This window comes from Pelophylax lessonae (genome assembly GCF_965119305.1).
Source record: "Pelophylax lessonae genome assembly, chromosome: 2".
NCBI classification, from domain to species: Eukaryota; Metazoa; Chordata; class Amphibia; order Anura; family Ranidae; genus Pelophylax; species Pelophylax lessonae.
In genome coordinates this window covers 427,418,449-427,526,406 of record NC_138769.1, presented here as the reverse complement: position 1 = coordinate 427,526,406, position 107,958 = coordinate 427,418,449, and the positions used below count along the sequence as shown (strand labels likewise).

The 107,958-nt window shown below is 41.2% G+C and overlaps 1 protein-coding gene across 4 annotated transcripts; it reads right to left on the bottom strand.

Annotated features, from left to right (window-relative positions):
* Window positions 1-25,990: 25,990 nt before the first annotated feature.
* Window positions 25,991-98,918, bottom strand: GPM6B (glycoprotein M6B). 4 transcript variants are annotated; one of them, XM_082246855.1, is made up of 8 exons: window positions 98,560-98,918; window positions 83,726-83,839; window positions 54,063-54,249; window positions 45,375-45,531; window positions 40,928-41,099; window positions 38,428-38,501; window positions 32,145-32,210; window positions 25,991-26,236 (listed from the first exon to the last, which is right to left on the bottom strand). In XM_082246855.1, the coding sequence occupies exons 1-8, from the start codon at window positions 98,618-98,620 to the stop codon at window positions 26,087-26,089; spliced, it is 981 nt and encodes a 326-aa protein (XP_082102981.1). In that variant the 5' UTR covers window positions 98,621-98,918; the 3' UTR covers window positions 25,991-26,086. The 4 variants fall into 4 exon arrangements, with proteins under 4 accessions (XP_082102981.1, XP_082102983.1, XP_082102982.1 ...); XM_082246856.1 differs by lacking the exon at window positions 25,991-26,236 and adding an exon at window positions 27,210-28,160 and having other exon boundaries at window positions 98,560-98,917; XM_082246857.1 differs by lacking the exon at window positions 83,726-83,839 and having other exon boundaries at window positions 98,560-98,917.
* Window positions 98,919-107,958: the final 9,040 nt, after the last annotated feature.

The window sequence follows — 107,958 nt, the reverse complement described above, 5'->3', positions numbered from 1 at the left end:
GGACAGCCAGGCAACCAGCATATTTTTGAAGAAGTCAGCAGTAGCAGCTGCCATGTTTCTTTTGTGGCAGGTTTCCTTTAATATGTTGAATCTTTATATTAATGCTTTGTGTGTGTTTGAGATGTCCAGTTTCTACTTGATTTTCATAACTAATCCTAATTTTAAGCAACTCCATTTTTTTTTTTTTTTTTAAATAAAAAACGTGGGTATGATGCATGCATCTTCCCACATGTATAGTTCATACAGATAAGAGGTTTTCTTTGGTTTGAAACCTCAAAGGCCTTGTACACACTGGTTTCATCATATTTAAAAGCAAAATGTACAGTAAGCTTTTGTAAAGTTTTTGGAAAGCTATGAACAGCTTTGCCTAAACTAACTAAAGTGCCATTCAGCTGCAGTTTGGGGAGGTTCAACGCTGATCTTAATAGGTGTGCTGACTGTCACGTAAAACAAGCTGAAAGCAGGCTTCAGCACTACACAAAGCTCGTCAAACTCCTGCTAGTTGCTGAAGTGACAGTCGTCATACCCATTAAGATGTGTGTTCAACATTCCTATACTGCACCTAAAGATTTCTTCTCCAGCATCAATACAACTGTTTGAAGCTTGCTGAAAGCTTTAAAATGCTCCTCAAAATCTTACTGTACGCACTGCTCTTATACAAGTTAAAGTGTTTACTAAACCCAGGAGCCTGCATTCACTACATCTGTTCTCCCACAGTACACAGAACATAGAAATGTAATTATTTTAGTAAATCTAAACTGCTAAATACTTTTTCTCATCAGCATTATATAACAAACTTGTGACTTCTAGCAGTGTCCAACTGAGCACTGGGTAAAGCTTGTAGGATCAGTTTTCATTCTCCCTGAATGTCCTATGTGGCTGCAGGACCCTTGACCCTCTGTCTGGACAGTGCTGATTGGCCCTATGCTGATCACATGCACCCTCCCAGGAAAAAAAAAAACTCTCTAGTAATACACACCAAACTTAGCATGTGCAGATTGTCCCTTAAGGCTCTGTTCTATCAGGAGATGGATTTAGGACTGTGGAAGTTGGGGAGGATCAGAGAAGACAGGATCAAGCAGCCTTTTTACACAACGTGCAGAATTAACCCCTTAAGTTCAACAGTGAGTATAACAAGCATGCTTTAATGCATATACAGACTGAGTTTACTTTTGTGGGCTTAGTAGCAATTTAAAGCTCATGTGAACAAAGCCAAAACATGCACAAATAATTGAAAATGTCATGTAAGTGTATGGTTACCATACTAGATTAATACAGTAAGGAAGTCCATTTCATGTTAGTTAACACAGCGTGGTGTTTAAGTACGCTTTCGTGAATGCATACTCCATGATGGATTTAAACTGAAAAATATTTGCAACTTATTGTACATAATGTATCTGTAATGCAGCAATTTACCACATGATATATCTTCCAGTCACTTAAATGCATTATCCCTAAAAGGTGATTGAGCCTACCTACCTGCTCCATGTTTCTGAACTCCTTTATCCAGTAACAAAGATTAGAACAAAATGGGTCAATAACCTTTTATTATTACAACTCAAATGGGCAATACATGATAAATTTACATATAACAACACGTTGTGGTAATTGATGATCAAGTTGTGTACTTGAAATGACCTTGCAACTTTTATGGGAGCCTGGTAGTACAAAACATACAATATCATTAGTGGTGATTCGGTAAATTTGCAAAGATACTAGTGCAATTATGTTAACACACCATTGGAATGAGACCAGATATTGGCTAAAGCCTAGTACACACTAATAGTTTCTTTTATTTTTTTTTCTTCATTCAACCCTGCTTGGTCGGAACCTCTGTACTAACGATTCAAGGTTAGTACAGCAATCCCCCCCCGGGCCAGAACACTGCAATCAGTGTACTCAGCCATTAGCTGAGAGCGCTGATCTGGAGTTTGTCGGCTGCTGGTTTTCCTGCATGCACGTCTTGACGGAAGCCGGCCCAACGGGCCGAATGTCGGACAGGTTTTATTGAACCTCCAATGTCTCCCGACTTTCGGCCTGTGTGTACTAGGCATTAATTAAATTAGGTTTTTTGAGCTGCCCCCTAAGGCTTGCTTGCCAAAAGGCAACTAAAAACATTACTGCTACACCTTCAAGTTAAACCACGATTTGAATGTATTGTAAATATATTTATATAATAAAATGTCTTGTGGTTTTCTTACAAACACGTTTTTCTGTTACTCAGATGTTGTTATTTTATGCCTTCTTAAAAAATCTGTAGTTATTGTGTTTGGTAGAATGTGCATGTTATTAGGTAATTTTAATATTTATTTTATGATCAAACAGACTAAAATAAGATAATAGGGATGTTGCCCATCAGAATTCCTGTTTATTTTTCCATAAAATTAAAAGTGAAATCTGGTTCCCATTAGCAACTCCACTTTCTGACCTTTTCTTTTCTCCAGTTTTAAAAGTCAGCACCAGTTATAGTGGATTTAAGTTATTGGTCTCCAACTGATATTTGAATAAAAAATGTTTCTATGTCTAATAAGCAAAGACAAAAATTTGGTTACTTTTAGAACATAGAAGCAAAATCTATTTCACTAGGACAGTGGTTCTTAACCTGGGTTCGATCGAACCCCAGGGGTTCGGTGAGTCAGTCTCGCGGGTTCGGCGGAGGTCATTTCTGAGCTGGTCTCTGAAAGACAACAGCAGAAGTCACACTGATTTGCAGTAAATACTGTATTCATTATTATGTTTTTGTGTGAAAATCATGTTTTAATGGTTTTGTTCATTTTGTGCACCTATGTATAAATATATACCTAAATATATACCTATGTTTTGAATTTGAAAAAATCATATTTTATTTTTCCAATTAAGAAGGGTTCGGTGAATGCGCATATGAAACTGGTGGGGTTCAGTCCCTTCAACAAGGTTAAGAACCACTGCACTAGGATTTTAGATTAGCTTTCTTATGGTCTATTAAGGTAAACTGGAATTGTTGATAATCTTAGACAGTTGAGTTATATTGATGCTTACTGGAAGTTGGGACATTGGCAGGCAACAAACATTAAAGGGTAACTCCACTTTCATTGGGAAATAATATAGCGTATACAATTGCAACACAAATCATATTGTAATTGAATGTTATTAAAAATTACCTTTCCTTTTCAACCTGCAGCCGCTGTAATTTTCTCAAAATGCAATGCAATATGGCTACCTGAAGTTGTTCTGTACACAGAATGCCTCCCCAGAAACATCAATTCCTGTTTTGTGTGATTGGCTCACGGATTTTCCCAGAAGTCTGCCTAGGATACAAATCAGATTTCAGGCATCCCCTGGAACAAAAGTGTCATTTTTGGTGAGATACTGCCAATAGGGACACATCTAAAGGGATGCAGGCCCAGCAGCTTTCCCTTATTAGCACAGCTGATAGATAATTATGAAACTACTCTCATTAGACTCACTGAGCACAGGCGCACAGAGGTACAAACAGTAATTTCTTCAGAATAACAAAAGGTAGGAATCTGCAACAAAGATTGCTATAATCCTTGCAAGGTACACAGATCACCCAGAGGAGAAAGTTTTTTTTTTTTTTTTTCAACAAAAGTGGAGTTATGCTTTAAACTAGCCCCCTGTATAAGCCCGCCTCCAAACACCATGCTTTTGCTAGTGTCCTAGGAGGTTGAATGTTTTATTCTTCAACTCTGTTTTACTTGATAAATATGTATTCTATTTTTTTCTGTTCAACATCCAATACTTATCAAAAGTTTATTGCCTTCATTTAAGACTTTTATTATGCTGCTTGAGCTGGTCTTTTACAGCAGCTATTCAGATCAGTGTAACTTCCGCAATAGCTTTGGAAACCCAAGCTGCTCCCCGCTGGATGGAAGATTTGAGGCCTAGCTTGGAATGTGACTGGGTTCTGCTTTGGGTACTTTCCAGACCTTTGTGTACTGTTAGCCATAGATCGCTGGTGACCCAGTCTCTGAAGACTCCCTTCATGAGTAAGACCCTTCAGGCTTAAGCATATTGCTAATTCCTCAGCTTAGCTTTAAAATCCCTACCTGCACTCAACTAGACTGGGAAATTGCAAAATAGCCTGTGACCTTCAGGCACCGGGCTCTGAGCTATGGCTCTTTACAGATCTTCATTTATTGCATTTGTTGGCTGAAGGGTGCTCTCCAGGTCCAGCGTTGTGACTGGTGTAACCCAGTCTCTGAAGACTCGCTTTGTGAATAAGCCTAAGATGACCTGACTTGTCTCCTTCAGACACTGAACTCTGTACCGTGGCACTTTCCAGACCTTGTAAACTGTGTCCATTAGTACAGAGTGTTTGTTTTCCCCAAGTCCAGAGCTGTGGCACTGTTTTTCATATGACCCAGTCTCTGAATACTCACTCTATGAGCAATAATGCCTGGTACACACAATAAGATTATCAGACGAGCAATTGTCTTTTTTTTTTTTTTTGGTGGTGGGGGGGGGGGGGGGTTGCATGCTAGTCTCATATCAAAAATGAAGAGGTTACGTAAGTTACTAAAATTCTCGTACAACAGAATACAGCTTCAGAAGTGGCTGTTACGGAGACATGGTTTAATGAAAGAAATGACTGGGACATAACCATACCAGGGTACTCTTTATACAGAAGAGACAGAGAAGGCAAGAAAGGAGGAGGAGTGGCCCTGTATGTGAAAGATAACATTAAATCTAACCTAATACAAGTTGGTGAGGCCAACATAGAGTCAGTTTGGGTTACGTTGCAGTTTGCTAATCATGCAGTAACTCGTGTAGGTGTGATATATAGACCACCTGGTCAAGTTAAAGAACTAGATGATCTACTAGTTGAAGAAATAGCTAAAATGACAATGAAAGGAGAAGTTATCATTATGGGAGATTTCAATCTTCCAGATATAAACTGGAAAACCAAAAAAGCAAGTTCTACCAGGAGTACAGATATTCTAAATTCCCTACTGGGGTTGTCTCTGCAACAAGTGGTTGAGGAGCCAACCCGGAGGGAGGCCATTTTGGATTTGTTATTCACAAATGGGGATTCGGTATATGATGTCATTGTAGGCAAAACCTTGGGATCTAGTGATCACCAGTCAGTGTGGTTTAATATAAGAACTGTGAAAGAGTCACACCACACAAAAACAAAAGTTTTAGATTTCAGAAAAACAGACTTTTCAAAAATGAAATTAGTCATAAATGAGTCCTTATCAGACTGGAACGGATTACATGGAGTCCAGGAGAAATGGGACTACTTAAAAGGTGCATTATTGAAGGCAACAGAAAATTGCATTAGACTTGTCAGTAAAAGCAAAAAAAGGAAGAGACCACTGTGGTACTCAGCAGAAGTGGCCCAAATCATTAAAAATAAAAAGTTAGCATTTTGTAATTATAAAAAAACCCAGAGCAATGAAGATAAGGAAATCTACAAGATTAGGCAGAAAGAGGCCAAGCAAGTTATAAGAACTTCTAAAGCGCAGGCAGAAGAAAAACTAGCTCAGTCTATGAAAAAGGGGGATAAGACATTCTTCAGATATATAAATGAAAAAAGGAAATTAAAACAAGGAATAACTAAATTAAAAACAAAGGACGGGAGGTATGTAGAAGAGAATAAAGGGCTAGCCGACTGCCTTAATGAATACTTCTGTTCAGTTTTTACAGAAGAAAAAGGAGAAGGACCTCCACTCGAAAGGATGACTAATGAATCATTTGATGCATGTGTCTTTACAGAGGAAGACGTTCTAAGATTGCTGTCTAAAGTGAAGACAAATAAGTCACAGGGTCCTGATGAGATACACCCAAAATTATTAAAAGAGCTTAGTGGTGAGCTGGCAAAACATTAACAGATTTATTTAACCAATCATTAGTAACAGGAGTCGTCCCGGAAGATTGGAAATTGGCAAATGTCGTGCCCATTCACAAGAAAGGTAGTAGGGAGGAATCGAGCAACTATAGACCTTACATCAATAGTAGGCAAATTAATGGAAACCCTATTAAAGGATAGGATTGTGGAACATCTTAAATCCCATGGATTGCAAGATGGAAAACAACATGGGTTTACTTCAGGGAGATCATGTCAAACAAATCTTATAGATTTTTTTGACTGGGTGACTAAAATAATAGACGGTGGAGGTGCAGTAGACATTGCATATCTAGATTTTAGTAAGGCTTTTGACACTGTCCCACATAGAAGACTTATCCATAAACTGCAGTCATTGAGCATGGACTCCCATATTGTTGAGTGGATTAGGCAGTGGCTGAGTGACAGACAACAAAGGGTTGTAGTCAATGGAGAACATTCAGAACAAGGTCATGTTACCAGTGGGGTACCTCCAGGGATCTGTACTGGGACCAATTTAGTTTAATATCTTCATAAGTGATATTGCAAAAGGCCTCGATGGTAAGGTTTGTCTTTTTGCTGATGACACAAAGATATGTAACAGGGTTGATGTTCCTGGAGGGAAACGCCAAATGGAAAAGATTTAGGAAAACTAGAAGAATGGTCAGAACTCTGGCAACTGAAATTTAATGTGGATAAGTGCAAGATAATGCACCTGGGGCGTAAAAACCCAAGGGCAGAATATAGAATATTTGACACAGTCCTGACCTCAGTATCTGAGGAAAGGGATTTAGGAGTAATTATTTCAGAAGACTTAAAGGTGGGAAGACAATGTAATAGAGCAGCACGAAATGCCAGCAGAATGCTTGGATGTATAGGGAGAGGTATAAGCAGTAGAAAGAGAGAAGTGCTTATGCCGCTGTACAGAACACTGGTGAGACCTCACTTGGAGTATTGTGCGCAGTACTGGAGGCCATATCTCCAGAAGGGTATAGATACTTTAGAGAGAGTTCAGAGAAGAGCTACTAAACTAGTACATGGATTGCAGGAAAAAACTTACCAGGAAAGGTTAAAGGACCTTAACATGTATAGCTTGGAAGAAAGAAGAGACAGAGGGGATATGATAGAAACTTTTAAATACATAAAGGGAATCAACTCGGTAAAGGAGGAGAGCATATTTAAAAGAAGAAAAACTACCACAAGAGGACACAGTTTTAAATTAGAGGGGCAAAGGTTTAAAAGTAATATGAGGAAGTATCTCTTTACTGAGAGAGTAGTGGATGCATGAAATAACCTTCCTGCAGAAGTGGTAGCTGCAAATACAGTGAAGGAGTTTAAGCATGCATGGGATAGGCATAAGGCTATCCTTCATACAAGATAGGGCCAGGGACTATTCATAGGATTCAGATATATTGGGCAGACTAGATGGGCCAAATGGTTCTTATCTGCCGACACATTCTATGTTTCTATGTTTCTAAGTGATTTTAAGTGTTGAATTGTTTTGAATTTCAATTTTTTTCATTTCTGAGCATGTGTAGTCTTGCTCTTACATTTTTTTTCCGATGAAAACTAGTGATTAAACGAAAATTGGACGTGCTGTTCACTTACAATAAACCTTTTCGAGCCTGCACCTTCAGTTTTCGTCTTCCACAAAGTCGGAATCGGTTATCAAAAGCACTATTTTAAAAAGTATATAATATAAATATCCACAAATGATAAATATAATATATCCCCTGCGCACAAGTAAAAATTATTAAATGAGTCCGATTCCAGACCTATCTCAGCTACTTTAAATTTGTAGATATGTTAAAGTTACCAGAAAGAAGTCACAAATGACGAACCAAAAACTAGTAAAAGTAGCGCAGACAGTAAAATGAATAATCCTCCACACAAAAAATATATAAAGTCTCTTTAAAATCTTATGCAGAGTCTCTTAAAATTCTCTCCACCAATTTGGGAATATTCGTGATTTTAGAGGGTCACCACACCACACATCCTTCACCCTGTGAACAAGTCGGATATGACGAAACATGTCAGGGAGTGAACCTTACGGCGTCCGGAAGTGATCGGGTGATACCCACGGAGGTTGGCGAGGTCCGGTTCATCAGCGTGGAGAGGGTGAGCCAGTCCTGCAGCACCGATCGGTGCATCCGTGACACTTCCCGCATGATATTGCATGATATTGGAGGCTTTTATATTCGCTTTGTTTGTGAGTACATTTGTTTTTGATTTGGTGAATAAACGTGTGGAGTGTAAACAATATTATATATATAATATAATATAATATAAATTATATTATATATTATATAAGTGTTGTTTCCCCCCTTTTTTTCTACCTCTTCAACTGTGGTGAATGGGAGAATTATTGTGAGGAGAAGGAAATCTCTGCAGGGAAAGACACGATCGTTTTGCCGATATCTGATTGGAGGAGATTTGTGTTCTGTGCCTTGCAGCCTATCCTATGAGAATAGGTGGGCCATACCATCTGGTGAGTTGCCACCCCCCCTATTGAGCACCAGGGTGAAGGATGTGTGGTGTGGTGACCCTCTAAAATCACGAATATTCCCAAATTGGTGGAGAGAATTTTAAGAGGCTCTGCATAAGATTTTAAAGAGACTTTATATATTTTTTGTGTGGAGGATTATTAATTTTACTGTCTGCGCTACTTTTACTAGTTTTTGGTTTGTCATTTGTGACTTCTTTCTGGTAACTTTAACAAAAGCACTATTTTACCATTTAGATATTTGGCCGATCGTTCGTTGTACGAAATTTTTCTTCCTTTAATCTCTGGCTTTAGTTTATATATTCTGATCTGTGAGCCTTATTACCCTGCAGAGTATTATCCATGTCTACAAAATTGGCACAGCCCCTTGGTGTGACCCAGTCTCTTTCAACTCTATTATTGAACAAGACTGACTAGGTTCAAACAGTGGGAGCTTTCTCACAGTTTCAACTTTTCTGCTCCATTTTTAAACTTCCAGCTGTTGTCCTGGTGTGAGATCAGGATCCTATTCTCTGCGATCTTAGTAAATAAGTCTACTTTCTTTTGATCTTTGGCCTTGTTGTTAATGGAACTATTGCCAATTTTTCCCTGGTATATTTCCCTTTGTGGAAAAAATATTCATCTGCCCCTACGAAGTATATAGATATTGGAGCAGTTATCTGGCATAAGGAACAAACTATTCAGAGTAAGGGAATACAATAAGACACGTGGCCACTCACTAAAACTTGAGGAAAGGCGGTTTAACCTTAAAGTGCGTAAGGGGTTCTTCACTGTAAGAGCGGTAAGGATGTGGAATTCTCTTCCGCAAGCAGTCGTATCAGCGGGGAGCCTTGATAGTTCCAAAAAACTATTGGATGGACACCTTAAAGACCACAACATACAGGGGTATACAATGTACGGTTAAAAGCAAACACACACACACACACACACACATCATAGGTTGAACTGGATGGACTTTTTTCAGCCTCACTAACTATGTAACTATGTAATCTGATTCTTTTGGACAAAGGTCTTGGTTACTATTGCCAGGCTTAGCCATACTGTAGATGCTTCTCTCTCCATTTTGATAGGCTCTGTTGTTGAAAGTATGGTTAAAGGTAATTCTCCTGAACAGAGATGTTCTATGTTTGCAGAGTTTTTTCCTTTGTCATTTCTTAATCTGACCTTCTCTACACTTCATCCATATGCATCTAGAACTCTCCTTGTACTTGGACTGAGTGTTTGCTGTTAGTTTTCAAAGCATACTTTTTTGAATAGGTTCTTTGTGTCTACCTTTTTTTTTTTTTTACCTAAGATAGTGCTTTCCTTCACCATGCCTGTTTTCCACTCTAATACACCTATGTGCTCTAAGAAATATACATCTGTTTCTGGTTTTGCTCTTCTTAGGTTTAATAGGCAAGTCATATAGTTTCCCGATGTACTGCCCCAAAGTAGAAAGTATAACTTTGACAGTCTCTAATAAGACCTGCCTTGGGGTAGGTGTCTCTTCTACCATACCTAATCACAATGTGTGGATAAAACTATTTTTGGATTCTTTTTTTCCTATAACTGTTTTCTCCTGGTGTTCATTCTAGATTTCCTGTCCTTCACTATGCCAAGAAGAACTCACCCCGCAATTTTATCCAGCAGGGTTCTGCAATTTATATTCTGTCTTTCAGGAAATAAAATCTATAATAAGCGCCAAAAAAGAAAAATGTAAACTGAAAATTGTAGTGCCCCCTTACAGTGGTGGTCAGCAGAGAAGTATACGCATATTGGTAGTTAATGATAAAGTACCCTCTTCTTTGGTAGACCATGGTAAAGTACTTCTATATATTGGTGGTCAGTGGAAAGTCAGTTAAATAACCACTGACCCTGATGTTTTAAGTCTAGCTCAAATGTCACCAATGTGGCATGTGTGCAAACTGCTCCCATCACCCCACCCTTTGTATAGAGGTTGCTTCAGCTTAAATTTTCCAACTTTTTTGTTGAAATTTCCTTTAAAGTCTATCTATAACCAAATACAAATATCTTTATATTTCCTAATCGTACAATGAGGGAAACAGAGTTAAGTTATTCAGGTACATTGCCAGTGTCCAATCTCGTGAATGGAGCAGCATAACCCAAACAAAGCTATAATATAGTATAACTATATTGATGTTATATATATATATATATATATATATATAACTCCTCCCACTCCTATCATTCTCCAATTCTTGTGCAGGTGTCCTAAGAGAACAGCCATCTTCTCTCCTCTGAGAGAAGCAAACTTTTCCTTTTATCTTAATTCTTTTTTCTTCTAGCTGTTGCTGCGGTGCCAAAAGTGGCTCAATTTTTGCAGCTTTCCAGATCAGGTGATCCTCGGAGTGGCCACGGAGGCTATTCTCAGAACCCATTGTGAGGAAGAAGCGTGTAATGTGTCTTTTCCTCACTGAGCCCATGTAAGGTTAACCTGGATTTCTACCTCCAAAAGGCCAGTGCAGATTCATGCTCGTGCACATTGCACACATGCTAATATTTATAAGCAAAAGATCAATGTCACTTCTGCAGTGCCAGTTCATGCGCACACATGCACATACCAATTAGCACTTGGCGCCCAGTGGCCTATTTAAACTGCTCTTACTGTGAGCAGTTGCTTAATGGTCTTCAGCGCGTTCCTTTGTTTCTAAGACCTGATCCGTTGTTTCTGCTTACTATTGTATGACCCGGCTCGCCTTTGGACTTTGGCTCTGCTAATGCTCTAGCTCTGTTACTCACTATTCCGACCTGGGCTTGTTTACTGGATCTGACCTGCCTGCTGACTTTGCGCCACATTGCCCGGCTGTTAATGACCTTGGCCTATCTCCTGAACTTGCTTGCCTGCTGATTCAGTACCTCACTGCCCGGTTGCCGCTGACTGCTGCTCGTCTCCTGGTTCTGCTTCCGTCCCATGCTCTGGTGTCAAGCTACTACTGCATCCAGTTCAGAGGACTGGGACTACCCGCTCTACCCACCTACAGAGTGGACAGCACAAGCTAGCTGCTATGGCACTCGTGCCACTCCCATGGGCATCCGCAGGTAGGGCAGGGGGGGGCAAGTGCCCCCCCCCCTGGAATCTCAACTTCCCCTTTTAAGTGGTTGTTAAGCCACTTTTTACCATCCTGTCTGGTCTGTTTAAGAATCCTGAGTGCCTGTTTTTTTTAAAAATAAGCCGTTCTTTACCAGTTTTCAGGGGAGCCGCCCATGTGACCCGTCGGCTCCTCTCCCTGTCTGAAAGCTGGGGAGAGGAGGAGAGAGGCGGTGGGTCACGTGAGCGGCGAATGGTGCTCTGAAAACTTGTAAAGAATGGCTTATTTTTATAAAACACAGACACAGGATTATTTTTATAAAACACAGGATTATTAAACAGACTGTAGACAGGATATGAAACTTTAAATTAAACTACAGCAGCAGAAGGGGAAGGGGGAGAGAGGGGATGACAGGAGGACTGCGGATGATGGAGAGACGTAAACTGACCACAGTGTCAGGGCTCAGCCACCATGGTATACCGTGGTCAGTTTACAGAGGGGAGAACATAGCCAGGCAGGATCAGCCAGGTATTTTAGGTGATAGAAGGGGGCCAAATAACACAGCAAAGCACTGTGCTGTATAACATGCTTTAAGGGAACAGGATCTTTTTTTTTTTTTTTTTTTTTTTTTTTTTAAGGTTAACAAATGCTTTAAAATTCAATGCTGCTGTTTGCTCTTTAAAAATAAATACTCAAAATAAGTATGACTAAGCCCCTCCCCTTCATGACATTGTTGAAAAGGGGTGGAGCTTGGGTGGCCTTAAAATGATGCCCCCCCCCCCTGGAAAAAGTACTGCGGACGCCCATGGCGACGCCTTGCCTTTACACTCTGTCTCCACCTTCAGGAGTTAGGCAGGAAGTGCAAGAGAGGCCTTCACAACATTCTAGTCTTCACCAGGTAAGTGATAGTTCAACTGACTTTTCTGCCTTCTCACCATCTCTTTTGTAAGTGCACCACTTTCACGATCCTCTGGATGTCCACCTTGGGCTCCCTGCTGCCTTACAGTAACAGGAAACCTGTCATCAATTGCCCAGACTAATGTCCCATGCATGAGTTACAACACTCCTCACAGTCTCTCTTAACTCTTTTATCTAAGGAAGAGTTCTCAATTGCTGTATCTGAGTTTTTATGAACAATTTCAGCCATGTTAGCTGACTCAAAACACAGGGGTCACAAACGTCAATCCATGCCCTCTCCTCCAGAGTCCACCTCTGATTTCTCTGCTGCTGCAGCTGCTTCTCAGAAGAAAGTACCAAAACTGCCCTCTTCAGGAGCCCCTAGCTCATCTAGATATAGAGTCCCTGCACACTCTAACTAGGCTTCAACTTCAAAACCTAAGTTCAGTCCTTTTCTTCACAAGGTTTGGCTCACAAAAGCCCAGTTCTACTCAAGAACTCTCCAACTAAACAGTCTGCTTTTTCCATGCTAACAGAATCTTTCCCATGCTCCTAGCCAACCAAACAAAAACATCCTTGTCACCACTTCAGCCCTAAGGGTGGAAACATATTTTCTTCCCTACAATCAGAACATTCTTACAACAGATGTAAGTCTGTCTGGCTGGGGAGGAGTCTTCCAATCCTTGACTGTTGAGGGAACATGGTCAAGAAAGGAAACCAAACACCCCATCAATATCTTGGATCACAGTCAGGCTGTACCTCTGACATTGTATCCCCATTCTAAAGAGTGAAACAATTCAGGTGAGGTCAGATATAGCCACTACACTGGCATGTATCAACCATAAAGGGGGCACGTGGAGCCTGGCTGCCTTGAAGGAAACCAGATTCTCTCATGAGCAGAAACTCACTGCCTAGTAGTTTTCTGTGGTCCACATTCCAAGGGGTGGACAACTGGTGGGCAGATTAACTCGGGCACCAAGGCTTGGACCAAGGGGAATGGTCTCCTCATCCAGATATGTTCAATTTGATATGCCAAAAATGTGCACATCCTAGCTTCCAGATACAAAATAATTACCATTGGGGGTGGTCAGAACCAGGGATCTTTTAGCTTTGGCCTCAGATGCTCTAATTTTCTCCTGGTCTCAGTTTAAGCTAATCCTGCTTTCCCTTCACTGAGCATTCTGCCTTGCCTACTCTACAAAATAGAGCAACAGGAAAAAAAAATGGTGATTTACTTACACCAGACTGGCCCAGAAGAACCTGGTACACAGACATACTCAAACTTCTTACTCCCTGGCCTCCTCCAAACAGTCCAGATCTGCTATCTGAAAGCTCTCTATTCAACCCTGCTTAACAGTCTCTGGCTTTAACAGCATGTGAAAATCTTTATTCTAGTTGTTTATCATGTTAGCCCCCCCCCCCCCCTTGCAGCACCCTGTGCTTCCCTGGGACCTTTATTTGGTTCTCTCTACACTAACATTTTGCTGGCAAGAATTTCAAAGGGAATATCCCTGATAGGTGCAAAGTCGTTTTTTTTGGTAGCCATCACATCTGTCAGATGTGTTTCTGAACTGGTGACTTTTTCCTGTAAAGAGCCTTTCCGCATTACTTCACAAAGAGAAGACTGTATTATGCCCAAGACCATCCTTTCTTCCAAAGGTGGTTTCAGCATTTTATCCCAGTGAGGACTTTGGGTGCTTAAGAGTGGGCACAAGGATGGCACAACAAAGGAATGATTTCTACATTGGATGTAGTCAGAGCCATTAGTGTGTACCTAAAAAAAAAATAATAATAATAAAGCTACTGCTTCCATTCGACAAATGGATTCCTTGTATGTTCTTTCCTCTGGACTTCTCAAAGGGCACTCTGCTTCAAAATCCACTATTGCACAGTGGACAAGTAACTTAATTACAAGAGCCCATGCTCATTTAAAAAAAGAAAAACCTCCTCTTGCTTTTATGTGCCCACTTCACCAGATCTGTTAGAGCATCCTGGGCCCTAACTGTGTTTAGGCCGCCTGGGCTTCTGTTCATACGTTCTCAAAGATTTAGCAGGTGGATGTCCAATCTTCTATGATAACATTTTTAGCTACAAGGTTGTTACAGTGGCACTCTAAACTTGGGTCTTTGACCCCTGCACTGTTTCATTTTGCCTAGTTTGTTGCCCACCCTTTGTATTCTTTGCTTGGGGGTGTCCAATGGTGTATGAATAAATTGCCTGTGTCCTGTAACTTTACTGAAAGATATGGAATTTTACAGGTAAGTCAAAATTCCTCTTATCTTAATCATACGGTTCAAGATACAAGGCAACCTCCCTAATGCTCCTTGTTGCACTGTTTAGCTTGCTACAAAATAAGGCATAAAGTAGGGTTATAGGGGAAGCTCCCCAGAGAGGGTGTGTCCTCAAAAGCTTGCCAGTGTCCAATTATCTGAAGGTACTAGCCTATAGACAATGGTGTGTGAATAAGTTGCCTGTGTGCTGTGCTCTACTTGAAGATATGTAATTTACAGGTCTGTCATATTTCCTCTTTTCTCTTTATTTCAAAATGTATTATTATATATATGTATTTATTGAACAGTACAGGACACAGGAATTGATTCGTAGATCATGGGCTATTTGCTGCTACCTTCAGGTAATAGGACACTGGCAAAAGCTTTTCTGGGTCCGCCCCCCTAGTATCCCTGTATAACCCTACCCACTCCTTGAAACTCTTTTTTTTTGCTAGTGCCCTTAGGTGCTGAATGCCTTCTTTCCTAGAGAAGATTTTCGTACTATTTTTTCAGTTTCAATAATGTTTATTCAAGTTTAAAAAGAACAATTGAACATAATTTATGCCCATGCAGGAGCTAGCTTTGACAGTTGTAACAAAGGTTGGCTTATACAGTGGTAAAAATTGTATTGTCAAGGACAGCATTTTCAGCTACTATGACTGAGTTAATTGGCCAAATTGCAGCCATGATACAGACTGAGAACACAGGGGCCTGCAAGTGTGCTTTCACACCCTCTCCTCCAGGGTCTGTCTCTGAATTCCCTAATGCCCCGTACACACGTGCAGATTATCTGAAGACTTTTGTCTGCAGACTTACCAAAACCATATAATATGAGGTCAAACCTAAACACTTTCAATTTGTATGCAATGCGGCAGGCCCCTTACACTACATAGAAAAGGTAAATCTGAAGACAAAAGTCTTCAGATAATCTGCACGTGTGTACGCCCCATTAGACTGCAACCACTTCAAGATAGGTTGGAAGAAAGATTACAGTTTGTGATTTCAATTCACTGGAACTTACAAGGATACTGCATTTCTGGCAGGTGTTTTTTGTATTGGCTGAAAATATGCTTAGGCAGAAAGATGAAAATTAACATAGTTGCACTATACTACTTGTGTTTAGGTATCCTTTAAGTGGTACAACCTATATGTGATATCACGAGTATGATTCCAGTTCTTCTGCTGCTTTTTAGCAAATGTATATCACAAAACAGCAGTTTGGTCCAGACTAGTCAACTGATTCATATCAGTCCTTCCATTATTCATATTCAAAGTTTGACACCCTGTGAGCTAGAAAGATCAAGGGAAAAAAAGACAATAGAAAGAACATCCTAAACAAAGTAAAACTAATTTAATGCTGGTTCTAGACCTCCAAATATCTAACCCGAGTATATATGGAAGAATCCTTTAATACATTAACACAGCTGTTATGCATACCAGATTTTCCATTTCTATATTTCGTGCTGTAATTTCCTGCACAGTAGGACTAAAAGTGATGGAACGTCAGCACTGTGAGTTAGTCGGATTATACTGAATTGCTATGGTCATAAATCCTGACAACCTGCTAAACAGGAGGGGAGAGATGACCTCATGAATGTGGTGTTGTTTTGTATCCAGTTACCTGACTCATACCAGGTCCATGACCAAGCTGTATTTCTTAATTGCAGTAAAGAAAAGAGAGGTCTCTAATTAAGCTACAGTATATACTATCTGATATCATGGTTGCTGGGATCAGAATGAATAAAAATTATAGTACTTGAATTGCATTTACAACATATATATATAACTGGCGCTGCCAATTACATCATCCACGATCCAGAAACTGTATGCTGATGTTTAAGGGGCCAAAGTGCACATGCTTTTATCTGTGTGCACCATTTTGTACACACTTAAACGAGTGGATTTATATACACCAGCTGACCTTCCGAGCCTCATCCTAGTGAAGTAACCAGTGGAGGAATATCAGGATAGGTGTTGGGTCCAACTCAAAAGGGGTGATGCACATTAGACCTATTAGGTCCAAACTTTGAGGTGAGCTGCTATCCTTACTGGTAAAGGATTCACGCGGTGTTCTAAACAGCATCCAGTCACTGCATGTGTTTTAAAGGAGAAGTGCACTCTTATCAAACACACACTCTATATGTAAACTGTTGCACAGATTTACAGTATGTATGGACATTTATTAGATCTACTCTGAGTTTTGATAAACAGCAGAAGGGTGTTGCTTATATGTTCATACAATTTTTGCAATACCAACATATGGATTTAGGAGGTTTTTCTTTATGCTATTGTTGTAATACTTGTATGCATTTTTGGTTTGCATTTCATGGTTGACTTCAATATTTTGCAGAGGATGACACTATTATTGTTATATTGCTTTTTGTACACACAACTGGGTTTAAGGGTTTTTGCTACCCATTGAGGCTCTCTCTAGTATTCATAGAGAGTGACAATTATTGCACAAATCACATCCAGTGGTTTTCAGTGTATTTATAATATTCGTTTGGTTTTACTGGGCTGTCTTTGTGTTGTGTATTTTTTACACATTGTATTCACACAGATACTATTTTTGTGTTTATTTGCCCACCTTCTGTAATATTTTTGTATTGGGTGTTTTGCACTAATACTTTATTGGTTCAGACCCCGTTCACACTGGGGCGATCCGACTTGCCGGGGCGACCTCACAGGTCGCGGCGTGCAGCTCGCACTGCGACCTCAAAGCGGCCGGCACAGACTTCATAACATTGAAGTCAATGCAGGTCGCCCCAAAGAAGCTCCAGACCCTTTTTCTAAGTCAGAGCAACTTGTGTTGCTCCTATTAGAACGGGTCCACAGCTTCTCTATGGCAGGCGACCTGTCAGGTCGCCCCAGTGTGAACGGGTTCTCAGAGTATCAGCACATTGCCTTTATTGTTTTTTATTTATATATTATGAATATATAACCAATTGCATCTCAATGAAGCAGCTCTCTTTTTTTTTTCTGCCTGGAAACTCCCCTCAATGTTTGCGAATGTGTCCATGCACACTAAGGCTTTTTCACAATTTTACAGGCAGAAGAAAAAAAATCCACCAAACATGCGTTTTTGAAAGGAGCTTTCGAGCAGAAAAGATATGAAAAAGCTCAAAAATGCCCCCCCCTCCCCCCCAAAAATAAAAGATAAAATAAGCTGCGGAGAGTTTATGAAAGAAAAAAAAAAAAGCTTATGCTCAAAGAAGCTCAATAAAAATGTGCAAAGGAATCATTCTTCTTGGGCTAACTTCCAACCCATATCCCTCATCAATATTGGTATGAAACTTCTTACTAAAATCCTAGCCACCCACTTAAATTCTTTCCTCCCTCGCCTGGTCAAGAAGTATCGGGTCGGTTTTGTGCCTCGGCGCCGCTATTAGAAGGGTTATACAATTACAGCACGTAGCAGCATAGAAGGTATTGAATGCTGGTGGGCAGTCATTGGACGTGACCAAAGCCTTTGACACTTTATCATGGCCTTACCTCATAACTGTGCTCCGTCATTATGGTTTTGGCTCGTCCTTTTTGACATGGCTGGCGGCTCTTTATGATATTTGAATCCTCTCTTTTTCCCCATCAGAAGAGGCACCCGAAAGGGGTGCCCATTATCCCCCCCTCTTATTTATCCTGGCCCTAGAACCCCTAGCTGAAGCAATCTGTTCCCACCCTGACATTTCAGGTATTGTGATAGCAGGGTCGATACACAAAATATCCCTGTTTGCAGACGACATTTTATTATCTCCTCACATCCCCTAGAATTTTCTTGCCCAACCTTCTAGCCCTCTTGGACTCGTTCACTGTCTTTTATGATCTTCAAATAAACCCCACGAAATCGAAAGCGTTATCAGTCACCCTGCCCCCTGCTGAACTGGAGGCAAATTAAATCGGCCTTCCCATTTCAATAGTGTTCAACCCTACCTTATCTAGGGGTTAAACTCTCCCCCACATAGGACGATTTTATATACTGTCAATTACCCACCTCTTCTCCGACAGCTGACTGATATGCTCTCCTCCTGGTCCCACTGGTCATCGTCTTGGTTCGGCAGAATTACTGCTGTGCGCATGACTTACCTCCCAAAGCTATTGTATTATTTTCGTGTGTTACCGTTTCCGATACCCTCACGCATCTTGTGTATCCATCAGTGTAAACTCCTGAAATTTATTTGGGGTACTTCCCTACCCAGCATCAATAAGAGAGTTATGTATGCCCGTAGGATCTCTGGAGGTTTCTCGGTCCCTAATTTACATACTCATTCTACTGTGGCGTCTATAGCCCCGTTGTCTTATCTGCACGATACTTTTCAAATGCCACTATGGGCCACAATTGACTTTGTACATTCCCACCCAATCCCTTTCTCCTCAATACCTTGGCTCCCTCCAAAGCACCGTCCAACAAACTTACGACTGTGCTTACTTCATTCTCTTTGTGTGTGGGACGCTGTTAAATATTCGGACAATCTTATCTCTCCCCCCCCCCCCCATCTTCCACTACTTCATCTCATCCCTTGCCCCATGTTCCAGCCTGGCTATGTTAACCCTCAGCAATTTTCCTGGTGGACAGACCAGTTTCGTGGCTATCCATTCACCCCTGCTAAAAATACTTTCCTTTGGGGCGCTTAGATCCTCCCATGATATCCCGTTACGTGAATATTATAGATATCTTCAGCTCCGACACTTCCTCCAACAACTTAACATGTAGGGCAAATGTTTGGATTTGATAACACCCTTCGAGAGCCTTTGTAGGGTGAGCGCTCCCTCACCAGGACTCATATCGCTCCTTTATGCCTCTATTATCTCTCGTGACAAACCTCTGGTTTCCACTTATCATTCGCAGTGGGAAACAGAGTTGGGGAGGCAGTTAAGATAGGCAACACATGACAGTTGCCCTTTTCGAAATGTTCTTGTAATGTACTGATCTTGGAAAATGCCTATAAGGTGTTCTACAGATGGTATTATACCCCTGCTAGGTTGGCCAGGTTTATACCAACATATTCTCCCTTGTGCTTCTGGGGATGCTCCCAATAGGGGACTATGGCACCTATTTGGTGGACATTGCACTATTTTCCATATTAATTTGAAGTGAGGCCCTTTTATGTAAACCAATAATTAAACTGTCTCGTCAGCAACGCCAACTAGCTCAGCATCTGTTTACTGCTACGAAATTGACTATTGCCGGGTCTTGGAAGACCCCATTACTTCGAGGCAGTCAAAAACCATATGAATGACATTCTGACCATTGAAAAAATGACTGCTATAGTTACTTATACCCACTATAAATTTCCTAAAGTATGGGACCCCTGGATGTCGTACATTACTCTGTCCAGATTCCACATGACACTCCTTTCCATTTAGCTGACCCCCGGGCGCTTACCCCACAGGACCCACCCTTCCCCCCCCCCTTTCCACCCTCCTCTCTGCTCGTATTCTTTTTCTTTTCTCTTCCTTCTTCTCTGTGTCTCATCTATGTTGACACTCCTCTGCATTATATGCTGAATAAACATGTCTACCTACAATCAATGGAACCTACTCTAATATTGTTGCTTTTTTTTTTTTTATTGCTCTTCAAAACCATAGAAAGGAATATGTACATCTATGCTATCTGCATATGGGAGACTATTCGTCTCCATTCTAATGACTTTCTTTATACTTATACGCCTACTTACAATAACTCATGTACTGTTATGCATTCCTGTTTGTTTCTTATAATGTTTCTTGCTTATGTGTTCCATTTTTCCATTGTATTAATTCGTATGGCCTTGTTGTATACCTATGCTCGCTATACAATAAAAAATTTTGGAAAAGAAAAATGTGCAAAGGAGCACAACAAGGCTTAAGCTTTTAGGCAAAGAAATACAAGCTAAAATGCCTGTAAAAGCAGCTTTTAGCTGCAGTGTGCATGAGCCCTTGTTATGAAAACCAAATTGTACAAAGTAAAAAAAGCTTGAGTTAGATTTACTAGCAACTCCTTTTCCGAGAGTCTTCCAGGACAGCCCATGAGACACAGGGCTCCTCCTACCAGGACAGGACACACATAAATTGCACCAATTAAAAGGCAGCCATCTAGGCCTCTTATTTGATGAAGCCCTTGCTTCCACAGAGGACCATCTTCCCTGCGCTATTGAGTTGTGTAGATGGGCTCCCCATCCAAAGGAGCTTGCCTCCGTCATGATTCTCTGAGATACTTGAATGAACCATTCCAGGCCTCTGGTGACCTCCACAACCACAGGGTCCTCTTTGGATCTGCTGGTACGAATACCCTCCAAAGTAAAGAACTTGTGGATCCATCCCAGTTTCTTAGCAAGAACAACTGAAGTGGTTGTTGGTGAAACCTTGCCAATGGTACGACAGGAAAACAAGAGGTCAAAAGGCCTACTGCCCTTGAGACATTTCTGAGCGAAACCAACTGGTTGTTGTGTAAGGATGCCAACATGCGAGTCACTTTTGAAATCTTTTCCTCTGAAAGAAAAAATGTTTTGATCCAAAGAGGGAAGCTTGTGACTGAGATATGTCACTCTCTCTGCAGGAGTCAGAGAAGACTTCTCTGTGTTGACTAGCCAGCCTAGTGACTGGAGAAACTCTTCAACAGTCTGGAGATCCTTCTCTAGTTTCTGATGCGACTCTGTCACTACTAGGAGGTCGTCCAGGTAGGGTATGATTTTAATTGATTTCAGTCTTAACAGGGCCAACCCTTTCCAAGGACTTTTGTAAAGATTCGTGGGGCAGAGGACAACCCAAAGGACAACCCAAAGGACAGTGACTAGCAGTGAGATCCGGTTCAGAGATGCGTCATTTTCAGTTCCAGTCTTAAAAATGTCTAGTAAGGTGGATGAGTAAGGAATGTGTAATTAGTCATCCTTTAAATCCAATGCTGCCATAAAGCACTTTGGGTAAAGCAGATTCTTTACCAAACAAAAACGGACTCTATGCAAAAGTGTTTGATCCCTAAATTGTTCATTCAGATACAAAAGATTCAAAAATTAAGAGATACTGCCCCAAGGGCTTCTTTTACAACAAAGATATGGGCGTAAAAGCCCTTACCTGATCAGTCCAAAGAACCGGGATAAGGACTTCCTGATCTACTAAAGCCCCGTACACACGCACCGATTGTCGGCCGAACGATCGGCCGTCTTTTGTCCAGTGCCGTTTTGTTGGTTGAAAAGTGCTCAAGACTGCACACGAATTTTGTCGGCCAACAACAACCAACTGCAGAAGTGATGTCATGTTCTGGTCTACTTTGTTTTTTCTTCACCGAGCATGCCCAGTCTTGATCATCACATTTTTGTCGGCCGAAATCTGTACTGACTGACGAACAATCGGCCGTTCTTTGTTGGCCAACAAAAATTTTAAAGTCTGCACACCAGATTTTGTTCGGCCGAAAAGTCGCAGTCGGTTGTCGGAAGCATCATACTAACAAGCCGACAATCGGACGTTGGCCGAATATTTACGGCCGACAATCGGTACGTGTGTACGGGCCTTTAGTCTCCAATCTGAAGGCTCAAGGCAGTTGCCTTTACTCGATCACGGGGAAGGTTGGTGATTCCCAGCTGCCTGCGAGATTGTTAATCAAATTCAAGCTTGTGCCCATTGGTCATCAGATCGAAAATTAACGGCTTGAGGCGACTGCTGCACACTGTGGAGGAAGGCCCTCAATCCTCCTCCCACTGGGCGGCAGGAGTCATTGCGACTTGGACTGTTGAGGGTTAAGCAAGACCCCCCCCCCCAAACCTCTGACTTTGTCCCCTGTCGCATGATTCTTGCACCTGCCCTCTTTGTCCCCTGTTCAAGGATTCTTAGACCTGCCCTCTTTTTCTCGCAGACTCTGTCGTCTGCCCCACACCTTGAAAACTTTTTTTGGGCAGTTGCTTTCTTATTTTCTGGAAACGACTTTTCTGTTAGCCATGCACTCCAGCGCTTCTTGTAATCCAGGGCCAAACAGATGGTTGCCTGACAGGGAAAGACCGCACAGGTGCAGCTTAGAGGAGGAGTCACCCGACCAAGGCAGAAGTCCTAGCTGCAATCCTAACTGACTCGGCGGAGGAATCGGGCAGAAAAGCTATGACCCGAAACAGGAGTGGGAAAGACTCAAGGATCTGATCTCTCGCAGTTCCTGCTGTGAGGTGAGTTTGTATTTGTAATTACCATAACGCAAAATGTCTGGCTACACATGTAGATGGTAAGGTCGGTTTAAGATTGACAACCAATGAATCCCAGGCTCTTATCCATGGGATCCCTGAGCATGCCCATGTCGTCAAAAGCCAGGTCCATACCCTTGGAAATTTTAGAAAGAGGCACGTACAACTTGGGGTACTTGTTCCAAGGCTGCACTGCATCCTCATCAAAAAGGAAACCTCCTTTAAGGCTGCTGGAAAAAAAATGGTTTCCTCTCGGGATTCTCCCATTCTACATTAATTGTATCTAGAAGGAAACTGTGCACAGGAAAACAGTCTTTCGTCTTATGCATTCCTCCATACATAAGATCATACTTTGTGACACTTAAAATTGAAGAGAAGAAGGTGCAAATGTCAGATAGCTTTTAACAAATCGACATCTTCCAGTGATAGTTTATACCTGGAGCCCGTGCCTGATTCGTTATCCTTAGGCTGTGCCTCTGATCCTGAATCTTCCTGGGAAGAATGGGGAGAGCCTAATCTCCTCTTCTGGATCTTCAATTTCCACACCCTTTGGTGGAGCGCTAGCAAAAACCGCCGGCGGACCTTGAGAGGGGATCTGCATCTTGTTAATCAGGGATTTGTTTACTTTGAGGCTTGTGCATCACATAGTAACTGGATTTGGTATTTGTTGACCGTCATACAGGAGGCTTTAGTTGTACTTTAGTTTTAGTTGAAATCAGGCAGTGTCAAATGTTCACCGAAATAGGTTCCATATTCTTGCTAAGAAGATGTAGAAACTTGCATTCTAACAACTAAAGTCTGTTTTAAAGTAGAACTAAAAGGCAAAATTTTTTTTTTTCGTTTGCGTGCATAGGGGAGGGGAGGGTTATAACAGTTGTCAGTTTTTTGTCCACTTCCTGTCCCGTGGCTGAAACATGAAGTTAGAGGAAATCCCTTCCAAAGTGAGGAAATTAATGGATGTCACAAGAACTAGTGTCTCATTGGAAGATTCCCCCTCTATTACAGTTCTGAGGAAAACCAAAAATGTGGGATTTTCTTTTACTTTTAATAGTTAAAAAGACAAATAGAGGGGGTGAATAATAGGGCACAGACAGCCAGAAGTGTTCTAATCCCTCTCCACTCTGTCCAAAATAAAAAAAGTTTGCCTTTAGCATAAAGCCAACATTTCATCTTTCTGATATGCGTCCGTTCCAACATGTACTTGTGTACACAATATCCTGTTCTCTTTGTATTGCTTCCTGTGTGTGAATACCTGGTGTTCCTACCAGTCCCCCTGCTTTCCTATTTCAAACTATCCACACCAGACACGAGATCCCCACCATGGTCAGTTTTCTGGCTGTGCTGGGAGAACAGCTTGCCTGTCCTCCAATGATCAGACTTGTACCAACACACCCCCTCCTTGCACAGTCATTCACTGGGGAAGTTGGTGTACCGTTTCTCCACCCCTAGCTCCCTTGTGCAGCTAAGAATTATGTGATCACTTATAAAAGAAAGAAAAAAAAAAAGGTATTTATATGTTTTGTGTTATTTGTTTTAATGGATTACACATGTTTTGCCTTTCATTTCTTTTAAACTGAATAGGTTCTTTTACAAAGTAAGGGTTCACATATACTGTAAAGATCAATGTATTTTTTAAAAATTTCTTTAAACAGAGTGGCCCCTCATCAGCCTACATGTAAACCAAGACCGCAACCTACAGTTGTTTTATTCATTTCACCTTGCACACAAGTTTTCATTTAGTATGATTGCCAGATTTTGTAGTCCAATATTTTGCGATCGGGTACTTTTTGTCCAGCTCTGTTTTCCCAGCATCGCCCAGCGCTACCCTGAAGTCTATATTTTCTGGCAGTAAAGATCAGATACATACCCTCATCCAGCACAAATCTTGTTACAGTAAGTTTTGCCACTGTGCATATACTTAGTCATGGATTCATCTATGCATGGGTATGCTGCCAGAGACACATCCAAGTGGTCATCTACATGTGGGTATGTTTCCATATGTAGATGACTGCATGGCTGTGTCCTCAAATGAACTACTAAAGAAACCGGTTTCCAGTAAATACAAAAATCCTATTTTATTCATTAAACACACACCGTGTTATTTATGGATATAGATATTTATATAAAAATAGATTTAAATCATCACAAAACCACTAGATTTATCTACAAATATTTATTATAACACTTGGATATAACTACAGGAAGCCCTTGGCACTGATAGAAAATATTGATTCACTGTTAGGTTACAAAAATTTATACATAGCAAAAGGTAATGCCTTTTTACATAAAAATAGAACACTAAACAGGAGATCAAAGGAAAACTTCCATCAACTACACAGAATAGAAAAAAAAATTAAGACATCGCCTTCATTATCCATACATTAGGACACTGGGCTAAAACAATCACCTGCATTGCAGTAGAAATAATTACAAGTTTTCCATGCATTGGCTTTAACGAAAAGCTAAGCTATTATGTTACATTTTTTTTTCTCTAAATACCATAAAAGTCTCATTTGCAACTTGTCAAAAAAAATCCTCTCAGGATTGTAACCAAACAAAATACCCGAACACTGTCTGTTCACATTTTATTCATTAGGTAGACTGCGCATTGTTTTTCTAAATAAGTACCGTCTACAATTCACATTTTTTTTATTTTTTTTTATTTTTTATTTTTTTTTAGGAAGTGCAACTGTCAAAAATAATCACAATTAACCACAGAAGTATGAAGGACCTACAGCAACAATGTAACACTATATCTTCAATGCACCACTTGAACTTTTTTTTTTTGATTTTCATTAGTTTAGAATAACACTATTGAAAGACCATATTTATAGACTGCTAGAAGGGAAACTGAAATGAACGTTGTTTTCTCTTGATGCAGAGGAGATTGATGTCTTGTGTACAAACCTTAGTTCACAAACTCTAAGCCAATTGGTTTCTTGATGCTCTAGTAGATCAAAATACTTCACACCTCTAGGCACAAATGTATATGTGCAAGTATATACAATGCTGGGTTCATGGTTTCATTCCAAAGTAACACTACTTTATACTGGGATTCCTTCATAGAATTAGACTTACTGAAAATAATTATGGTAGATGCACGTACTTGGTATGTTATCCAAGTATCCAACCCAGCCACTGAGTCGTCTCTTCCCCCCTTCCCCAGTTTGGAATGGTTTATTCCAAAGAGAAAAGAAAGCACCTATGCATTCAAAGGGCTCCCTTTCAAAATGCCTGAGATTGAAATATGTGAGGGAAAAAATTGAAACATTTTTTTACTCACTGTAATTTTCTTTAAACGGTACAGCTTCATGTCCAAAACCAGGTTATGTTTTTTTTTTTTCTTTTTTTTTTTTTAATTGTACACGGCTGCATTAATTGATTAGTCACAAAGGCTACCGCTTTCTCATGCTGTTAATGTTTTATGTGTAAGAATTGAGCTGTTCTTTGGATCGTGACTGGATATCTTGAAGTTCTTGCTCTTCTTTAGCTTTAATTTCTTGGTAGGCCTGCATTTTGCTTGCATCCTTTAAGTAGGCCCAATTAGAAGCCAGAACCATGAGGAAGTGGATCTGCAAGAGAAGGGTGAGCACGGTGGCTAGTAAACGTGTCAAGTGGCAAAGCAAGCAGCTTGTTAGAGTCCTAGAAGCAGCAGTAGTTTTAATAAAAAGCAAATTAACTTTTGTTTTTATTAACACTTTAGTGAAAATTAACATATCCAATTCATGCACTTAGACTATGGTGACCAAAGTTAAAGCTGAATTCTGGGATAAGCAAATATTGTTTAAATACAAAAAGGTGTATTCTTACTTAAGCTTTGCCTCAAAGTCCACCAAGATTTAATGCAGGATTACTGCACAGATCTGGACTAAATAACACAAAAAGACTGGGGACTATTGCTTTCTCCCCTTGGGCAGGGTGACTGGTCTGGAATCCGCCCCCCTTGTAGTTTTCTAAAGCCAGCCTGTAGTGGGTGGGTATGCTTGTCCCTTCCCACAGCTCAGCTCTCTGCAGCACAGTAATGTCGTCACTGCTATTTTGACAAATTCAAACCTGGGTTTGCAAAGGCATTTGGTGCACACAAAATGGATTTTGTAGCCTTTGTGGCTAATAAGGAATATATTTCAAAGAACATTTTTGTGCCCAGAGTTCAGCTTTAAATAAAGCAACTAAGGAAGTGAATTAGTAAGATAACTCAAATAAGTCTATAAATGTGTTTGCAAGGTGGTTAAAGCAACAGAAATCAAATTAATCACTAAACATAGGTTTTACACGATGGTTAAAACAACAAACCACCCCCGCCTTAGAATAAAAACAATAATAAATGAAACCAAATTGCTTTTTATTTCTTTTTTTTTTTTTTTTTTACTCTGTGTAGAACATTTATATATTGGAAACAATACTGTATCATAGATACACAAGTGAGAAAAAAAATAAAATTCAGGACATACTAAAATAGAAAAAACACATGGTCTGTTAAATAGAAATTTTCTTCATATATTACACAAACTGTGGAGGTAACGGTTTTATAAACAGAAGCATGCAGTCCACAAATTAGTGTTTATTGCCATTTTATTCAACTACAAAAATAGGTTATAAAAAAAAAAAATAATAAAAATAATAATCCATTGCTAGTGCTCTTATTCTTCTTTCAAACTTCCATGTCAATAAAGAAACTTGTATCCAGTGATAATTGTGTCACGCAATACACTTCCTTTGCTCTACTATTAGCTATCACACCTTACATCACTTCCTTCTTTCTTGCTTATATAGCCAGCAGGGCCTCCAGTACTTGCAGATCAAACTGGCCTTGAATCTAGTGGCCAAAGGCCTATTTGCCTCTTATGGTTTATTTATATTCTTTGTGGAGATCTGGCTAAAAAAATTTATCAGTAACTAACTTTTAGACCTGTACAACATTAATTTTTATCTTGCAAAATAAAAAAAAAAAAGCTCACGTTTTTATATGGGGCATGTAAGTGCAAATTAGGTATTTGTTACCGATTAGTAGGGATTGGTACATAATTATGCCTATGTAGCTGGTGTATGTATATGTGCATGGCCCTAAGAATACATGTTCCACTCTGATCCTCTGACACGTATGACTATAATGCAGCTAAGCAAAGCTGACTAGATGGAAGGCACATGTGACAGAGGTCATTACAATAAGCCAAACTGAGTGTACTTTTCCTAAAATAACAGAATTTAGCCAGACCTCGTCCACTGTTGTGTTTACATACAATACTTTTATTATTGTTATCATAATTAATATCTATGACTCTATTAAGTAAGACTATTTACAAAAAAAAAAAATGTAATTGAAAATTTCAAATGCTAGACTGAGTTTTTTTAGTCCAGGGTGTCAGTGGTAGTTTAAGCTACAACAATACAGTCTTTCTATTGCTGTGACTAAGGTTAGAATTTAGTGCAGCAATCCTCCCGACTCTTAAACTTCAAAACGGCATAGTTATATGTAGTTGCCATCATGTAGATCAGCTGGTGGAAGAGAACAAAATAAAAAGGAGTGTAAGATATGGCACATTAATGCCTCATGCAGCCTTGGACATAACTCAGCTACAGGCTCATTGTGCATGGGATATTACAGTGGCTAGAATCAACCATCAGTGTAACTTATCTCTTACCTCTCATCTATAATGCACATTCATTAATATGTGTGAACAGGACAGTAACCATAAATTGAGTGTAAGAATACAAGTATTCTATTGGCCATCAGTAAAATATAACTAAAATCAGAATGTATATGCACTTATGCGCATGTTTTTCCTTTGGGTTACCATAATATAGAAAATCCTGCAAGAAGTGTGGGCCAAAATCCCCCAATAGTGCAAGTTCCTGGTGAACAGCTACAAACTCTACAGTCAGGTCCATAAATATTGGTACATTGATACAATTCTAATCTTTTGGGCTCTATACACCACCTCAATGGATTTTAAATGAAACAAACAAGATGTGCTTTAACTGCAGACTTTCAGCTTTAATTTGAGGGTATTTACATCCAAATCAGGTGAAAGGTGTAGGAATTACAACAGTTTGTATATGTGCCTCCCACTTTTTAAGGGACCAAAATTAATGGGACAATTGGCTGCTCAGCTGTTCCATGGCCAGGTGTGTGTTATTCCCTCATTATCCCATTTACAAGGAGCAGATAAAAAGGTCCAGAGTTCATTTCAAGTGTGCCATTTGCATTTGGGATCTGTTGCTGTCAACTCTCAATATGAGATCCAAAGAGCTGTAACTATCACTGAAGTAAATCATTAGGCTGAAAAAACAAAACAAACCCATCAGAGAGATAGCAAAAACATTAGGTGTGGCCAAATCAACTCTTTGGAACATCCTTAAAAAGAAAGAACACACAGGTGAGCTCAGCAACACCAAAAGACCCGGAAGACCATGGAAAACAACTGTGGTGGATGACCGAAGAATTCTTTCCCTGGTGAAGAAAACACCCGTCACAACAGTTGGCCAGATCAAGGACACTCTCCAGGAGGTAGTTGTATGTGTGTCAAAGCCAACAATCACCACAAGATGTAAACCATTGGTGAGCCTCAAAAACAGGAAGGCCAGATTAGAGTTTGCCAAACAACATCTCAAAAAGCCTTCACAGTTCTGGAACAACATCCTATGGACAGATGAGACCAAGATCAACTTGTACCAGAGTGATGGGAAGAGAAGAGTATGGAGAAGGAAAGGAACTGCTCATGATCCAAAGCATACCACCTCATCAGTGAAGCATCGTGGTGGAAGTGTCAAGGTGTGGGCATGTATGGCTGCCAATGGAACTGGTTCTCTTGAATTTATTGATGATGTGACTGCTGACAAAAGCAGCAGGATGAATTCTGAAGTGTTTTGGGCAATATTATCTGCCCATCTGCAGCCAAATGCTTCAGAACTCATTGGACGGCGCTTCACAGTGCAGATGGACAATGACCCGAAGCATACTGCGAAAGCAACCAAAGAGTTTAAGGGAAAGAAGTGGAATGTTATGCAATGGCCAAGTCAATCACCTGACCTGAATCCGATTGAGCATGCATTTCACTTGCTGAAGACAAAACTGAAGGGAAAATGCCCCAAGAACAAGCAGGAACTGAAGACCGTTTCAGTAGAGGCCTGGCAGAGCATCACCAGTGATGAAACCCAGCGTCTGGTGATGTCTATGCTTTCCAGACTTCAGGCTGTAATTGACTGCAAAGGATTGGCAACCAAGTATTAAAAAGTGAAAGTTTGATTTATGATTGTTACTCTGTCCCATTACTTTTGGCCCCTAAAAAGTGGGAGGCACATATACAAACAGTTGTAATTCCTACACCTTTCACCTGATTTGGATGTAAATACCCTCAAATTAAAGCTGAAAGTCTGCAGTTAAAGCACATCTTGTTTGTTTCATTTCAAATCCATTGTGGTGGTGTATATAGCCAAAAATATTAGAATTGGGTCGATGTCCCAATATTTATGGACCTGACTGTATAAAATGCAGACACTGATTCCTCCAGCCAGTATGGGGAGCAACTCTAGAACCTGGTATTTCTTAATCCTGTTCTGGCTCTAGTGATGTGTTGCTGGTGACGGGTACTCCATTCTCTTAATGCCACATCACACTAGAGATCCTAATTCCCTTTCCTATTTTGCAATGAATTCCTCAATTCATTGCAAAATGGGAAAGGGAATTGGGTACTCCTTTGTCTGGACAACAACTAAATAAATGGGAAATTGTGGTTTATGAAAATATGTATTTTTTATTTTTTTGTGCTCTTATAAGTTTATATTTTGAAAAAAAATAAAATTTAAATATGAACAAGAGCAATGTTCTGTACACAGTATTGTGGTGTCAAAACTTGTGGCTCTGCTTCGGGTTGATAATTTGCTCCATATAAAAACAGCAGCAAACACCAAAAGATCCACTGGGATTTGTCTCAAGGATCATTCAATATCTGAAAAGTCAGGCCACACCACGGCCACTTTTTTGTTGAAAGATTTAGAGCACCCATCAGCTCCACTTTGGGGAGGTTAAACATAGATAATGGGAGTGCTGGCAGCAGGCTTTCAACTTTTAAGTGTTGCTAAAGGCTACTCACAGTTTGGTTAAAGCAACAGCTGCGGTTTACATTAGGATCTGATCTTAAAACTCCCAAACTGAAGCCAAAAGGGGACTTAAAGTATAAGTCTACCTGTGGGATCATGTTACATGTTCCACCCGTTTTTAGGGTGTAATATGTAACATGTTCCCAATGCTGCAGCCGCTGCCAGATTTCTCTCGTCGTACTAGCAAAATCAGCGGAGCACAGAGATGTGGGTGTGTGAATGAACTATAAACCCCGGCATCCTTTCCGGCTGTGGACTTGTAGTTCTCAATGAACTACCACGTGCTGTGGAGCACTGTGGTAGATCATCGATTCTTCCTCTCAGTGTTATCTGCTTGCCCTTATGAGGTACAGGCCCACAGATACACCGACTGATCTGCACGAAACCTGCATGGCTGGTGCAATGCTTTACAGGCTCAAAAAAATAAATGCACATTTTTTTACCTGCATTTTTTTTAAGAGTTAACTTATCCTTTAAAGCTTTTAAGAAACTTACTTTAAGGTGGCTGACATTTTTGCATATGCTTTGTAAAAGCATGCTGCATATATTGCATTTAGAACAACACATTTGTACAAGGTCTAAGAGTGGAGTGGACAGGGGAGGAAGGAAGTGGAGATTTTATATGACTTTAGTTACATTTTAATGTCAATCAATTAAAGGGGAACTTTACCCAAAACAACTTAATCAAAAATAATGTTCTTTAGCAGGAAATATACATTCCACATTTTTATGCCACTAAAAATAGTGTGTGTGCTGTAAATTGCCTCCAGCAATGCTCCCTTTTACTTCCTGCTGGAGGCTGCCCATTTTGCTGAACCCCTGAGCAGCAGTAAAATTTTTAGGCTGTCAGCAGATTGGCTCTGACTTTCAGCACAGCGCCCAAAAAAAGACAGCAACTACTGAGCATGTGTATTACTGGATTTTAAATAGTATAGGCACTTAATTTTCTTTTTTTTTCTTTACATAGCTGTACCTGCAAAAGGGGCCAGCCTGAAGTAGTCTAGCAGGACTTTTTCCTCTAAGTATAGAAAACTAGAAGGTGTAGATTATTACTAGCTCAATTTACAGCCTTTAAGGCCGCATGGCAGGACATCTGTGGTGCTGGATATATTTTCAGGTTGATTGTAGAAGTTCCATAAATGTTATATGGTGTCATGTTATTGCAATGCCTCAGCCTAAAGTGACCCTTATACAGTGCAAAGCATTTGAAATTACTGATATACAAAAATGTACATTATTACATTAAAGAACAATGCTACATAAGACAATAAACAAGAACAAGCTCTGTCTGCTATAAATCTGCAATACATTTCCAGCATGCAATACAATTTATTGTCCAAACAAAATGCTTTTTTATTGTAATCTGTAATGCAAACTTACCAATGCAATAACAGTAGCACCTGCTCCAGCACAGGCCACAATGAACAGATGGTAGGACATGTAGAACTGGAAAAAGGAAACCACAAATGTATATGAATATAGGCTTAGCACATATACTGCAGGTATGCTACAAATACATGAATGCATTGTCTTACAAAATGATATGGGGAAACAGGTGCCTTTGCAGGCCAGTATAGGCACCTTTTGTCAGGGCTTATATGTTCTTTGAGTATTAAATATTCTTTCGAATCGCCCCAGCATAATCAAAAATCTGCTTTAGAATTACTGTAATGCGAAAAAAGTGTTTTCAGTATGCTAATCATAAGATCATTGCACATCCCTGACCTAGGCGATAGAGCTCACCATTTGCTATGACTAAGGCTCACGCCAAAACATGTCAGCCGTTTGCTTTTTAATGCTCAAATGTAGCCAATACATTTTTGCATCAAGGACTTTGGAGTTGCCGGCTCTTCTCTCTTATATACAGAGCTTAGGGTGGCATGTGGAAGGAGTAATATATTACAGAGTCACGATAAAGGAAGTTACAAGAACCAGAGAGGACTTGACGGGAGCATATGGTGGGGGGGAGAGTTTTCCAAATAGGTCTTTACTTTGACATGCTCTTAATTTTTAAGCTCTGCCTCCCCTCTGCTTAGTGCAGAGAACAAATGTAATTGATTCCCCAAATACAAGTGCTTTACTAAAACTGCTCACAAAGCTCAGGGATACTACATATTGTATTTTTATATTTTTTTTAAGTAAGAAGCAAAACATTTTGTAATAGGAGTAGGGCGGCGGGTATTTATTTTTGTTTCCACTTTGGCCTCGATTCATGCTGCTGCAATCCCCGGTCATGCGATTTCCAGTGACATTCGAGTCTAAGGGACTTTGTCGCATTAAAGTCGCATAAAAGTAGTGCCAGAATCTTTTTAAAAGTTGCTGGGACTTGAATCGCATTGATTGGAACAGCCACTTTTAAAATTGTGTTTTCACTGGTCATGCAACTTTTTGGGGTTGATTCACTAAAGCTCGAGAGCGCAAAATCTGGTGCAGCTGTAGGCACTCTCCGGTTTTAGCCAATCAATGTAACTTCAGCTTTTTCAATTAAGCTTTGACAAAAAAAACAAAAAACCTGGAAGCAGATTGGTTTCGTTGCAGAGCTGCACCAGATTTTGCACTCTCCAGTTTTAGTAAAATCAACCCCTGTGTGTCACAAGTCACATACAAAGTAACACCAGTGTACACTGGGCCCAAGTCTGTAAGTTAATTTTAATCCTGTATCTACAGTTTTGTATAATGGGATTTTTGTACTTACTGTAAAATCTATTTCTCTGAATTCATCGACGGATAGCGCTCCATAAATCATAACTAGTGGGTTATATTGCCTTCTCCAGGAGTAGGGCTAGGCAGAACAAAAAACACCTGGCTAAACTCATGGGCCCTCTCTCTGCTCTAGGTAATCAGTTTAGGAGCAAGCAGTATTCGAACTACATAGGAGGAGGGTGCTATGTCCGTCAAACTCAGACAAATGGATTTTACGGTAAATACAAAATGACTTTTTTCTTTCGTTCATCGACAGACACAGCGCTCTGTAAATTATAACTATAATCCAAAAGCAGTGCCAAAATGAAAATGAGGGGTGGGGAAAATAACCCAAGGCTAAAAATAAGAGCCCTTAACCAGGAGCCCCGTCTAAAAAAAATAAAGGTTTAAAGAAAAAAAACACCCCTCAAGAGGGAACAGCCCCTCCTTAATAGCAGCCTGCAAAACTTGAGACGAAGCTAGGCAAAAGCCTTGCAAAACGCGTTGACGTCACTTCCGACCGGCCAGCTGCTTCCATTACCCCCGAAAGGAGGTGAGCTGTAGCAGACCGGAATGAGGAGTTTGCCATACGGGCGTCCGTGACTGAGGATTCGAGACCTGCAATACATGGCTAGTTTTCTATCTACCAGTAAGGGACTTAATAGCAGAGGGGACAACATTAAAGTTACAGAGGAGGAACATTCCAAAGAAAAGAAGTGCATGACAGGCATCAGAGTCAAGACGGGTAACTAACTTTAATTACAGCATGGACTAAGTTTGCCCTTAACTGTTACCTTTTGTCCTGCACTGGTCACAAGAACATGGTTTCTCACATACATACATTTACGTCCTCCTCCCCCTATGCTTTCCCCTACAGCCAGACAGGTCATATGTCAGTTTTCCATCAGACCTGACTCAGCACAGAATTTCCACAATTATCTATGGACTTACCACTGGAATATTCTCTTTTTTTTGTTGACTAGCAGGACTAGCCTCCAATTGGAGTCTTAATTTATTTATAGGAGATAGATTTTTAGCTTCAACAGTTTTGATTATACTGCAGTACTCTATTGGATTTTGACAATACGTATGACCCATTCATATGCACTGTGATTCCCAGTGTAGTCCATCCACCCCCCCCAGTCTCCCTTGAGCTCGAGCTCCCAGGGGCATGCACAGAGAAGGACCCCTTTATTACCTATTGTTAGACAATACGGCATTAGCCGTGGGCAGCCATCCCTCTGCAAGCGGCACCTGGTACCGGCCGTTTTTGTTTTATTCTTTTCTGTATGTGTACATGTCTTGTCCTCCGTCTTTGTACCAGATATCTTCACCATACAGGTGCAGCCTGGTCATTTTTATTTTGTTCCTTAAGACCTATCCCTTTACATTAAATCATTGCCAGCTCTATAGCTACTAATACCCGTTTCTATGCGGGGCACTTTTTGTATGTATGGTTTGGCTATGCTGGCATACATCTACTGATAGGGATACATTTTACATTGGCCTAGATAAACATTTTTTTTATAGGCCAAAAAAAGCATCTGCAGATGCCAAAGTATCGACCTTATAGAATTTTGTAAAGGTATGCACAGACGGTCAAATGGATGCCCTACAATCTTGCGATATTGAAGCCTGTTGACTGAAGGCCCAGGAAGCACTCAGCACCCGAGTAGAATGCGCCGTGACAGGGAAAGGTGGAACCTGACCTTTAATGGAATAGGTCTGAGTCACCGTCACTGTCTGATCCTTCTGGAGATGGTAGCCAAAGAAGCACCCAGCCCTTTTCTTAGTCCGTCCGTAACCACAAAAAGCGAGTGTGACCTCCGAAAAGACTCAGTAACCAGATATACCTGAATCGCATGAACCACATCCAAGGTATGCAAAGCAAATTCCTTGGGATGAGCCGGCTTGGGACATGAGGAAGGCAACACAATGTCCTCATTCAAACGGAAGTCAGAGACAACTTTGGGCAGGAATGATGGACAGGGACGAAGAATCACTTATCCCTATAGACCACCAAATAGGGACTGCAACAGGATAATGCCGCCAACTCCGATACCCTGCGGGCCGAGGTAATAGGCACCAAGAATGCCACATTCTGGGATAACGTAGGCAAGGGAATCTCCCCAATATTCTCAAATGGAAGTTTCTGGAGAACCGAAAGCACTAAATTTAAATCCCAAAAGAGACCGTACAGGTGGAGCCACATGTCGAACCCCCTGAATAAAGAGTGCGTGGCTAGGGGTCATTGAAAGAAGATTTCCAAGATAGACACCCTTGAAGGTACTCCGGGCCAACGTCTGATCAACACCCCGTTGAAGAAAAGATAAGTTAAGTTCGAGCCACAGAAAAGGATCGAGGATCAGCACCAATCGACTCACACCAAGAAATGTACGCTTTCCACGTACGATGGCATCTCTTGCTGGAAGATGACTCCCTCCTTACAGGAAAGCCTGTCAAAATAAGGCACATAAGGAAACACCTTTGGAATGCGAGGTTACTCATGCATACCAAACGACACAGCCACGCCTGTGGCTACATCAGCCGCATACTCCATTTTTAAAGGCTCACGCATTGCAGTGATAAGTGCATCTACCAGCGCTTTTTCATTTGCTGCTGCAACCATGGAGGGATCATCCTCACTATCGGATGGATCTGGGGGTCTGATATTAAGCCCCCCCTGGATGGCCTGCGTCCATGGCGGCACCAGGCTCAGAATCAGATGAGACAGACTGAGCAGGGGAAGGCAGGGGACGCTTCCTCCTGGGCCTTTGCCCAAACATCACTTCCACCCAGGACACCAAGGACAGCAGGACCGCCTTCAGTGCAACCATGGGAAGCTGGGGTTTCCGAGGGACCTTCCACCTCCATGAGGGGGTCAGAGGGGGATATGTGACCCTGAGGCTCTGTAAGGAAAGAAAGATCTTGCAGTACAAAAAGGTTTTTTCTTTTGGCACCACTAAAGGATCCCCTCAAGGCTCAGGGTACCTATCGGCATAGAGAGATAACAGGGACCCCCAAAGACTCACCCTACCGACCGGAGGAGCGCAGAGAATTCGAACCCAGCATCATCATGGACGCTATCCTTGTTCATATGTCCCGGGCAAAGGAAGAGGAAACTAAGAAGGAAGAGGAGGTGCTTCGGCATCTCCACGAGGCCTCAGTCCTCCAGCATCCCAGTGACATCATCCGCTACACAAACATGGCCACCAACGGGAGACCAGCTAGACTAAGGGAAAATGGCCCCCCGATTAGCTACACTGAAGCATGCTGCCAGGATCTTTCCTGCACCCTCTGCAACGCTGCACCCTCTGTAAGGTAGGACACATGTTAAGGGGAGACTCTGCTGTGCACTGGGACCCCCTGCACTATACTCACACTGCAAACAGCAGGGCATACACCTAGGGGTCTTCAACACTGGGACTCTCCAGACTACCAGGGTGGGACACACACTATCCCAGGACCCTTACAGAGTGTGGATAGCGGGGGGGAGACCCCAGTGGTCTCTGCTGCATTCTCTGAACTGGGACCCCCACAAGACTCAATGTCCAGACAGGGGGGAAAGAGAGGGGGGGGAGCCCAGCTCAGTGAGGGATTTAAGAATGGGAGGAGGGAACCTACAGGCAGGTCCGACTGTCCCTGGAGGTTACCCGCGTCCCCCCCAAAAGAAAAAAGGGGAGAGGGGGGGTTTGTACTTACTCTTCCATGGTGCGGGTAATGCTCCAGACAGAACTCCTCGCCTCTGAAGTAGGGAAGCTGTCAGCCAAGGGACTGCTGCGACTCACACCCAAGCCCGGTTATATGCGACCCTGCAAGATGTTTACTCGCGGGCCAGCATCTGTCCGTGAGGCTATTGTTGCTGCAGACCTAGCACATAGCTGCTGTCTGCATGTGCTCGCTGGGCTGGGGGAACAACTGAATCTAGATTATTCAGCCCGTTGCCCAGCCCGGCAGTTGATTGTAGATCTCAAAAAAAAAAAAAAAATGTAAGGAAGGAGAAAATAGCAAGGACCAGAGATCCTAGCCGGGAGCCTAGGTCCTCACTTCTCACTGGACGGATTAAAACTGATTACCTAGTGCAAAGAGAGAGGGGGGGGGGTGTTATATACCAGCTGAGGATGGCCCATGGGCGTAGCCAGGTGTTTTTTGTTCTGCCTAGTCCTACTCCTGGAGGAGGCAATATAACCCACTAGTTGTGATTTATAGAGAGCTGTGTCCTTCGAACGAACGAGAAATATTTTTAAAAGTGCACAATTTGTTAATTACATTTAAAATTACTTTATTCTGATTTTTTGCAGATTATTTCTTCAGTAAGCTATTGAAAATTAACCGATATTGATAACATTCTAATCCAGATATTGCCACAGTCTCAAATTCAAATGGATATCTAATGAAATAAATATTTTTTACTGGTTAAAAGTGACAGAGCACTCTTGTGCTCACGTGGTTAACGTGTGCGTACACAAACAGATTGATTGTCCATATCAGTCATATCATATTTTATAGTTCTTGTATACAGACACCATTTTGAATTCTAGCCCTGGAAGTGAGCAGGATCATTTCCCCTATCAAGTCATATTTTGATGCTACAATTTTTAAATGTTCTACAAAGACTTGGAGTTCGCTCATCTCTTTTAAAGTAAAAGGCAACAATAAGACTAAGCCACATACCATATAAAAAATATATCGAATACCATTTTAAAACCTAAATAAGGTAACGATGTATGCAGTGCATAAACTGCATACTTATAAGTCATTTTAAAGTGATTGGTTGTTGTGGCTTACCAGCTACTGGCGTTTGCACTACTTAACGAATGCCATTTGCACTAGAATTTGAATCTGCTGCCTTTATGTGTGTGTATGTGTGTTTATTTAACTAATAAACTGAAAGCATTCATACTGTAGCTTCTTTATAAAAGTGTCTGCAATAAGAAAGAAAGGCTTGATATATTTGTATTCAGAAATGCCGTCTTCATACCTCATTGGTACTGCAGATGTTTTCCAAAGCGGATCCACAAGCCTTACCAGGCAAAGCACTCCATGGAATTATACCTGCAAAGAAAGGAAGGACGATCGTCTGAATTCACTGCAAACAACTCAGCATGCTGTCTTCACTCCCCCACCCACTGACCATCTGTGTTCTTTTAGATGCACCCACACAAAATGTTCAGTTTATCTACAAACTGGCATAATGACGTGTTCAGCAATTCATCTTTAATGGTAGAATTTACACTAGCTTGAAAGTAGAGGCAATAGCTAATATACAGTTTATCCCAATGACAGTTGCTGGATCCAAGAGTAAGTGACTTCATCACTCCAAGGCACAAATGTGCGCTCAGACTCCTAATTTTGACAGTAAAATGGGTATCAGGTGTAAACGTTCACAGCAATCAGATTTCCAGATTCCTATTATACTGGAATAGAAATGATCATGCTGCCAGCTCTAAGATCATGTCAGAACCCAATCCCGTTCTTAGAAAAAAGGAAAATCCATCATCAACAATTAGCACTGCCACATAGAAGTGAACAGTCACTTGTAAATAACAGCACCCAAGCCCGTTCATGGACTTGAACAAGCCATCAACCATCATTCAATGCCACTCTACAGCCGTCATTAGCCCCAATTCACAAAACTAACACACAGAGATAAGTACAGTTAATCTGGAAAGTATTCACAGTGCTTCACTTTTTCCACATTTTGTTATGTTACAGCCTTATTCCAAAACAGATTACATTCTACAAACAATACCCCATAATGACAACCTGAAAGAAGTCTGTTTGAAATTTTTGCAAATTTATTAAAAAAGAAAAAAAAAATCACATGTACGTAAGTATTCACAGCAATTGCCATGACACTGAAAATTGAGCTCAGGTGCAACCGGATTACACTGTTCATCTTTGAGAGGTTTCTACAACTTGATTGGAGTCCCCCTGTGGTAATCAGTTGACTGGACAGGATTTGGAAAGGCACACACCTGTCTATATAAGGTCCCACAGTTAACAGTTTTCAGAGCCAAATCATGAAGTCCAAGGAATTGTCTGTAGACCTCCGAGACAGGATTGTATGGAGGCACAGATCTGGGGAAGGGTACAGAAAAAGTTCTGCAGCATTGAAGGTTCCAATGAGCACAGTGGCCTCCATCACCTGTAAATGGGAGAAGTTTGGAACCACCAGGACTCTTGCAAGAGTGGGTTGCCCTGCCAAACTAAGTGTTTGGGATAGAAGGGCCTTAGTCAGGGAGATGACCAAGAACCCAATGGTCAATCTGACAGAGCTCCAGCGTTTCTCTATGGAGAGAGGAGAATCTTCCAGAAGAGCAACCATCTCTACAGCACTCCACCAATCGGGCCTGTATGGTAGAGTGGCCAGACGGAAGCCACTCCTCAGTAAAAGGCACATGGCAGCCCGCTTGGAGTTTGGAACTCAGACCACGAGAAACAGAATTCTCTGGTCTAATGAAACAAAGATTAAACTTTTTGGCCTGAATGGCAAGCGTCATGTTTGGAGGAAACCAGGCACCGCTCATTACCTGCCCAATACCATCCCTACAGTGAAGCATGGCGGTGGCAGCATCATGCTGTGGGGATGTTTTTCAGTGTCAGGAACTGGAAGACTAGTCAGGATTGAGGGAGAGATGGATGCAGCAATATACAGAGACATCCTTGATGAAAACCTGCTCCAGAGCCCTCTGTACCTCAGGCTGGGGCGAAGGTTCATCTTCTAACAGGGACAATGATCCTAAGCACATAGCCAAGATAACAAAGGAGTAGCTACAGGACAACTCTGAATGTCCTTGAGTGTCCCACCCAGAGCCCACAGTTGAACCCAATTGAATATCTCTAGAGAGATCTGAAAATGGGGCTGCACCGACGCTTTCCATCCAACCTGATGGAGCTTGAGAGGTCCTGCAAAGAAGAATGGGAGAAACTGCCCAAAAATAGGTGTGCTGTAATTGGTGCCAAAGATGCTTCAACAAAGTATTGGGCAAAGGCTGTGATACTTATGTACATGTAATTTTTTCATTTTTTTTATTTTTAACAAATTTGCAAAGATTTCAAACAAACTTCTGTCATTATGGGGGTATTGTTTGCAGAATTTTGAGGAAATAATTTAATCAATTTTGGAATAAAGCTGTAACATAACAAAATGTGAAAAAAAGTGAAGGGCTGTGAATATTTTTCAGATTGACTGTATACTTCATTTCATAAAAGGTGAAAGTTATTTGAGTCCAATAGTATTTGAAAATTACAGTGACATTACTAAATTAGAGAGCCTTATCCTTGTGCTAAAGCATTGTTAATTGAGCCTATTGGCTCTTCAAATACATGCAGTTTACAGCTATATTGCCCAAGGTCAAGCCTGCACTAAATTAAAAAAAAAAAAAGAAAAAATAAGTACATCTAGCCTACATCATTACATCATTTCTCTTCTCTAAATATGATGTACTATAGCAGGTGAAAAGTGAAACAAAAAGTACCATATTGCCGGATGTCCACACATATCTGCTCCGCTGAAGTAGTCAAGTTTACAGGCAATCCTTTGAGGACTTCACAAGATGACCACATATTATAGAACATGAAAACAGGTACTGCAGAGAAGCCAAACACTCCAAGCCAGGCCACCCCCAGGATGTATGTCAGGAACACAAACTGATGAGGAAAAAAAAAACCATGAAATTACTGTATCAGCCTAACAAATAGATAAGGAAAATGTTTGGTTACATGACATTTAAAGCTCTAGCATCTGCCATATAGTGTGCAGTTGTGTAAACCAGTGTTTCTCAACCTTTTTTTTAGTCAAGGCACCCTTTAAAATTATAGACAATCTCAAGGCACCCTTTAAAATTATGGAGAGTCTCGAGGCAACCCATTCTAAAAAGTAAAAAACGATTCTAATAGTTTACATAATGCAGCAACATCCACACAAGTAGGACATCCAATGTTGGAAGTAATTTTTTCTTCCAATGCAAATATACTTTTGCACACTAGTACTGACTTGTATACCAATGTTTCTCTTCTCCCTCAATGTTAGTCAGCTAATGTGACCCCAGTGTTTAGGTAGAAGGGAAGAGGAAGGTTAATCAAGGATGCTGTGGAGGCGACAGATATCCTTCTTATCAACTGGTATCATTGGTTGTTAGGATGCCAGTGTCTAGAAAGAGGTAATGGTGCATAATGACAACCTGTGGCTTTGTGTAACAAAAAGGCAGGCTTCATCCACCTTCCGGCTTGTATACAGTTTGCCAAGGCACCCCTGAAGAAGCCTCAAGGCACCCTGGTTGAAAAAAGCTGGTGTAAACTCTCATAAGCAGAAACCTGGCTAGTCTGTTTACACTGCCAGTTTACAACTTTGTAATTATGAGAATGTACATATATTGCCTTTCTAGATTTAAACATACATTATTTTTAGCAGTGCATAGAGTGGAAGTTTTAAGCAGTTTTTTTTATCTGAAGTACAAGTCCATTGCTGTATGGGATAAGGAAGAATATCGGAGTTAAAGATTTCCTTTATACCAGGGGTGCCCAACTGGTGAGCCCTCTGCTGTAGCTCCCGACCTTCTGCTCTGGGACCCGCCATTCCAGAGCAGTGTTGAGGATGGAGTTGGCGGTAAAGGAAGCATGCGGCTGCGGAGGGAGCAGAGCCACATTAGCCGATGATTCCTCTATAGTGCCAGCTCTGGTCTCAGAGAGTGATACCAAATGCACTCCGCCTGGGACAAACATTTCTACAGCCAGCGCCTGACAATTCCTGCAGAAAAGGCGAATACTGGAGACCTGAAGTGAAGGATCATTAAAATAAAGGTCAGTTTATATATATATATATATATATATATATATATATATATATATATATATATATATATATATATATACACACACACATATACATATACACACACACATACACACACACATACACACACACATACATACATACACACACACACACACACAGTGCATTGCGAAAGTATTCGGCCCCCTTGAACTTTGACCCTTTGCCACATTTCAGGCTTCAAACAAAGGTATAAAACTGTAATTTTTTGTGAGGAAACAACAAGTGGGACACAATCATGAAGTGGAACAAAATTTATTGCATATTTCTAACTTTAACAGATAAAAAACTGAGAAATTGGGCGTGCAAAATTATTTAGCCCCCTTAAGTTAATACTTTGTAGCGCCACCTTTGGCTGCGATTACAGCTGTAAGTCGCTTGGGGTATGTCTCTATCAGTTTTGCACATCGAGAGACTGAAATTTTTGCCCATTCCTCCTTGCAAAACAGCTCGAGCTCAGTGAGGTTGGATGAAGAGTGTTTGTGAACAGCAGTTTTCATTTATTTTCACAGATTCTCGATTGGATTCAGGTCTGGACTTTGACTTGGCCAAACACCTGGATAGGTTTATTTGTGAACCATTCCATTGTAGATTTTGCTTTATGTTTTGGATCATTGTCTTATTGGAAGACAAATCTCCATCCCAGTCTCAGGTCTTTTGCAGACTCCATCAGGTTTTCTTCCAGAATGGTCCTGTATTTGGCTCCATCCATCTTCCCATCAATTCTAACCATCTTCCCTGTCCCTGCTGAAGAAAAGCAGGCCCAAACCATGATGCTGCCACCACCATGTTTGACAGTGGGGATGGCGTGTTCAGGGTGATGAGCTGACTTGCTTTTACGCCAAACAAAGTTTTGCATTGTTGCCAAAAAGTTTGATTTTGGTTTCATCTGACCAGAGCACCTTCTTCCACATGTTTGGTGTGTCTCCCAGGTGACCTGTCTGGTGTGTTCCTTGTCCTTCATAATGCTCTCTGCGCTTTAAACGGACCTCTGAGACTATCACAGTGCAGGTGCATTTATACGGAGACTTGATTTCACACAGGTGGATTCTATTTATCATCATTAGTCATTTAGGTCAACATTGGATCATTTAGAGATCCTCACTGAACTTCTGGAGAGAGTTTGCTGCACTGAAAGTAAAGGGGCTGAATAATTTTGCACGTCCAATTTTTCAGTTTTTTATTTGTTAAAAAAGTTTGAAATATCCAATAAATTTTGTTCCACTTCATGATTGTGTCCCACTTGATTCATCACAAAAAAATAGTTTTATATCTTTATGTTTGAAGCCTGAAATGTGGCAAAAGGTCAAAAAGTTCAAGGGGGCCGAATACTTTCGCAATGCACTGTGTGTATATCTATCTATCATTACTAGGGGCTGCTTTCAAACTGATCCGCAGGTGCAGCGCTTAACCATAGACTGCTTTTATTACCTGTGGGTTTGGTGTGCTTTCTAAATGCAGGAGTTTGTGTGCGCTTTTAGAAAGTGCACCACATCTACAAGGTATACTAGAAGTCTTTGGCATAGAGCAGCTAACCCGCAGAAATGCCACAGGTGCACTGCGCTGCACCTGCAGGTGTGGGTAAACCAGAGCGCATCAGTGTGAAAGCAGCCTTATATGGGGCTCAGGACAGTAAGGGCTTGTTGACATTTGCAGTTTAGGGGTGGTAAAATCCCACTGTGGCCTGCGACTGGTTACCAAATCAATTTAGTGGCCCCCGCTCTTCAAAAAGGTTGAGGACCCTGCTTTACACCCAGGCTTTATCATCCCATAGGTTCACAACTCTGGTAATTGTTTTTTGAGTAACTTCATTCCTACAAAGGTTTATAAAAAAACCTCTGAAATTCGAATGAAATGCTGTGAAGTTGACCATGGTATGGTCAGAAGTCCATGGATGATCTTAAGCATCTATCTACATATAGAATTGTTCTTCATTTTGGAGGACAGTTAAGCTAACCACTTTAAAGTACACAATAAAACTCCAGCAAGCATCCATGGAGGAAATGGGACCTAGGAGATGAAAGGAAGCCTGTACTGAGAGAATGATGGAGAAAGCCATTGCTGACCATCTTCTGAAACTGTTGACCTGCTTCTGAAACTGCTGGCTGCTTGGCTGTCTTTGGCATTATTGCATTTAGACACTTAATTAGAACATGCAGGAAAGAATGGCTACTATGGATACTTGTTTTGGCTGGGTGACCTAGAAATTGCGGAAGACATTGCAATTTGGTAGAACACCATCTATTTTCACATTATGCTAGCATTACAAATTTTGTCTCTTATTTGAGAGCCTTCTACTTCTACTAGCCACAAAGGAAGTGAGCCAAACTTCTCCAAGTGTTGCATAGATGGCAACAGAAATATGGCAAATTCAATCTTATCTTAAAAAAAAAAAAAAAAAAATCCTTCATTGCTGAGATTGTCAAAGGATACTGCACACTTTCTGTCCTGGAGACCATACAGGAACCGGGGGTACATTTTTTTCAATGTACTACAAACCTTAGGGGTCTGTGTTGACAAGCTTTGGTTCATCCCAAACCACAGCACAACCTGCACTGAGTTTGCATGTTCTCCCTGTGTCTCTGTGGGTTTCCTCCGGGTACTCTGGTTTCCTCTGACCTCTAAAGATGTGCTGGTAGGCCTATTGGCTCCTGTCCTGTCTAAATTGACCCTAGTATATGCAAGTATAGATGTGAGTTCGGGACCTCAGATTGTAAGCTCTTTCAGGGCAGGGACTGATGTGAATATATAATAAATATGTAAAGTGCTGCATAAATTGACAACGCTATAAAAGAACCTGTAATAAGTAAAACGTCAGACGGGTTGAAGTAGGTCAACTGCAGTTCAAATGCATCTGTCAATAAGTTCTGAATGATCACAGAAGCATCTCAAAAGGACATCATTGACACAGGCTCTAATGCATATACGAAGTAGTAGGGCTAGGCTAAATTGCAAAGTACAATAACTTTTAGCAGCCAGATTTTTTCATTAAAGTCAAATCAATAAAAGATGAATCCCATCCAGTTCCTATATGTCCCTGCATGGCTGATCAAACCAGTGTATTGGCAATCAAACCATTCCACCATTCTCACCATTCCACTGATGCATCGTCCACAGGCAGTAGTTTTAAATTCGCTGTGCATTTCCTTCACTGCACTGGTGGTGTAAAAGCCCTCTGCCAACAGGATGATTCCATACAGGAAGAAGAAAGAAGCAATTCCATAGATGACATACTGCATTAACTGGATTCTGTCAATACAAAGAATTATTAATCTACCAACATTTATCAACAGCCTTCAAATATTAAGTGAGCACTGCACTCCCATGTTTTCACCATCAACAACTATCCATCATTCTAAAAAAAAAAAAAAATAAATAATAATTCTGTCCTTGAAAGGACAGTTCTTATGTTGTTCGTTATTCCTGTCAAAGGCAGCTATTCCTCCACAAATGGAAATTTAGAAAAGCTTCACTGTGGTAAGACATATGCCACCCAGAAAGATCAGCAGGATCTTATAAAGACATTCATACTTGGGGATTTTTAGTGCATTTAAATGCATTTGAAATTGCTTGTAAAAAGCATGATGAGATCTCGCCATTATAGTCAGTGGCAATGGAACTGCATGAAGACCTGGAGATGTTAACAGTGCCCGCCGACTATAATGGAAAACATCTTAAAGTGGAATTGATAAGAATTGAATATCTGTATGTACAGGGAACATCTAAAAATGTAAATTTTTCCTAGGCAGTACCTTTTTGTCTGAGATTCCTCCTGAAAAACATCATTGCTGGTATATAAATGCTGCCTCTGCACTACTGTGTCTACAGCCTCCTTGTTGGCTATCTGCAGTGTCTCTCTAGCCTTGACTACTAGTAGGAGGTTTATAGCGAGATCTGGGAAAATTATTGTGATGCCCACGGTTCTCATTGCTAAAGGCTCGGACATAAGGTGGAAATGCTCTGCCTCTACCAAGATGTCTCCCACATAGACAGTGCTGAACAAGATATGGTAAGTTACAGGGAAAAGGTCAGCCCCAGGGAGACCACAGGCAATAAGAGTGACTAGTCCTTAACTCTGTCTGCCTTTTTCTGAGTATTGCTTTCAAAGAGCAGGTCCTCCTGCATTTTGCATGCAGTTTCATATACATCTAATTGCACCAAAAAAATGGATTTTTGTAAGATCTTACTGTAAAATCCTTTTCTCTTAAGCTCATTGACAGACGTAGTCTTCTTGATTCTCAAGAGCTGGGTTATGTTGTCTCCGCAGGAGTAGGACTAGGCAGAAAGACAAAACGTTCTGGCTCCACCTTAGGGGCAGTCCCTGAGGGTATATCCTCCCTCTCTCTGCTACAGGGAATCAGTTCTGTTTTAAAGCAGTACAGAGAATTTAACCCAACCCAACTCAATGATAGAGGGGCGGGTACTACGTCTGTCAATGAGCTTAAGAGAAAAGGATTTTACGGTAAGATCTTACAAAAATCCATTTTTCTCTATCGCTCATTGACAGACGTAGTCTTCTTGATTCTCAAGAGCTGGGACATCCAGAAGCAGTGCCACAAATGAGGGGTGGGATTGACAAAATCAAATCCAATCTAGAAGGCCCAACTGGTGCCAAACTAGAAGTTTTAAAGGCTCATTATAAACAAAGAATGAGACTTAAGAAAAATTTTCCAACGGAAAAAACCCTCGAGGTAGACCACTGGTCTCCTCAAATTGCGGCCTGCAAAACCTTGCGGCCAAACGAGGCATCAGACGATGCCATTACATCAACTTTATAATGTTTAGTAAAGGTATGCACCGACGACCAGGTAGCCGCCTTGCACACCTGGACCACTGACGCCTGATGGCGAAAGGCCCATGACGCACTAAGTGCCCGAGTGGAGTGCGCCTTAACAGGGAACGGGGGCTCCCGACCCTTAATAGAGTAAGCCTGTACTACCGTCTGTCTGATCCATCTGGAAATGGTCGCGGCAGATGCAGGCAACCCCTTTTTGGGTCCATCTGGGATCACAAAAAGTGAATCCGTCTTGCGAAACGAGTCTGTCGTTTTCAAGTATACCCTGATCGCCCGGACCACATCCAAGGAGTGTAAAGCAAACTCCCGAGGATGACTGGGCTTAGGACACAGGGAAGGTAATACAATTTCTTCATTCAGATGAAATTCTGAAACCACTTTTGGTAGGAAGGATGGATTCGGACGAAGAACCACCTTATCTCTATGAACCACCAGATATGGTGAACGACAAGATAATGCGGCCAGTTCTGACACCCTGCGTGCAGAAGTAATAGCCACCAAGAAGGCCACCTTCTGGGACAACGTGGGTAGAGGAATCTCCCTAATATCTTCAAAGGGAGGTTTCTGAAGAACCGACAACACTAAATTAAGATCCCAGGGGGGTAACGGCGCGTGCACTGGCGGAGCCAGATGTCGCACCCCCTGGATGAAGTTCCGCACCAAGGAATGAGTAGCCAAAGGCTTCTGAAAGAAGATGGCTAATGCTGAGACCTGACCCTTGATAGTACTCAAGGCCAGTTTCTGCTCAACCCCTTGTTGCAGAAAAGCCAATATTCGACTAATCGAATAAGACCGAGGACGGAACCCCAAAGGTTCACATCATGCAATGTAGGACTTCCATGTGCGATGATAAATCTTTCTGGAAGTCGCTTTCCTTGCTTCAACTAGAGTAGGAATAACTGAAGCTGACAAACCTTTGTCCTTCAGCACCTGGGTCTCAATAGCCAGGCCGTTAAAGCCAGCGATCGTAAAGCAGGATGGAAGATCGGTCCCTGAGACAGTAGATCCTCCCTGAGAGGAAGTCTCCACGGGACGTCCGCCACCAGTCTGACCATGTCGGCGTACCAAGCTCGACGAGGCCAGTCCGGAGCTACCAGGATTACTGGGATTCCTTCCTCCTCTATCCTGCGAAGAAGTCTTGGCAGTAACGCGAGAGGAGGGAAGGCATATATTAGCTGGTATTGCCCCCACGGGGCGATCAGTGCGTCTGCGGTTTCTGCTAGAGGATCGCGGGAGCGAGCCACGAATCTCTGAACTTTCCTGTTGAATCGTGATGCCAACAGATCCACATCCGGGGTGCCCCACCGTAGGCACAACTGGTGTAAAACGTCTGGATGGAGGGACCATTCCCCCTGATCCAGGGTCTGACGGCTGAGATAATCTGCCTGCCAATTCTCCACCCCCGGAATGAACACCGCAGAGATTGCTGGAACAAATCGTTCCGCCCAGCGAAGAATGCAAGCCACTTCTTTGGCCGCTCGGACACTCTTGGTGCCCCACTGGTGATTGACATAAGCCACGGCCGTGGCATTGTCCGACTGGATCCGAACCGGGCTGCCCTGGAGCTGCTCGGTCCAGTGAATCAGACAAAGTCTGATCGCTCTCAGTTCCAATACATTTATCGGTAACCTGGATTCTTCCGGGGACCAAAGTCCCTGGACAGATAACTGACCGAGAATTCCTCCCCATCCGGATAGACTGGCATCCGTGGTCACTATCGTCCAATATATTGGCAGAAATGACTTTCCCTGGCTGAGCATCGGAGACCGAAGCCACCAGACCAGAGACTCTCTGGTCTGTTTGCTCAATCGGATCTGATTGTCCAGGGATTCCGGATTCCGATTCCATCTGAGAAGAATCTCTTGCTGAAGAATTCGGGTATGGGACTGGGCAAATGGGACTGCTTCGAACGAAGCCACCATCAACCCCAGAACCCTCATGCAAGTCCGAAGGGAAGACCAGCTGTTGGACAGTAACAACTGGACTGCTGATTGAATCTTTCGGAGTTTCCCTACCGGAAGAAAAACTCTCGTCCTGACTGTGTCTAGAATTAGACCCAGATATTCGAGCCTCTGGGTGGGAACCAGAAATGACTTTTGCTGGTTCACCAGCCACCCGAATTCCTGTAAAGAAATCATAGTAATTTCTATGTTTTGTAGCAAGGTCTGAGGAGACTCTGCATGAAGCAGAAGATCGTCTAGGTAACCAAGGATCGATATACCTCTTTGGCGCAGAAGTGCCAACATTGGGGCCAACACCTTTGTGAAGACCCGCGGAGCCGTGGCGAGACCGAAAGGTAACGCCACAAACTGATAGTGGTTCTCCTCTACGGAAAAGCGTAGAAACCGCTGATGTCCTGCGAAAATGGGAATGTGAAGATAGGCGTCCTTGATGTCTATGGACGCTAGGACATCCCCTGGATGCAGGAAGGCTGCTACCGTGCGAATGGACTCCATTCTGAATCTTCTTATGTTGACGAAAGAATTGAGTGCTCTTAAGTCCAGAATTGGACGCACTTTGCCCTCTTTCCTGGGTATTGTAAACAGGTTTGAATAAAACCCTTGAAACCGTTCTGTCCAAGGAACGTGGACTACCACTCCTTGTTGTAGTAAATCTGTGACTGCTCTCCGCAGATCTTCTAAACGATCTGCGGATAGTCGGATATTGGAAGGGAAGAATCGCGCCGGTGGGAGAGATCGAAACTCGATCTTGTACCCTGACCTTATGACTTCGCAAACCCATTTGTCCGGGATTCTGGAAAGCCATGGATCCGGGAACCGGCGAAGACGTCCCCCCACCCCAGTTATGGGTGGGGGCGCACCTTCAGGCTTTGGATGGTTTATCTTCAGGTCTGGAGGGGGCGGGCTTTTGCTTGCCCGACCAACGACCCCTGACGCCTCCTGCAGGAGCTTTGGAGGACTTAGTTTTTTCACCCGCGGGACGAAAAAACCTCTTGTGAGCAGAAAAAGAAGGCCCTCGTCTTTGACGAGTTCCTCTACCTTTAAAATTTTGCGGTAAAAAGGTGCTCTTTCCACCCGTGAGATCTTTAATGATCTCATCTAAGTTGGCTCCAAATAGACGCTCTCCTGAAAAGGGGATATTAGCCAATGCTTTTTTGGAACCTTGGTCGGCTAACCAACCTTTTAGCCACAGTGTACGCCTGAGAACCACTGCTGAGACTGATGCTCGCGCCAATAATGGAGTGGCGTCTAACGCCGCATCACACACAAACTGTAACCCCTGTATCATTTGTTCCAACAAATCTGATACCGCCTGAGGGACCTCTTCTAAGTCCCGGCGTAACCACTTGGTCCATTCAGTTACAGCCTGCGAAACCAGACCAATAGCTATTATAGGTCTGAAAGCTGATCCAATCAAGGAAAACATGGTGCGAGACATAGCTTCTATCTTGCGATCCACTGGATCTTTAAAAGACGGAGCGTCTTCTAAAGGAATAACCGTGGCTTTATTCAATCTAGCAATTGGTGAATCCACCACAGGTGGTTCTGTCCATTTCTTAATAAGGGTTTCCTCAAACGGATAACGCCTGTCAATGCGTTTAGAAATAGTAAAAGTGCGTTTTGGCAGACGCCATTCTTCTTCGATTGGATTGCCAAAACATTTGGGCAATGGAAAAACCTTCGCCACTCTGATGCGTTTTTTAGTCCCAAAAGGGATTTCAGTTTCAGCTATTTCTGATGGAATACCCTGTAATCTTAATGTTTCTTGAACAGATACAATGAGTGCGTTTACCAACGCTTCCTCTCGGGCTATGGCGGATGCCGAAACATCCTCCTCACTGTCTGAAGAGACAGGACCCGAGACACCAATCCCAGATGAAGTACCTGCAACTGCAGAAATAGGCTCAGAGTCTGAGTCCGAGGTTTCAGATAATAAGGGGTTAGGCGGGGGTCGCTTTCTTGCGCCCTGTCCCTGACAAGCCACTTCCACCCGGGACACAAAAGTTTCCATAATAGCTGACAATGATTCAATTGTCAATGGGGTGCTGGAGGATCCCGCAGACCCCTCGAGGGGATCCGGAGGAGATACATGAGTGGCAGGGTCCATGTTAATACAGGACACCTTTGCCAGCAAACAAAAAAACTTTTTTTTTTTTTTTTTTGTGTGTCTCCCCCTAGCGCAATAGCGCCCCTCAGAGTACCTGCTTCTCGATCCCACAGAGAGAGAGAGAGGGACCCCCAAGGCTCACCAACCGATGCAGTGCAGTTTCCAATCAACTGCAGTCAGCGTCTGTTTGCTTTTTCCCGGGTAGAAGGCGTGGCTCCGCCCCCTGTGTACGCCTTCCGGCGTTCCCAGCTCTCCACGAGGTAGCTGGGCTCACAAAACATGGCCGCCCCCATAGAAGAGACATAAGACTCCAAAAACATGGCGGCCGGCGTGACCTGAGGACATACATGCATTCGGTCTACGGCAAAATGGCGGCGGACCACCGAAATCGTTTTCCCAGCACATCCACCTGCATCTCTGCTAAGAGGCGATATATGGATCTACAGAAGATACACTACACATAAGGTAGGATTATACCTCCTATGTCTGCTGTAATGTTACAGTCTGCTGGGTAGAGTGTTAGCTCTTAAACCAAGTCCACTTCCCACAAACACATGCTGTATTACAAGGGGGACTTGTAAGTATCAGATATATACTGACCATATATGGAGGGGCCCATAATACATACTGCCTCATAACGAGGAAAAAAGGGAACGTTTACTCACCATACCGAACCGACAGGCACCCTCTCTTCACAATACCCTCTCCACCGGGGTGGGGGTTTGTGGACCACTCCGGACGCCTCGACTCTCTGGTACCTGGCGTCCAAGCGAGACTTTTAACTCGCAAAGTCAGTCCCTTCACTGGGACTCCGTCGCGGCCGACCCAGCGCGGAGCTCTGGTCTGCACGCGCTCGTAGGCAGAAACCGGGGTGACCACTGGATCTCAACATCCAGCCCGTCGCCCGGCCCCGCATACTTACTTGAATATGTCGCGGCCGACCAAGCGCAGTGCCATGGTCTGCGCGCGCTCGTAGGCCGGCTGGGGTGACCACAAGTGTCGCCCAGTCCGGCATTTTTGCTTGAAGATCTCACAGGAAAAAACACTGGAGAAAACTACCTAAAAAATGTCTTTTTCTTAAAGAAAAAAAGTCTTGCCAGGACCAAAAGATCCCAGCAAGGAACTTAGGTCCTTACTCCTGACTAGACAGAAAAAAACTGATTCCCTGTAGCAGAGAGAGGGAGGATATACCCTCAGGGACTGCCCCTAAGGTGGAGCCAGAACGTTTTGTCTTTCTGCCTAGTCCTACTCCTGCGGAGACAACATAACCCAGCTCTTGAGAATCAAGAAGACTACGTCTGTCAATGAGCGATAGAGAAATGTGTGTGAACAGAGTATAATAATTAATCAAACCAAACGGTGTGTAAGGTTGGAATATTTTTTACCAGGTGACTGCTTCAAATGCACAGATTAAACAGTTATCTCCATGCCCACTAACTAGCAAAAACACAATAGGGGCAGGATAATACATGTAGATTAATGGAGACGTCACCTCCCTGTTATTCTAAGACACAAGTATTGCCAAAAAATTTGAGATTTATTTTTAAATATATAACTGTATGACAATTTAAAAAGCAGTTTATTGATATGTATTTTAACTCTGTATTTTATATAGGCTGTTTTGTTTTAATGTGACTAGTAGCAGAGGACTAAAAGCTCCACCCACTTATGTTTCCCTGCAGACAGGCTGGGAAAGAGCTGGGTCATGTGACCGCTATATATCCATTAGGAAAAAAGGTACTTGATGTTTTTTTTTTTATTAAAATTACAGTGCCATTATCCACATACAGAAATAGAAGGGATAACAAATTAAACAGTGTATGTTTAGTATCACTTTATTCAAAACAATAAATTGTAAGGCTTTAAACTTCTAGCTGCAGATAATTTAATAGGATATAAATATACACATGCCCACTATATGGCTCCATGCACACTGGCTTAAAAATCTCTGCTTCCACGGGAGTTGTGTTTTGTGTGTAGAAGCAGCTCAATGTTATACTATGTGTCCACGTACATTAGGATTATACCAGGCATATTTTGAGCTCAGCGTTTAGAGGCAGAAAAAAAAACTTCTGGTTTAGGTTTCTGATTAGAGCTTTCTGGCAGAAAAAAATGCTAAACTCTCCTAAGCTTGTCTAAATGGTGTACAAAAACGCAGAGTTGTATAAAGTACTCGAAACCCATACTTGAGTAAAAGTACAAGTGCTTGATCAAAAAGTGACTTAAGTAGAAGTGGAAGTGCTCAATCAAAAAGTGTCTTGAGTAGAAGTGCTAAAGTATTCAACATTTCTTGTACTTAAGTATTGCAAGTAGTTTTTTAAAAAAATGTGCTACTCAAGTACTGAAAGTAAAAGTACCAGTAGTTTTGAAAAAAAATGCTACTCAAGTACTGAAAGTAAAAGTACAAGTACTGTGTTATGTAGTTATTAAAGAAAGAAGTCAAAAGTTTGAACAACATATTGTCTTTTATTAATTCAAATGCAGCTTTTGTTTATACATACAGTAGCTTTTATTTTCGTATGCGCTGATAATACACATGTTTTGAGCTTCAGGAAACCTGTAATTTACTGTTCTGGCAGCGGTAATTTTTATAATTGTAACAAGTAACTATGCAGCACAAAAAAAAAATATTGGAGCAGAAGTATTGAAATCATTGAAAAAATGTAGTGAAGTAAAAGTGAAAGTAGGAGAAAAAAATTCTACTCTAGGAAAGTACAGATACCGCCTTTCGGTACTTAAGTACAGTAGTGAAGTAGTTCTACTTAGTTACTATACATCTCTGCAAAATGCTCTATGAGTGTTTTTTTTCTGCCAAGGGAACTGGCGTTTCTTTTTTTGCCCAGTGTGCATGGAGCCTATATGTTGTTACTGGCTTGTTGCCTACATTATTACGAGTGTGTTTGGTGTCCATACTTACACTTCACTCAGAAGGGCATGGTCATTGGGGTTCGAGGAAAAGTGCTGCTCAAGGATGTTTACCGTTCCGGTGAGGGCCACATGACCACAGCCACAGAAGAGAGCTACTCCAGAGAAGCACAGAATGGTGGCCACCAGAGAAGCATATGGAACTCCTCCCAAGCACTTAATGCAGCACTCAAAGCAACCTGCGAACAAAAGAAGACCGCACCCTAATTAATAATAGCGCTGACTACAAGTGCATACAGCAGCCATTGTTTCCTGCTGTCCTCCAGCTGCAAGCCGTCTACTCTGCTAACCAGAATCTAGGTCAATTTACAGAGAGACAAAGAATGCAATGTTGGGAACGGGAAACAATCTCTTAAAAATTAATAATGTGTCAATACAGCAGATATGCCTAACAAGTGCTCACTTTTAATTGTCTTTTTGTGTTTATGTAAAGTACTTTAAGTCAGTTTCACTTCTCACCGCATAAATCGAACTAACGGGCATGCAGAGGTTTCAGCAGGACATGCATACAGCTTAATCAGCGCACATTAATTCATTATACAAGAGGTGGTGGCAAACAAAGCAAAACATGGTGCTAAAGCACTCTGTGCAGTCTAGCATTAATATTCTACCTAGAGGGCCCTGAGGATAATCCGCAAGCATTGGGAATTCTACTGTGATAGTCACATTGTAAACCAGATACTCCCCCATGTGTATCTTTCCAGCACTTTTCTGTACATTTGAAAAGGGCCTCGCAGAACCTGCACAGCTCCAGGACACCATTCAAGGGATTTTTAAGTGGAAACTACTCTTAAAAACACACTCCACTCATCTTATAGGATACCTTTTTGACATCAACACTTTAATTTAAAATTGATTTCATATTACCACAATATCACATATATAAATATACGGTTTTAAATCAGTAGGTTGTCTGCATTATGATTAGCTTATAATCCCATCTTCAGGGTACGAAATAACAGGGGTGATATATCTATTCTAAGAGCGGCAAGTAGACAAACTAATTCATGTATGAAAAGAAGCAAATGATTGGTCAAAATGTGTGTTTTTTAGATCTATAGAGATGGCATCTCCACATATCAATGTTATACACGTAGAGATATCTTAAGAATGTGTTTTATTTTAGGTAAATCAGGAACAATAAAAACTGGGAATGAGAAAAAAAAGGGGCATATGTATCAGTTTTAACTCTCTAGGAACAATAAAAATGAAAGAATCTGATTGGCTACAATTAGTGATTAGCCTTCATATAAATGGGCTTTTCTTTATTTGGTTTCAAGATGGAATTTCCAGAATACTGGCTGAGAAACTGGGTCCTTCATTGGTAAACATATTTCACAAAATTAAGACATTCCAAGTACCTCAAGTTCTTTTAATATATACAGTTTTGATATTCTATATACAAATATAATCAGATATCTCCTCGTCACTTCTTAAAATAATTTCAGACATCATGGGGGTTTCCAAGATCAGAAAAAGACAAACATTACATTACAGAAGTCCACGTCTTCAGGGTAGCTAAAAACCTAGTGTCCCCAATACAGACACACACTAGTGCCAGTCTAGGAAAACTACAAAGCAGAATCATAAAAACTTTTCAGAATTTAACAATTTTATCAATATTATTCTTCCTTCATAACTAGCCAAGGCACCAATTCAGAACAAGGTTGTGAATATAGCTACCAACTCTACCAACCAATTGGAGGCAATGTCCTCCTTTGGGAATCAACCCCCCCCCCCCCCCCCCCTCCTATCCTTTTTGGACTGTTGCATAGACCTCTATAAAATTTATTATTTACCAAAAGTGTTATACTACACAATAACATTCATCTAACCCCTAGATTATTGTTCTTATCGAAAACCCAATATAAAAGGTAGCACAGTGGTTTGGAGGTTAGCACTTATGCTTTGCAGCACTTGGGTCCTCAATTTGAATCCTGGTCAGGACAGTATCTGCATGGAGTTTGCACGTTCTCCCTTGTGCCAGTATCCTCCCATACTGCACGTTCTCACTTGTGCCATCTCCTCCACAGCCCAGCACTCCAGTGAGCGCTGGAGGGGCAGAGCAAAGAGACGGTGACTGGCAGTCACAGCACTCTGCTCAGAGTGGAGAGGGAGAACTGAGGGATCAGCTGTGTTTGATCGCTCAGTTCTCACTGCAGAGCCAGTGGGGGACAGATGCTGCATTGGATCGTTACTGTATCAACCTAGGTAAATATAATGGTTTGTTTTTTTAATCCTGAACTTCTCTTAACTTTAGGTAAAAAGCAAAATACACAGATGAAATACAAAATATGGAGCTGCTTTATGTGCCAAAAAATTCCTGTCCATCTGGTTCTGATATTTACACAGCTCTTACATACAACACAGTGCTGTACGGCAGGGCAGAAAGCCCACATTTTAACTGCTGCAATTCAAGATTTACAGGACTCCTCAACCTGTGACTGGACAGTGAATGGAGAAGCAGCAGACTTAATGAATTGGTTTTTCTAGTCGCTCTATATGCATGTTCGTTGTTCGCATATGAGCACTGCCAAACAACTGATCACTTACGTAGGGAAGCATTTCAGAGACCACCAATACAACAAGGCACTAGACTGATTGACCATCAGTGTGGGAAAGTAAGGATTTCTACACATACCGCCAATGTGAGAAAATGTTACAATTTTCAAGGTCTGGGTTTCATTTCTCGTCACAATTGTGTTTCATTTAATTTCACTAATAGAAATATTTTTGTCAATCAGGGCAGCCCCAGGTGTAAAATATGCAGTACACTAGAGCCCACCATAGTTGGATCGAAATTTAGCCGGTACAGAAGGAACCAAACAAATTTTGATCCATTCATGGACAGGCTAGTTATACTGAAGTTGATCCATTAGTTGACTTCAGTACAACCAGCCTGTCAGATTTTTTTTTTCGAGAGAGAGCACTGTCAGCAGTGATGCTTGTATTCTTATGTCTGGGAAACCTCCCGCTGTCAGAATACAATGGCGTTGAGGGAGGGATTCCCCCATCAACACTGAGCATTTTGTCAAGGGTTACAAAGAGAATGGCTGATCTAAACAATCACTTACCATTTAGTTCAGTGTAACCAACTTCATGTTTCTTGAAAGATGGGATTTATTGATGGGAATTTCTACTAATAACTAAAACAGACATTTCCCAAAAGCATTGCGCTACACAGCTGTCCCAACCATTTCATAACATGCCATCACATCAAAATACAACTGAAAGGAATATTTACTGTACAGTGGGCATAGAAAATAATCACCGCCCTTAAAAATAATCACATTTTATTGCTTTGCAGCCTGAAAACATATGTACATACTTTTTCTATGCTGCCCATTTCCAATTGCATTTTGTTCTGAATTATCTGGTATTGATTGAATGCTGGATGACACCTTTTAGCTGCTACATATTTCCTCTATTTCACAGTATATTGCATTCCTGATGTGTTATGACATCTTTGATAAGCAGTCTTGTGGCCAACATTTTTACTGTATGCTAATTAAAATCATAAGAGCGTCCCTTTGGTATATTCAGGCAAAATTAGGATTTGTATACATTTGATCTAAAATTTTAAAGAGGAGGTCCAAGCTCCTTTAGAAAAAACAAATACTATAGCTGCTGACTTTTAATATAAGGCCACTTACCTGTCCAGTGATCCCGCAATGTTCTCACCCAAACAGATTCTTAAAATCGGCTTTGGGTGCAGGTGCCAGCATCTGTAGTAAGGGAAACAGGAAGTGAAGCCTTGCGGTTTCACAGACTGTTTCCTAGTCGCGCTGCGCCTTGTAAATGGTCTTACAGTAAGTGGGGGGGGGGGGGGGGGCAGCGATCTGAGCTGGAAGTGGAAGCCGGTACCTGTCAAATCCAGATACCCTCTTCCCCTCAAAAAGTGCCAAATGTGGCAATGGAGGGGAGGTAAAACAAGAGGAGCTTCCCTTTTTGGATGGAGCTCTGCTTCAGGTGAAAGAAATTAGTTTGGCATCTTTTAAACTGAAAACAAACACAACATTCGGCATTGAACACAAGTAAGGCCAGGTAACCTCAGAACACTATCAATGGACAAAATAAAAATTTAAAGTTTGTAAAGTCCTGTGGTTGTTTGTGTTATTATTGTGAATATTGAAATTGATTAAATCTCTAGAGTGCTTCAACAAAATTTAAATAACTGCACCTCAATAACAGGGAATGTTAAAGTGGTTGTTAAGCCACTTATATAAAATTATATAATCCCTCTGTAATAGAATACCAAATGCTCCTGTGAATATGTTCTAGAAAAAAATGTGCAGTTTGGTCTCTAAACCAGAGCTTCTCCCAGCGCTCTGCTGACTCCTCAGATCTCTCCTCTGCACAGGGAGGGGGGGGGAAGAGTGGAGAAAGCCGAGCGGTCACACAATCGCCAGGAGCCGCTCGGATTTAGGTACAGATGGCATATTTTTATTTTTTCTATAACAGACACAGGGGCAGTTAGTGTTATAATACAGAGGGGATTAGATCATTTTAAAATAAAGGGGAGGGGGGGGGGGAGGAGGACAGAGGATAGAGCAGGGCTGCGGATGATGGAGACATGTACACTGACCACGGTGTCAAGGCTCAGCAGCCATGATGCACCATAGTTAGTGTACAGGGAGGAGGGTAGAAAATGGCAGGATCAGCCAGGTTTTTTAGGCAATACGGGAGGCCAAATGACACAGCACAAGCCCTGTACTATATAACATACTTTAAGGGAACAGGATCTTTTTTATTTTTTTTTTATTTTAAGGTAACAAATGCTTTAACTATGGGACTAAAGCCTGCCAAACATGGATCAAAATTCAGCTGGCCCCGCACGGACTGGCCAAATTTCAATCCATGTATGGGTAGGCTGGATACAAACAAGTTGATCGATAGCCTGTTAGAAAATGTTTTCTCGACCAGCGTCACGGGCACTGATCAGTGTACACTGACAGTGGGGACATCTCCCCACTGTCAGAATACAAGAGCTAAGCAGGAGAGACCCCCCCCCCCCCCAAATCCACCTCAAGTGTGTGAATGGGGGAATCGAGTCATTTTCTTTTGTTCAACCCGCTGATTGAATGGAAAAAAAAAAAAAAAAACACATCTATGGCCTAACGTTTTTGTTTTTTTATGCCTCCATGGAAGGGGCTGTTATACAACTGCTGCAGGGAAATCACGAAAACTGTAAACTTAAATGAATACGAACTAAATAGGTGATCCAATCCCAAACAAAAACTCTAATACATGTTTTGGGAAGACCAGGATTTTAACCAAACTATTCCTAGGGGTAAACGTAACAGTCTATTTGTATTTATTACTTGAACTTAGAATAACATTTGCAAGGTTCTGAAAAGAATACATCTTATGTAAAATACACTCTAGTAGGTAGATTATCACCATTTAAATGTTAAACTATACAAAGTGAATTTATTTTTTGAGACAATGCTTTCCAGAAAATACTTTTGGGATTACTTTGGTCAAAATGACATACTCCAGGAAGTACTTGATCAACATAAAATGTTATAAAAGTCCACACTATAAGCAGGGAAGCAGGTGAACTAGTATAGAAAAGTGCTGGAGGTACAATGTGTGACACAAAAAAGGTCTAAATTGAACAATGGGTAAATATGGGCAAACCCGATCTACATACACAGCTAACAGAAAATAAAGGATTTAATTCAGGAGATGAATGAAGGGGAAAGGGAAGGGGGGTTGTTAAGCTACTGGACCAGCCAGTGACAGATGTGGTCCAGCTCAGACAGTGAAAAGGGAGGTTGTGTTCATATAAACCTCCATGAACAATATGCAAAAGAAAATATACATACATAAACATTAACGGCAGTAAATTACTTTGAGAATTTTATTTCATGTAAGTGTTACAAGGTTTTCATTCACCTTCAACATTTCTAAATCAATTTTTGTTTTCCAAAAGAAAATTTAACAAGTCAGTATATTTGCACATAGTCCTACGTAGCACAAAGAAGATGCTAGGTATTGTTCAGAGCATAAAGTACAATTACAGGACTTGATGTTGGCCAGGAAGCAACACATCCATCCCTTCTTCATAACACTTTAGTATCGAGTAGAACAAACACATTATGCTACAACTTCTAATAAATTTAAAACAGGAGTGTAGAAATAATTTTGAATTTAGAAGCTAGCAAGTCAAGTTTAGAGGAAAGCCAGAGAACATGTTCAAATGACAGTAATAGAAAAGCATATTGGTTATCTAATTTCTGGTATTTGACCTGGATTTAGAGCAAAATTTCCAAATTTTTTTTTTTTTTTTAGAACTATAGGCAAAATGTTTTCTTTCATTTTGGATAGTGCAATGGAGGGTTATACCCCTGTAAAATGTTTTCGCCATCTGTGTCCCTATGCGGAGATTTCCCTTCACTTTATATCCCATAGTCAAAAGGGAAGTGAGAGGAAATCCCTACAAAAAAAAAGGAATTCCTTGGGGACCCCCAGGTCACCAGAACTAGAGTCCCCGTTAGAAGATTTCCCCTCTATTACTTTTCTGGGATAACCCAAAATTTGGGCTTTTCGTTAAGTTTTACTTTCAATGAGAATGGTGAACAGGACAAATAGGGAGGGTGAATCTCTAACCGGGGAACAGACAGGGGTTCTAATCCCTTTCCAATCTATCCAAAACTTAAATAAAAGTTTTGCCTTTAGTTATACTTTCACCTAGAACCCTGTTAACCATTGATTTATTACATATAAGTAATAGTCGCAAATTTCTGAGACATTAAAGCTGGCCACAGATAGAATTTGGGCTGGTCCCTGCTAAACCAGTTAAATTTCAGTCCATCCATGCCAGCTTTACTCCAAAACACAGGAACAATTGAAATTTACTAATCCCCCTACAAAAAGGAATCCCTACTTCATAAAAGGACATGGCAGCTACACCAATTATCTTCATTCATAGAGAAAAATCAGTTAAAGCTGAACTCCAAACAGCTAAAAGCACAGTTGAAATACATATATGGAAGCTGTTTTTTCTCCCACGCATAATGAAAGTGGTTTTACCTGCCCCTGATGTGTATTTCTGTTCTTCTAATTCTGAAATTCACACAACCTCAGCACACCACACATTCAGCATGGTGGCTTTAATGTTCTCTGCTGCAGTTAGGCAATAAGCAAGTCACTTCCCCACCCCCAGCCTGTGATTAGACCAAGGCGCAGCAACAGACTAATGCCCCGTACACACGTGCAGATCGGCCGTCTTTTGTCCCCGGGCTGTCGTGTCTGTTGAAAAGTGCAAAAGACTGCACAAGAATTTTGTCCGCCGACTACAGCCGATTGCAGAAGTGATGTCATGTGATGGTTAACTTTCCCTGTGTTTTTTCTTTTCTGAGCATGCCCAGTCTTGCAAATCTGCTGTCTGTCGGCCGAATTCTGTATTGACTGGCGAACAATCGGCCGCTCTGGTGTCGGCATACAAAAATTTTAATGCTTGCACGACAGATTCTTTTCGGCCGAAAGTGCGCTGTCGGCTGTCGGAAGCATCATACTAATTAGCCGAAAATCGGCCAGATCGGTCGTCGGCCGAATCTTTTCGGCCGACAATCTGCACGTGTACGGGCCTTAAGTTAGCTTTCTGTTCTCTCCTCCTGTCTGCACATGTGAATACGGGGCACACGATTGGCCCCAATTACTACCCCCTCCCTCTTCCACCCTTGCGTGCTACAGATTACAGGAGACTGAAATCAAGTTCTGCACCCACAGCCAAAATGCACTGCTCTTTAGCAGACGCACTGGCACCCCCAAGCATCAGAAAATGCAATCATGCGGCTTCAGGTTTTTTTTTTTTTTCTTTTTAAAAGGGGTCAGGCACTTTCAAATGAATGGGCTGCTCAGTGCACACACAAATATGAGCCACACAACTCACACAGATAGGAACCTAGACAAAGTGGTTCTTAAGCCTAAAATTTTTTTGCCTTCATGCATGGCTTGCATGAAGGTAAATAATGTTTAGGTAACGTTTTTGGTCCCTCTTCCCCCCCCCCCTTTACTTACCTAAGCCCTTCATTCGATCCAGCGCTGTGCACATCTGCAGTTCTCATCTCCCCTCACTTCTGTGTTTTACTGACTTTGCTGGGATACCAAGAGCCACTGGCGCCAACTGCTGTCAAAGCCAGCGATGAGGCAGCTGTCTGTGTCAATGGACGCAGCAGGACTTGGGTGCTAGTACGCACAAGCGCCCCTATGGGAAGCAGCTTCCCATGGGGGCACTGGACAGAGGAGGGGCCAGGAGCGCTGGCAGGGGACCCGAGAAGAGGAAGTTCGGGACCGCTCTGGGTAGTTCCATTGCACACAGCAGGTAAGTATAGAAATGTTAATTTAAAAAATAAAAAATTTGTATTTTTCATATCTGCAGTTCAAATTATGTGAGGAAAGTAAACAGATGCACACAAGTTAAAAGAAGAGAAAACGTATAGCCATAATATTTTCTGTCAACATGGAGGCCACAAGTGCACCTCAAAGTCTGTATGGAAAGTGAGCATGAGATGAAATAAACGCGAGAGGCCAACCATACCGCTACCAGACGCTGTGATCACACAGAAAGTGAGCTTATATGAATTACAGAATGGACTTTTGTAGACAAAGAAAGCCTAAAATGATGTACAAGCCACAATACAAGTCTCACACAGCGTAAATATGGCTTAAACTGATCCATGGTCTTCAAAAACCTCCAGATTAGATATTCTGCCTTTTGTTGATACCCTGATTTAATATGGGCTTTACTTAGCCATCTGGTGTCTAGAAAAGGGCACAAATCGGTTTTAGGTATTTATGACAAATTGCATCATTATCTCTGAATTATTAATAACCTGAACCTTCTGAAAGGCTACATTGTGTTTCACTGCTTCAGTTTGAGAAGGAGGACCTGGGTCATGTATGCCACATTCTCTCTCAGTTATATAACAAATAAGTGGGTCACCGCTCCATACTTTGCCACTTCATAAAATAATGCAGTGTGTCCGCAGACTACAGATAACGCAGACAATAGATTGCATTCTTTGCCTGTGTTCACATTCTGCTCACAATTCAGAACTGGAAAACATTGATGCAACTGTTAAAAATGTACCCAAGCCACATGATTTAAGATGTAAATTGAGGCTATAACTCTGAATGACAAAACAAGATGTTCTCAAAACTATATTTGTTAAAAACAAAACTTAAGATTCTGACTAGTCTACTCAACCAAACTGCCAACGAGATTACCCATAAACAGTTCAATAAAAGCAAATATTGGGGTGTATCTTATGTGCCATCGAATGATAAGAACCTTAGACAGATGGTGGAATATTATCACATATGGATACTTCTCAGAAAACATTCCTAAGAAAGGGAATAATTCCTTACTCTTTCATAGAAAAAACCAAAGGACCTAAAGTGGAGCAGAAGTGCGGCTGTCACTGGTGGCCAAGTACTGCAATGGCTCCTACCATTCAAGGTGTTCGTGCAAGAATGGGCAGATATCTCCTTGCTTTCTCCTGTGTGGAATCTATCTGCCCAGCTATGGCTGGTTTAATTGGGTAAAATGAGTAGATATTACAAAAATTAGTCAACCCATTAATTCCAAATTTGTTGGCAAATTCTGTGGAACTGACTAATCAAAACCCAGCTTTGTAAAGTCAACTTAAAATGTAATTATATCTCTGCAGCTGAGGTCAGTAAAAATTATAGAAACTCAAAATACATTTGTTTAAATCATTTAGTACACATTTAAAAATGGGTGTGCAAAGTTAATATGTCAAATGACCGAATGACAAGGACTGGATTGCCATTTTATAAAGGTAATCAGTAATCTAAAATCATGTCAAACATTGGTCAAAATTACTAATGGGTCTGGCAGAAGACAACACTCAGCTACATTACCATGTAACTTTACATGAAAAGAGAAGCAACTGCACATTAGGAGTTATTCCAGGCACTCACCTCCTCGGCCCCTAAGCCAATTAGTGATTGATTTTATTTGATTAGCACGGTTCCCATTTGCTTTCACTTAGTCATTGTGGGTACTATTATCCTAAACCAAATTGGAGTAGCCCCCCCAAGCATTCTACACTCTACCCCACTTCCAGATCATCGCTTTTTCAATACAATAACTAGAAAATTAAGTGAAAGCAAACAGATGCATGTAATTTACTCAGTAGCAACGTTGCACTTATCTGCAGTAGGGATAATCTTCCAATTACAGCCTATTAGGTTAGAAAAATTCTATTAAGTTAAGAAAAAAAAAAAAAACACAATTAAAATCAATGCATTTATCAATTTATGGGAGACTAGAAATTCTAGACTCTTAATTCAGCATTGAATTCTCATGCAGGCATGAGGCTCGTTTCCCTAGGAGTTATGTTAACACTATTCCTTATATTATCATATGATTATTTTTTCCTATAAAATGTTTATTTCACAAAGCTGAATATTGTTTAGGTGTGCCAAATCCTATCTTTCATGCAATTGTTGAAAGCAATTTTCATACATTTCTTTCATCGCTACCTTACGCATCTCTCATTCTCAGGTTGAATCTAAACCACCAGCATTTACAGAACACACTAAATATAGCAAGTTAAAGCGACCCTGTGAGGTTATGGAAAATGAGAAATATCCTATAAAATAAAGTGGCTTCTATTTATCTCTTGGCAGGCAGTGTGTTGAATTGCTTTTTTTTTATTGGCTCCAGACGCCACTAATTTCCAACACCTCAGGGTGTGTTGAATAGTGTCTTCTATGCTTCAAAACTTACGAGTGACACAGGAGTCGAAGTGAGCTGAACCTAAGTAGCTAGTGGGGGACATGCCATCTGACACACCCAGAAAGATTGGATAGTAATGCCCACTGGAGCTCTTCAAGAAGCTTTTTTTTGTAAATTTTTAGGTTTTCCAAATGTACAGATGACAAAAAACCACCAGAACAGTATGCTTTGGATGGAAATAAAGATACAGAAAAAATGCAGTTCAGTACAGTCATACCAAATAAGGGCAGTTCGTCATTATAGTATGACAGTATAGCTAATGCATAGTGTCAACTAGCCACTCCCCTCATCCAGCATGCCCCAACTAAGGGGCCTACCAAAAGGTGACCCCTAAACCACCCAGATATAGGCGGCCCATAGGCCCAAGAAAAGGAGATAAATATGGCAAGGGATGGAGAGGGAGAGAGAACCGTTAAAAGTTAGAAAAAGTTGAAGAGCCCAAGGGCAGTTGAACCCGTGGGCCCGCCCACCCTTATTAATAGGGCCTGAAAGAAGAAGACCCAGTAAAACAAACATTCACCACTGGAACAAATCATTGTAATAACGGTTTGTAAATGTCAGGAGGTGCTAAAATCAATCCAAAGCGCCCATGTAGTATAGTATTTTTGGCAAGTATCAGAGCACTGATTTCTCCATTCCTCTGCACTCTCTGTACTCCCTCTAGCCATTCCCTAATGGTTGAAACCACTGCCGACTTCCAATGGAGTGGACTAAGGCTCTTACTAACATTCAGAAGGTGGAGTACCAAGTAGCGCTTAAATCCCCTACATACAACTTGGTGTTATGAAAAAGTATCGTTGGTGGATTGCCTGCCAGCTGACATTGGGTAATCTTTCTTCAAGATGATTTAATAATCTAAAACCATTCATGTAAAGCACTACCCTCAGAGTTCATAAACATTAAACATAGGTAATGTCCCTTATCTACAATACACCATGTGCAACTTATGTTTGAAATAAAGTAACAAAAAAGTATTTTTTTTCTTTAATTAAAAATTGCACATGGTGTATTGTAGTTTAAAGGGGCATTAACTATGTTTCATGTTTATAAACACTGAAGATAGCATGTGTAGTGTAGTATGTGGGTATTTATGTTGGCAGTTTTCCATTTACATTTTGTTTAAAGCGCAACTCCACTTTTGTTGAGAAAACAAACATTCCCCCTCTGGGTGATCTATGTACATTGCAAAGATTATATAAGAACCTTTGTTGTAGGTTCCTACCTTTTGCTATCCTGAAAAAAAAAAAAAAAACCTCTGTGCTGACTGGGTCTAATGGGAGTGGTTTCATTATCAATCAGCTGTGCAGCTGGCTGCAGAGCTCTAATGAGGAAATCTGCTGGGTCTACATCCCTTTGAACGTGTTCCTATTGGGGGTTTCTCACCAAAAATGACATTTTTGTTCTGGGCGGTGTATGAAACCTGACTTGCATCTTAGGCAGACTTCTGGAAGAATCTGTGAGTCAATCACACAAGCAGGAAATTATGTTGGTGGGTGGTCAGAACACATTCTGTGTACAGAACTCAAGGTAGCCATATTGTATTGCATTTTCAGAAACTTACAGCGGCTGCAGATTAAAAAAGGAAAGGTAATTTTTAATAACATTCAATTACAATATGACATGTCGCAATTGTATATATTTTTTTATTTGCTAGTTTTTTCCCCCCACGAAAGTGGAGTTACCCTTTAATGCAGAGTTGTGATTTATAACACATTTTCCCCCATCGTGGGTAGGTTTTTGTGTTCATTAGCGCAGAGTTTTTTTGGTTTTTAATTTCAAGAAGATTTAATACACTACCAGCCAGTAAACCAATTATAAACCACCTTCTTATACAGGGTATTATTTTTGGAACATTTTTCATCCCCTGACAGGGTCGCTTTAAGTTAAAATGTGTTTGCTCCAAAATCCACCTACAAGAACTGCTTGAGAAGGAACTTTACCCCAACTCTAATGTTACTTGTTAAATGAGGATCTTTCTCGGTGCCACCCAAAATAATTGATTGTGTTTTTTGCCTTCATTAAAAAATAAAATAAAAAATAAATATATATATATATATATATCTCGAATGCTAGCCATACACAGTAAGTCTTTGAATGGTCACATTTAATTCAAATACTTATGGGTAAAGCCGATGACACTGAAAAAGTAAAAAAGAGCTGCGCGTGGCTTTCCTAGATTAATTTTACATTGCCTGTTTGTGATGCATGCTAGTGAAGGTCTTTGGAACCCCCCAAACACCCATTGAGAGGGTTTAATAAAGCATCTTTGGTGCGGCCACAGCATTCTGTGTGGCTTGGAATGAAAGGAAAAACGCTAAGCAGTAATGAGTACTGCAAATGCCTAGAAACTGCTTTTTACAGTCACAGAAAAGCGTTTAGAAGGGGAACCCAGAGGGGAGACGTCCATCCGAGGAGCAGCATGCAAGGCTATTTTCCACTTTCATATGATCTTTCATCACCTACATCAGTGTTTTTCAACCTTTTTTCAGTCAAGACACCCTTTAAAATTCCGCACAATCTCCAGGCACCCCATTCACAAGTTTAAAAGCAAAACTAATAGTTTTACATAACGCAATAGCAACCACAGACCTAGGATGCCAAATGTTAGAGGAGATTATTCTTCCAAAGCAATCACACCTTTGCACGCCGATTAGTATTCCAATGTTTCTCTTCTCCTTGACTCAGCTAATGTGATCCCAGAGCCAGAGCGGATAGAGAGGGGCAGGAAAGGGGAAAACAAGGATGCTGTGCAAGTGCTCAAAATCCTCCTCATCAACCGATGAGGTCATTGGTTGTTAGGACACTGGTGGCTGTAATGGTGCACAATGAAAACTTGTGGTTTTATGTAACTTATAGACAGGCTTGATCCCCCTCACTGGCTTGTATACAATTTTTGGGAAATTTCAAGGCATTTTGCCATGGCACCCTGTTTGAAAAAGGCTGATCTACATCATAGCTAGATCTTGTTCTAGGTTTCGACTCAGTCTTCACCTTAACATTACACTTTCTTTCCATCTTGCCCAAATACTTTTGTGACCAGATTTCCAGTACATGCCGATACCCAACATTTTGCCTTCGCAATATCAAAAGTGTAGCCAATGTGCTCCCATTTCACAATGCTTGTAAAAATAACATACAAACAGTATAAATCGGAAACACAGCGGAGGATTGTGCCATTTACATCTACTCCAACGAACATTGCTAACCATGCAAAGTACTAATTACTGCACACAGATTTGGGAAAATATATGTTTGACCCAGCTAATCATTCCCCGCTCACAAGCAGAGGAATGAAAGAAGTACAAAATATTGCATGAGCCTCTACACTTTGTCCAATGAGTCACACAGCGACAGGGTTCAGCACTACACAGAATAGACCGTTATCTTTATGCCAATTATTCTAAGTGACATTTGTTCATCTACAACTAACCTAACCCATTACAACCAATCAGAAAAATTCTCTAAGCTAATCGGACTTCAGTACCCTGTGATCTGGTTTGCTGCTATGGGTTGGCTAAAATTCCCTCTTTGCTCCCTGTACAGCCTAACTATGCTGTCCAGTCATCAGATGAGTCTCTAGCAAATTTCCAAAAACACATATAACAAAGAAAAATGAGTATGAAAAGCAAAGATGATAAGCACTGAACTAAAACCATGTGCTTAACATTATATACAGTATTCAAAATGATGTTATGAAGTATATCCTGCATGTTTGAAATACATGACATTCCAGCTCTAAAGCATCATTCTGATACTGTACAGACTAGAATCAAGCTTTTCTCGTCCTAAATCTGCATACGCCGTCATAAGTGTCAATACATCTAGTCTCTCTGTAGCCAAAACATATTTCTAGATCTTTTTATGATGCACAAGGCAAAATGAATCTTGAAGTAAAATGACACATCTTCATGAAAGCCTCCCTTTGGGGATATGTAATCTTGCATTTCCTTTCTAAAAAGATCTGGTATGACAGGATGGAATAATAAAAGCCAGGACACAACAGCTGTCCCTGGTGACTAGCACCATATGGTAACCCCATCACAACCTCTTTTAAGTGCACCACGCATTTCAAGTTCACTGGTTTATCAGCGTAGCGCTCAATTTTGCATATGGCATATTTAGGAAAATAAATAAGAAGGCAAACAGCCCGATAGGTCTGCAAGCTATAACTAACAAGACTAAAATAGTTTACTGAAATGTAATAACTGAAATCAATTTGCGGTCAGGTCTATAAGGCCGTATATACGTACAGGTAATGGTAAATCTTCTAAAAGATAACTGCTTTATACACAACTGAAAAGCATACACTGGAAGTCTCGCCTTTAAAAAGTTTTGATTCTTTTCAGTGGAAAAGGCTACATCACTTGCTCTATTATAGTTAGGGGTTACAGTAATTTCCTTTTCCTGCACCATACCTGTTGCCTGGACAATGAAGTGCACTTTTAGGTCTTCTCTGTTCTCTCCCCTCCTGTAAGCACATTTCCATTGTTTGTAGTTACAGCACTATAAAAGCAATAACGCTTTGATTGGCTTACACTGGTGGCCTTTCCTCTTTCAATGTAAGTGTTGCTCTGCATGGATTTAAAAAGGGCCCCTTCCCAATCACATGCTTTATTGTAGTGTACTATTATGCATTGCATTAGGGCAGACTTTCATTTTAATGAACCTCCAGTGCTCCACAACTGACCTAAACTCCAACCTGCACCATTTTTGTTGGCACAGTGCACCACAAAGAAGCTAGCCCTCTGTCACCAAAGAAACACAATCCTGTCTGTAAGGGAAGAGGGTCCCTACAGTAAATCAGGCTTCAGGTCTACATTAAAGCTGCCAAGACTCCAGTCAGGATAATGAGATTAATATAAAGGTGTGTCTATGTTTTTAGAAAATGCCATTTTATATTTTATTTCCCCCCCCCCCATCTAACATGACCCTCTTTCCTCATTTCATGGTGGTCCAGTTTAAGCAACCAGGCACCACTATTTTCGCCTGATGGAGAACTAGCTCCTGGTTGCACTGCTGAAGCACTTAATCAGGACCCACCCAACCTTCTTGATTGGCAGGAATAGACCTGAGCACTGGCCAGATGACTACCCGCCACATCAGTAAATTCTCATGGTATCATGGGAAATTAAGTTCAGCTTGCCACATCGGATGTGACATGTGCCACATCTCCAGATCTCCCCAGTAAAGTGAATCTGAGTGAAGTTGCTGATTTTGCATGAACTAAAATTGGTTATTCAAAACGTTTTTTTTTATAATGTGACTAGGCAAAGGGAGATAGGGGGACAAACTGTGCGGGATCAACTGTGCGGGATCCTGGAGTTAAACTTGAAAGTCAAAATTTGATAATATACAATAGTTGCAGATAACAAAACGGATCTCTATTAAAAATTTCTTAAAGCCTTAAAAGTACAACTCAGCTCAAGTCTGAAAATGCTAAAAATAGACCTTAGAGCAGGGGTCTTCAAACTATGACCCTCCAGTTGTTCAGGGACTACAATTTCCATCATGCCTAGTCATGTCTGAATGTCAGTTTTACAATGCCTCATGGGATGTGTAGTTTCGCAACAGTTAGAGGGCCGTAGTTTGAGGATCCCTGCCCTAGAGAATGGTTTCTGTAGCTTTTTTTTTTTTTTTTTTAAGTTTCAGCATTTGAAATTTGCTGAAAATTTTTTTTATAACTAAAGCCAACACTAGCTTTGGGGTCTATATCAGTGTTTCTCAACTTCGTTCCTCAGGGCACACTAACAGGCCAGATTTTAAGTATTACCTTGGGGAGATGCAGACTAGAGTACTGCAATTACTGAGCAGCAAATTATATCACCTGGGATGTATTTCAGTCTTCTTGCAAACCTGGCCTGTTAGTGTGCCCCGAGGACTGGAGTTGAGAATCACTGGTCTATATTACACTGTCAGGCTCAAAAGGAGACTGTGTAAATAAGGCTATTGCTGGAGAGAAAAAGTGCGTGTGGGGGCCTCAGCAGCATTTCGAAACCATGGCCTTTCTTATAAGGAGCCTTGCCAGTCCCTGCTACCTCCTGCATATTCCTACATGCTATTAAGGCTGCCTATGACAATAATTGGCCAATAGGAATGTGTGAGGGTGGGGCTTGGTGGCAAGTGCCGACACTAACCAGAAGTGTCAGAGTTGTGCATGTCAAACTTCCAGACACTTACCCAAGACAGGAAAGTTTGATAGCTTGCTGGGGGTATGTGCAGATGTTTGACTTCTTTCTACATGATAGAGTCTAATCTGCTTAAAACGTAATACTTTGTATATGCTTGCTGAATGTGATGTTCTACAGACCAGAGTTTATGAGCCAAGATTAAACAATGTCTTGGTGCAAGAGGCCTAAAAAAAGATGAGTGGGTTTAGATTGCCAAACTAGAGCATTCAAAACACTCATAGAACGAAGATTCTCATGTCATTTGTATTACAGAGAAGGAGGTGTGAGGTTTATCTATGGGTTGTAAATGCAACTAAAAACCTAAATTCTGCATGAAAAATTCATAAACATTACAGTAACAAACAGGTCACTGGGATGAGGAATGATCAAATTGAGCATCTTGCACCAAAAAGGTTTTCTAAACAACTCACAGAACGTAATGCTGTAAATACATAGTCCATCTGGAAATTGCCCTTAAATATGACACAGGCAACTGCCATGGACAATATGACACAGGCAACTGCCATGAACAATATGCCATAAGTATGGGGACTTGCATAAAGTATATGTGAACCCATACCTTGAAAAACAACCCATTCTGCGTAAAATAGAGATTAAAAGGAAAAATGTTTGTGTATAGATATAAAAAATAAAATACTTCTTCAAAAAAGCGATCACAATCTTTTCTCTAAGCTACGAAGGAGGCTTGAAGAGCTAGGGGGTGGAAAAACAGCAGTACAATGATCTTCACAGTGAATATCTGTGCAGGGGGTGTCAGCACAAGTCTAAACACTGGAGGACATGCAGGCTGTTTCTCCCAGCACCGCCAGAAAGCTGACCACTCTGGGAAGGATGTGCTCTCATGTCTAGTGTAGTCAGTATGAAATAGGAAAGCAGGACGACTGGCAGGAACACCAGGTATTTCACACAAAAGGAAGCAACACAGAGGCATATATCCGGAATAGGAAATGTTGAGGTAACATACAGTATTCTTGAACTCATTATTCCTGACATTTACTTTGATCACAAAAAAATGGAACACATACATCTAGCAATATAATCCCATCCTGGCAGATTTACTAAACTGGATAAGTACTTGTTTGCACCTAAGTAGTTTAGCACAGCAGTTTACCACACATTTAAAAACTGGATCATTTGGTTCAATGTGTGGGCTTTATCAGCACAATAACTCTTACAGTGGTTGGGGGGCACATTAAGTCTGGTGCAAACAGGCCGAATATTGGCCGTATCAACAGGGAACGGCCAACATTCGGCCCGTGTGTGCACCAGCCAGGCCGACTTCTGTCAAACAGGCATGCTGGAAAATCAGCATCCGATTGGCAGCCAATAATTGTGAGCGCTGACCAGTGTGTTTGGGCTCCCCCTGTCAGAACACAATAGCTCACTCAGCGGGGAGATTGCTGTACTAACATCAGTTAGTGTTTATTGTTCAGTCCGCTGGGTTAACCGAAAAAAAAAAAAACAGAGTGTGTATCAGGCATTACCTACAGCACAGTAGTACTGTCCTCCCAAGACACTTGAAAACTGCAGTCAAACTTCATTTTAAAATCTATTGCTTTCAGCTACAATTCTCACCACTCAGTCATGCCATTAGATAAAAATATTAATAGAACGCTTATGTAAAAATGAGTAATTCATGCATACTAATTTCACATTCAAAACCCAAGCATTTTATTCCAATCAAAAAAAATTAAATACATAAAATTAGTACAAAAAGTATACATTTAAAATTCTGATTAGGGTTGCACCGTAACTTTTTTATTAAATCGGTGAGTATGGATACTTTTAGTCAAGTACTCACCAATGCAGAGTAGCAAAACTTTCCAGGGCATTTTACATCAAAAATAAAATGGGCCCAAATCGCACTGCAAAGAATCAAATGCGACTTGAACAGGAATGTGGTGCGATTCCTGTCCGAAACGCATGCAATTTCTCCACCACTCCTGTGTGTGTATATAGGAAAGCGCCAGCTAGTGGGCAGTTTTAAAAAAAATGTATAACTCACATTAAGTACATATCTGGTCAAATGCAAAGTCTGAATAGTGTCCAAGTCCCGGTGATGATCGCAAATCACGGTCGCTGGAGGTGCTCACAGGAGAAGTTCCGGGACCCCTGTGGGTATAGAGCGAATGTCATGTCAGCTTGGGGGGGCGGATCGTCAATACATCTCCTCCAGCGGCCATTATTTGCCATAAACGGCGGATCGGGACACTATGCAGATTGTGCCTTTGACCATATATGTACTTAGGCCTCATGCACACTGGACGTTATAAAAAACGCTAGTAGTGTTAGCTGTAGAAAGCTGTAGAATGAGTTTTGCAGCACTTACCTTTTTGTTTTTTAGCAAAAACTATACTCCCACAAAAGCTTATGGCTCAAAAACACTGATAAATGCAGAATAGCCGCGTTTTGTAGCCTTTGTAAGCTTTTCTCCCTGTGCCTGCATGGGTTTCCTCCGGGTATTCTGGTTTACTCCCACACTCCAAAGACATGCTGGTGTAGGTTAACTTGCTCCTGTCTAAATTGGCCCTAGTATGTGTGAATGCGAGTTAAGGACCTCAGATAGTAAGATCCTTGAGTGCAGGGACTAACGTTCATGTATAATAGATATGTAAAGTGCTGCGTAATAACAGTTAGGTCCGATTACAAGTTGAATAATTAATTTCATCCAAGTTATGCATCAATTGCAAAAATGTAAAAGTAATTTCAGGAAAGTTGGTTTATTAAAGTAAACTGACACAAAGGCGTACGAATAAGGGCTTCAATACACTTAGGAAAAAAGAAAACATGTTTGTTTCGGAATGTCTAAACATTTTCAGAGAGAAAGAAGGGGAGTATATCCAGCCTCCTGAGGGATTGGGGGATAAACTTGGGAAGGAGGATGAAGGGGAGGATCGGAAAGGTTTTTTTTTGCCATACGCTTTAATATTTGTAGCGTGTAAACCCATTATAACCAATCAGAAGTCCTATCTTCACCGATCTAGCTATGGGTTTACATTCATCATTGCTTTTTGCACTACCTTATCCAACAAGTCTATACTAAGCTTGCTCCTGTATTGTTTCTTTTTAATACAACTCCATACATGGTTCAAGTATCTTTGCTTAACTCATTGGCAAAGCTTTGCAACTGAAATCTGTACCCAATTCATATTATGGCATCCAATCCCTGATGAATACTAGGAGCTTTTTTCAGATTTCACAATACAAAACATTTTATAGCTTGGCACTATAAAATTGTGCAAAGTAATTTATCTGGCAGAACTCAACAGAGGCCTCCATGGTCTCTGCGAAATGGACTACAGCCATAGAAGATTTTGTAGCACAGAAAACTTATGTACTACTTATTGATCGTAAACCCTGGATTTCTACCTTGGAATTAATGTGGTCTTGGGCCATTTACAAACGTCCATTTTGATCATAAAAAATAAATAAAATAATGATACAAAATTAAAGTAAACCTAAAAAAAAAAATAAAAAAATGCAAAGAGAAATGTAAATGATAAAGTAATTAAACTATTAATTTTTCCCTTCAGCTTGACGGCATACTGAATCTGAAAATAACCCTGAATATAAATGACATAGTACAAACACATCAATGTCTCTTGCTTTCAAAGACCATTTTGTCCAAAGCATCACCAGAACCCCTTTGTTCAACACAGCAGAATAAAAAACATTTTTGTCCTCGGGCTTGTGAGCAGCCGTCGCCATAGAAACAAGTTAATAATGGCCCAGCGACTTGCTCAGTGCTGCCTGTGTTCCTGGCTGAAAATTTAACACATTCACAGAAGGAGGCCCAGCTAAAACAAGGGCTGATATTATTAAGGGAATTGGTGCCATTTAACTCATGTATAATAAGCAACTGGATAGATAAGTTGTAGGGCTAAATTTATGTTTATGTAGAAAAAAAAAAGGTTTACAACAAGGTAAAGGGAATAGCTTTGTAACCCTCAATAAGCATACAAAAACAATACAACTCTTCCGCCTATAAAAGGACGTGCTTGTCAAGTGACCTCATTTGAAAGAAAGAAGAGCATTTGTCACAGTCAGGCCCATGTATTTTGCCTATACTGGACTGCTTAAGAAACATCTCATGGATTCTATGAGGTAATCTGGTTTCCTGAGAACATCCCCCCATGTTTTGGCAAAGGGAAAAGTTTTAATTGCTTCACTAGGCAGGAGGCCAGGACTGGCCAAGCAATGTCAATGGTCAGCATTACAGCATCATTGCCTACAGCTCATAGTCAACAGAACGCCTCACATACGGAAATCTGAAATGAGAACGGTCTGTGCTGTCCATAACAAGTAGGATTCCTATATTATTCATGCAAGTCAAAGCGTAAAAACAAATACAAGAGATTATTGTTAAATTCGTATCATTTAGCATTTTAACATAGAACTCCAGCCAAAACTTTGTTCTTAAAGTGTTCCTAAACCAACCCAGGACCCTGCATTCACTAGATCTGTTCTCCTACAGTACACAGAACATGGAAATGCAATACTTAGTTAGGCCCCTTTCACACTTGTGTGACCTGAATGTGACGCAACTTAAAGCAATGCCTGTTTAATCTTGAGATCTTTGGACCTCAAGTCACATCAAAGTTGGACCAAAGTAGTTCAGGGACTACTTTGAAGTCGCTGCGACTTGAAGGCGCACAAATACGAACAGTACTCATTGCAAAATCATGGAGTACGACATGTCATGCGACTTTGCAGCCCCAAGTCGCTCAAGTGTGAAAGGAGCCAAAACAAACTGCTAAATACTTCTTCTAATCAGCAGTATATAGCAGTTTTGTGACTTCAATCTGTGTCTGGTTAAAGCTTGTAGGAGAAGTTTTCGTTTTCCCCTGATTGTCCTATGAAGCTGCAGGACCCCTGACCCTCTGTCTGGACAGTGCCGATTGGCCCTGTGCTGATCACATGCACTCTCCCAAGAATAAAAAAAAAATTCTCTTGCAATACACACCAAACTGAGCATGTGAACCCTATAGTTTCAGTGTGGTCACTGGGAAAAGAAGTGAACAGAATCTTCCCGAGAACAGCACAGAAAGTAAATTAGGGAAATGCTTATCAAAAGCAATAAAAATGAATTGCAAATTCTAACCTCTCTGGTTTGGGTTCAACTTAAGGTGGTTGTAAACTTTAGCCATGAAATATGAACAAAGCATATCATTCTATGGTGTGTGCTTGTCTCAAACCAGAGCACTTAAGCCCCGTACACACGTACCGATCGGCCGTCTTTTGTCCAGGGCTGTCGTGTCTGTTGAAAACTGCAAAAGACTGCACACGAATTTTGTCGGCCAACAACAGCCGACTGCAGAAGTGATGTCATGTGATGGTTAACTTTCCTTGTCTTTTTTCTTTTCTGAGCATGCCCAGTCTTGCTAATCTGCTGTCTGTTGGCCGAAATCTGTACTGACTGGCGAACATTCGGCCGTTCTGGTGACGGCCAACAAATATTTTAATGCCTGCACAACAGATTCTGTTCGGCCGAAAATGCGCTGTCGGCAGCATCATACTAACAAGCCTACAATCGGCCGATCGGTCGTCGGCCGAATATTTACGGCCGACAATCGGTACGTGTGTACGGGGCTTAAGTTTTATTTCTGCCCGTTGCTTCATTCCTCTGCTAGAAGCATGAGTCCCTTCTGACAAGTTTTCCTGACACCAAGAGAAAAATGGTGACACGGGAGGAAGCTCCAGCTGATTGACAGTCTAAGCTCTGTTACTGTGTGCTGTGTAAAAGAGGGAGGGGGGCAGGTGTCCCTTCCCTGGGTGTGTCCCTTCCCTCCAATCAGCTCTCAGAGCTCGCCTCACGGATGTAACTTCAGCTCTCCGTTCCCTGCTTTTCAGAGCTGAGAAATCCTGTATAAATTCTGCACTTTTAATAGATGTAGGGGAAAGAAGTCTTTAGATAAACAGGTACAACTTATGTAGGAGGATTTGGCCAGTCACTTCACTGGGTATAGGTCAACGACTTTTACTTTAAAGGTTCCTAATAAAAATTTCTTTAAGAAAACATTAGGGGCTTCTGGCATGGATATATTGTAAACCATATAGCTATTTGGCAGGGATATCCATTCAACCAATCAGTGACTTCCTGCCTAATCTAATCTAGAAAAATGAACAGAAACGCTTACAGGTTGCTATAAAGCAATGGCCTGTTCCTTCAAACCCTTTAAAACATGATGCTCAATGTACTTTTGATGGGATGGAAATGGCGCAAAGCAGCAACTAAGCATTGCAAACTTATGTAATAGATGAGAGGAAATAATGCATCTACTATAGCAAAGGGGACACAGCAAAAGCTGGGATACATTCTACTAACCTATACATGAATGAAATATGTACCTTTACAGTCTTTACTATGCCAGAGAACAATACAGTGGAGAAGACTTGGCAGCAAACTAGAAATCAGATTACTGTACAACTAAAGGCACACCGGATTGGGTTTTGAGGTGCAATTATATTACAACTGAGAAAGAAACTTGCTGGGCTTCATTGACCTCGCACTGGCATTGTAAACTGCCAAATACCCATAATTAAATGGTATCAATTGCTTTTTGTACTGTTGAACACTGTATTTATTTTAATGGATCAGAAAATAAATATAAAATATAATATATATATATATATATATATATATATATATATATATATATATATATATATACACACACACACACGTGTTTTTAGATGAAAGGGTTCCTGGTCTTCATATATGTTAGGTAGGCAGACATCTATTCCTCTTCAGAAGTTTGGTAGGAAAAAAAAAAAAAAAAAAGAATTCTCCCACATTCCCCCCACAGCTGTGAAAGTTGTCAGGCAGTATTGTTTCTCAGGGTTCTCAGGAAGTCTAGACTTTTCATATGCAAAGCTGGGAAACTAGTGCACTCCAGAACAGGAGCAGAAGGGGCAGCATATAATGCTGAAAGGAGAACAGTGCCTTGACCCGAATATGTCAAACATTGATTAAGGTCAGGAAACAATTGAAATAGTATGATGATTACTTCAAAACTAAAGTGCAGAGCCCGTATACTGCAGTTCAAAGAGTGAATCTATACTGGCATCCAGAAAAAGTGTTTGGAGATAGGACATTATTTTTTAAAGTATGTATATTCGCTGGAAAAGCAGCTACAGTTACAGTCATGGCCAAAAACATTGGCATCCCTGCATTTCGGTCAGATAATGCACTACTTCGCCCAGAAAATTGTTGCAATTACAAATGTTTAGGCATTCGCATGTTTTTTTTCTTTTGTTTGTATTGGTAGGACACAAAAAAAGTGGAGAAACAAAAAGCCAAATCTAACACATTCCACATTAAACTCTAAAAATTAACTAGACAAAATTATTGGCACCCTCAATTTAATATTTGGTAGCACACCGCTTGGGAAAAAAGTCTAAAATCAAAAATTGCTTCCTGTAAACATCAATTGGTTTCTTACACCTCTTTACTGGAATATTGGACCACTCTTCTTTCACCAACTGCTCCAGGTCTGAGATTTCTCCACGAGTGCTCTATGGGATTTAGATCTGGACTCATTGCTGGCCAGTTGAGTACACTCCAGCGCTTTGTCTTGAACCATTTCTGGGTGCTTTTTGATGTGTGCTTTGGGTCATTGTCCTGCTGTAAGACCCATGCCCTCTGGCAGAGTCCCAACTTTTTGACACTAGGTCCTACATTCTTTGGTAGTCTTCAGAATTTCATAATACCATGCACATGGTCAAGACATCCAGTGCCTAAAGCAGCAAAGCAACCTCAAAACATCAGTGAACCTCCACCATGTTTCACTGTAGGGACTGTATTCTTTTCTTTAAAGGCCTCATTTCTTTTTCTGAAAACCGTAGAATGATGGGCTTTACCAAAAGCTTTAACTTTGTTTTATCTGTCCTAGGCACATTCTCCCAAAAGGATTTTAGTTTCCTCAGGTAAGTTTTGGTAAATTCCAAACTGGCTTGTTTAGGTTTTTTGTGTCAGCAGTGGGGTCCTCCTGGGTCTCCTACCATATTGTCCTTTTTCATTCAGATAGCGACGTATAGTGAGCTGACAGTTGTACCCTGTGCCTGAAGGTCAGCTTGAATTAGTCTTAAAGTTGATCAAGGTTCTTTATCCACCATTCAAACAAACCTTCATTGCAAGGTTAGATCAATTTTTCTCTTTCGTCCACGTCTAGGGAGATTAGCTACAGTGCCATGGGCCGTAAACTGTTTAATTTTGTGCACAGTGGACACAGGAACATTAGGATCTCTGGAGATAGACTTGTAACTCTGAGATTCTCTATGCTTTTCCACAATTTTAGTTGTCAAATCTTCAGACCATTCTTTGCTGCTCTTTCTCTTCTCTATGCTCCGTGTGGCACACAGACACAACAGAAAGGTGGAGTAAATTTTCACCCTTTTAACTGGTTGCGGGTGTGATTTCTATATTGTCAGCACCTGTTAATTGATACAGGCGAGCTTAATTACAAATTATAGGAGCCTCACAAACGTGGAATGCCTTTATTTTGACAAGGTGCCAATACTTTTGTCCAGCCCAATTTCAGAGTTTTGCATGGAATAGGTCAGATTTGGCTTTTTGTTTCTCCACTTTTATCGTGTCATACCAATACAAAAAATTAACAAACATGAGAATACCTAAACATTTGGAAACAATTTTCTGGGCGAAGTGGTGCATTATCTGACAGAAATGCAGGGGTGCCAACATTTTTAGCTATGACTGTAGGTAAATTAATCAGTATGGCTTCTGCCGTTTGTCTGCCCTACAGTATTTTAAGAAGACAACTGTGCTAACATACAGGCACCTTCTTCACATCCTTGTGGAACCTTTTGAATCCCAGTCAGACTTTACATAGGCCCTTGACTTCTCCCTAATTCCAAATTATGTTCCACACCAACATACACTAAATCATCCTCCTGCCATTTAAAAAGCAAACAAGAATTTAAATTCCAACTTTACATTTAATGTCCCTTTAAACAGGCTGCATACAGTATACAGCATCGCGTTCCAGCAGTGGGACAGAAAATTTCTGTTACACAGATTCAGACTGCGCTTTGTGCAGCCATTCACAGGAAGCTTTGTATTCTATAACTGAACAGCATCCTCTGATTGGCTGAGGCGAAGATGTCAATCTCTGCCTCGGCCAATCAGAGGAATCTTTGTATTCATTTATTCATTCATAGAATACAAAGCTTCCTGTGAATGGCTGAGTGGCTATAAAGTGGTATATTGGAATGATGCCTGCAGCTACAGGCATCAGCCTAGAATTTATTTTTTTTTTTTTTCAGGAGGCGATCTGCTTTTTTGTAGAAGGCATCCAAGCGGAAAATTAGCTGCTAGATTGCTTTTACAGGTGACGAGAGGACTGGATCAAACCCCTCCTGCCACCCATGGTGCCTCTCTAGGATCTCCATCGAACCGGAGAACCCAGGACTGAAGCCAGTGAATCTGCCAGCTTACTATAGAGCCCATGGAGGACCAGGTGTTCTCCGATGAGCTCTATGGTATAGGAAACCAGAAGCCGCGAGTACTATTGTCACTTCTGGTTTCCCCAGATGTAAATAGCGCCATTTTTAAATTGGTAAAGCATCTAAACACACTGATCTTGTTGAAATCAGATGCTTTGCAGAGGAGACATCTGGGGTCCAATATAATCCATGATATGTTTGGTATCTATGTAGTCGGCGTAACACCATATTTTATCAGAAAATTGGGTATCGTTAAGTGTCTGTGTGCATTCAAATGAAAGTGTATTTTTTTCCAAAATATTGCGTTTGAGAAACTGCTGCACAAATACTGTGTGACAAATTACAAAACCCGCCATTTTATTCTCTGGGGCCTCCTCTAAATATAGTTACGCTTTAAGTGGGCAGTAGAGGCGCTGGCATTTTAAAGTAAAATTACGGGAGCCTTCATCTTACCCAGGTCAAAAATAGAGTTCCATTTAAAACACTTGGCTTAGGATCAAATGGGGATTAACTGGCACTCTGGTATTGATTTGAAGATGAACTACACTCCAAAGGATTGGATTGGCTGGGCTCACAAAAATTTTCCAAAAAGTTGAAAACATCTGTGTGTGATAAAGGGCCTCCAACCAACGGGCGTGATCACTTCTAGTAGGTCATAAATGGCCTAGTAATAACAAGCAATGGTTAAAACCTGCATCACTTGTCCTCTTCGATCTGCCTATGGTAAGAGTTTAATACACCTGCTCATAAGGCGGGCCCCCACTCAAACAAATACGATACCACAGCTAAGAAAGTGATTTTCATACAGAACTACACCAAGCACCTTTAGCTTGTAGACTAAGGCCCCTTTCACACTTGTGCGACTTGTCCTGCGACTTGGGACTGCAAAGTCACATGACAAGTCATACTCTATTTCCAATGAGTACCGTTCATATCTGTGCAACTTCAAGTCCCTGCACTACTTTGTTCCAACTTTGATTCATTTTGAGATCCATACAACTGGGGCATTGCTTCAAGTGAAGTCAAAAACTTGCGACGTTTAGGTCACACAAGTGTGAAAGGGGCCTAAAACTGAGCCCATATGGTGTGATTGCAATAAAATTAATAAAGACATAATTATGAAGCTGGCCCCGTACAGCATTGGTAAAATGCACTAATCAGTAGATGTACACATGGGGTGCAAAAAAAAAAAAAAATCCCTAATGGGAATGGAAAAAAAATAGCTGGTGCTTTGTGTAATATTAGCTCATTCTCCAAAAGATTGCTACCACCTTACAAAAATAATAGCGAGATAGATTGCATTAGGAATATTAAAGTGGTTGTAAACCCTTCCATATACCCGGTGAAGTGACTGGTCTCAGGTGCTTCACAGAAATTAAACAAATCCTTTTATACAAGTTGTATCAGTTCATCTGCAGTCTTCTCTTCATCCATTCAACTCCAGAATTATTAAACCTTGTCTGAGCTATCAGAAAGCAGGTAGCAGACAGCTTAAGTTACTCTTCAGAGCTCAGTGAGGAGAGCTATGAGGGCTGATTGGAGGGAAGGGACATACCCCCTCATACAGCACATAAGAACAGTGCTGAGGCTATCAATCAGCTGGAGCTCTCTCCCGTCACCATTTTTCTCTTGGCGTCAGAAAATCTGCAGAGGAACGAAGCAGCTGACAAAATTGACACTTAGTGCTCTTAATTGAGACAACTACACACTATAGGAGGCTTTGTACACATTTCATGGCTGAGGTTTACAACCACTTTACGTTTTCTACTTTCTAAATCTATGACCATTAACTGGTTCTGGGTAAAATGTATATTTTCACAGTTTCTCAGTATGGTTGTTTTGTTACATTCTTACATATCTGCAAGCTTCTAATACAGAAGATGCTTGCACGTTTGCTAATACATTGCTGACTAGGTTGCTCAAGGCCTCTTTCCACCATTGGGTAGTCCAATGAGCAGCAGTGCTGGCCATCTATGCTAACAGTGGAATCTAACAGACCTAGATGGTGTAGGCAAGTGTTATTTGCCACATTATACGGGGTACAATAATTCTAGAGATCACATCTTTAGTCCCTACTCCAGAAAACCTGAGCAGAAATCTATTAGGAACAGCGCCATACACGGGACTCAAATTAACCTTTCTGCAGAAAATCTGCACATCTAAAGTGTTTCCTCAGCCTGTTCACGAGCTTTGCATAATCTAACGCCTTCTCCCTTCCTGTTACACAATCGCTGAACTTTTTTTTTTGTAAATATCATTTTTATCAAACTTCCCTAGTAGTCTTCGTATTCTCCCCTATTCAAAAAGGACATATCCCATTCCCCAACGCCTATGTCATTCATCCGACAAGACTTCAGACTATATACATATATGCTCCTTATGCCCCGTACACACGTGCAGATTATCTGAAGACTTTTGTCTTCAGATTTACCTTTTCTATGTAGTGAAAGGGCCTGCCAGATTGCATACAAATTGAAAGTGTTTAGGTTTGACCTCATATTATATGGTTTTGGTAAGTCTGCAGACAAAAGTCTTCAGATAATCTGCACGTGTGTACGGGGCATTACAATGAGACACATTAAAAAATTACTAGGTTCTGAAGATTATTGTGCTACTAATCTTGTAGCAGTGAAAGATTTCCATTTTTGACTTGGGCAATGGCAAATTCTGGAGACAGAACGTTCTGTAATGAAAATACTTTAGGAGTATTTTTAATGTCTCCCAACAGGGCCTTTTTAGTGGGTACTGTTACGGCGTGTGGCAGATTTATTATTCTATTCAACATTTGTGGCTAAATCAAATAAAGTACAGGATGAAACAAAAGAAAACGTAAGAGGTTACATAATAGTTTAAAGTTGTTAGATTTGTATTTTATGCTTTTAAGCAGAAAGCCATTTCACAAAAAGTGCTTTTATTTTTTTTTCAAATAGTTGTAACTCGTTTCAAATACTTAACTGACCAATATAAAACCACAATCATCAGTAGCCTGCTAAACCTTTGTCAATGTTTTATAGATTAACATTTTTATGGTATTCATTACACATATTCAACTACGACTGGCTGCATTATACAACCATACAGAAAATAAAAATAGTATTTCACTTGCACAAAATGCAGTCATCTGCCAGGCACATCGCAATGTGTAATCTGGACAATCAAATGTGATAAGTAGTAGCTATTAACTACTGCACTCCATGTGAACTCGGAATCTATCCCATCCATCCATTCATTTACCTCCAGTCCCCAAGGGACTCATACTGCCGCTCATTGCTGGCACTTGCTGTGGCCTTGAACTCCCGTACATCCAGTGGTACCTGCCAATTTCCATTTCAGGTCTGCTGCTGTTCACTGCCAATTTTAGGTGGTAAAAAGTCAGTGTTCTCCTGCATACGATTTGAAATCAAATCCACATTTTATAGGCTTTAGAAAAGCTATTTAGCACCAACTAGTCATAATTATCTACTCTTCTACTTCTACAGATAAGGTTAATATAGCATGACTGAACACTAATGCCTGTTAATGATGGTTAGGAAGATGCCGTTTCAGAAAGTGTAGAAAAGGTCACACAAATAAAGTGGCTTTGCCATGATTGCAGTAAAAACTTGCATTGGGACTACAGCAATATTCACGTTGACACTTCACGGAGTACTAAATTGCACCTGTCATTTGCGGTCCTCACAACAACCCCCCCCCCCCACTGTTCATTGTAAAACCAATCATTAAATCACAATCATAAAACAGCTTTACATATGAATCTATTGCCAGATATGCCTGCAAGCATCAATTACTCTTTTGGTAAAAAAAAAAAAAAATACTTTCTAAGGTTAGTTTCGAACTTTCCTCCCATTAGTTTGAAGTCATGTCCCAGTCTTCTTGATCCATCTCCCAAGGTGGAGCATAAACCTTGAGGGCTGGTCTACACAGGGCTGAAAATCACACTGCACCAAAAAGTAGGGCATGCACTATCCCCTATTATACTTTTTGGGGAGAACCAAAAATGTTAGGTTTTTTTTTTTTTTACTGTCACTTTCAATGGCAACTGTAAGCTGGTGGGCTTTGTTCACTTCAAATGGACTTTGCATTCCTGTACGAAGAGCAGGAATAGCTCTGGAGAAAATGTGGTGGCGTGGAGCTGGGGTTAATCAGTGAGATACCATATGGGCAAAACTATGCTGTCAAACCTCCAAAATGTTGAGTTCAGGTGCACAAAACCAGGTCCACATGAGTTTGATGTAAAGGCACTAGAGTTGCTCTAATCTCAAGCCTACAGAACACAAAATGTAATTAAATCCAACATTAGTAGCTGACTTCACAAATGCTCTTTTTGACTAAACAAGCAGACATTGCTTTTTTTGGTAAGCCTTTCCAGTAAAGTGGGCTGTTCTAGCCATAAAGTTGTTAATAGGGAGCAACTGCATATTTATGCCCAGTTGTTTTGGAACGAGCTCATATAGATATGATGTTCCAGTGTCCCAAAACGTTTGAGTTGGGTAGAGATGAGCTCAGGCATCCTCCAAACTCACTGACTAAAGCCTAGTACCCACGGACTGAATGTCAGGCGGCATCGGCTGGTTCAGTAGAAACCAGCCGGCATTCGGCCCGTGTGTACTGCAGTTGGTCTGATTGGTCTGTCTAAAGGGCATAACTGAAAAAGGTCTGCTAATCAGCTCCCAATCAGTGGCTGAGAGCGCTGACTGGAGTGAGTGCTTGTAAAGTCTCTTTTTTTTTTTCTTTAAATAACAAACCTGTTACACTTACCTCTGTGCAGTTGGTTTTGCATAGAGCAGCTGGATCCTCCTTCTCGGGTCCCTCGTCGTTGACCCCAGCCCCTTCCTCCTGTCGAGTGCCCCCACAGCAAGCAGCTTGCTATGGGGCACCTGAGCGGAGGTGCAGCTCTGTGTGTCCATTCAGACACGGAGCTGCCGTTTGGTCCGCCCCCTCTCTCAGTAGAAAGTCCCGGATGGCTGAGGGAAAAATTGCTGGATAGAGATGGGGCTCAGGTTAGTATTAGGGGTGCTGGGGAGGCTGCTACACCCACAAGGTTTTTTTATCTTAAAAAGAGGAAGTAAACCCTCTGAAAAAAAATTTGAAAAAAAAAACCTGTAAAGACAAAGGCATAATGAACTAGTATGCATCGCATACTAGCCCATTATGAAATATTTACCTAAAAAACAAAGCCCCCGTAGTGCCGCCTGCTCAGCAACAGAACAACCGACATGTTCGGCTGTCCTGCTTCCTGGTTCGCGTCAATCAGATGGCCAGAGGCACGATTACATCACTGCACAAGGCTCTGAAGGAACGGCATGGGTGGCCGTTCCTTCAGAGCGCATGCGCCGATTACGTCATCGGCTGCATGCACTGTAAATATCTCCTAAACAATGCAAGTTTGGGAGATATTTATAGCACCTATAGATAAGCCTTAATATAGGATTACCTATAGGCAAAAGTCTTTAAAGTGGGTTTACAGCCACTTTAATGCATAGATTGAATTAAGATAAAAAACCTCCTGACTTTACAACTCCTTTAAGGTTTACAATAAATTCCCTTTATTAACCTCTTACACAAGTCCACTGAAGCGACCAGCCTCAGGTGATACACAATGACGCAAATCCTCCCACATTCGATGTACCTGTTTATCTGCAGCCACCTCAACTCCAACAGCCTTTCAAAGTACACCGATCAGATGGTATTTTACAGTGTCCAGGAGGTGGAGATCCAACGTCACACACTGCACAGAACAAAACTGAGTGTAATCTGAGTGGAGGACACACACAACTCCTCTAAACAGTCTGCATATCTGAGGCTGTCAATCACCTCCTGTGTGCTGGAGGTGTCACCATGAATTGCCTGGTGTCAGGAAAACTCAGAAATTACTTCTGCTGATTGCAAAACGAAAAAGCAGCCAGGATCCACACAAGGTACTATAAACTGAGGCAAGCACACACATATCAGGAAATGCTTTTTGCCCTTTTCACTCCAGAGGTTTAGAAATATGTTAAATAAAGGGCGGGTTTTGTGTGCTTTAAAGCAGGACTCCAGCTATAAAAAAAAAAAAAAAAAAAAGAAGGAGAATATCCCATGAAAATACAATATGAATAAAATTACAAAAGCAGTTTTTGATGAAATATTTATATCCAATTCAAAGCAGTACTTATATTTCTGGCGCTAGATGTCGTCAGCCTGATGGCCAACATAATTTAATCTACTTACTCTGAGCCCATATGAAACCTATGACTGAAAAATAAAGAGAAGCAGCAAAGTGATGAGCCAATTTGTCACTCTGCCTTCTCTTCCTATCAGCATGCTTCTTTTCCAAATGTGAACTGCTAGTCTCCTAGTGCGGCTTCCTCCTCTCACATCCCAGCCCTGTTGACAGCAGGTTAACTTCTGGTGCTTACACTGCTTGCATTAAAAAATAAAAATATAAATAAAACACACATACTAAAATACAGAGCTGTATTGGTCTTTTATATCATCCATAGTTCAGCTTTAACCCTTTCCAAATACCCCAATCCATATATAACCATTTATCAGCACGATCCCTTGTGCGGAGGATGTTAATAAACATCCAATGCTGGACGCTAGTTCTGTAACATTGCTGTATGCGATGGCAGTCACTAGTCAAATGCAGCGATTAGGAACCAATCACCATGGTTCCTAATGAGGCGATGACCATAGTGATTACATAAAATTGTTTACAAACAAGCTGGTGCTAGCCGCTTGAATGGTCATTGTGCCTCTCACTGAGCAGAAGCAATTGACCAGCTACAGCTATTTAAAGTGATAAGACATCGGTTCAATAAAGTATGTAGATTAACTAAAAAGTTGAAAATAAAAACTGACCATAAGCTGTCAAGGACAGCAATTAAAACAAATGTGTTATTTCCCGATGTTGTGCATTTTTTAGCTAATAAACTAAGCAGAGAATTTATTAAAATCGGATTTTTGTAAGATCTTACCGTAAAATCCTTTTCTCTTAAGCTCATTGACAGACGTAGTCTTCTTGATTCTCAAGAGCTGGGTTATGTTGTCTCCGCAGGAGTAGGACTAGGCAGAAAGACAAAACGTTCTGGCTCCACCTTAGGGGCAGTCCCTGAGGGTATATCCTCCCCCTCTCTGCTACAGGGAATCAGTTCTGTTCTAAAGCAGTAACAGAGAATTTAACCCAACCCAACTCAATGATAGAGGGGCGGGTACTACGTCTGTCAATGAGCTTAAGAGAAAAGGATTTTACGGTAAGATCTTACAAAAATCCGATTTTCTCTATCGCTCATTGACAGACGTAGTCTTCTTGATCCTCAAGAGCTGGGACATCCAGAAGCAGTGCCACAAATGAGGGGTGGGATTGACAAAAATCAAAATCCAATCTAGAAGGCCCAACCGGTGCCAAACTAGAAGTTTTAAAGGCTCATTATAAACAAAGAATGAGACTCAAAAGAAAAATTTCCAACGGAAAAAAACCCTCGAGGCAGACCACTGGTCTCCTCAAATGGCGGCCTGCAAAACCTTGCGGCCAAACACGGCATCAGATGATGCCATTGCACTCCTGACTAGACAGAAAAAAACTGATTCCCTGTAGCAGAGAGTGGGAGGATATACCCTCAGGGACTGCCCCTAAGGTGGAGCCAGAACGTTTTGTCTTTCTGCCTAGTCCTACTCCTGTGGAGACAACATAACCCAGCTCTTGAGAATCAAGAAGACTACGTCTGTCAATGAGCGATAGAGAAAACAGCGTACCAAAAAAAATGATATATTATATATATATATATATATACACATATACACACACACACACACACACACACACACACATATACATATATATATATATATATATATATATATACACACACACACACACACACACACACACATATACACACATATACATATACACAATAAGTCAGGCTCAACCCAAACAATAAAGGGCTACATACAGGCTATTAATACTGCTCAGGCTTTGATGGCAAGATACCTCCCCCAGAGTTCACCTGCTGATACCAATGCAAAGCCAAATCATGTCGCACTCCTTGCTGGATTTTTCAGAATGCTCAATAGGACAAATAAATTAGGAATCCAGCTGCAAATGAATGACGTGGTTATGGCTGTGTGTGGTTGGGCAACTTCTGTAGAGAAGTCTTGCTACTGGATTTTATAGATTTTAGAGATATAAAAAAAATGTGTGATTTAATCTGTCAAAGGGAGAGATTTACTCAACCATTAACAAGAGGGGGGGGGGGGGGTAAGGCTGGGGGGGGTTCACACATATGCAATGACAGACATCGCATGTGATTCACACCGCGTTATGCAGATCACAGGCGATGCCTGTGTGATACATATTCAGCCATACAGCTTGTATCGCATATATGTGAACCCAGCATAAAAGTGAATACATTTGTTTTCTTTTTCTTCAAGCAGAAAATTTTGTTTTTATTTTCAATATAAAATATACAGAAAGACGTACATCAGGAGGTAGTAAATCTCCATATGTAGCAGCTGGGATACAATTCCAGTAGATATAATCTCAAAACCGTGAGTACAAAACTGAGGTTTGTTGTAACAAACGTGTCTTTACAAAAGAAAAAAGTTAAGGCCCCATTTACACCGGAGACATTTTCTGCTTGAGCTCAAACACTAAACAAACAAAATCCCATTCATTTCAATTGTCCTTGTTCACATCTGAGCGTTTTGTGGCTTGTAACAAACCCACTTGTAGCTCAAAAAAGTACATGAGCTTCTTTTAGGCACATTGGAGGCAGATTGATCCCATAGACTTCAATGGGAATGCCTGAAAAACGCTCAACATAAGCGGTTTACAAGCATTTTGTTGTATGTTTTCTGGCAAAACAGCAGCTCTCTACCCATAATATCCTCCCCCTAGTGCTTTTAATTGGCTAAAATAAACACACCTGAAACTCGAATACACTTGTAAAAAGCTTGTAATATGCTTCTAAAATGCTCATAATCTGCTTGCAAAGACCTCAAATAAAAATGCCTAAAAATCGCTCTGCTCGGGTGTGAAAGGAGCCAAAAGCCTGGTACACACTATAACTTTTTTCTCGTTCAACCCATTTTTCATTTTTTTTCAGTTCAACCGGTCAGCTCCATTCAGAGCCACTGTACTAACCATGCAAGGTTCGTTCAGCGAACTCCCCCCCCACTGAGCTGTTGTGTTCTTCATGCTGATCAGGATTTAGTCATCTGCGGGTTTCTGGCATGCTCAGCCGTCTATCGCAGTGGTCCTCAACCCGGGCCTACAGGGCCCACTAACAGGCCAGGTTTGCAAGATAACTGAAATACATCCCAGGTGATATCATTTGCTGCTCAGTGTTTGCAGTACTCTAGTCTGCATCTCCCCAAGGTAATACTTAAAATCTGGCCTGTTAGTGGGCCCTGAGGACCGGAGTTGAGGACCACTGGTCTATCGGACCAAGTGCCTTACACACAGGCTGGATGTCGGCCCGTTTTTACTGAACTTGCCAATGTCGGCCGGCATTCGGCCTGTGTGTACAGGGCTTAAGTATGGAGATTGCTCCAAAACAATAAGGTGATACCACCCTTCTCCTGCGCTTAGAATCCAAGCTCCCCGACCGCACACCACGGGACTTGCAGCTGGCGTCTTGGATAGCTAGGTCTTGCAGCCCAAAGAGGACTGGAGTAGTCCAACGGTGCTACAGGCAAAAAGAAACAAAGAAAGGGCGCATCGACCTAGCGCATTATCCTCAATAATAGGCTTTATTTATGCAACATGTAAAAAATGGCTACTCACAAACACAGGTGTAAAAATGATCATAACAGGCTCAATTGCTCCAGTGTCAGGAATAGTCCATATGAAAGTCCATAATCCAATGAGATGACGGCTGACGCGTTTCGAGGCTTAGCCTCTTCCTCATTGGATTATGGACTATTCCTGACACTGGAGCAATTGAGCCTGTTATGATCATTTTTACACCCGTGTTTGGGAGTAGCCATTTTTTACATGTTGCATAAATAAAGCCTATTATTGAGGATAATGCGCTAGGTCGATGCGCCCTTTCTTTGTTTCTTTTTGCGCCCTTTCTTTGTTTCTTTTTGCCTTAAGTATGGAGAATCTGAGTTCAGCATTGAACACATCTGTTCTAATTTACTCAATGTTGGCTTTTAATTAAATTTTCATATATAAAAATGGAAGTGCAAGTCATTTGTATTATTTTTCTCTTTTGAAGTGGTTGGCTCAAACATCTTGCTGATTGTTTTGCTGCTGTTTGAATGGAGTTTCAAAGAAAAGCGCGGCAGTCTTACACACAGATATCATTCATGGAAATCCGTTGATGAGAAGGACTCATTTTCCCAATGTCCTAGTAAAGGACTGGATAGCATCAAAGCTTTGATGCTTTTTAGATGGCAAGGCCAGACCAAATCCTAAGCACATCAAACAATCCTGCTGAAGTATTGGGACATACAGAGAGACTCTTGTTATTTTTGGCACCTACCTTCAACACTGACTAGCCTCCAGGAAACATCACATTCAAATGTATTATAATACGGAATACACTTGGAAGTAAAGCTATTCCACTATTTTGCAGCTGAAAAAAAATAGTTAAAAGTAGAACCCAGGCGTATCACTATCTTCGTGCTTAGATTAGCAACTTTTTAGTGAGATATTTTCAACCCTGGACAGAAAAATAAAGTATTGTTTGCCAAAGTAGTCCTCTGCTTTACCGATTCCGCTGTCCCCTTAATCTACAACACGTTTACAAAAAAAAAAAAAAAATCTGAACATTCCCATTGATCACATGGTACATTTAAAAGTAAACTTTAGGAATAAGGAAGAATATTGGCTCACATTGTATAAAAAGGTATACAAGCAAGATACCTTACTTTGTCTCTGCAATGAACCCATCTTATGGAATGGTGTCCTGCTTCTCTGACCAAATACTAGTCTGATTTCTGGGAGTAAAGCCTGGTACACACTATAAAGATTTTTTTCATTCAACCAGCTGACAGCTCTGGTCGGAGCCACTGTACTGACGATCCAATGTTCGTACAGTGATCTTCCTCGCTAAGCTAAATACCAACCCCCCCCCCCCCGTCAGAACACTCCGGTCAGCACTCTCAACCACTGTCTGACAGTGCTGATTGGGAGCCGGTCGGCTGCTGGTTTTCCAGTATGCAAGTCCGACAGAAGCCGGCCAAACGGCCAGCTTCTGGCGAACCAGCTACCATACACACAGGCCAGATGTCGGCAACCAATAAAGCTGGATCCAGGTAAGCCCATCCCTGGTCAGAGGGGATGGAACAGGAGAACTGACACACCCATACCCCTTGCATACCTAATACCACAGTTAAAAAGCAACTGGTGACTTAAGCCTACTACACATGGGCCGAATGTCAGACAGCATCGACTGGTTCAATAGAAACTGGATGAAATAAGGCCCATGTGTACAGCAGCCGGTCCAACAGAAGCCGGCCATTCAGCCTTCTGTTGAAGGGTCATAACCGAAAAAGGTCTGCTGACCGATCAGCACTCTCAGCCAATGGCCAGTGTTCTGGCTGGAGGGGGGCGTGGGGATCTCCCTGTCAGAACACAAAAGCACAGAGAGGGATTGCTGTACTAACATCGGATTGTTTGTACAGTGGCTCTGACCTGAGCTGTCTTTTTTTTTTTTTTCAGTTTAAAAAAAAAAACTGAGTAGCATGTACAAAGCTTTAGAGAACCGCCGTCAGTCAAAGCTAATTAAATATTTGTCCCCTTGCTAGGTTGTCCAAAAGCAGTGGGGGAAGAGGGCTGCACCGTCGATCACGTATTTAAGGAATAGCATCATGTAGAAAGTGCTATATGCACTGTCACCCGGGGGAAAGAGCAACAAGTGAAATGATTGGTGAGACAACCAACTCTGGGCATTGTTTTTTTTTCCCCCAAACTGTTGAAAAAAAATGAAGATCTGGCTGCAATACTTAACTCCATTCCAGCATTGCCCCCAACATTAATCACTTTCTACCACTGAATGTCCTCCCTCGTGACTTGAATGACGCAGGTCATTCAACCTGTAGAACTGAGGACATACGGTGAGTGTCAGGGATCCTCCACCCGAGAGGCCATCACCACATCATCTTGCACTCACAGTGTAATAAATGCCGAAAGAAGCTCTGATTTCATCAGGTCAGTGCCACTCATCACCATTGACTACTGCAGGAAAAAGATCCTGTATTTCACAGGACCAGCCTGATGACATCAGGAAAAAAAAAAAAAAACAATATAAAAAGGATAAAAAAAAAAAAAAGAAAACCTAATATACTGGTGGAGGGGGGAGAGGGGGCAGACGCAGGCTGCATGCATTAATTCCTTGCCTTAAGGCTCATGTAGATCGTGTCTTCCTGGTTTTGACCTGTGTTTGAAATGCACTTTAGATGCAGGTCAGCAAATTCTCTTTGACTTAAATGGAGTAGTGTAGATGACAGTTCAAAGGCTGCATTTGACTCGTTTTGCATTGCATATCAAAATTTGCCAAAAAGGTGAAATGCTTCAAAAGGAGAGCTCTGGGCAAACAACTAAATACTTGAAACTGAGATTTGTGAACGGTTTTAAATTGGTTCTAAAAGCGGAAGGTTTTTTTTTTCCCTTCATGCATTCAAGTAGGTAAAAAAAAGTCTTTGTGTTGCTCCCTCCACTGTCCTCCCTAATATGTACCCAAGCCAGCACAGAGAGCGGTCACTCTCCCGGGTCTCTTGCTCGTTATTGGCTAATACACAGCAGCAGGAGCTATTGTCTCCCTCTGCTGTCAATAAAACAGCCTGTGAGGAGGGATCGGGGAGGCGCACAGACACACAGACGGCTCGGAAGTGAGCATGCAGGAATGCCCCCAGCGCAAGAAGCTTGCTCTGGGGACACTCTGCAAGGGGGAGGGGCCTGAAGCACCAGCTGGGAACTCAAGAAGAGGACCGGGACTGCTCTGTGCAAAACCATTGCACAGAGCAGGTAAGTATGTGTTTATTATTTTAAAAGGAAAATAGAACCACAGCTTGACCCATGGGCATAGAACCACTTTAAGTGGCAATGATATGCAGTGCTGTTCAGCCAGTGTTATGATTTGCAAAGCCCAGCCAGACAGCAGTCAGGTGACAATTTCCTTTTTATTACATTTCAGGCTGGATGTGTGTGTCACTTTCAAATTCATGATTCTTAAAAAGCAAACATAATACGCTTGGTAAAATGTGTATGGGGTTTGTAAAAGTGATTTATTCTACCTCCAATGAAAGTTTAAAATACCTGTAAAAAGAAGCTTACTGTATATTCTCACAGTGCACTGCAATCCAATTGGTGAGATGGTGAGCAGGTAAAACATTGTGAACGAGTCCTCAAGATTCTTGGTGTCAATTGCATGCTCAGTGGGAAACTAAACCGCATCACCACACTGCTGACTCATTGTCCAGTGAGCAGGCAGAGTGACCAATGGAAGCTGCAAAGCCGAAAACCGAAATAGTGGAGATATCTTCCTGAGTATGCAGTATGACAGGCATGTAGTAAATGGAGGTGTCTGAACAGAATTACAGTTCATTTGGCAGTTTAAGAAGTTCATTTTTGGCCTTATAATATAAAATTAGATACTATATCCATTAGACTAAATACTTCCATTGGACTTTAATGCCAATAGTGGACCTAAATAAACAGATATTGTCTAGATACTACATTTGTTCATAATAAAGAGGTAAAAAAAAAAAAATCGGATTTTTGTAAGATCTTACCGTAAAATCCTTTTCTCTTAAGCTCATTGACAGACGTAGTCTTCTTGATTCACAAGAACTGGGTTATGCTGCCCTCTACAGGAGTAGGACTAGGCAGAAAAAAAAAACGTTCTGGCTCCACCCTAGGGGCAGTCCCAGAGGGTATATCCTCTTCCTGTCTGCTACAGAGAATCAGTTCTGTCCCAAAGCAGCAACAGAGAATTTAACCCAACCCAACTCAATGATAGAGGGGCGGGTACTACGTCTGTCAATGAGCTTAAGAGAAAAGGATTTTACGGTAAGATCTTACCAAAATCCGATTTTCTCTGTCGCTCATTGACAGACGTAGTCTTCTTGATTCACAAGAACTGGGACGTCCAGAAGCAGTGCCACAAATGAGGGGTGGGATTGACCGAAATCAAAATCCAAACTAGAAGGCCCAACCGGAGCCAACCAGAAGTATCAAAGGACTCATCGAGTAAACAGATGAGACCTACCCCACAAATCCTCGAGGTAGACCAACAGTCTCCTCAAACAGTGGCCTGCAGGAACCTTGCGGCCAGAAGAGGCATCTGACGATGCCATCACTCACAGGAAAAAAACAGTGGAGAAAACTACCTAAAAAATATTTTTTCTAAAGAAAAAATCTTGCCAGGACCAAAAAGATCCCAGCAAGGAACTTAGGTCCTTACTCCTGACTAGACAGAAAAAAACTGATTCTCTGTAGCAGACAGGAAGAGAATATACCCTCTGGGACTGCCCCTAGGGTGGAGCCAGAACGTTTTTTCTTTCTGCCTAGTCCTACTCCTGTAGAGGGCAGCATAACCCAGTTCTTGTGAATCAAGAAGAGCACGTCTGTCAATGAGCGACAGAGAAAATTATATATATATATATATAAAACACTATTAATACTCCTTATAAACATAACCTATGTAACTGGTTATTTTAATTCATCCTATGGCCAAACATTTTATTTAGTATACGGGCCTCAAACAAGTCTCGATGGTTGTACCTTCTTGGTCCTATAATTTCTTTATTTTGGTTTGTTCATCCAATCAAATCTCTTTCTGCATGGACAGTCAATGCCTCAGTGTGTTTTATTGTGACAGGATTATACCATGTGATTGACAGACAGGAAAAAAAGCAGATTAGATCGAGAGCCAAAAAAAAAAAAAAAACACCACAGTGGCATCAAGTCACACATGCTCCTCACATATACATACACTTCTAGGGAAATCAAAAAAAAAAAAAAAAAGCCTTTTAGAGCCCATTCACTGCAGATCAGACAAACAGTCTGGTCAACGGATCAGACCATAGCAAAATAAAATCTATACTGAGCTTGTAAGGCTGGTCATACATTATACAATTTCCTTTTATGCCCCGTACACACGTGCAGATTATCTGAAGACTTTTGTCTTCAGATTTACCTTTTCTATGTAGTGCAAGGGCCTGCCGGATTGCATACAAATTGAAAGTGTTTAGGTTTGACCTCATATTATATGATTTTGGTAAATCTGCAGACAAAAGTCTTCAGATAATCTGCACGTGTGTACGGGGCATTAGATTTACCAAAACTATATAATATGGGGTCATACTTAAACACTTAATTTGTATGCAATCAGGCAGGCCGTGCACTACATAGTTGAAGGTAAATCTAAAAGGCATTTGTATGAGAAAATTGTATAATGTATGGCCAGCTTTAACCACAAGTGCTGCAACCTTCAACGTAGCCAAAATGAAAAGCCACAGAAAAAAACGCTCTAAGCTGAGCCAGTTCACAGAAATGTACTGTGTTGGTGTGCGCTGCAAAAAAAATCTGGTATATTTTATTTAGTTACAAGGAGAGCTTTGACCAACATTCATTGCTACTTTTGGGCAACAAAGGCAAAAAAAAAAAAAAAAAAAAAAAAAAAAAAAAAAAAACAAAGCATGGATGTGAACAAATTGCACAATCTGGTGTAAAAATGCTCTAATGACAGGTCAAGTGTACATTAGCATATTCTTCTTCCATGACAATTACCACTTGTATGGGCACTTCAAAAATGCTATAAAAAGATAAACAAAAAAGTGTTTTATGGGATCCGTTAGCTGCCACTTCTTACGCAGCAATAAATGTGACACTTGTCATTTTCATGCCACTTTGCAAGCATCAATTCTCCTTTATTAACAGAAGGTACTCCTAGCCATTAGATGATCTGCCGTCAATCCCACATAAATCAGAGCGTTCTACAATGGGGATGTCAATAGGTTGTATAACAAACACATGACATGTATTCAGGATGAGGTTACTAGATCAGCTGGGTTAGAATTATATGGTCAATCCAAACTTACACCCATTTTTCACTTCTGTGTCAGTGCCGATCTATAGGTTTTAACTAAACATACCTGAACTCCTTAAAAAGGCAACAGTCATTGATTGACTAGAGCATTAAAGGCGAACCTTGGCACCCCAGATGTTTTGGAACTACATTTCTCATGATGCTCATGCACTCTGCAGAGTAGTTGGGCATCATGGCAAATGTAGTTCCAAAACATCTGGGGTGCCAAGGTTCGCCATCACTGGACTAGAGTGTCACCTTACCATCAGTGAAGGGATTAAACAGAAATTGTCACACAAAGCTCAACAGCCAGATCACGCAGTGGGTGGGGGCAGGTATTCCCACCAGAGCACATCATGGGGTATACAGCATGAGCCCTCATATCTGGCAGATGGATGCATATGTCTAATGTCAGTGTAATGGTACCAATGAGGTGTGTAAAATGAAAAGTTGCTGTTCAGACATAGCACCTTTTTCAATGAGACAGTAACTTTTATAGGATTTCCTCCAATGAACTGTATCAGAAAGTGCCCCTCGCCAAAGTATCCTTTTTCTGGAGAGCAGCAATGACTAAATGACTACCATACCATCTGTTACCCCAACTATCATATTTTGCATGTTACAAACACAAAAAGCCTCTGTAGCATCTGCTGCATGTAAAGCAGATGCACATTACGGTTAAATCCCACAAGAAAAAAAAAAAAAAAAAAAACGAACAAGAAAAATCTAGTTCCAGATCAAACAGGGTTAAGATGCCCATCTCCTAAACACATGACTGTCACACATCCTCAATCAGAACAGGATCCTTTATTTCCCAGTAACGTTTTCTGTTTTTCAGTTAATAGGTGTGCTCTGCCCACTGTTGCTCTTCATATACTCCAGTGAGAGTGGAGATTATACAGTTAATCAATCCTAATAAACTGAGGCTAAGCCTGATGTGATATTGAATGTGATCTGAGCCATAAGTGAATTTTGTTGAGTAACCAGTAAGATCACATTTCACAGGGCGTCCCTATCCAACGTAGCACTCGGCATACACAGCCGTATCAGATATAGAACAATTCCCTAAGTACCTATTCAGACACGTTCTAATGGTCACCTTTAAATCACATAAGGTCTTATTATATCATTTTAATCAAAGATTCCATAAGGACTCTTGGATCAATTTAAAATTTAAACTTCTCTGTATATCATCATTCTACTGATCATTTTATTAAACTTTCATTAATGGGTCATATTCTTGAATGCCCACAACCCTTAGATAATGCATTTTTTCAATACACCTAGAGAATAAATATAACTAAACAAGAAGCAAAATTATCTTTTTACCAAAGGTGATACATTTTACAATTTACAGTAGTTAAGGCAGTTTTTTTAATTTTTTTTATTAACAGATATGTTTTAATAATGCTTACAGCACATGAACAGATGTAAGCCCAATCTGACGAGATGGCGTAATTTATTTTAATAGAAATCAGAGAGGCAACATGGCCCCGAGTTGCTAAGAAACCACTTCCCTGCTGAAAAGGGCTACTACTTGCATGTATGAGAAAGAATGGTGACTACTCGCTCAAAATCCCAGGGAGTCTGGGGGCCAAGACAAGATCCCAATCTACCAATAAAGGTGGCATAAGTCTCAGAACGACTGGACAGGGATTCTATTGACTGATCTGACTTTGCTTGTTTGTAAACAAGTAGATCATCAATATACAAAATTTAGCAAGAAAAAAAAAACAAAAAAAAAAAAAAAAGAAGGTGTAAGGGGGGGGGGGGGGACACAAATGACCACTAAAGGAAACAAACAAAAAAAAAAAAAAAAAGATCTAGAATAATAATTTATTGATTATCCAAGCTGGGTCTTGAGAGAAACCGATCCATGCTCTTATAAATAAAACAAATATGTTAAGCAATCTGCAATCACACAATCCACATTATTTGCTAAGCTTTATGGAAGAAAAAGGATGAAGAAAGGACGCACAGACAGAGGATGAGGTAAGAGAGTTAGACTGCCAGTGGAAAAGCCTAACACAACAACTCTATGGGTACCTTTTCTCTCCTGGCTTTGTTCTGTTGCTTCCTCTGCTGCAGTTTCCATGGCTGGCTTCATCCCATGCACCAAAAATGCCTGTTTAATTCAGCCCTCCAACAAACACTTTCCTGTCTTACTTAGCTGTAGATTTGCTTCTCTGTCTCCTATTTACAGCAGCAGTGATTGAGTGCCTATGTTTTGCACTCCACTAGATTACAGCCCTTTTCCAAGATGCAGACTTGTCAGCTCCAATTCTGCTCTGCCTCCTGGTCCTCCAAGATTTCTGCCAGAAAACAAGTCATACGTCATGCAGGATCCCTTGCTAGAAAATGGCCATTCGGAGCTTGGTTGAACCCAGACTTGCTTGCAGTAAGAGGGGGAAATATGCTGACACTCCCCCCTCCCCCTTTTCTCATACTCAACCCCCTCCTATTCCCTCCAAAGCCTCACTCATAAAATGCTAATCGCTCTGGATAATTTAAGGATGCACATGTGACACCACCACAGGGATGTTTGGGAAGCAGAAGAGTTCCTGTGTCACATGGCTTTCACAAGTGGGACCCGTCCATGTCATTATTTGCCTGTCTGAGAAAGGTCTACTGCATTATCACACAGTCTTTTCCCCAAGGGGCCATTTTCTCACTTTGCCATTTGATTGGTGCCATATGCATTATACTTAGCACACACTATGGCTTTGTGCTCGGTGGTCAGCGCTGCTTTTTAGCTAGAGTCATGGGAACATACGGTTAGCTTGTCGAATTTTAGGGATAACATGGCACAGACCTCCATCTACGACACAAGAAAAGAGATAAACTAAATAGTGGAATTTTGAAAGGTTAAAGGCTGGAACCAGCTGGAAAAGAAGTTACAATCCAGCTGAAGCTTTGTAAACTTCCTGCGCTTTTCAAGATCATCTTTATGGCTAAATACATAATATATATTTTATGGAAATACATGTCAATTTGGTAGTTAACCTGGTAAATATTTGTCTTAGCCTTTCCATTCTCTAAGCATTAAAACATAGCAGTAATTTCATAATATGCTACATCAGTGGTTTTAGGACAGGATCTCCCAACTTTTTAGTAGGAGGGCCACATTACATATTTGACAAATCTGTTTTATAAACTAATCAAATTCAAAATTAATGAATAATTTTTGAGTTTTTTTTGGAAAATCAGCAGGATATCATTTACCAAGAAAAATCTTCCAAAAAAGCTTGAGCCCATAAGAGTCCCCACTTATATGAGAGTCCCCAACACAGCCCCCTTTTACCAAAGTCCCCATATACTGAATTGCCCCCTAGCCTTAGGATCCTCATCAGAGACCCCTTTTTCTTCATCAGAGTCCCCCCCCATCAGAGACCCCCCCTTCATCATCAGGGTCCCCATCAGAGACCCCCCCTTCATCATCAGGGTCCCCATCAGAGACCCCCCTTCATCATCAGGGTCCCCATCAGAGACCCCCCTTCATCAGGGTCCCCATCAGAGACCCCCCCTTCATCATCAGGGTCCCCATCAGAGACCCCCCCTTCATCATCAGGGTCCCCATCAGAGACCCCCTTCATCATCAGGGTCCCCATTAGAGACATCCCCTTCATCATCAGGGTCCTAATCAGAGACCCCCCTTCATCAGGGTCCCCATAAAAAGATCCCCCCCTTCATCAGGGTCCCCATCAAAGATCCCCCCCTTCACCAGGGCCCCCATCAAAGATCCCCCCCTTACCAGGGTCCCCATCAAAGATCCCCCACTTCACCAGGGTCCCCATAAAAGATCCCCCCTTCATCAGGGTCCCCATCAAAGATCCCTCCCCCTTTTATCATTACTTGTACAGTAGCCCACTTAGAAAGGCAGGGGCAGCACTAGGAGCCAAACAGGATTTGCTGCATGCACATGTGCTGAGAGGGAACACAAAGACAGGAAGTAAGGGCCGAGTAAAAGTAAATGATTGCTGCTTCTTGATTACCAAATTAGAAGGCTTGGTGTAAGGAGATAGGATGTCTGCATTCCTCAACTCCAACAGAGTAGCATCAACCTCCTGGCTGTGCTGTCTGGCAGAGGTCTTAATCACACAACTGGCTGGACACAATTACAAATCCTTTGGTAGATAAGGCAGGTCACATGTCAGAAGTCCAAATGTATTCTTAGCTGCTGCCTGGAGGTCAGATTTAACCTAAGGCTGGCCATAATGGGATTAAATTGTGTCAGATTTCTGATGAATCAGCCGAAATTTAAGCAATGATTGGCCCTACAAACACCAACCAGCTTGAGAATAGTCAATTTAAATATGAACAGAGATGGGTGGAAAAATTAAAAATCAGCCAAACAGTCACTGCATCCTATAAATTGCAGTTGCTGGGGAATTAATTGATTTCAGTAGTTTAACTAAACCCAAACACAAAAATTTAACATCCTAATAGTACTTGTTGGGTGGCTGCATCAGCTTCTTTCCCTATAATGTTCCCTGATGATCCTGCCAGTGACACTTCCTGCCCTGAGATAATAACACTCACTAATTGCACTGTCTCTCTGAGCAGCATTATTACCATAGGCTGCTCTTCCGATTAAGGAACACCCAATTCTCTCCCCTGGACATGGAGGGAAGTTCTATTGAAGTTCACAGAAGACAGCTAGGATGGCTGATAACATTGTTTGATATTTCAGCCCTGTATACAGGAATTTACAAGGACATTTCTGCCAGGATCAAAAGGTATTTTTCTGTACTTGCAGAAAACACTTAGCATTTAAGGACTGGTATGCTGCAAAATAAAACATTATGAGAGCTAAAATTAAAAAGGATCTTTGAAACCAGATGTTTCCACGATAAGGGTCAGAAGGGGGGCATCTCAAATCTGTATAAGTTGCTTGTGACCACTCCAGGTAAACTGCCATATATGCTAGCTAGGGAAAGGGACAAAGGCTCAGAGATGGATGATGAGGACTGGAGGGATTGGTTTCTGGGAACTCACAAAAAGGTAAAGTATTATGAATGTCATCCTAGTGGAGGCAGGCTAAAAGGCCTCTTGCACACGATACTCCTGTTTGAGCATCTCCTTTTTCAGCCGTAAATTTTGTCTCATTGAAATGCGCGCATTTTCGCGCATATGCATTCGCGCAAATTCACAAATTTTTTTCAGATCAACAGTATGGGATCGTGTGCGTTCATTTGCGCGTATGTGCGGGCAAATGCGCGCAATAGGCGTAAATTACTGTCCAAAAATGCAGATTTTTCTATTTTGTTCTTACTGAAGAATATGCGGCGCTCATTTACGCGCCTGTGTGCATAGGCACATTAGAATGAATGGGCTCTATTTTAGCTCATAAGAAAAAAAAAAAAAAGCTGTACCGAGCATTTTTAAGCTGCAGTGTGCAAGGGGCCTAAGGTGCTCTCCCATTGGTACCCGATTCCCGACTGTTTGTTGAAAATGTACCCTGGTTCCTACTCTCTCTGTTTCCAGGGATGTAGGCAAGTGGGCATGGTGTTGCACGTGTGGTTCCTCCAGAGATCATGCGCCAATGACGTCATCAGCGCAGTATACAGAAAATATCTCCTAAAGGGTGCAATTTTAGGAGATATTTACAGTACCTATAGGTAAGCCTTATTATAGGCTTACCTATAGGTACAGAGGGAAGTTTACTTCATCTTGAAAGTATGCTCCTTTTATCTGTGTCTCGCCGGCATTGCGAGCTCAATTTGCATTTACCATCAAAGGCCTATGGCTGTATCGTTATCTATTTCTCGGTTAACCTTCAATAAAAACACCAAAAACCGAATTAAAAAGGATCTTCGGGTCAAAAAAAAAAAAAAAATGAGTGAATGGACCCGCAGCCTTCTGGGACATTTGATGTGTTCCAGGAGGTTGCGGGTCAGAAAGAGGGGAGGAGAGTAATTGAAATTCTGCCCGGATTACCCAGGCGACCGAACGAAGTGGGAGCAATAGGTACCTATTACATAAAAAAAAAAAACCTTTTCAGCTTAAAATTCAGCTGAAATTCCACTTTAAGGTTGCTGAACAGATATACTGTGCAACTCGGATTACATTTTGTTTTGACTGAAATGTATTTAAAGGTACAGATTTACACATGATCAGCTCATCCGGTATAATCCAGGACAGCAAAGCTCTCAGCAGGAGTACACAATTATTATAGTCCAGCTCTTTTCCAAGTAATGTAGGTTGTTTTAGAACCAGGTATTAGACCTCCCGCCCCCTACCTTTTATCATTGGGTTATGCTCAAACGACCTACAGGCCCAGCAAATCCAGCATGCTGTGATCAGTCATCACGTGCTGGGTCCAATACAGCCATCTGCTTTCCTTACGTCAACAAGAGCAGGTTCCTGCAACCAACCAGTTACCTGATGGATGTGCCTTCAGGTCCTCCCTCCTCCAGCTGCTGTCTGTAAGCTGATGCCTCTTGGAGCAGCACAAGTGTCATTCTTGCCTTGACAAGAATGGTGGCAGGGGGCAGGCTGGCACAAGAAATAATTAGAAAGGTTTTTAAGATTGCAGGGGGCTCACATTGGCAAGTTTAACTGTACCTGGGCACAGTTCACCCCCTTGGTCTGTTTCGTGTGTGTATTGTGAGTGCTCAGAACCAAGCCAAAAGAATGATTAAAAGAGGAATTCCCATTTACCCCAACTACTCCTAAAACGGTCCCTTCCTCACTCCTAAGCTGACTAACAAGTCTACACAACCTTTTTTCAAACTGCTCCAGTATGGTCAAGTGATCTTCCCTATGTCAACCAGTCAGCAGAGGAGAGGAGGGATGGCCGACAACAGATGGGCCACTAAAGCCCACGGTGAGGTCACCACCCTAGCCTCTGCTTTTTGCTGTTGGCAAGCTCCCCCCCCCTGCAGCCGCCACTGGTTGACACAGGAGTGATCATGTGACTTACTTGAGCAGGCTGAAAAGAGAATTATAAACATCTTTCTTATACCGGTTAAGGAGCATAGGTGTTAGGAAGGGGAGAGGGTTTAGCTGGAATTCCACTTTAAGTCTCGATGCCCTGGACCGTACTCCCATTAGCCTTGGAAAAAGTGGTCAGGGGCATGATTCACTTGTGGTCCAGTACGGGTTGCTTCAGTGTGAGTGGAAACCTTCCCAGAGTAGAGCACTCTCTATTGATCACTGAACACAAAAGCCGAGATCCCTGTGGTTTGCATGAAGCAAGCATGCCCAGGAACATCATTTTAAAGCACAGGGTGAGCGCAGACCAGCAGGGGAGAGCAACCATATTCAGGCTAGTGTGGGAGTACACCTCGAGTCTTTTCTGCATCTCGCTCAGTTTTAATTAACCACATGAATGGAAAGAATCTGATCAGACCTAAAAGTCTGAATGAGTATTTGGTTATTGCACATGTGCCCCAAGACACTAAATAAGTCTCAATGTTTTTTTATTTGAATCAAATAATATTTTTCAATGAGATTTCCACAAATCATTTCATATATTTTTTATCATTAAATCATGGAAAAGCTGAAACATTTCCAAGTATGCTCACTGAAATTTTCTCCATTTTGAATGAAATCACACATACGATTGGACAATAACTACACTAAGCATAATCATGTACAATACACGGAGAAGTGTTATTCAGCTATTGGTTTTGTGAACTACATAAAAAAATGGATTTGAACTATATTGTGCACATATGGCAACTGTGATTAAGCAGCCTGCAGTGAGGACTAGAGTGAAGTAACTCAACGAAAGCGCAGTCCTCATGTGGCATCAGGTCTGCCATCTTTCAAAAGACAGTGGTCACATAAAAACTGTACTCAATCTTCATTCACACGATGCTGAAACACCTGTATACTGTATTAGATAGGTAACAAGGGCAGAACAATTATGTTTCAGAATGAAATGCTTCCATTCTGTTAAGTAAAGAGCCTATTAAAAACCCTTGAGCAATCAAACAGATGGCACACAGAGCTTCTGTGGGTGTAGAGTAGAAAGCTTGAAAAAGATCCGAGGTTTGCAAGCAAAACTGAGCCAATTATTAAGGGAATGAGATGAGATACAAAAATCTATAGAAAACACTGAATGCACTGTATAATATTCACAGCACTATTCTAAACCTATTACCAGAAATATTATATATGTTGGGACAGATTTATTTCAACTGCAGGTAAGGAAGGAAAAGAGCAGACAGTCAGAGAAAAATCAGGTTTATATTAATAATAAAGACAATGCGAAGATCCAATGTGTTGCTTTGGATAACATTCCACTTTCCCACTATAGCCCCAGTACATAAACTTTGCACACTGGCTTATGTGGACTATAATATATATATACATACACACATATATATATATATATATATATATATATATATATATATATATATATATATATATATATATATATATATATATATATATATATATATATATATATATCTCAATGGTAGCTGTCCCCTGATGAAGTCCCGTGATTTAGGACGTACCGCGTAGGGAGGAGTTTGGGTGACATATGCAAAACCAGAAGTGATGTTCGGAGCAGATCTTCTGGTAGTGTAATCCTATGTTGTGGCATGAGGCATTTTAGTTATCATAGAAAAAAAAAAAGTAGTATTTGCGCTAGTATTTGAATATGTAAAATAAGGTGTCAATCATCAAAACAAACATGTACATATATGTGAATTCAAACAAATATGGGGATAGCAGCACTTAAAATATATTGCACATAATAGAAGAGACAATGTATAGAAAATATGTGTGCTTATCCAAAACAGTGCTAAGAAGCACTGAAAAAAAACAAAAAACAAAAAATCAATAGCAGCATCAATTAAAAAAGGGCATTTTTCACAAGCAAAGTGAAATACATAAACCAAAAGGGAGTTCATGGCTAAATAAACAGATGAAAAATTCTCATGCACAAGGTAGTGTGATCAGGTGTAGATTCCTAGCAATCATTCAGAGGTGATTCTTCCTGTATACAATTGTGATCCTATTTAAATACACCGTGCTCCACTGCACACAAAAGAGGATCTGCCTCTTACCAGATGGATCTACCTTTGCAGGTCTAACACAGCCTTTTTGCAGCCTTTTCAATGCAAACAAAGAGTGCCTCATCCATGGGATGACACTTTCTTAGAAAATCAGGGCTCTCAGTATGGATGGATAAACCACATCTCATTAACATCAAGCTGTGCTACTAATCCACACTCCAGCTCGTTGTGTCACACATGAAAAAAGGAGGAAACAACTCATTGCGCAGACATCCATAAAATACGATTTATTGGTATAAACATGTACTTACAAGAAAGAAGGATATTCTAGGGAAAACGGTTACACACAGTGTCTGGCAACCTTACAGACAATAAATGACGTCACCGCTACTACTAACCCGATGTACATTTTGTTCTAATGAACGTCCTTAATGGGGTAATACTACACTATGGTAGTTCTCTGCTATTTGATGGTGGAGTGGTACTAGATGCCCAATCGGGCAAGACCCTCATCTTAAAGAGAGGGCAAAGAGTAGAGTCAGGACCAGAGGCTGGCGGTGTAAGCACAAAGAAAAGTATAGGACCTGAATTGGGTTTTGGGTCATATATGCAAGGCGAGATCATGGAGAGCACAGAGGTGGAGCACATGAGCAATACTGGTTTTACAGCACTGGGGTTTTGGGCACATATTTGTCGGAAGCAGTCTAAAGGCATCACAACTTTAAAACTTTGTATTATTTTTTTTAAAGGCCTTGTGAACATTATTTTAAAACAATCTTTAGATTTAATTTTTTGAGAAAACTCACTTAGAGCTGGTTCACACTACTCTGGACTTGTCAGGCGACTTGGTCACCTGACAAGTAGCGCTCCATGCTGTGCAATGGAACCGTTCTAATCAGAGCGACTCAAGTCGCTCCGACTTAGAAAAAGGTTCTTGCATTGACTTCTATTATTAGAAGTCGTTTGCAAGCTGCGATAAAGTCGTGCTGCACGGGCGACTTCAAAGTCGCCCAAAGTCGGGGCGACTGAGTCGTGGTAGTGTGAACCGGCTCTTAAGAATTTATATGGATCAATAACTTCTTAAATACATTTTGCGATACCGTATTCACTCAAGATAGGGATTACACCATTTTATTTATCACCTAAAGGTTTTATTTATCATTTTTTTCTGAAAAGAAGCTGTGCAGCATCTTTTTTGTTGGCATTAGGGTCAGTACTCCAGGATCAAAATCCAAAGAATGCAAAGTGTGTATTAAACCAAGCCCCATGCATGGTCATATTGTTGAACGATTTCAACAGGAAACAAATACTCTCTAAATGAGGGAAATACCCTCTCTAAGGCCCCTTTCACACTTGGAGTCAGTCGGCGGATCGATCAACCGATTCCCCAATGAGCAGGCGGATGGCAGGTCAGTCTCTGCGCTGTGTGCGGAGACAGAGCTGTCAGGTCCCCGCTGTTCTCTATGAGGGAATCGGATGAGAACGGACTGCCTGTCCGTTCTCATCCGATCCACTGGACGGAAAATAGGGTTTCCATCCTCCAGATTTGACGGACCGGATCGGATGTTAGCAGACATGCCGTTGGAGTTTCCAGGAAAATATACAGTTGTGTGAGAACATTGGAGTCACCCGTAACTAGCTAAAACACTGTGTGCTATATAATGGAATCATAGTAAAGACACACTCCAGCTCGATGCCCCATAGAGATGCATAGGGCATCCGTTCGGATCCGCCTAAAAAAAACTGACAGGCGGATCTGAACGGTCCGCATATGTGAAAGGTGCCTTAGGCTGTTACCCAACAAATGTGCTCATTGAAAGATTGTCACTAGTTCCATTAACTTTTTGTCTTAATGACAATGGTCACCCAGGCAAAAAGAAAGAATTAATCTACCTTGGGGTATGGAGGATGAAAGGCACAAGTAAAACCTGACAGGGGTTCTAACCCTTCTCTACTGTATGTAAAATGTATATATTATATATAGGCATTAAATAAATTAGTTCATTATCATGGAGGATTGTTTTTGTATATTAGCCTAGTTGCAAGCTACAATTTTGTCTACCAGGTACTGATATTCTTTACTACATTTTGGCATTAGTTACTCTTTATGACTTGTACCATTACTATTAAAAACTTTTAATTTTAATCATATAGAAAAAAAAAAAAAAAAAAAAGAAGAAGAACTGCCAGATAGAGCACTCCCCCAAAAAGCCCCAGCAATCCATATACTGTATGCAAAGCACACTAACAGCTGGTATTAAGATTTACAACTTGTAATTTGCAAAATAAAAATGATCTAAATATCTGCATTACATGAGCCTCATAAAAGAGCATGGGGCATAGATCACTAGGTATCCGTGACCTGCTAATTCTGCTGGGCCTGTTCACAGGTGGTTTCCAATCAGGATTTCCCAGACAACCATAAAAGCCTTTTTTAAGTCCATAGGAATTCCCATTCCTCTTGCTAGAAGTG

What these genes read in the sequence shown, in the direction of transcription:
- GPM6B (XM_082246855.1), bottom strand. Translation starts at nt 98,620, where the DNA reads ATGAAGCCAGCCATGGAAACTGCAGCAGAGGAAGCAACAGAACAAAGC. An exon ending in GACGATGCATCAGTGGAATG is followed by an intron (nt 41,100 to 45,374) that starts GTGAGAATGGTG and finishes TTTCCTCATCAG; the next exon opens with TTTGTGTTCCTGACATACAT. An exon ending in ACATCTGCAGTACCAATGAG is followed by an intron (nt 32,211 to 38,427) that starts GTATGAAGACGG and finishes TCCTTTTTCCAG; the next exon opens with TTCTACATGTCCTACCATCT.